This window comes from Gymnodraco acuticeps, unplaced genomic scaffold, assembly GCF_902827175.1.
Source record: "Gymnodraco acuticeps unplaced genomic scaffold, fGymAcu1.1, whole genome shotgun sequence".
Classification (NCBI taxonomy): Eukaryota; Metazoa; Chordata; class Actinopteri; order Perciformes; family Bathydraconidae; genus Gymnodraco; species Gymnodraco acuticeps.
The window spans coordinates 4,698,149-4,842,327 of record NW_022991216.1 but is presented as its reverse complement, the minus strand read 5'-3'; the positions used below and the strand labels follow the sequence as shown (position 1 = coordinate 4,842,327).

General features: G+C 41.3%; 6 protein-coding genes and 1 long non-coding RNA gene across 18 annotated transcripts; 3 read left to right on the top strand and 4 right to left on the bottom strand.

Moving 5' to 3' along the window:
- The first annotated feature begins 31,170 nt into the window (after nucleotides 1-31,170).
- lhx5 (LIM homeobox 5) lies at nucleotides 31,171-45,851 on the top strand. The gene is made up of 5 exons (XM_034238786.1): nucleotides 31,171-32,051; nucleotides 34,055-34,278; nucleotides 35,150-35,427; nucleotides 38,438-38,603; nucleotides 43,610-45,851. Exons 1-5 carry the CDS (start codon nucleotides 31,879-31,881, stop codon nucleotides 43,957-43,959), a joined length of 1,191 nt encoding a protein of 396 aa, XP_034094677.1. The 5' UTR covers nucleotides 31,171-31,878; the 3' UTR covers nucleotides 43,960-45,851.
- Nucleotides 45,852-73,940: 28,089 nt separating this feature from the next.
- LOC117561508 lies at nucleotides 73,941-80,257 on the top strand. Its single transcript, XM_034238986.1, has 7 exons — nucleotides 73,941-74,275; nucleotides 74,789-74,804; nucleotides 78,496-78,571; nucleotides 78,679-78,789; nucleotides 78,901-79,177; nucleotides 79,295-79,494; nucleotides 79,930-80,257. The coding sequence occupies exons 2-7, from the start codon at nucleotides 74,792-74,794 to the stop codon at nucleotides 79,961-79,963; spliced, it is 711 nt and encodes a 236-aa protein (XP_034094877.1). The 5' UTR covers nucleotides 73,941-74,275; nucleotides 74,789-74,791; the 3' UTR covers nucleotides 79,964-80,257.
- On the bottom strand, nucleotides 79,581-89,655 carry LOC117561507. 4 transcript variants are annotated; one of them, XM_034238984.1, is made up of 14 exons: nucleotides 89,604-89,655; nucleotides 85,365-85,587; nucleotides 85,086-85,161; nucleotides 84,713-85,002; nucleotides 84,546-84,629; nucleotides 84,353-84,426; nucleotides 83,910-83,972; nucleotides 83,192-83,394; nucleotides 82,944-83,040; nucleotides 82,181-82,343; nucleotides 81,877-81,980; nucleotides 81,300-81,444; nucleotides 80,204-80,327; nucleotides 79,581-80,024 (listed from the first exon to the last, which is right to left on the bottom strand). In XM_034238984.1, the coding sequence occupies exons 2-14, from the start codon at nucleotides 85,476-85,478 to the stop codon at nucleotides 79,720-79,722; spliced, it is 1,842 nt and encodes a 613-aa protein (XP_034094875.1). In that variant the 5' UTR covers nucleotides 85,479-85,587; nucleotides 89,604-89,655; the 3' UTR covers nucleotides 79,581-79,719. The 4 variants fall into 4 exon arrangements, with proteins under 4 accessions (XP_034094875.1, XP_034094874.1, XP_034094873.1 ...); XM_034238983.1 differs by lacking the exon at nucleotides 89,604-89,655 and adding an exon at nucleotides 86,589-86,832; XM_034238982.1 differs by lacking the exon at nucleotides 89,604-89,655 and adding an exon at nucleotides 85,705-85,834.
- Nucleotides 89,656-90,399: 744 nt separating this feature from the next.
- On the bottom strand, nucleotides 90,400-93,269 carry LOC117561415 (beta-1,3-galactosyl-O-glycosyl-glycoprotein beta-1,6-N-acetylglucosaminyltransferase 4-like). Of its 2 annotated transcripts, XM_034238815.1 has the most exons (3): nucleotides 93,064-93,269; nucleotides 92,900-92,947; nucleotides 90,400-92,781 (listed from the first exon to the last, which is right to left on the bottom strand). In XM_034238815.1, the coding sequence occupies exon 3, from the start codon at nucleotides 92,778-92,780 to the stop codon at nucleotides 91,485-91,487; it is 1,296 nt and encodes a 431-aa protein (XP_034094706.1). In that variant the 5' UTR covers nucleotide 92,781; nucleotides 92,900-92,947; nucleotides 93,064-93,269; the 3' UTR covers nucleotides 90,400-91,484. The 2 variants fall into 2 exon arrangements, with proteins under 2 accessions (XP_034094706.1, XP_034094707.1); XM_034238816.1 differs by lacking the exon at nucleotides 92,900-92,947 and having other exon boundaries at nucleotides 93,064-93,241.
- A 2,861-nt stretch (nucleotides 93,270-96,130) lies between these two features.
- LOC117561391 (3-hydroxy-3-methylglutaryl-coenzyme A reductase-like) lies at nucleotides 96,131-108,776 on the top strand. Its single transcript, XM_034238765.1, is given in 21 exon segments — nucleotides 96,131-96,267; nucleotides 96,804-96,989; nucleotides 97,100-97,211; nucleotides 97,324-97,411; nucleotides 97,584-97,668; nucleotides 97,787-97,892; nucleotides 97,993-98,099; nucleotides 98,207-98,326; nucleotides 100,091-100,224; nucleotides 100,339-100,607; nucleotides 100,715-100,842; nucleotides 100,926-101,120; nucleotides 102,918-103,005; nucleotides 103,008-103,075; nucleotides 103,819-103,976; nucleotides 104,086-104,191; nucleotides 104,311-104,481; nucleotides 104,666-104,806; nucleotides 105,159-105,317; nucleotides 105,866-106,020; nucleotides 107,789-108,776. Coding segments are annotated over 20 exon segments (2,643 nt in total). The 5' UTR covers nucleotides 96,131-96,267; nucleotides 96,804-96,827; the 3' UTR covers nucleotides 107,880-108,776.
- Nucleotides 108,777-108,886: 110 nt separating this feature from the next.
- Nucleotides 108,887-131,453, bottom strand: LOC117561392 (ceramide transfer protein-like). Of its 8 annotated transcripts, none has more exons than XM_034238766.1 (21): nucleotides 131,249-131,453; nucleotides 131,016-131,137; nucleotides 128,517-129,235; nucleotides 125,805-125,939; nucleotides 119,567-119,683; nucleotides 119,343-119,420; nucleotides 116,726-116,833; nucleotides 116,471-116,609; nucleotides 115,367-115,450; nucleotides 114,837-114,985; nucleotides 114,437-114,529; nucleotides 114,270-114,356; nucleotides 114,073-114,165; nucleotides 113,827-113,895; nucleotides 112,292-112,387; nucleotides 111,892-112,024; nucleotides 111,727-111,797; nucleotides 111,501-111,629; nucleotides 111,257-111,386; nucleotides 110,797-110,933; nucleotides 108,887-110,691 (listed from the first exon to the last, which is right to left on the bottom strand). In XM_034238766.1, the coding sequence occupies exons 3-20, from the start codon at nucleotides 128,625-128,627 to the stop codon at nucleotides 110,806-110,808; spliced, it is 1,950 nt and encodes a 649-aa protein (XP_034094657.1). In that variant the 5' UTR covers nucleotides 128,628-129,235; nucleotides 131,016-131,137; nucleotides 131,249-131,453; the 3' UTR covers nucleotides 108,887-110,691; nucleotides 110,797-110,805. The 8 variants fall into 8 exon arrangements, with proteins under 8 accessions (XP_034094657.1, XP_034094660.1, XP_034094659.1 ...); XM_034238769.1 differs by having other exon boundaries at nucleotides 119,355-119,420; XM_034238768.1 differs by having other exon boundaries at nucleotides 116,471-116,606; nucleotides 131,249-131,452.
- Nucleotides 131,454-138,768: 7,315 nt separating this feature from the next.
- On the bottom strand, nucleotides 138,769-139,664 carry LOC117561416. The gene is made up of 2 exons (XR_004571372.1): nucleotides 139,555-139,664; nucleotides 138,769-139,287 (listed from the first exon to the last, which is right to left on the bottom strand). It is a non-coding gene; the product is annotated as an uncharacterized LOC117561416 (long non-coding RNA).
- Between the last annotated feature and the right edge of the window lie 4,515 nt (nucleotides 139,665-144,179).

Here is a 144,179-nt window from a genome sequence, read left to right as displayed (position 1 = left end):
ATCAACCTGTAAATTGGTATAATGGGGCTCCTTTTTAAGCATATACTCAAATGAAACTACATCATTGATGAAAGGAGTGCTTAGATTCTTTACTTAAGTGAAGGTACTATACCACACTGTGGAAATACCAGACTTGTAGAACAACTCCAGCATTCAAGACCTTTCTTTAATAAACTATGGATCAGCAAAATGTTCTTACATTTGAATGGACAGGAAACGTATGAAACATTTTATTTTCTAAAGTATCTAAAGCCTTTAGGTAAACATTTGACACTGAGATGATGTGGAGTAGAGGTATAGTAGAACATGGAAATACTCATGAAGTACAATTCCCTTAAATCTGTATTTAAGTACAGTTCTCCTCATTGATCTATCACAGACCTGTGAACACTGACAGTCATCATCTGTTGAGGTTTATCATAGGGTGCTGCTTGGTTCAAAGACTAGGAAGGATGTAGGAAAAACTAAAGTCGTAAAATCCTCTGGAAAATCCTCATCGAAATTAAGTTTAGGAAGAGAGGCAGCAAAGGGACAGCAGGTGGGCTTGTTTAAAAGATGCAAATCAGTCTTTTTAGCATCATCAAATGTTTTGGCAATATTATTCGGATCCCTCTGATTGGTTCATCACCGGCGAGACATTTAAAGTAGAGTGACGAGGGAAATGCTATCTATGTACCAAAGCATCTGCGCCCTAGTTAGCACCTCTGCAAAGTCAAACTCATCAAGCAAAGCAAGGTTGTTGGGGGGACAATCAACACAGTCCAAACAGAAAGTAAACAAACTAACACTTGTATACCAGCAAGACACGTGGAAGACCACTCCTACACCACACACACACACACACACACACACACACACACACACACACACACACACACACACACACACACACACACACACACACACACACACACACACACACACACACACACACACACACACACACACACACACACACACACACACACACACATACACATACACATACACATACACACACACACACACATCCAGTCCTCCTTACATCATTATTTCTTTCTTCCTCTCCTTCTCCATCTCCAGCAGAGCGAGTCCCTGGTCTGTCTGGCACCTTTTGCCCAAATCTGGCTCCAAGTGTGGGGCTGAGCTGAGGGGGGACGCAGGAGAAATAAATGAAGGAAGGATGGAGCGAGGAGGCAGGAAGACAAGGTGTTAACACCCTTTTCAACACCAGAGCCCCCTCGCACAAACCTAGCAGAGGGAACCGTCTAATTGTAAGGTGTGTGTGTGTGTGTGTGTGTGTGTGTGTGTGCATAATAGTGTGTGTGTGTATGTGTTGAGGCTCTAGCTGTGATTCTTTCTTTCGCTGCAGGACAAAGCAGATTTAATGCAGTCGTTCCTTTATGGTGTTGGATATCTTTTATGTTGCAGCTCTTTGTTTAGACCCAAACACAACATTTTATTTTCTTCGCTGCACTTTACGGCAGTACGTTTTACAGTTTCTTTTTCCACCTCATGTTGCTAAAATAAGTTTCTGCTTCCATTTTCCTCTAATCTGCTTCTCCTTGTTTTTTCTTTGTCTTCATTTCCTTCTTTTGTGTCTGCTGGTATGCTGCTCTTTCACCTCCATCCAATATACGCAGACAATCTCTTTATTTCTCATTAGTGCGTTTTGACAGTTAATGAGTGGGCCTAGTGTGTGTGTGTGTGTTTTCGTGTGAGACTACAGAGCGAGAGAGAAAGTGAAGGAGGGAGGCGGAGAGAAAGAGATAGCGGATGGGGGTGAAATTCATGTTGATAAATCATGTGGTCAGTAGCGCAGGCCTATGTTTATCTCCTGCTGTCAGTGGAGTATGGGGCCTGAGATACCGCTCACACATTCAAACACGCGTTCAAACACACACACACATCAACAAGGACGACAGAGGACCGCTGTTACCTGAGATTTCTTGCTTTTCCTCTTCCCTCCGTACCCCTCCTCCTCCATCAGTGTGGATGTGGAGGTCAGAGATAGAGCCAGCCTCCCCTTCCCTCTTTTTGCTTTGTCCGACCCCCCCGAATCCCATCAGTCAGCTGTTTGTGCTGATTACTGGTTGACTAATAGACTTTAAACCAACCTCTCCCCCTTTTTCCCTCTCACTTTCATCCCCTTTCTCTTGTTTCTAATCAAATTGAATTCCTTTTTACACACTAACAAGCACAATTATCATTTCTCTGTACTGGCTTTGGTTTGCCCTATGCATTTTTTGTGTGCATGGCAAGTCCTGTTATAAAATGTATTATTTACCTCAATGAGAAAACAATACAGCCTTGCATTTATAAAAAAACGTAAAAGCTTTAACTGAAATTGGATAAAAACATGATAATAGCTGCTGGCTATTGCAAGATTACATTTCTATGGTTCTGTTATGTAAAACAGAGGTTAATACAAAATAATATATTTAATGATGGAGATAACATGTATGTATACTATTTTACACTGTTTAATAGTCATTAGACAGACATTTTACCATAATGTGTTGCAGAAAATGTTACGAAATTAAGTGTCACCACACATATTTTTTGTAGTTTAATAAAGTTTGACAGAAAATGCTTTGAATTATAGTGTAATGTAGATTTACTGACCATCTTATGTGAATTAAGCACTCAAATATCAATACTGAAGGCTATTGATCTTAATAATTAAATCAGATTCGGCTCTAAATTCTGAATTTATTTGTATTTGTTCAATACTATGGTTCAATACCACAAGATTTCCACAGAGATTTCCTTAAGTACAAGTATGCAAAAGATGCCTGCTACATTATGTCTCAATTCATCCGATGGTTACAAACCCAACTCCAAATGTTGCTTCCCTGTGTATGGCGTCGGCCAAAGTGATCAATGAATGAGCACCAAATAACCAATTAGAGCAGGGGTGTCAAACTCAAGGACCGGGGGGCAAATCCGGCCCGCCACTTCATTTTTTGTGGCCCACAAGCGCTTGCATAGAATATAATACGTTTATGATAAGGTTACGTGCCGCTTTACAGGAGCATGTTGCCCATAAACTACATGTCCCACAATGCATCTCATTTTGTGAGATGCACTGAAGAGACTTGTAATAACTTGCAATGATTTGCCCTAGACTTCTGCTTTCAGACATAGTTAATTATGAAGTTATTACCCTATCTGATAATAATCCAATGCAGAGGAAATATTGTAAAATAATACATTATTATATATATATATATATATATTATATATATTTATCTATGTATATGTATATAGTCTTAAAGTTACCACTGGCCCTTTGAGTGTAACCATAATTCTAATGTGGCCCGCGATGAAATTGAGTTTGCCACCCCTGAATTAGAGGTTGCAAACATCTAACCAACAATGTGTAAAATAATACAAATTGTCTCAACCTTGACCACATGCAACAGTAAATGCTTCTTTTGTATTACATTATATACAAGTATTATAAAGCTACCTTTTTTGCATTATGGCTGATTTTGTCCCTTAACATTTTCAGGAGTTACTCCTCAGGGTGTTTCTTCCACCACCGCTGAATGTAATGCAAAACATGGACGTCTATCTGTACTCATATGACATGTTACTCCATCGTTATACTTATTCTATACACAGTGTCACATGTAGATGTGTCTCCTCGTAGTTCATGTACCCTCAGTGCATTATGCAGAGACTGAGCATTTCCATATGTGTGTGTGTGATGACACATGCCCGTAAGTGTGTGCTCTCGCACTTGTGTTTGACAGTTGGGAGTGTCGCCGTGACATTGTGGCCTCTGCAAAGGCGTGAGCGGCAATGTATGCGTACATGCGTGTGTGTGATTGTGGGTGTGTGTGTGTGTTCTGCAACAGGCCGGTGGGAAGAGAGACAGATTGCGTTTTAACAGCCATCGCTGTCATCTCCAACAGCTGTCCTCTTCCCATTCTCTATTCAGAGGGCCTGTGTTTGCATTGTCTCCCTCATGACCTCCCTTCAAAGACCTTCCGCAGAGAGGGAGGGAGAGGGAGGGAGAGGGAGGGAGAGAATACAAAAAAAGGAAAAAGTGCGACAGACTATTGGAAAAAAAATAACGAATAATGCAAATAGAGGCAAAAAATGTAAGTGAATGGAGAGGCTGATGCCATGACAGAGGGAACATTAGATGCCCCAGAACTGTCTCCCATCTCTTCTGCCATCCCTCTCAATTTCTCCCTCCCCTCCCCTCTGCTCTAAATGTACTGTATGCTGCCTCTCCTCTCCCTTCTTAATACAACTCCACCTCTCCCACCCCTTCCTCCCGTCTTGTATCTCTCCTCCCGCTCTGCCTCTGCCTCTACCTCTCCATCACCCCCCCCCCCCCCCCCCCCCCCTCCACCGCTGCCCTGTCTCTCTCCCATGTTGTCTCTTATCAGGTAGAGGGGAGATAAGGCTGCTATCTCGCTGTGCCAGGGCTTTGACATGACGCTTTAATGCATAATAAGTTCACTCATCTTTTAATCAATGCGGCCAAATGATGAATTTCTGAAGGGGTTAACAGCCAGTCATTGGCAGGTTTTGAGCTAAAAAACACAGAGATAAGGTCTGCCTCCGAATCAGACATGTTGGATTTTGCAGACAAATATGCAAATCAGATGTACGTACAGTGGCTGTCAAATTCTTAGCCGAGCATTGTCTCTGTCTCAGCATTTTCTGAACATATCCACGGACATTTTTCTATTAGCTTCTTTGCCTTTATATCTCGCGTGAAGTAGCTGTTGCGATATTGTTGACAGATCTGAATGTGTTCTCAGTTTAATCTCCATTTGAAACAACATATTCATTCCCCGGCCCAAGATTAGAATCCTAGATCTCTGACACACATGCTCAGCTACAGCTTTATTTTTTGTTCTTTCAAGTTAATCTTTCAGACTGGAAAATATTTCTTGCATTATTTAAAAAAAAAACATTTAAGATTTGATAAAAATCGGGCAAATTTGGCAGTTCCAGCGCCAAAATCTCTGTTTGATGGATCATTAATGGCTAGAGAGCTGCCTTAACAAATATCAAATACAGACATAATCTCAAAATCATAAAGATATTATCGTGAAGACACATTTAATGTCAAATTTAAATTAATGTTATTTTTCCATTTTCTACGACAGATGGCATGCAATTGTTAACAGAAAGGGACATTTTCTGATTTCAATTTTATTTTTGTACTGTTTAAAAATCCTCTGCTCTTATCTGTAGCTACAAGTGACGATGGGACAAGGTTTTCCTACTTGTGGATCAAAACCCAGCATTTTAGTATCCCTTTGGCTTTGAGAGGGTGCACGAAAATAGATTGTAATACTTTAGTTCAAACCATGGCTGTTTTTTAAATTATTATTAAGAGAGGTGGACAAGGCTGCCAGTTAGCCTTGCCTCAAACAAATCCTTGTCGTCATTTGTGGTATTGTAAGGAAATCCTCTGCTGCCTAAAAGCATTTTCCCCATAGACCACTATTAGAAAAGAGACGCCTGTAAAAGCTGTTGATGTGAGTCCCTCCAATGCAAACAATTTCTCTTGGATTACACATTTTTACTCCATAGCTCTACCCCCTTTTTAGTTAAAAATGGTTTTAACCTCTATTTAAAAATATAGAAATATAGACCATAAGTGAAGAGAATACAACACATTAACTATTTCTTAGACAGCCAGGTGGATTTAAACTGATCCCAGACCAGACAGCTTACCAGAGTCGACCCCCACCCTCCAAACCACCCACTCTGCCTTTCACTCCTCCAACCCTTATCCTCCTCTACTTTTTTAGCCTCCCCTGCTTCCTCCCTCGTCCTCGCTGCAGTCCCCCATTGAGCCACCCGGTACCCCTCCTCCTCTTCCTCCTCCTCCCCTCTTGATGGTTAGTTCATGGGTCAGCCGGGTGACAGGGCCTGAGTTGCGAGATAAGGACAGGCCAGAAAGGCATTACTACACCCCGACACTCTGAGGGGAGACGCTGGGGCGGCAGCTGGATGGAGAGATGGGATGAAACGAGGAGGGGGATTGAACGGGGAGTTTGGGGGCTAATCTGCCATCGTTTGAAGTAATAATACATTACTGATAGGCATCTCTACATGCAGAGAGAGAAGAAGGACACACACATACACATATGGTGGCTGCACACAAAGAGGGAGACAAACAGACGGGACAACAAACAGGAATACAGAAAGACCCTGATTCTTCCTCTCTGACTGTAAATCTCAGCTCTCTGTACTTCCACCCAGCCGCTGCCCCTCCCTCCAATCCAGTGTAGATATCAGGCTGGTGCAGAAGGGCTCAGCCCAGCTGATAGCAGGTCCTCTGGGGGTTGGGGGTGGAGTGCTGAGGGGTGAGACATGGGTGGGTGGGTGTGTGTGTTTGGGAGCTCAGGGACTAGGAGGCTTACTGCTCCCTCAGATATGGGGGTCAGGGGTGAGGCGGGGCAGGACGGCCACTGTGCTGCAGTGTGTGTTTGTGTGTTTCTTTCTGTCGGACTCTTTGTTTAAAATGTGTCCTGGACACTAAGATAATCATAACTTCTGATCATCTCACTGGTAAAAATGCTGCTCCAAAAACAAGTAAATAAAATATGAAATCAAGGTTATTTAGCTTGTAATAAGTAACATAAATCTGCCTATAGAACAAGGGAGGATTTGCTTAGTAAGATTTCTTGAAATAAGATGGGATATTTAGATAAATGACATTTTAGCTGGGAAAACTTATTTTGAACTATATTTGAACAGTCAGGAAATGTTTGGTTACAAAATAAGCAGAAATTGCTCCAAAGTTTTCCGTTTTCTGATACGAGTTGGGGATTTTTAAATACCAATGTAAATAAAAAACGTTTCATCTGAGATGCAACTTTAAATACCCTTTTTTTCAAGTCTTTGAGTTAACATTGCAGTGTCTAAAAACAAGACCCTATATCTCACTGTACTGTTACTTATTCAGTTATTAGGTCTTATATCAAGTGTAAAGACATATTCTGACTAGATATTAGACAAATATACTTGGCAAGATTCCAAGTTGTAGTAGTGCTGTGTGTCTGCTGATTGACGCTCTGTGGGTTGTACGTGGTTGCAGCCTTAGCTCAGCAGATGAGTGTGCTAGCAGGTGTAACAACTCATAAAGAGAAATTGTCCTCTTTTCTTCTTTTTCCTGAGTAATTGTGGAAATATAATCAATTCAAAGGACACTTCATCTTGTAGCAAAATTGCAATTTGACCCCTGCAGAGAGCAGGTCTGATGTGACGGTGAGTGGTGTATTGTCACAGGTGCAGTTATGCTACTGAACCACAAGCAAGCATTAAAAATGAAGAAAGCAATTTCCTTTGTGTGCTGTCCATCAGCTGTTTCCCCGATGACACTGAGCTGAAGTTTGGCAAAAATTAATGAAAATGTTGTCTTGTGATTCTTCTTCTTCTGTGTGTAAGAGGCTCTTAGAAGATGACTTCCTAATGCTTGATTTGTTATGATTTCTGCTGTTTCACTTTTAAACGGCACACTCTCCAAATTAAACAACAAAACACATTTTGTACCAACACAACATAATCATCAGGAGAACACGTCATTTGTCGGCGGCTTCCAGAGCCATTACAAATCTCAGTGGCAGAAATATAACTGCTGTGGTTTAGGTTTGGTTAGTTTAGTTAGGCTCCACTTGGGAACAGTTTGCAACTGATCGTAGTTTTTCTTGGGAGGATGGTGTCCTTTTTTAAGATAATGCTGGCTATACCATATAGCCTGAGAAATCTTCTTCCTCAGCTAATTGTTGTTCAAAAGCGATTTAAAACACATGAATGAGCCACACTGTTGCACTGGGTGACATGTTACTTAATTACCATGAAAACACACCGTAGTTTATTTATACTTGATTCCACATGCACAGTCCCCATTGGCAGTATTCTTCAAAAACCTGGATTACGATCTTTTAAATATCCAATGCCAACCTTTTCTTTTTTGAATGATTGCCTTCTGTGCAACTCCATGATTGTTAACATTAGGGATGATTGTGAAAGATGAAGGTATGGTTAACATTAGGCCACAGTAAAACCTTTTGGGTTAATAAAACAGTTGAATGCATGTCAGTGATAGGAGGTGAACTCAGTCTTCTGCGGAAAAGGAGGACTGGCCTATCCTCCACCCTCATGAAATATATTCATAAATCATGGATTGCAGAATCTATACAATATAAATGTAAAGCGATAATGGACAAGTACACAATAAGTTGGGCATCCAATGCTTATTAATCCTGCTGCTGACAGTATTTACCAAGCACTATTTTCTTCACTTTGACAGACAATTTCTTCACAGTAATCCGCTGATTTAAGAAATGACCTAAATGACTTTAAATTGTTGATTTAAAATGTAAGTCTTTACTAGGAAGACATGTGTTTGGGGTACCCTAGAGAATTTGGAAATTATTAAGAGACATGAACAATTTGGAAATGGAAACAATAGGGAACATATATAGAGAGTAACACCAGCCATATCCTTTTCTTAATTTCCACTTTATTCACTTCTCTTTCCTCCTTTCCTCCTTTTCTCCTTCGCTTTCTACATTACACCATTCTCCGCTCCTACCTATTCTCTCCTGCCTCACAGTTTCTCTCTAATATACAGTACCTTTACTACGCTCTTTCTTGCTTCTATAGTTGTTCTAACCTGTCCCCCTTCTCCCTCTCTCTCCCTCTCCCTCTCTCTCGCCATTTCAGCTCCTGCATTCTTATCTCTATGTTGCCGTCCTCAGTAATTATTATTATGTGCTGCAGAGATAATTCGAAAGCTGTGAGGAGAGAGAGGAGAAAAAAGGGATGAAAGAAACAGTGGCTGTGGCTTCCTGGGCTGTGCTTCTCTTATCTGACCTTGGGCAGAGCCACTTATTGTTAGGCAAATCTCATGTGCAGAAAAATGGAGTGAACGGCTGTGAGAGCGAGTGAGGAGGTGGTGGTGGTGGTTATGGGGGTAGGGGGGACTTTTCGGGAGGGGATTGAGAGGGAAAAGGGAGGGAGAGAGTGAGGAGGAGGAGGAGGAGGAGGAGATGGATGGAGGTGGAAGGAGAGACGTCAGAAAGCAGCGGGTAGAAGGAGTGTTTTATGGAGCGATTGAGAGAGAACCGAAAGGCAAAAAGAGAAGGATAGAGGTGTAAAAATGCACAGAAGTAAAAACAGGCAGACGTATACACAGGCCCTGAATTATGGGAGGAAAAGAGAGGAGGGGAAGCAAAAGAGAGGATGTATATTTGAGACAGAATGACGAAGAACATGAAAGAAAAGTGAACAAATATGGATACAGAGTGAGAGGGAAAAAAGAGAGAAGGGGAGTTTAATATGGGGAGTGGGGTATCCAATTTTCATTGCCTATTGAAGTAGACACTTTTGGCTTGTTCAAATAAATCCCCTTTGCTGAAGAGGAGTCATACAAATCAATTCTCTTTTTGTTTGGGAAGAGAGCATGCTCAATTTTGTCAATGCTAAATTGTACTTCTTGTTTTGTGTGTGAGCTTTGATTTGTGCCTTTCTATTCTCTGCATCCCATTGACTTTATCTCTCTGTAACCCCTCTACAGTGAATAAACATCACATTATCAGGTTTAGACGACATTTTCTACGTAAGCATTTGAAATAGTTCATAATTATTTCTTGAATGTATTTGCCTGCACAGTTAACGGCTGACTTCATGAAGGAACTTGCTGTGGGTGGTGTTCAAGTTAACATGTCTGGCCTCGAAGCTGCACACCGAGCACGTACGCTTGCGAGGGGGGAACCATAAATTCCCATCAGTGGCGTCCAGGCCCAGGCGGGGCTGATGTGTGGCCTTTTCCATCTCTGCAGCTCAGCTTCCTTTAATTACAACCCATTCTGCAGGAACAACAGGCTGTCCTTCCACCAGATTTAAACCGCCATGCTCCTGGTAATTAATCGGCCTGCGTGTCCTTCACAAGGTGCAAAGTGTGTGTTTGTGTGTGTGAATGTGTCAGTTGTTATTCAGCATCACAAGAATATGAATAAATATGCCCCAAAAATATACAAGTCAGGGAGTTTTTAAGCATTTCACAATGTTAAATTAACATTATTTTCTCAAGAGGTGGAGGAAGACTGCACATCCTTTACAAAATTAAAAGTAGCAATGCAACATAGTAAGAATAACACAAATATATCCTAAATTCTAAATTGTTGTTGAGTAGATGTACATAAATATAAAGAAAAATGTGGAACGGGAATCTTAATATCAATACTGCATGATTGGCTGACATCATTTAGGTTAGTTTTTCCGGTATATCTGCTATTTTATTCATTTATCTGAGAGGGTCAACACTTAACAATGATAAAGAAAAAAGAACAGTAAATGAGCTATAGCTGCAATGATTAGTGCATTACTTAATCATAAGAAAATTAATCCGCCTATAGTTTGATAATTGATTAATCGTTTGAGTCAAAATGCCAGCTATCATGGATGCAAATTAACTGCTTGCATTCTTCATGTATGATGGTTTAAAAATAACATGTTTCAGAAAACCATTTCTGCATCAGAGCCAGAGATTTCAAACTCATCATGTGGAAGCCATTGCCCCTGGCAGGTGAGAAACCTGCAGTAGAAAATGAGCTGTTGAAGCCTCACACACTCTCCATGATGTAGCCGGGCAGGTGTTAGCTGCAGCCCTCATTGTGCACTGTGCATGGAGGGAGGTGAAGGAACTGGTTCCCCTGCACACTCTCATTAGCATATGTGGCTCTATTTAGGATTGCATATGGATAAGATGATGACCATGATTATTCATCTGTTTTAAAGGTCCCATGTCATGGCCATTTCTACTGATCATAATTCCATTGTTGAGGTCTACTAGAATATATTTAAATTGTGCAATTTTCCAAAATCACATTGGTTTCTAATACAGCATCTCTGTAAACGACGTGTATTCACCAGGTATTCACTCTCTGTCCTAAACGGCTTGTTGGAGCTCCTGCCCCCCCCCTCCCTGTGAGCCCAGTGTGCTCTGATTGGTCGGGCCGTTGCGAGGCTCGTTGCGAGGCTCGTTGCTGCGAGGAGCGGACAGGTTTCCGTGTCGGCGACACAGCGAGAACAAGCTCAACTCATCCTGAACACACACAAACACTCACAGCCGAAGTAAAAACAATAAGTGTGGCTTGATATTGAGTAAGAAAAAGGTTTACAACGCTGTGAGAATGGGTCTGCAGAGAGCATTTCTCCGCCATCCCAACTCGTCTATTACCAGCGTTCAGGGAGCTCTATGCAAGTCAATGGGACTGCCTGTTAGTTAGCCAAGGGATCCTGGTGTGTGAGGTGCTCCGCAGATTGGTCCATTTGGGCCAATCCGGTCATTTGTTCTTGATTTGAGTATTCACAGGTCAGAGAACCCAGGAAGAAAAAAATGGAAAAATTAAAATCTCCAACGAGGCGTTCTGGGGCAGCAGGTCTTTTCTGTGTTAGAGTTTTACTCGCTACAGGGTGTACTTTGAGGGTTTGTGACTCTGCAGACCGTTTACATGCAGAAAAACCTTCATAACACACAAGGGGACGGGTAATAACTGGAAAAGCATGACATGGGACCTTTAAGGAACAAGGAGGTTTATCGCACATGGATCTTTCTAAATTAAGAGAAAACTACTTTCACTTTGCACAATGGCAATTAAACCTAAAAAATAAAGCTTGTCTGAAATATCTAAATCAGACTAAATTCAAAATAGGTTTTTCTTCATGTTTGTAAAATGCACGCATTGACCTTCTTGACAATACATATGAGATGGAAAGTAGTCTAACATTTTCACATGTGTTTGTGAGCTTAGTTTCTGAGGTGCTAGTTAATTTCATTTCAAACCTTACTGCAAGTACGCAGGTAATGTTATCTTTTAGACAGCGCTAGGCTAACTGTTCCCTTCTTTATGCTAAGCTAACAGTCTCATGACATATACTTGATTTGTATTTAACAAACGGACACGAGTGATAACCATCTTCCCGTTTCTCTGCACGAAAACAAATGTGCGTATTCCCCATAATGTTGAAACTGATTATATAATAATTATAGTAATATCATCACAGCATGCAAACCAAACAGAAATTATTCATATTTCTACGTACAACATGCAGTTACATTATATTTGCAGGCTGCCTGTGGAGAGAAAATGTCCTCTCATGCAGAGAGGAGTAATCACGGCATGATTGAAGCAAACACCTGTGTGGGCCGACAGTTTACCTGCAGAAATGGAGCGCTTGATTTGAAGCACAAATAAACCCCCTCAGCCGAGTGCCAAAATGGGGATTGTTAATGAATATCTCTGCTGCCATAACACGTCGTATCACAGCATATATCACCATCACCATCATCATCATCATCGCCACGTCCTTTAAATCATTTACGTTATCATCATCGCTGAGTCGTCAACACCGACCTCCCACCCTGTGATGGAGGACCTGTCTCCCTTCAGAGCCACAGGGACCCCCTGTGTCCTCTGCTCCCAGTCCCCCTCTAAAATCTCTCCCTGCAGCCCACCCCTCCCGGCTGCTCAATTCAGCTTCTTTAACCAAGGAACAAACAAACAAAACACTGCAGGGTAATGAGGCCACCTCCAGGAATAGACACGCTGAAAGGAGCCATGCGTATTGATGTGGGATTGACCTTTATTGAGAGAACGGCAAAAGAAAAGGGGAGATGTGGACAGAAGAGCTCTGATCTGATGGAGTGGATTGAGTTGTCTGCTGCTGTTGGGGTGAAAGAAGGTGACAAGACAAAACCCTGATCAGTGACTCAGGCAATGAGATAACCACCTTTGGGGGCATTGTGCTCCGAGTGGTGGTCTGGATTTAACATGGGCTTTCCCACACTATGAACAGGACCGGACAGTGTGTGTGTGTGAGGGCCGGGTGATGAGACCACTTTGACCCGTGGGTGCAGTGGTGCACTTCATCAGCTCACATGATCACAGCAGGCTGAGGGTTCATTCAGTCACACACAGCAGGTTAAATAAGGCCACTACAGCTGACATATCGCTTTAGTGTTCATTTAAATGTTAGAATGCATGGTGATTTAAACCAGCAATAAGCACTGATGCACACAATACCTAACAAATATCAGAAAATAACTTATTTTGAAACTTTGAAAAGTTACTGGTTTAACTTGAAGTACTTTCCTTTCAGTGCAAGTATTTCTTAACGCTATGTTATTCTGATTCTTTCCGTTTAAATGAAAAACAACTGTCCATCATAAAGAGGTCGAATACTGAGCCACCTACAGCTACACCAACTCTGTTTTGAAGATGAGCTACAACCTTTCTTAATATAATCCACAGTAGTAATGAGCTGCTGTGTACTTAGAACCATGAACATCATGTTCCTTCAATCAAACAGAATGGATAAAGTACATTTGGAAGATGGTAGCTTTAAGTATTGGTATTCTTTTTTGCAAAGCTAATCAACCAATCTGCTGACTGCTGTTTATTTTTTAAATACAATTCCTCATAAGTACTTTAGATTCTACCCTCTTGTATTAGAAGAATCGTGGAGTTATTTTTTAGTGTGGAACTTCTTTACATCAAGTACTTTTTTCTTACAAATGTTAACACTAGAAAGATGCAGACCTGCACAACATGTCAGTATATGCTAAAACTAAGGTTACACTCCTCAAATTGTTGGACTTCTACGAAAGTCCAACACTTTGTTTCTTTACTGTGACATGTTTCCAAAAAGCTCTTTTCACCCTCTGTCTGAAACCATGCTGGCCGGCTCTGTTGTGATTGGTCAACTGCTTAAAGATCTACCACCCCTTAGCCTATCACGTACAATGAGATGGAGCGATAGCCAATAGAAGCGTGAGTGTTACATATTCGTGTCACTATGTTACGGAAGTAAACAAAGCAGTCCAATGGAGGCGTTTCAGGCAGGGGAGGGGGTGTGTGGGAGAGAAACTCCCTCTGGAGGGAACACAGGGATTTTAGCGTCTAGAATTGTTAAATCTTTCCAAGCTATGTGATTAAACTGGATAAAAGTTTTAGTATCAGCTTTTATTTTGAAATTTCCCGATCAGATATTATCAGCACGTCGAAGTAATTATTTCTTTGTATTCCATTTTCAAATCAGGCAATCCACATGAGGTTCCCGCCACTAGTATGCTATGATATCAAATGTACCTACAACAAGATTTAAAAGGCTTTTATTAACTCTGAAGCCAATGATGCCAATAATTACCACAGCCATCGTTTGTAGGAGGAAATGTCATTATGCCTCTCTTGTGTTTTTGCTCATTATCTTTGCTCATCACTAATCTTAAACGTCTTGGTGTGTGCACACACAGTGCGTTCCCCTGTTATCTGCAGTGAAAATGAACAATTGTCAATTTATTAAACTACAAAATAAGTTCAAAGAAACAGCATCATTTATCACAGCCTGTTTTAATACAGATATCACGTCCGCTAAAGACAGCATGAACTGGACTCTGGCTTATTGTAAATCTTCTTCTCTCATATTTTCTGTCTAGTCTTTAGCCACTATATCACATCCTGTCCAATTCATTCATTTCATTTATTTAAGCACATTTAACTCCCTTTATATTCCTTAAACTCTGTTACAATTTCCCCACGAGGGATTAATAAAAGTTCATCTTAAAGGTTCATAGAGACCCCAAACAAACAAGAGTGTTACATAGCGCATAATGTCAAGTTTTCATATTTGGCCTCGTGATGATTTTGTTGTCTTACTGCATTACAGGAAATGATGAAAATGTATAAGCTTACTGCCGCAGTGTTGCTCCTAAGTGTCAGGTTTAGTACTGTGCAGGAGTTGCATTGATATTTGATGGTTGTGATGACAGCAGCTATTTAGATGAAATGCAAGTTTGTGCAAATGTAGGAATCGTAATTTAATGCATCATTTTAACTTGATAATGACACAGTTAGCTCAAAGTTAAAGGGACAACACTCAAGATACTGTGCAATAAGCAGCTCCAACAGAAGTAAGGACTGATGAGGAACCCTCAGCTGTCTTGACCTTGCTACCTGAAAGGCGTGAGTAGTTTTGCACGGCAGGTTTACAGCTTTAGAAGCTGTTAGAGCTCACACATGTTTCATTTTCCTGGAAAAGATTGACCTTCTTCTGTTGGCTAAAGAAAAGAGCAAAAGCGATGCCATTATTTACAAAAGCTGTTGGATGTTCTAAGATGATGTTCAGACGGGGCTAAACGATTATTTCTTAAATCAGATCTTGAAGACACACGGTCCACACTGTTTTTTACAAAGGATCAGATCTTCATAAAATATTAATAAATTGCATATTTGGATAGATTAAAGGTCGGGGTAGGTAATTTTGGAGAAACCGGCTCGAGTGCGCTAGAATTTGAAAATACACAGCTGGAGAAAATCTGCCACTTCCTTCCAGAGCCCCTCCTCCAACACACACGAACGCGCACATGACCAATGAGGGCACGAGATAAGTTTGTGCACAGATGGAAGGCTGAATGATTGGTCGTGCTTTTTACAGCGCCACGGCTTCCACAGATGACATTTATGTATTTATTGTCAAAGCATTTCATATATTTATTGCTATCGGGATGTTAAGAGCATTCAATGGAATATAACAAAAAGTGTTTCTGAAATAAATGACATACCCCACCTTTAACCATAGTTAAAAATATGTTCCAAAAAGGTAACAATATAAGTTAAAGATCTATGGTATAAAGAACATATTTCTAATTCACCCATGCATTTATGAGTACAACATATGCTCTCTAATGTAAGAGAGCATCACTGTTATAATAAGAGGTTGGCATGGTTTTATCCACATCCAGTGATCAAACAATAGAATAAGCTTTATTTTCTCTTCTCAGATGTGCAAACCTCAAAGTTGTTAAAGGTGTAGAGTATTAGAGTATTTGTGACGATGAGGCTGTGGACAGTGAGGGGCAGCTGCCAATGCTGGAACCTGTGACAGTGGTAAATGACTGGCCCGATCGGCTCCTTGTAGTAATTATCTAAATGGGCTCATTCAAAACCTCTTCATTGTGGAATCAGTTAATTAATTAGCTGTTTCACTGACAGGATAATGGTGAGAGCATGCTAAATAGATTAGTCTGGATCTTGATTTATCGTAGCAAGGCACCCCCCCACCCAACTCTGTTTATCACCACCTCTCACCCCCCTTCCTCTGCCTCTGTGTTTTTCTCTTGTCTTTGTAGCATCTATAACAGCCACCCACCTACTCACTGAAACCCCCCACCACCAGATACAAAGCTGCTGAGCTGATAAGGAAAATAAATTTGGATGTTGAGTCAAGAAGAAAGTGATATCTAGCAGAACAGGTGTTCAGGGTATACACCATGAGGAGCCAAGGTAAGATGGAGAAACTGTTGTCAGTGTTGACAAAGCAGCTGAATTACTTTGTTAAGGGTTGGTTACATTTGGTTAGATCTGTGGAACACCAAGTAGGCAGAGGTGGAATCTTGTACCTAAGTGAAAGAAGAACTACAAGAGTGTAGGAATACACTGTTACAAGCAAAGTCCTGGAATCTAAATGTTACTGAATTAAAAATACTAAAGTATTGGCATAAAAAAAGTACCACATACTCATAGTGGAGGCGTGTGGCGTAGTGGGTTGTCCGTAGGTGTTTGGATCAGGGGGTCACAGGTTCAAACCCCACTGCAATCAGCATGTCGTTGTGTCCCTGGGCAAGACACTTCACCCCAAATTGCTCCTGTGGGGATTGCCCACAGTATTGAGTATCGCTTTGGATAAAAGCGTCATGTAACATGTAATGTAATAATGCAGATTGGCCCATTTCAGAATAAAATATATCATGTTTTGATAATTTTGTATGCATTTTAATGGTATCAAAGTTGGTAAAGGTGCATCAATTTGACTCCAGGTGTAAATAAAGTCTTAAGTGTCGCATATATTTCACATCATTAATCGGAATCTGCAAATTAACTAAAGGTAAAAGTACACAATTTTACCTATGAATTGGGGTAGAAGTGCAAATAATTAAATACTCAAGTAAAGTACAAGTCCCCTTTCTTGTTACCTATTTTTTATACATGTATTCAACCCAATGTACACCTAAACGTCAGCTCCTTGTAGTGAGCAGACCTCAGGTCAGATGTTTATGTCAGTGTCCCAGTGCTGTGACACCAGTATTTATGAGCACAATTCCATCAGCTAAAAATAGTTAGAAGTTGGTTGAATAAACCCTTTAAAACTAATTTATTTCCCTCCAGCAAGGCACTCAACCTCCAGCAGCTTGAGTGTGTCATTGAAATGTTGTTGCTCGGAAACAGCTTGGGTCCAAGTTTATTTTCTTTATTTTTTTACATTAGCAAATACTGCAACAGGAAATCAATTTCAAATGTTTCGAAAAAACTGAAACCTGAATACCAGTTGATCCTCTTGTAAATGCAGACTATATACAGTACATTTAATATATTTGTAATATACATTCATTTATATTATCTGCCAGTGCTGTCACTCATGTGGATCAAGCACAACGACCACTCACCCAATTAAAAGTGATACAAATATCATTTTCAACTTCAAGTGCTCAGCCTTGCCTGTTTTATTCTTTACATTATTAAAACCAGCGGATGATAGCTGCCGGTGCATGTTAGTTTTCTAATTGGATTGAACTGAACTTAAAATGAATTTAATTTAATTGAACTCGATGAGCTCGATAGTCTGATGCAGCATCAGAAATAATAAAAGAATAGTCGTTGGATTGTGACTACATTTCAACGCGAATAAATAATATACAAGAGCAGAATAATGCATGAGCTGAAGAGATTTGTATTTGAAACACTCCAATGACAATCTCATAATCTGGATCTCTGTTTACAGAAAAGGAAAAAACAATCTAAAATCAGGCAGTTGAAGGCACTTGTGTTTTGAATGACACATTGGGTCAACTCTTGGTCAACTCTTGTAAAAATCATCTAAATGAATCCTGCTAATGTTTTTTCTGTGTCAGCGGTGATAAGCACAGAGAAATCAAACCACCCACACATCAGATAAGCACAAAGTCACATGAAGCACACGGAATAAATCTGATGAAAAAGTGTTCTTCCATTGGGGGAGAAGGCCAGACGTGGGTTGGGGTGTTTCGGGGTGGAGAGGATAGGATTATTGAGACACAGAAAGAGTGTGTAAGAAAAAAGGTGTTATTGAGAGCACTGGAATCACTTGATTAATCAAGAAAGGGAGGCAGAGCTCTCTCCTGCCGATGTCCAATCAAAGCTGGAGCAGCTCTGGCGCTGCATGGCGGGCCAAATCCTCTTGTTGCTCCAGCAGGAGCATGAAAGCCAGGAGGGGAGTCTCCTTTTGTCCGCACAAAGGATACCCTAACGTGCTTTCACTGCGACAAGGAATGGGAGGGCTGTTTTGGGGGGGGGGTGAAAAACAGCCAACAAGAGGTGCGAATAAGATGCCCATTCATCTCCCGAGCTTTACACTAATTCCCCCGACCGTCTCCTTTTCTTTCCTTCGTCTGCTCCGCCACAAAACAACAAACAGCGAGAGGGAGTGAAAACACTAGGATCTAGGGGGCTTAGAGCAGACGTGTAATCCCTGCCACTTCTGACCCTCCATCGGTGTGTAAGTCCCTGACCTCCTCATTGAGGGGCTGGGATGTGTGACTAAAGGACGAGTGACCCTGCCGCACACACATTTGCACTCAAACACACACCCTATTGCCCCCGAACGCAGCCCCTCACTCACCCACCCCACACTCCAAGCCTTTTAAAGAGCTGAGCTGTGGAATTCCGGCTTTGGTACACCTCTGCGGCGCTGAAAAGAGTGAGTCTGTGAGGAGTCTATAAGTAGGGCCAGGCCTGATCGTGTTTCTTTTCTCCCACCATTTAATTCGTCTTTAGAGGCCATCTCGTTAACACGATCTTCCCTCCTGCTTTTTTCTTACGTCCGTCCCCTCACAGAAAGACCCCCTCCCCTCTCCATCTTGCCCAACTTCAAAGGTCCCCGCCAGCCGAGGAAAGAAAGTCACCTCTTTCTTCCATTCAGCCTCTCTCGTCTCTTCTCGCTCCTCTTTTCTTGCCTCGGCTTTCTTTCTCTCCCCTCTCCTCGCTTCTTCCCTAAAGCGGCCGGCGAGAAATCATCTCACTTTCTGCCGCTGCTTTGCATTTGAAAAAAGGAGTAATTAGCCAGAGGCTGCGAGGAGGGGGAGAGGGGGGCTGACGAAGGAGGCGTTGAAGGGAAAAGAGAAGAAGAAGAAGAAGAAGACGGCCCCTCCTTGCGTTCTGTGTTCCCCCTCTTGTCCACCATCAAGCCCAGAGGCCAGTCTGTTCTACCTACACCCTGCACCTCCACAGCCTCTGCACGTGGCGCTGGGTGGAGAGTTTGTAATGGATGAAAGACTCTGTTGCACCTTGTGAGCTCCATGCAGGAGTCTGTGTCTGAGGGGGCCTGGAAAATGAAGAGATGTTTGTTTGCCGCTGCTGCTCTAACTGCAGCACAGCTTAATGTTCCCATCACGTTTTTTTTACAGTAGTTTATTTTTCCTTTTCATAAATAAAGAAAAGCAGCGCAGACACATTTTGTGGCTACATGCCGGGATTATAAGAAACTATTCTGTCCGAACAATGTCAGAAACTAAAATCCTATCACGGTTATCTCACTTCGGCGTATTTCATTTCAGGAGCCTGTGCAGTCCCTGTGGTGTTGCTTCAATTCATTCGCTGTGTGACAGTCTATTTCAATAATCTACATGCGTATAGCCAAAAGGCAGAGATAGGCTCAGCCCAAGCATATCTAAAGGTGCAGTGTAATCCTGTAATATGCAGAGTAGTGAGGAAAATTCATTCTCCCCTCACGCCCATTGGGGTCTTAAGCCCCCTGATGCAGCTGATAGGGATCCAGTGTTATCTTCACAACACAGAACAATTTAACAGTCACCCTGCCGCTCCCACACACACTCACGAACACACACACACACACACACACATATGCACACATGTAAAACCGGAAATCAACCTCATGATCACCTTCTGCATGTGCGCACACACATTTGCACACAGCTGCTTCATGTGAAAGGAACATTCAAATGCGCATTGACTTAGTCATGTTTCCTTCTCCACACACACACACACACACACACACACACACACACACACACACACACACACACACACACACACACACACACACACACACACACACACACACACACACACACACACACAAATTGGTTGCTTCCTCTGCCCTCCTCCTCATGTACTATCCTACATCAGATTCACTTGTACGTAAAGTACCACGAATGACAAACAATAAGAATCACGGTAGATGCATTTCTAAATGTGAAATGTCAACGTTCTTAAGGCATTATGATCAATATAAAAAAGTGGAAAATGCATTAAATAATCAATTGTCAAAAAACAGGAGAGGGAATTAGGAATAGTGACATATACAGAGAAGAAAGGAGAAATGAGAAAAGCCAGGGGAAATGAGGAGAGGAGATAAGACAAGATATAGAGGAAAGGAAAGGAAGAGGAGATTAAAATGATAGGTGAAGAGACACTGAGAGAAGAGTGGATGAAATAGTAGAAAGAGACAAGAGTAGAGGAATCAGGAATATGAGCCAAGATGAGAGACAAGGAAACAAAAGAAGGGATTCCCCAGGTTTCAAGGCCTGAGTCTTTATGCACGGGGCGTCCCTCCTTACTGCAGGGGCCCAGGCTGGAGTCTGACCTGAGGCCTTAAGTTTAAAGGCTACAACACCAAAGAATATTAGAGTAAATGAGAAGTGAGGAAAGGAAACAAGAGAAGTGTAGACGGGCAGAGGAGTTGAGAGAGCATGAGGGCTTATCCAGAGGAGAAGAACCAGGGTGTTGGTTTAGTCTGGCCCTCACTATTTGTATTGTCTGGTTTGGTTGCTGTTGTTTACTCAAGCTTAATATCACTGTTTTATCTTCTGGAAAGTTGTCTGCTGCTCTGAATTGGTCTGAATCATTTCGCTTCGCCTGTCTCAAACATCTCCACACTGCAGATATCCAGCTTACCATCACGATAAAAGCTTTATGTTTATTCCAGCCGCATTACATTTCAGTTATAATTCTCCCTGCTCGTGCTTAAATCAATATTCCTTCTGTGGTTTGTTTTCTGGGAGCAACTTGGCACTGGGCTGAGGATGAGTGTTGATCCTTGGTATGGCATATGGGCCGTGGTGTTAATTCTTAGCAGTGTATATCCCTGTCCAGTGTTGACTCTGGAGGAGCGCTGCTTGTTGATTCGGTTGTGTACATCTGCTGTCAGGGCCCCCAGTGGTGGCTTGCTAAACGGGAAGAGCCTGCCCGGCAGAGCAGGGTTGTTTGTCTGCTTCCAAACATATTGATCTCCTGCAGAAGGGAAAACATTAGCGATAGCGTCTGCACAGGCTGGGTTGGAGGTGGGTAAATAGCTTTGTCAGGTCTGGATAGCCTTCTCTGCCTTGTAGGAAATGAATAGCAGGTGTATTTGCTCAGCGTTAGCAGGAGGGAATCTCCTGCCAGGCTGACAAGGCAGGCAGAACGATGGGATGTCACAGCAGACCTCCCCACCACTCCCTTTCTGGTCATTAATGTGTGTTTGTAAGAGGTAAGGAAATGGTCTATATATCCCAGCAACACAATCCATAACCCTATATCCTTCTTCTGTTGGTCAAAAATTTACAATTATTGGTTTAAAGGGGTCATATTTAAATGTTCAGGTTCATTTGTGTCTCTACTGGGACATGTCTCCATGCTTTAATGTTCAAAAAGCTCTTTATTTTTCTCATACTGCCTGTGCTGCAGCACCTCTGTTCACCCTCTGTCTGAAACCACAGCCCAGTCTGCTCTGATTGGTTAGCTGGCCAGCTCTGTTGTGATTGGTCATCATTTTGGTGATGCCCCCACCTTGCAACACTCAGACTTCACGTACAAAGTGTTCGAGCACTAGCCAATAGAAGTGCGAGTGTAACATAGTGATGTCATTGTGTTCCAGAAGTAAACAAAGGAGTCCAATGGAGGCGTTTCAGGCAGGGGGGGAAGAGTGTGGGAGAGAAACTCCCTCTGGAGGGAACTTTGTGATTTTAGCCTTTGCAGAACATTTACATGCACACAAACCTATATAACACACTACAGGGAAGGGAAAACCCCAAAAGCATAACAAGGCCTCTTTAAATAACGCTTAGCTTCCTATGATGATTCAAAAGATTTTGTCTTGTGTGCTTATTTTTTGCCAATTTGCATTTTAAGAATGTTCAGTTTGTCGGCGTGATTGCTCATACTGATTGACCAAAATCTAAAAAAACGTACTTATTGTCTTGCAATTGCACATTACTTATATTCAACACACACACACTCAGACACACACGAGGCAGACAGAGGAAGAGAAGGAGTCCAGGATATGAATATTTAACAGTAGCCTCTTGCAGCGCAGAGCCTGCCAGTCATTGTCAAATAGGACTTAATCTTTTCAATTTCTGGGTGCAAATATTCACACTGGCCACTGTTTGTTGCCCAGATTAATGAGGCTCTCTGCCCATAATCCTCTGCTCCTAATTCAAGTGGCCGCCGGTGCGGTTAGCCAGGGGAGGACGGGATGCTGAGAGCACATACATAGCCGAGATTACCCCCCCTCCTTCCCTTCTCCCCCTCCATTCCTTTTTTTTCAGGCCAGCCTTCCCATTTTGTCGTGCTGCTGAGTCCAGTTCAATTCTCCCTCTGCATCTGCACACAGCTGACCAATGCAGGAGGGGATACACACTGGGACAAAATGGCTAGGACAATTCAACTGCTTCTGATTAGGATCATAAAAATCATTTATATCATATTTGTTTACATTTTAGGAGTTATGTAATCACCATTTTGTCGGTGTAACCAACATTAATCCATCTGGCTTTTAGCCCAGTGAGACTTAAAGCAGTGCAAAGCAAACACATTTTGAACATATAAATCTGCAGTAGAAGAAAAGTAATGGAATTTGTTCTCAATTATATTTTCTTTGAAAAGCAACAGAATTGAAAATGTGACCTTCGTTTGAAGTGACCAACCTCTGAATAGCTGATTTAATGTGTTTTTTGTCAGGGATTGGTTATTGTTGAGTTTTTGTTGATAGATTTCAAAAGGTGTTTTCCATTTGAAAAAAACTTTTGCTTTGAGAACATGTTATATAAAACTTGATAATTTATAACTATTAGGTAAGGGGATAGATCTAGTTCTTGAAACACTTTCATAGTTTGTAAAGACTAATTACATTGATGTTTTTTTGTTTACTTAAGAAGATTTTGATAAACATTCGTACAGTAAAATTATAATGTAGAACGTATTCAAAAACAAGTTATATTCCATTATGTTTGAAACCCCCCTCTGCTGTGGTTTGTTGGTGCACTGCTAAAGCTAAACACACCGCGCACATGGAAACAAATGCTAAAATATTTCTGTTTGATTTGAATTTTGACTACACTGCCACTTAAACTATGAATCAGCTGTCAAACATGGCAGAGCCTGATACATAGTGACACAAATGATAAGATTTGAAAGCTGAGATATAGTTTTCATGAAAACAAAAGGTCATAATTAACTTCAAATGATGATTTTAGGTAATATTCTAGCTTTGATCAAATATCTTTGGATAAGTGACCCTTTCTCTGTTTGCTCTTGTTAGTTGTATAGCTTCTGTTGTGCTCTTTAAGTCATAAAAAAACACATTTTTACATATATTCTCTCGTTGAGGCTACATCTCTTATTTCTCGTTTAAGTAATGTTTGAATGTTAGCATGCTAACAAGATAAATGAGATCGCAAAAATCATAAACATTACACCTGCAAAACATTCTAGCATTGTCCCTATGAGCATAAGAGCCTCCTGACTCTAGCATTGAGCTAAAAGGCAGTTCTATGCATGGAATAATCCTCACAGAGCAGCTAGCATTAATCCAGATGTGACACAGAATATTTATTCTGTGATTATTTCTTGACAAATGCATCCAATGCAGCAACACAGGCAATTTCTCACTTTAAGATGTAACACAGGGATGCTGTCACTCACAGTTTGCTACATGTCTGTCAGTGGCTGATCCTGCCATGGGCAGTCCAGATTGCCAGCTGACCCTTCTGATCCTTCCTCAAGGTGGCTGAGATGAGGTCAGAGGTCGAGGCCGCACACACTTCTCACTCCTACTACCTCGGAGGTGTAGAACCTTCTCCCAGTCAGCTGCCTCCTCCTCCTCTGTGTTTCCTCTGGTTTCTCTTCCTGGGAAAGGATGCCATCCCTCTCTTTTCTCTCCTCTCTCCTGGTTACTAACCAGAGCTCTTTAACTAAAAGCACCTTCAATCCATCGCTTGGTCCATTAGTGCTGCCAGATGGGGGAGGTTGGGTCCTGGCGGCTGTGTGTGACCCTACTCTGATTAATAGAGTAGGTGAGGGCAAAGGTGCAATGCACACCCCCATTCATTACCTCATTAGGATGGCCCACAGTGAAAGGTGATCTCCCTCATTATATCTCAATGACAGGGGCTGAACTCAACACAGTGTGAGCCATGCAGTCATGCTTTCACTCTCCACAACTACCCAGATCCCATCACCTGTCTTTTTACTCTGCCACACATAAAGTCGCAGCACCTTACCCCGCGGATAACTGCAGGTAGGAAATCCAGCCTGATGAATAGTCATGCACAGCGACTTGTGACTCCTGCCCACCTGGAACAATGCTCCAATTATGTGTTCACACCGATACAGTGTGTACTTTTCTGCAGGTGTTTGTTTGTGCGAAGAATAATGTGGGATTTAGTGTTCGTAGGGTGAGAGGTGACTCTGGTTGTTTGAATTTGTACTTTATTCTGGGTTATTTGAGAGGCTCGTGTTTGTGAGTTGAGTCTCCTTTCATGTTTGTTTTCCTTGATGGTGGCTTTCCATTCTGCCCGTCCTGCTACTCACACATGTATTATTACAGTGCAGATTCATGTTGAGCAAGAGCGCTTCACATAAAGGTAATTTCAAAAGCGTTCTTAAGAAGACGTTTTTTTAATTCAAGACCAATTCAATAGAGAAATTCTAACAGTGTTTCGTTCTACTAAAAACAAAAGCGAGTACTGAGGTACTCGCTACTGAGGTACTCGCGAGTACTCTTAAAATGCCCTTTACACATACAGAGGAAATGCTTCTGTACACATAGTTGTATAGTTTCTAAACAACATACTATTTCTTCAGATATGCTTTATGTACAGAACAAATACCTCAGCATAAATGTTTACAATGAATTAAGAATTGTGTGTCCATCAAACCCTGACATCTTTTTGTTCTATGCCATATATCTCCATTGTTGATGAGCCTCCATTAGTTTTCAAAAGGGAAAGTCTGATTTTATCTTCTGATCATTCGCACAACTACCTCAAGTCCACTACCAACTGCTACACATCCAGAAAAGTCCCAAACTATTTGCAATCATCCCAATGTATATGATTCATTGACGACAAAGACCCTTAGAGGCACAGAGACCTTTCTCTACAGAGTCATAGTGAAGGAGGTTATGACGGCAGGACTTTCGCCCAACCTTCAAGTGCGGCCAATCGGATGAAATGTAAACACTTTAACATACTTGGACAACAGGTTGTATGAACTAATTATTTCAAGCATACTCAACCTCAAACACATTGTTGGTTTTGGTCTTTCCGTGGTTAACAATGATGTATGAATACGGCCACTGTTATCCTTTTAAAGCTGGACTATTGCTGAACAGCGGCCACTGTGGCAACAATTCATGTTAGAGCGCAGTTGTAACATTAGGGCACAGCAATAATAGATATATAGCAATACCTCAAGTTTGCTAACATTAGCAACTGGTCATACAAAGTAAGGCTGTTGCAGAAGGTCCTCTGAGTGTATTGAATCATTTAAAATTATGTTTCATTGCTTATGAGTTAAAGTTTTCCATTTCCAAGAGTAAGCACGTGTTATTTCGTCTTTGAAAATCTCTGTTGTCTTGCTTTACCTTTTTATATTATTAGATGTGATAATTTATTCAAGCACCAACACAGAGAGAACGTTTCAAAATCAAAAATGACATGTGTGATAAGCGTGCAGGCAGGGAACGTTTATTTATATACAGCAGCACAGTTGGCAACGAGTTAACTGAAATAACATCAAAAGCATAGACACAAAGTGCAAAATAAACACATTATAAGCAGTGGTGTAAAGTTACTAAGTACATTTACTCAGGTATTGTATTAAGTACAATTTTGAGGGACTTGTACTTTACTTTACTGAGTGTTTCAATTTTTCTACTACTCCACTACAATTCAGAGGTAAATAGTGTTCTACTCCACTACATTTATATAATACCTGCTGATTTAAATTAATGGTGTGAAATATAATCAACACTTAAAAAATACTTAACCTGACACCTGGAGTAATATTTACGATCTACCCTGCACCTTTACCAGCTTTGATAATGGTCATCTAAACTTATAATATATACTATTCCAAAACGGGCCTTGCGCATATAGAGTACTTTTGCTTTTGGTAGTATATTTGGTTTCTAATACATACATACTTTTACTTGGGTAACATTTTGAATGCAGGACTTGTAACGGAGCATTCCTACACCCTGGTACTTTTACTTAAGTACAAGATCTGAGTACTTCTCCCACCTCCGATTATAATAGGACATTTAAATACAACTAATACAAAGTTAGTTAAGAGCAAAGAGGATAGACGTTACAAAAAGCTAAAATAGAACAAGACGGGTATAAAATAAAATGAATAATTCTTTGATTTGTGTGCACATAGGAGTATGCATGCTCGAATGTAACAGAGGCCTTGCATATTTCTATGTTTGTGAGTGCAGGGTTGGCTGCCTGCAGTGGGACAGAGGTGTTGGTGGGTGAGCAGAAGGAGACGGCAGCAGAGAAAGATGGAGGGGAAAGAGAGAGTCCCTCAGGCGTGTCCGGGCTCTGATGGCTCCCCTGACAACCTCCTCTGTAATGGTCTCCCTCTCTCTCTGAGTGCTGTGAAATTGCAGGCCGGCGCTCTACAGCTGAGGACTCGGAGGAGACAAACGGCCTTTTAATTCAGAGCGCAGAGAGGTGACGGAGAGGGAGGCCCGAAGGGAGGGCTACCAGTCAGACATCCATCATACTAACCTCTCCCTTGGGACTGGCCCTGCCAAAGAGGGGGCCCTGGAGGTGGTCTTGAGCGTACATGTGTGGGAGCGTGCACGTCTTTGGGGTTGGGGTGACACCGCATGCATTGAATGGCTTCTGCAGGAATAGAGGAGGAGGGGGAGGAGGCGGGGGCGGCGCTGGTCTGCTCAGGTGTCCAGGCTGTCAAGGTGCACAGTGGAGGGGAGGTGGAGGTAGATTTCTTTTCTCCATGTCTCACATTTAACTATATGCACCTTTTTTTTTTTCGATATATATTTCTATCTTCTCATTTTCCCTTTATGGCTTCATTTCAACTCCCAGTGCACAGCAGCTACTACAAATAACAAGCTACTTCTCTAAAAAGAAGGTTGTTTCTTTCTGTGTTTTAAAATATTTCCTCAAATCCAATTACTACAAACATTAACCTTTATTTCTATCATCCTTCGTGTGCAGATTCTGTCGGAGCACATACTGAAGGGACACCGAGGGTTCAGGGTTTGTGTGTATCACGGTATTTGTACTCGCTTTGCATTACTAAATAAAAAATCATTGAGGAATGATGCAGTGCAGTGCAGCTGCAGAGGTATTTCATGAAGGCCTCTTAGCAAAGAAAAGGCAGAGATGCTCAGATGTTGTACCTTGAAAAATACGTGTTGTGATGCTCTGCATGCTCTTAGTAAACCGTTGCAGGGGTAAACTAACAAAGCCTCTTTCCCCTCGAATAGATCAATACATATGAAGAGTTTTCTGCAATTTATAAAATAGTCATCAAAAATATTATTGTATATTTTCATTCCTTAATGAATCCTATCATTTCGGCTAGAAGGCTTTCGCATGAATGTGTTGAATCCTAAAATGTTATTCAGGGTATTGATGTTTAAGCTTTATTTTCAATTGTAATAACAATTTTTATTTGGAAAATGTCTGTTATTTAAATGAAATTACTCATAGATTGCTTACAAAAAATGTGAGTCATAGGCCTGTTTCTATTAGTTATGTGACCTGCGGGGAATATATCCTATGTAAGCAAAACACCGTTTTTATCAGGTTTCTTTAATGCTATGGAATTGTCTAATCAGTGTGCTCATATATTATGATAATGCAATGCATAAACCATGATGTGGTATGTTTTACTCCACCAAAATAACTATTTTTGAAGGGATAGGGTGGTTTACAAACTTCTGCAGGTGCCTTTAAGTCAACATAACTCTATAGCAGGGGTCTCCAACACGTCGATCGCGAGCTACCGGTAGCTCGCAAGCCCTCAATAGGTAGCTCGCCAAGCAAATCCAAAATGTAAAAAATACACCAAAAATAAAGGAAATGTAATTAAAAGAATCTACCCTATGCATAAATGAAACCTCAATCATAGCGAACTCTATCTACTTACTACAACTCTATATCTATCTAACACCCCTCCTCCCCCCACCCCCCACAATGAATATCGACCAATCACGTTCTTGCTTGATTTGCGGGACCAGCGTTGCAGTCGGGAAGAAAAGCAATGTGGAGCGGCACCTCACCGCTTCACCTTTCCTTCTGGCAGAATCTACACATCAGCCCCATTGAACACAGCATGCCAGCCTATACCGTAAAACACATGAGGGGCAGAGTTTTACTGTGTGTGTGTTGTTGCAACTTGCATATGTATTGCACTTGACGCACACACACGCATGGTGTAATTTCCACTGGGGACAGTCCCCCCAACTTTTCGAAATCCTGTTTGTGTCCCCCCACTTTACAAATATGTTTATTATTATTTGTTAACGCAAGCCGTCATCGCCACGGAGGAGCACACAGCCTCTGTGAGCGAGCGAGACAGAGAGAGAGAGAGAGCACACATTTATCTATTTAATATAGTTGTAACAAATAAAGTAAGAAATAATTCCAATGTGTACTATATTGTATTTAAAAGGGGAGTGATTAGTAAAAGATGCATAAATAGAAAGAAAAAATGCTAACTAGGTAACATAAGATAAGAATACACAAGTTTAAATGATTTGTTATTGGTTGTGATCATATTCTAAAGATGTTTGCATTATTGAAAAGTATACAGCTCCCTTTCATATGAGTGTTGAGAGCTGTATCCATAAATTCACTTTGTGCTTAAAGTGCACCAGATTGATGGATTTAACTTCAACATTTAAAAAAAAAAATCTTCCCGGGGCTGCATGCCCCTGGACCCCCCTAGAGGATGTGAGGTCCACCCCAAATAAAGCAGGTTAAAATAATTAAATTGAATACATTTTCTTTTAGTAAACACGAAACGGGTCCCACAGACCCAAACAGCACACAAAGGTTAAAGGTAAGCATATAATAACGTTAAAATTTGCTAAATATATACACTGCAAAAAAAGAAAAGAAAAGAGGAGTAAAAGTAGCTCACGACTTGTTTTATTTTTTTAAAGTAGCCCTCATCCTAAAAAAGGTTGGAGACCCCTGCTCTATAGGAATAAGTATCAAAGGGAAATAAAGGACAGTCCTTGAAGGAAAAGGCTCTAGAATTGTTTTCCAACATTGATGTTGTCCCTATAGCAGGATGAAATGCCATGCCAGGGTCAAGATAAGAGTTTGCATTCAACATGTCAGAATGCATTGAACATACAGTAAACAGGGTGTAAATAGAAGAAAGTATAAGCTATGTGTGATCACATAGGCCATAATGTATGATGTCCCCATTGAAAAGAGAAAAGCCTGTTGCTGTCCTTGGTGCTTCGTGCTTTTGGTACCAGGGACAGCTCCTTTTTTTCACAGGTGAGGGTCTCTCCGTTAGGGTCGTGTACACAGCAGAGCAAAGCAAAAGCAAACAGGGTTTTTTTCTTCTTCTATGCACAATGCAAAAGGGCTACATTCATTCAAACAAGAGATGATTGGACACATTTGCCTCACATGCTCGTTTTCCCACCGTTTTCTCCTGAATACCACCCCCCTCCTTTTTTTTGTCTCACCCGTGTTGTAGGCTATAGGCTAAAGGGCGCTGTGTTAGGAGCTCTGATAATTGAGGAAACTCATTCAGGCTTGTCTCTACAAAGGCCTGGAATACACAGGTTAAATCACTGCTACCTGCAGCATACATCCACACTTGGTGTCCTGGGTGTAATTTTGATATAGAAAAACAGTAATTATGTACCACAGCTGAGAAATTGAGACTTCTTTGAATGGGTCTGCAACCGAAACAATTTTGGGATGCACAAAAAGGGGCAAAAACAGCCAATTAATTTGGAAAATTATGAATAAAAAGAAAAGATGGTATAGAACAGTTGATAGCCATTACCTGACTTCTCCTTTCAGATGTCAATGTGCCCTTCGGCAACACAAGGACACGTAGACTTAGGTGCTTTGAGTATGTATGGCCAAAAAAGTCAGAAAAAAAAAGTTTTGCCAAATAATATAATGGATTTATAATGCATTTATAAGTCCTTTTATCTGGCATAACTGTAATTAATAATAAATTAAAGAGGTATAAAGGACTTAATATATATAATATTGACTCATTACAATTTGTCTATTTACCCTTTTTATTGCATTTCCTTCATCTCTTATGACTACCAGCTGTTGTTTATCTGTTCCTCTCTAAATGTTGTCTTGGATGACCTATAATCGTTTAAAATGAGTCAAAATTCACACCTAATGTTATTGAAATGAATCATCATTACCATGGAAAGAAAAAAATGCTTCTCGGCCGCATCGCTAACATGAATTAGCGTATTGCATGTTTGCTTAACTGCGAACTAACAAAACGAGCCTGTTGGTAAATATTGAAATTCCCTTCGATTGGTGGCCACTCTGTTAAAGCACCGGGTGACCAGGCTCTCCCTATTGATGAGCTCCAGCTAATCCATCGCATTTCCCTGTAAATAGCTTTCTGCATGAGAAAAGGCCCGCGGCCCCTCCTCTGCAGCCTGCACAGCCTCAATGTGATGCAGGAGCGTTTTGTCACAAGGCCATTATGAGGTTGTGTAGCATTAGCCCTTGTTCGGCTACTCCCATTCCCATTGCATCTATTCACATTCATCTCTGTGGCAGCAACGTGCCATTTAAACGCCTATCGTACAGGTATTTCCTAACCTTCCTCGTGTTTTGTGGACTTTGGAGGTGAAAGTCCGATCAAAGATGTTACAGGGGGGATCTCGGGTGGCACTAACTGATGCGTTTTTCCTTATAAAGTCAGTCTCTGTGCCCCACCATGGAACCTTCCACATGCATGCCTGGCCCTGTGTTCCTGTGTGTGATGCAGGTTCGCTCCGAGGCTTCAGCTATGAACGTGTAACCATAACAACTGTGTTCTGATTGGCTCTCCTGCCACGGGAATTAACGAGGGCGTTATCCAATGTGAGCGCTGGCAAAACCTCGTGATAACCACAGCCACAGTGATGAGAAAGTGGCGGCGTGAGGTGAGCCCGTAAGGAAATGACTGGACCCAAAACAAAGCATGAGCGAAGGGATACATTATTAGAAATAAACGCGTTTGAATAATGATGTTTTAACTGAGTTGGCGTGTGAAAACATGTCCGGTTTGTCCATTACGCAGTCCATCAGCTGGCGCGGCTGAAGCCTCTCGTCCTCTCTTTTGGATTGTGGATTGTGACAAGTGCCAGGACAGCAGCAGAACAGGACCAGGACTAATACTACCCTTCTCGGGGATTGTCCCTCTGCTGCCTTTCAACGGGAGGTTCCTCCACTTTTCGCCTGACAGCCCACCACCCGGAGCCAAGACGTTGTTCCCCGTAGACCCGGGTTGCCCCAGTCCGAGCAGCGCAGTCCGTGTGGGCAGGTCGGCACTCGGCGTCCTGCAGGCCGGAGACATGATGGCACACTGTGCCGGCTGTGAACGGCCCATCCTGGACCGGTTCCTCCTCAACGTGCTGGACCGAGCCTGGCACTCCAAGTGCGTCCAGTGCTGCGAGTGCAGCTGCGCCCTCTCCGAGAAGTGCTTCTCCAGGGACGGGAAGCTCTATTGCAAAACTGACTTTTTCAGGTACCGAGTCTGGATTCAAAGTTATTTAATATGGGCTCTGACTCCCGTCTTTCCAAAAAAAAATACGCACAATACTTTGATTTAGGATCAATGTTTCCAGGGGTACAAACAATTAAAAGATAAGAGGAATACAAAAACATACCAGCAATAGTAATGTGGCCCACAAAATCAAGCCTGAAAATAATTTCTATGTGAAGGCAGGCCAAAATATCAAGTCAAGGCAAGTGTAATTATATTACCAGCAGAAGAGAGCTGCCCAAAAACCAATGTAGAAGTGTACATTATTTATTTAAATAGCAGGCTTTTAAAATAAATGATCAGTCGTGTATTTTTGGCCTTTTAAAATGGGGCCTCTACAACAAAACAACTAACATTTAATTTCATTGTGCATCCACGTATTCTGCGTTTTTATCTATTTTCCAGATCCAGACAACACTTTTTCCCAAACACCCATTAGGCTATTAACCGGTTCACAATTCCTAAAAAGTGTCTCAGGTAATTGAGTGATAAGTGAAGCCCTTGATTGTCCGGTCGCACTCTCTTAGCATCATTTTCATTTGTATGTGTCAGTTATTTTCGCCCAAATTGTCTAATGACATGTAAGACATTAGCTTTTGTCCGGACGGGCTGTTATTGGCCTCGCACGGCCTTGGCCATCATATTAGTGCAGGTCCCATCAAGCGGTGGATTTAAATGGCCAGCCATTAGCCAGGCGAAACAGTAATCACCCTAATATGTCCATTTGTTGTGTAAGTAGAGTTGTGCCCTTTCGCTGGGGGAGGCTTGGCCATGCATGTGAAAGAGGGGACAGTGGAGCGATACCATTGTAAATGGAGAGACAAGCCTACATTAGTGTTAAAACAATGCTCCACAAAAGGAGTGCTTGCTTTCACCCTGAGGCTTAAGCACCCCCCGACAGGCCGGCTGAAAATCCAGGTATAACAGGCCCAAAGAGAGCCAACATCTGCCTTTAAACTCTTCATATAGTAAAAGCATTAATGCAGGTGATAAACACTCACTGAATAACTCTTAATAATACTCAGGTGTGATTTATTTCACCCCTTTCCTCCATTATGCAAATACAAAAGCAGTCCTTCCAAATCAGGGGGGGTATTCTGCAGAATTTATTTTTGGGTTATTTGTGTATCAAATTGATGAGTCTTCCCACTCGGTATTTAAGCGGGTGAATATGGATTAAGAGAAGATTTTCACGCTAAAATGATCCTACTATGCTTAATCCTATAATATATCCGTGGCTACAATGTGTTGATTGTCACTAATACGTTTTGCGTGGGGTTATTGTCAGAGCACCTCCATCAAAAATAATGAGCATGCGTTTTCTCTCGATCCTCAATATAAAAAAGGCAAAGACTGATTTTTTTCCTATTTTATTTCTTTCGTTTGACGCGTCTCCGTCGCTACTATAATTGTTCCCAGAAGATAGAGACAGGTGACATGCGTTTGCTTTTTTGTTTATTGTGAATGGTTGTTTACTTATTACTAAATACATAGGATACTTTACAAAAATATTGAATAGTAGCCTACTGCTAATGTATTATTATACGGACTTTTACTGGAATCATGAGAAGCATTGTCTCAGCATAGTTTTAGTGTTAAAATATATATTATTACTATTATTGCAATTATTATCATGCTGTTATTATTACTCTGTGCTGGTATGTGCTAGTATAATATTTGGCTGGAAATAAAAACAGTTTTAGCATTATTATATTTTGGATTGTGTTAATAATGGCCTAAGTGTTAGTGCTGGAACTATATATTCCTACCAAACTATTATGATATAATTATCACATCTTATTATTACTGATATGGTTATTTGGAGAAAATCAAGGCTGATTTTTAAAATCATGTCTTGTCCCCAACAAGGGCTTTTTGTGCTTCTTCTGTCATCATTTTGTGTGGGCCTTAACTCGATGCAATCTCGCTTTTGTATTTAATAACAACAAAAAAACATATTTGACATTATTTTTCGTTTTTTGCAGGCGGTTTGGCACTAAATGCGCGGGCTGTCTGCAGGGCATCTCTCCAAACGACCTGGTCCGCAAAGCACGTAACAAAGTGTTCCACCTGAACTGCTTCACCTGCATGGTGTGTAACAAGCAGCTGTCCACGGGAGAGGAGCTTTACGTGATAGACGAAAACAAGTTTGTGTGCAAAGAAGATTACGCCAACTCCGGGGCCATTAAGGAAGTCAACTTGAACTCAGGTAATCAACGCGATAATAAGTGTGTGTTCGTCTCTTTTTCCATCTCAAATCGCCCTGTTCTGGACAAATAAATAAATCCACATCTGATAAATAGAATTGGCTTTTGAATAGAGGAAAATATGATGGAGCCTATAATGTCCCGTCATATTCAGTTTTTTGTTGAACCTTTGCTTTGTCCGTGGAGAGCATTTCACAACAACCTTGTCAGATGATTGGTTTCAATATTTGCCTTCCGCAGGACAATGGCTTTCTATTATTGTACACCATGATCCGCTGGGGATGACGTTAGTGTGTCCAGCTCCTCTTCCCGCAGTCTATTCATCCCCATCCCGCCTGTGCATTCAGACTGACGCTCCCTTATCCTGAACGGCCCAAATGTGTACATAGACGTATTTGTGTGTGATATTCAATCATGTGCAATGTAGCCTTCTGTATGTATTTAATCAGAAATAGTCTTCAGTGATATATTTAACAAGCTATTTTATGAAATCTGCAAATACCTTCAATAAGTAATAATAATAATAATATATTAAGCAGAAATGCAGTCCAACGCTCATCTCAGCCACAGAAAATGTATAATACCAAGAGACGTTGAATAGCCTATAACATAGACCAAAACAAAGTAATATAGGTAATGTAACTAAAAGGTGCATTAAAAAGAGGATAGTGCACATTCACAATCAAGTAGGGGACATCTCACCCATGTGCCTTTTTTCTGACAGTTTTCAATGAAATATGACACATATTTTGAATGCATTTTCTAGTGTTGCCGCTGTGCATCTCCAAGCCTAATTAAAAAAACACCCCCCCCCCTCCCCCTCCTGCGTGACATTTCGGATCGTGACCTTCCTCTTGTTTGTTTGCCCCTCAGTGTCGTCGTGTACAGATAGGAGTTTATCGCCGGATCTGCAGGACCCAATACAGGACGACATAAAAGAGACGGACAATTCCACGTCCTCTGATAAGGAAACGAACAATATTGAGAATGAGGAGCAGAACTCGGGGACCAAAAGGCGGGGGCCCCGGACCACCATCAAGGCCAAGCAGCTGGAAACGTTAAAGGCCGCGTTTGTCGCCACGCCGAAACCCACCCGGCACATCCGGGAACAACTGGCCCAGGAAACAGGACTAAACATGCGCGTCATCCAGGTAGGATCAGCTGTGAGCGTGTGCAGAAAAGTGAATGAAATAGGGGAGGGTCAGCAGAGACAAAGACAAATTAGAGACAAATTACGGATTATAAATTGCTTTTTGATTTAGCTGGAATTAACTGAGTTTTTAATTGAAGGCCTCATCATGTGTTAGAGAAATGTCAAACATAATGTGCTCTATTAGCTGCATATAGATTAAATCTGACATTATCCCCCACGAATTCCATACAAGTGCACGTTTTATATTGCTAAAGCCATTTTGATGGAATTGTAATCTGAAATAATAATGATACAAATATTTCTAAAATGGGGATAATTGCCTAAACACGTGACAAAGACAATCTTTGTCATCTTGCATTATAATTTGTATTTTAACAACAGTCTTATAGTAAAACTCAATCATGTGGAAGCAGTGTGTGGTCTAAAATGAGTTTTATTTCCCCACATAACAATGTAATCTCCCCTGTCTTTTATCATTTAAAGTAGCCCCAAAATATTCTACATTTCACATTTTTTATTTGTTTTTCTACTTTTAGAATAATTCCACTGATGATTTTATTTAAAGCACTACTTTAAAAAATATGGTCTGTTCATTCCACTTTTTTTTCTTCCTATAAATTCCACTTCACTATTTGCGTTTAATTTCCACGTCGCTGTACACCTGCAGGCGTTCATTTATGCCCTGAAATTAAGTTCTACTAATCCAATTTACTGATACATGGATATAATAAATACCTTTTTTTAAAGAATGTAATTTATTTTGTGCAGACAGCGGTTCTTTTAGTAATCAAACATGTTGCACAGCCATGAAATTAGTAAAAGGTTAGTTTGGTGTTTTGCCAGAGGCAGGAGAACCTCCAAACATGATTTGCAGTTAAACACAAACACACACTGTTTTGGACCCTGTCTGCCTTTTTCACCCTCAAACACAAACACACACAAACACACACACACACACACACACACACACACACACACACACACACACACACACACACACACACACACACACACACACACACACACACACACACACACACACAGTGTCTGAGTTGCAGACTGTGTCAGGATGATTAGCACCATCTCTGCCAACTGTGATGTGGCTTTTTGTGCACTCACTGTAATTATCGCTGATTTCACAGATTTACATACCACCCTCCCCTTTCCCACCTCTCTGCTCTTACTCACTTGCAGCCTGTTCCCACTGCATATCAGAGCAGACCAGGACCTCTCCAGAGCCCCTTCTATATCATATACTGCAGGCTGCTGTGTGTGTGCGTGTGTGGTGTGTGAGTGTGAGAGCTGCATCAACAGAGCTCAATCAAGCAGTCAATCAATCAATCAATCAATCAATCAATCAATCAATCAATCAATCAGGCAGTCGTCCCTCCGCTGTGATCCCCACCCCTGTGTGTTGCTTGGAGCCAAAATGGAGGCTGTGTTTCGTCATCTTCCTCCTCCTCGCTCACTGTGTGTTAAATACCATTGCTCTCAACACGGGGAGCCCTGTGAGCCACGCTGCTTTCTCCAGCATGTGTATGTAATCCCTAAGCAACGCTCTCTCGAGGGGAGCGGGAGCATTTCCATAAAAATGTACCCTACAGTTAGACGATTGTTCTCAATAAGCAGGTGTCGCCTCTGCCGCCGGAGCACATAGAACAGCGTCTAAGTGGTTTTAGGTGTTTTTGTGTGTGTGTTGTTGCTAATCTCTAGCACAGTGGGATTTTGCCTCTGGTGTAGCCTGGCTGGGGTGAGCATACATCATTATACAGCAGTGATGCAAAGGCGAAACAAGATATGTTATGTGCTTATAATGCAGACACTCTTCCATATGGTGTGTAGTCAAATCCTCCTTTGTTCCTCTTCAAAGACAGTTTATCTAACGTTGGTGAAAAGGCTCTGATTTGAAGCTTTAACAGTTTATTTGAATGTTACTAAGTTGCATTAGGTTGTGTGTTGGGGCCATAGAGTTGGGGCACAATTGCTAATCCTCTGTATTGTGTCTTTGTATACAATCATAGATAACACGTTTCATTTTAAACAGAACATCTTTATGAGACTTTACTCCTCTGTTTCTTTGATACTTTGTGCTTTCTGGAGAAATATTGTCACACTTCTATTATGTATATAAAAGGGTGAAATACAGGTACCAAACAATTCTGGTATAAAACGATATGCAAATCTGTTATTTTGGTTGGTTTTGACATTTTCCGTGAGCTGGAACTGCATTTGAATGGTTTACGCGTTTAGTTGAACTTTAACAGCATTAGAGGAGTTTGTTTGTGCCATTTGAATAATAATAATAATAATAATTCATTTATTTTATATAGGCGCCTTTCAAGGCTCTCAAGGTCGCCGTACAAACACATAAAAAACAAGATACACAATACCTAACACCAGCATAAGAAACATAAACAAGACAATGCAACAAATCAAATAAATAAAACAGAGGATGTGTGATGGATAATGATCAGGGTGGATATGCGAGTGTGAAGAGATATGTTTTGAGGCGTGATTTGAAAATGGGGAGACAAGATCCCAGAATCTAAACCTAAAATAATGCGAAACAATACTGTAAATACATTTCAAAATGTTTACAGAGCTGTCAGAGAAGTGGGAGGATGATGAAACAGATGCACATTTATTTTTTCATAAAGAATGACTATTTTGCTTTTAAATACCAGCCCTTTCAAAGGCTTGAATCTATTCAAATCTGCATTTGAATGATGCTTCATACAAACTCTGTAACAGTGAGCATGAAGTTGAACAGATCTGTGAAATGAACCAAAGTGATCAGGATTTAAATGAAGCTGATAATATACATTTGTTTTCAATTCTGTCAGTATTTTGTGTTTGTGCATGATGCAACAGACTGAATCTTGTAGTTATCAGGATCAGATTTTAAATCTTACAATGGTTTGCACTCTTCGCATGAGACAGTAGAAGCTAACAGTGATAAAGCAGTGTCATGGTGATAATCTTTTTCTTGCCTTCCTGGTTTGATGCAGGTCTGGTTTCAGAACAGAAGATCCAAAGAGCGACGAATGAAGCAGCTGAGTGCTCTGGGGGCCCGGCGGCACGCCTTCTTCAGGGGCCCGAGGAGGATGAGGCCCCTGGGAGGAAGGCTGGAGGATCCCGACATCTTAGGACCCGGGGCCTACGGTTATTACGGAGGTAAGAATGAAAGTGTTCACAAACCACGCAGGGCCACTTTACTTAACTTTACATTTACAGGTGTATGCACAGTCCTATATGTCTTAAATATACTGGGTCATTGTTGCATGATTATTGCAAACATTTTGGGGTTCTACTTTGTTCAGCAAATGTGATCACCTCAATGCTGAGTTCATCCTCACTTTTATACTTGAATTGTATTTTACAAACACTGCCAATAGTTACCGTGTGAGGCTGCAGGAAGATTACATAAAGCGTATTTTTCATCCACTCAACACTGCAGATGGTATAGGCCAGGGGATTTGATTTGGAAAACAAGATGCACGTGATTCTTTCTTTTAAATCCATTAATCTTCTGTACAAAAATAGATAATATGATCAGTCTTTCATTTGTGGGAATGCTCTGTGAAAGTTCAAGAGTTGTTTTTCTAATTTAAGTTTTTATATAAAGATTCTGAAGGCTCGAAATAATGATTAAACCTGTTAAATTCTCTCAAACTGACTCTCAGTCCTACAGTGCTCATGCTGGAGAAATGTATTCCAATCAGTCCACAGGAGGGGTGGCACATTTTACTCATTCATTTGAACTCAAAAGATCATGTGTTTTTGTTTATAAAAAAAAATACAAAACTAGTTTTTGTGGGATTTAATCCTGCACTGGAAATGTCACCCTTACATTTTGATAAATACTAAAGCGTGCTTCAGAGCCCTTTACAGATTACAACATTTGAAAAAAAAAGTCACTTCTTGAACGTCATCCCTTTTCTGCAAAGTTCTTAATTACCATGTTGAATATACATTTGCTGTGTCTTTAACAAATGATTAGGATCAATGTTTAGACTCTTTTTAAGAAAACTGAGACGTTATAGCAGGTTTATTATAAGTTTTAAAGAAAAAAAAAGCATTGCAATAATTAATAGCGAATATTTCGAGCATTAAAAGATAAATATTCGGAAGAAGAACTCCAACCAACAAAACACTGACATGCGATTTTATATTAAAATGTAATTTGCATATTACATTATAACCTTTCAGGTCAACTATAAACATCTCTCTAGCAATAACATTAGTAATGACTTTCTTTTGGCCGGCTTAGATGAAAACATGTAGAGCTTCATGTGGTGACCAGGACACTGCAAATTCAAATAACTATGTGTCTGACTGACCTGCAGCATAACAAGCCTTTTGAATATTTGTAGCTATTACAATTGTGAAATCATCTTTTCATTGAATTCTGGAGATAGGCTCCACCTAGTTTTCCACATATTCAAATGAATTTCTGATGAAATTATAAGCATTTATTTATTTACACTGTATTTTCTATTCTTACTCAGTTGTGCTAAAAAAGCTATGCAATCTCCAGTTGGTGTAAGGACTCCTTCAAATCAATATCCCTCTAAAGAATCTCGATTGTATGCTATTAAAGCCTCAGTTGGTCAAGAAAAAAAAAGACATTTGATGACAATAGCAGATGGCCGGCATGCTATAACAGCTCCACACTGAACTGCAGGAATAAATCAGATGCACCTGTCATGTATATCAGCAGTTTGTTTTTCAAGGACAGTCTGAGAGAAATGGTTTCTATACAGCTCCTGCACATCTACCTGAAAGGCCGGGGCATTGAAGATACAATGAGCTGAAGCTGTCAAGGCTGCGAGGCAGGGAGTGGGAGGGGGAAACGTAGGACAAAACCTTCATCCCTCACTCTCCTGCTTTCTTCGCACGCTGCTTTTCACACCCTATTGTGCCGCAGCAGCAACAAGCCAGTCTGTTGGCCTCTATCCGAGCTCGCTGCCTCCTTATGTTCCTCCGCTGCTGCTTAGCGAGGCAAGAATACCTGTGTGTCTGCATGCGCGAGGGTAATTATAGTTTACAGAGCCAACACCCCCTTTCCTCAATCCCCACCCCCATCACACACACACACGCCACGCAGGCCACAAAACACACGCTTGTTGTTTACTCTCAAGGTCGGCCAAACTATCAGGGTCCTGTTTGTGAGATCAAATAATTAGCGTGTTTGTAAAGTCATGTCAGCTCCTATTGTTCCTGTTGATACTTTCCAAAAGCCACGGGCAACAGCAAATAAATGCACTTGTTATAATTAGGCACCGTATTTCTTGATATGTAACCTGTTAGCTGCCTGTTTAGACTGAAATAAGAGGGACAAGAGCATATGGTGGGAGTGCAGAAATGCTAGTGCAACATCTGGGGCAGCGGGAAGAAGTCTGCCATCGATCTCAGTTCAAGGTGGTGTAGAAACAGAATGGATTTAATGTATCTGAGGTAATTTGGAGCAGAGGGTGGATGTACATTTGGATGGAGAATATGGAAGCGGGGAGAAGCAGAAGGCAGGCGGGGGCTTGTAATTGTTAATGGGTGCAAACGGTGTGTGGAGTAATTGGCTACATGTGGAGTGGGGGAATCCTTTATAAACTGTTCTGACGGTATAAACAACTCAATAAATGTTTTAGGGAATAGTAAGTCAAATTGAATATGCAAAAGTATGGCCTCCAGTACTTTTGCCATATCAACTCTTTACATATTGCAAGCCGGTTTCTTGTCCAGGTCTGCTTCCTTTTGAGACTGTGGCCGTGTTGAAAGGATTGTAAAGCGGTGACTTCTAAAGTCTCTGCTTTATTAATAAAATAATATTTGTAAATGTTGGTAAATATTCTCATTAGTCTAGCTATCAGCTTTTATACCACTATCAGCCAGTTAGCTTTGTTTATAGAGTGGAAATGGGGAGCAAAACCTTGCCTAGCTTAGCAATATCCAATGGTAACAAACTCAGCTAATATCAAGGATATATCCCTTACTGCTTGGTTCTCTATGTACACATGTATATAGGGAAGGCACGTTTATTTGAATAGCACATTTCAACACAAGACCATTTTAAAGTGCTTCACAAGAATGAAAAAAAAACATTAAAAGCATAGATATAGTGCAACAGAAACACATTATAAAATTACATTGGAATACAGCTTAAGTGAGTGTTAATCAAATATCTCTGGTTTATAGCAAATATCTAAAAGTGATGCTCAGTGCTTGGAATCAAATAAGGGTTGGTTCATCCTAATTTAAAACCTTTTGCATCATCTACTGTTAGTTCTGGTTTATTCAAGCTTTGAGATATTCAGAATTATTGTAGTTAAATACTCACAGCAATGGACAGTGTTTTGTCCTGATTCCCTGTTGACTAACAAATACATAGTCACAGATAAAGGAACAAGGACATTGTTGTGAAAATGCTTGTACCTGTTAATAATTTTAAGCACAAGGTTGTATTTTTGGGTGGGGGCAAATATCATAGACATATATACAAAGGTTTCTGCACGGCTAGACATTACTCGAGAAGTTGCACACAAAAAAATGTAAAACCCTTAGTTTTGAATCCTGGACAGAATTCAAGATACATTCAAAGTAAACTCAGTAAACTTATAAATAATGAATGAAAACGACTTCACGTTGGAGACATGAATATGAAAATACCTACAGATATCAAACATTAGTCTTGTGCCAAAACTGCGCTGAAACCTCTCAGAGGCGTAAACATGTCAGTCAGTGTTAGAGGTTATGAAGGGAAGATTTGTAAATCCGTGTGTGTGCTGGAGATTTGTGTGAAAGCAAGGAATTTGGGCTGTATTGTGTCATTAATATGCCAGTTTCTGCTGCAGCGCTTTGAAGTGAAAGCCATGAGAAAGTTGAATTACTTTATACAATAAAAACATCAGTCATCACCACGCTTTGGTTAATATCGGAGAGAGGGGGGTTTTAAACCTCAAGTTAGTTGTTTTATTTGATGGAAAATATATATTATTGGGTTTTGGTTGGTCAGACTGTTTTGGTAAGGACATTCATTTTCCCCAGTGGATGAATCCCTGACATTGGTGATCCACTGACTTTTCCTGTGGGGCCACCATGAATGATGTACTAGATTAATTTACAGACTAAAGAAGCCATTGCTTCTGATTGATGCATATGTTGTTAAACATATGAAACCATTGAATGTAGGCCCCATCATAGAACCTCTTGATGATTGGCTGAAATATTAAAGGGTTAATGCGGTTTGCATAGAGAACAATTTTTTCTTATGATGATTGTGATGCTGCACAAATGACTGGACTTGTATGGAAAGCTATTGATGATCCAAAGCTGTTATTGTGGATACTAACACAACAGCTAGGTGTGGTTTGATGGAATAATGCAGTAATACAAATGGATTAAGAGCGGTTACTAAATTGTTTGATTAGTCGATTGTCCAACATTCAATTGGAACATTTAAATAATCAATTCATCTTTTTATTAATTTACCAAGCTTCTTAGAATATCTACAAATAATTGTAAATTGTGTTTTTGGACTGTGGGTTGGACAGATCTAGTAATGTAAGGATACCACTCTGTGCTCTAGGAAATTGATATGGATATCTTGCACTGTTTTCTGACTTTAGAGACCAAACATTTTATAAAAAAAACATTTGGCAGTATAATTGATGATGAAAATCATTGATAGTTGCACTTCTAGATGGATTGCATGCTGGGAATAATTGAGCGTGATCTGTGTAGCTCAGGAAGTAGCCACAGCCCAGTGAGGTAGAGGAGAGGGGATGGATGATGCTGGAAGCTGCACCAGCCGTGATGGAGAGGAGATGCAGTCGACAGGACCTGGCAGGAATCTCATTCTGGAGTTCCTCATCCAAATCCCGAAGTTTCAGCAGGGGAATCCATCGAGAGGCACGCATGGCTGCGAGCTGAATGAGTGAGGGAGATGAATGCAGTGTGTAAAAGGCGAGAGAACTGAGGTGGAGAGGTGTGGAGTTGTTTATACACTCAAATGAGGCTGTTGGAGACCGGTTGGTTTGAAATTGGACATGATCAATTTCACCACTTAGGTAAGGGTGGAGGTGTGAAGCTGCACACCGCTGTGGGGGACTGTGGATATTTTGATGTATATTTAAATACTTTAATAGAAAGTCTAACCCCTGGTGTTTTCTCCTGTCCCTCCGCAGAATACCAAGGTGAATATTATGGACCAGGAACTAACTACGACTTCTTCCCTCACGGCCCTCCATCCTCGCAGGCTCAGTCTCCGGCCGAGTCGCCCTACATCCTGAGCTCTGGACCCGGACCCATGGAGGGCTCAGGCCACCACCCCTCAGACGACCAAAGGTTCACGGACATGATCTCCCACGCTGAAACCCCCAGTCCAGAGCCAGGCTTACCAAACTCCCTGCAGCCTATCCCGGGGGAGGCCTACGGGGGCGGGCCCAGCCCCCCTTTCTCATTGGCCAGTAACTCCAGCTACAGCGCTCCCATGTCCCACCAAGGCCCGGAGATGGGAGAGAGCACAGCCTGGTAAAGGACAAACAACAGGGACCTTTCCTGGGCTGAATGTCAGCCTGGTTAATTCAGGAGATGAAAAAGAAAAACACACACATTGGGAAGTGAACAATACAGCTGAAATTTTTATGGAGGACTTTTTGAATCACGGACTGATTTTGACAATTGGAAACGGAATCAAGAATGGGACAGCCTGCTGGAAAAATGAATATTTGCTGCCCGGTAGACTCTCCAAAGCATTTCCCCTCCTGGATTACTGGACTTGAAATTATTTAATAATAATAATTTGTGATTCCACCCAGCAAAAAATGCTAATCGCCTTCCCCTTGATGTTAACGAAGGCATCTTGTCATGCTCTAGGGACACATTAGAGATTAATGCCAAAGGGGACATCTTAAGTTCTCTTAATTTCTGTCCACACTTTCTTTTTGCTTAAAAGCAATATGTGTTTTTATTATTATGTTCATTGACACACTACACTCAATATTTAAAGATAAAGGACCAGGTTTAAAAACATGCTTTAATTTTCATATACAAAATCGTATGTGGCAAACTAGACCTGATACGTTTAGTCAAAAACGTTGCTTTAAGCGTTCTTCTCTGTTAGACAATATGTCAAATCAAAGGCTGCTTCTTCATAGAAACCACACACACACACACACACACACACACACACACACACACACACACACACACACACACACACACACACACACACACACACACACACACACACACACACACACATCTCTGGCATTGACTTTCTCCAGCACACATCTCAGCTTTAAGTCCCTTAATGCACAAAAAGCGTTTTTTGATCATAGCCCAAAAAGAAGGGTGTCTGTACCATTATTAAAAACACGGACACAATTATACCGACACTTGTACTCACTCAAGCACACACACATCGGCTAGTATGCTTACGCATGCACACACACACACACACACACACACACACACACACACACACACACACACACACACACACACACACACACACACACACACACACACACACACACACACACACACACACACACACACACACACACACAGCCCTGATAGTTCTGCTTCTCCTGACCTTCCTTTTGTTACTGTCCCTTTTTAAAAAAAACATGTTTTAATGGAAATGATTTTCAAAAGAACATTGAACCCATAATGGAGAATCTACTTCAACAGCTGAGGTCTCCTTCCTCTAAAGAGAGAAAACAAAAGAGGGGGCAGACAACATCTGTGACATTACCACTGTGTGCTCTGAAGCACTCATTGCCATCTAGTGGCCTTAAGACACCCTGAATTAAAAATCAGTTCAAAGCAGCAGCGTCCAGCATCTTTACACACACACACACACACACACACACACACACACACACACACACACACACACACACACACACACACACACACACACACACACACACACACACACACCAAGTGTCATCAGGGCTCCAATTTGAAAAGGTGGTACTACATTAAAAGAAACAATATTTGACATCTCTTTATAATACATCTCCTGAAAGAAGACACACAAACCAAGTTATATTATTCAACACAAAACCTCTCGTTATTTCAAACCTATCATTTATTTGTGCTTTGTTTCTTAACACATCTTGAACAAAAACACATCCAACACTTTCTGTCCACACTGATTTATTTCTACTCCAAATATTGTTTTGAGATCATTTGCGTTCTCTTTGAACATTGTATAAGATCAAGCTAGAGAGTGTGTCTTATTTCTGATGTATGTCTGCTTGTGTGAGTGTGTGTGTGTGTGTGTGTCTGAGTGCTTGAGGGTGTGCGTATGCGTGCTCATGTGCGTGAGTGTGTGTGCATTTAAGGAGGGGAAAGGGGCAAGGCTGTATTATTTCTATGTAAATAGCACTGGTAATAAAACCATCTCTTACACTGGAACTCTATTTCTTCTTAAGCATCATCACACGGCTTATCTTCTTCAAAAACGGCACTAAGGTACAACTTTTACTTTAATTTCTATTCTATGCTGCTTTATACTTTCCATCCACTTTATTTTACAGCAACATAATGGCAATACTTTCTACACCTCCACAATTATTTGACAACTAGTTACTTCATTATTTTTCAGATTTAAAAAAACTAGACATAACAATCTCACAAAATGCATTGATATAAAATAAACCACCAAAACATTTTTATTAGATCATGTCAAAATGTAAAAATGAAATGCTGATACCGTTCTCTTGTCAATTATATTTTATATTTTTTCACTTAACAGACTTATTCCTTTATATTTTAAGGGCTAGTTTTTCTGTTGTCAGAATGTTTGGTTAGCAAATCCTCCTTTAGAATAATCTTTTGCACTGTAAATAAGCATTGTATTTTATTTATTTTACAGATAGATAACACTTTGAATCTGGATGTATTTATACGTTTGATCCACTTGGAGGCAGCAAAAAACCGTTTTTAATACATTAACATATCATTGACTTTTTAAAGTTGATATGGGGAAATATGAACAAAAAGCTGCTTATTTACAACAACAGACACATAGCAATATAAGCATTTGAGACGTGTTGGAGAATGCATGTCCAATATTCACTCAGATGTTGTTCTTGTTTGCTTCTCACCAAGCCTATGTTAAAATGCTGCCCCATTATCTGCTAAATACTCCTCTTTATATATTAGCCAGTTAGCTTCTAACTTTGTCTGGATGCCTTACAGATACCATACAGAGGTTTTAAAAGAGCTTTCACATGTTGTTTCAAATAGATGATGAAAGCCAATCAAAACAGTTAAACCCAGAAACCAAAAAAAATAAGCTAATAGAGACACAGATGAGTATGTGTCTGTTCGTCACCAGGAGTCACCACTTTCACATCACACTCATTTATTTGATACATTGTTAGTATAACACATTGATTAGAGCAGCTTTAAGTTGCTCTTAGTTACCGCTAAAGTGTAGCATCAGCATAAACCAAAGTGGAAGTGGAATTTTGGAATGTCTTCTTGTGTGAAGCTGACACCAGATCAGAGCCCCTCACCAGGTCCCTCTGACCCCCTCCCCCCAAACACCTCTTCATCCCCTTATCCTCCTCTTTATCCCCTCCTCTGGCTCCACATCCCCTCCTCTCGCTGAGGGGCCAGGTGGGCAGACGCTGGCCCAGGTCTGTAGTAATTTTCCCCCTGACTGGTTTTAATGTAAAGGGTAATCTGAGAGGAGACAGGCAAACACTGTGTGTATTATATATATATATATATATATATATATATATATATATATATATTCACACACACACACAGGCGGGTGTGGTCCCCAGCATCTACCATTCCATTACCAAACCGCTTCCTCTGTATTTATTTCTTCTCTGCTCCCTCTGTTTACCCTCTAGAGAATTTTCCTCAATTTCGCTTTTCCCCCTTCATTTTCTTAGCTGTGTTTCTCCATCACACACACACACACACACACACACACACACACACACACACACACAGACACACACACGTATGGAAACCTGTGCTGGGAGTTGAACACTATAACCTCTACCAAACACCCTCAGTAACCTTCACCTTCTTTTCACCCAGTAGCATCTGGTTATCACTCTGAACACACACATAGGTGCACGCTCACACTCACACTTGCGCGGCCTGTGTATCATACACACACACACACACACACACACAATCCCATTAACATCAGTACTTTTGTAATGGATGTGTTTGCGGTGCTGCTGTGGGAGAGAGGAGAGACCTGGAGTAGCTGTTATAAATCACTCGCTTGTTCCCCCTCCCCCTAACACACACACACACACACACACACACACACACACACACACACACACACACACACACACACACACACACACACACAGGCCCTCTATCGGCATCACTACATGGGGCTCCCATTCACTAACTCCGCAATCACACACTCTCTCACACACACATACATACACACAGAGACACTTTCTCCCCCTCCTACTCTCTTTACCGCCTGGGGTGGGGAAATCCTATTACCCTATGAAGAGGAGGAACACATCATTAATTACACTCACATACTCCTTTACACACACAAACATATCTGTATGCCAGACTCAATTGCAACACACAAACACCCACACATACACACACTTACAGATCTCAGCTACTCATTCTCACACAAAACTATTTTTTTTAGCTGCAATTGTGTGTATTTCTCTGTCAGCTGCACCATGACAGGTGACATCAGAGCTGGGCTGGTTTATCTGATAACACACACACACACACACACGTCAGAATGTGTGAGAGAGCAAAGTTACGATCGCCAAGAGAGATTTCAGGCAACATGGACAGGCAGATCAGGGACTGTCAGAGTGTCATCCTCAGATTTATCCAGAGCCTCAATAGCCTTTTCAAGGTTTACTAGATAGATGGATGCCATAAAGTGATACATGCACACTATAAAATGAACAGAGGAGGGGTAAGCCATGCATAGCCAGGCTGTCAGGGCGAGTGTTTATGCACCCAGGTGGGCACCTTTAGGACACATAAGTCAAGGCTGTCCCAGCAAGAATAGAAGAGGCGGTTTCACTTCAGTGAGGGGACACGCATGTCCTGCAAAACAGGTTTTAATGGCCCTGTACAGTGAGTTGCATCATTTATGCATACAGACATTTTAATTGGTCTTTAGTTTCTGTCTTTAAACTGTAAAATAAATAAAAAGCCCAAACAACAACAACATACACCGATTTGAGCAAATTGTGCAAGCTACACATGCCAGTAATTTAAAAAAGGTTGCACACACAGACATATACACACATATACAGACAGGTATGATTCACATACTGGTACATCACATCATAACGCAATGACAAATATAAGTGAAGTGTGATGGTATCAAATGATCATCTTATATTTGTCATTATTGTTGTTCTTTGTCTTCGCTTCTTTGATATATACTTGTACTTCTAATTTAAGTGCATCCACAGGATAGACAATAGATAAAATAAAAGATAGAAAATAGATAATATGCAACATGTGTGCAATCTTTCAGGATACACAATGAAACAAAAATGATAGTTAGATTAAAGTATGTGTCTGGTCAAATTACTCTAGTAACATACTAAATAAATCTGGTTAGTATACCAAAGAGATCACATTGGCATTTTAAACATGCAAACAAGTATCCCAGTTTGTGAAAAACTAATAGATTTAAATTAGTTTTTGGCTGAAATAACACAAGAGAAAGCAGAGTGGCTCTGACACAGCCACAGCGCCACCAAGTGGATTCAGGCCGTACCAACACAGCAACCATTGTACAGAATGTCAACAAGAAGCATCTTCAGATTTGAACAAACAATAGTGAGAGCCGAGACCTTTATTTAGCAGGAATGAAGAAATTCAAACAGAATTTCAAGTATGTTTTAAGTACCTTTTAAAAAAACAAAACAGCATAGTCAAATTATTTGTAAGGAACACAAACATTTTTCTATCAAGGCCAGGGTACGACAAAATAAATAATATAAAAACAATCTTTTTGTACTCCATCACAAGAGCCATGACATCCAAACACTTTAGTTTACGGCAGATGCACAGTTGATCCAGGATAAAGTGCTTACATTGTGTAAGTACTCTCTAAAATGGGCAATAAACATAGTCCATACTTTGGACAAATATATTGTTACAATGATAGAAATGTGAAGAAACAAAACACTAGACACTGTTCAGATTAAGAGTAATCTTAAATAAGGGGAAAGGATGAGGTAAGGCATGGGGTGTCCAAACTACGGCCCGGGGGCCAAATGCGGCCCACGGACCATTTTGAATCGTCCCTCAGCTAATTCAAAAAGTATAATGGAATATGGCCCACAAATGAAACTTGTGCTTGTCTTATATTGTACTTCTTATATATACATGTAAACATATATTACACAGTAGTATTCATGTATTAATAAGACCACTTTTCAAATAAATTCAGTCACTTAAAGTTCTCTAACATATCTTAGTTGATAAGAAAAAAGCCCAATGACTTATTTACATAACAAGCTTGAAATACATCCTTCCTATTTCTCCTTATTATAAGCAAACTGAGGCTTCTGTTTTAAGGGATGAGCTGCCAACACTCACAAGCATACTTGACCTACATTTGATTGATTTTGATAACTTATAACTGAACTTGAGGCAATATACCTCCAGTGAGTGGCCTAGCCCTTCGTATATTTTTCTGTATGTGTCCCTCGGTGTAAAAGGTTTGGACAGCCCTGCTTTAATGTGTTTGTCCACTGTTCCTGCACACAATGCTAGAATAAGTCATGCAACCAATACGACCAGACTTATGTTAGGCCCTGTGCATCTGTGTACATTTAATACCAGAGTGAACAAACTCAATTTCCTGGAGATAAATAATGGGTCTTCTTCTTGTCATTTGTCACAGTGAACCTCTTTATAGATCTCTTTAAGTCAAATCTGGCACACATTGTCACAGTCTTCTCACTTTCCCCCTGTGGCGCCATCCATCCACCAAAGGCCCTCAGTACTCTCTCACCTGTTTCCTCTTTCCCTCATTAGCCCTGTAGTAAAACCTGGCCCATTTCCACTCATTCAAAGCCAGAGTGCTACCAACGCTATAAACGCCTGTATTTCCAAACGGGGATACATCAAGTTCCCTCTTATCTTATGTTTATGCCTTTGCTTTGCAGACAGCTGAGCCTGTTCCTGTTTTTTTTCCTGATCTGCTCACCTGTCATCCTCTTTGGATTTGTATTCCTGTTCCCCACCGACAGTATAAGCCTGTTCCTGACCACCAACACAAGTACATTTCCCATCATTCTACTTGCTTGCATTGGGTTTCAGTCCTCCTCCTGTCATTGTCAGATGTTACCGTTTTTTCCCTCGTTGTTAAACTAATATGAACAGTAAAAATGGTACATGCACACTATAAAACACAGTATGCACACATGACACACTATATATAATGTTGAAGTCTTTCTCTGCAAGACATAGGGACACTTTTATATCACCCTCGTTGTCATAAATCTGTGAAATTGTGCTCCTATGTTGAAGCACTGTTGTTCTCTGATGCAAAATCTCACATTAGGTGACACTGATATTGCGAATTTCACTGTGCAAATGCAGCTGTAGATTGAACGACTACTTCTCACCTTATTTTAAACTAACTTCATTCATTTTCTAAACAAGATGTACAATATTTCTATGGTGGTGTTTCTTTTAGCATAGTTAAGACAAACAGTTCTGCACATTTTTTGACAAAGGATACACTTGTATTTTGAAGCAAAGAGATCCCCCCCAGAAGAATATATGAAGCAACTTCTTACATGGAGTCCTAAATGACCACAATACTTCCTGCCAAGAACAAATTGAGTTTGTTCACATGAGATTTTTCATTTGGTTTTCTCACGTGTTCAAAGTTAATGGGGTCAGTTAGAAACATGTGTCATGTACATCCCAGCACCATCAGTATTTATTACTAAGGAAAAACAGCTGTTGGACTGTCAATCAGCTGTGTTAGAATAACTACCTTTCACTTCCTGAACTATGTAGCTTTTTACTGATGGATTGCAAATACTACTCTCACATAGACACTGGTTTCAAACCAAGATTAGGGGCTTTTGAAGGTCAAGACTGAAGATAAAATCAAGCTGTTAAGTGCATGAGGAAATGTTTTGCATGGGCCTAAAAGCTCCCTTTCATGCAGGGACTTCATCCTGGTCAGGGAACAGCTTTTACAGTCAATGGGGACATTTTCTTTCTTTGGCTGCACCTAATGGTCCAAAAACCAAAACCATGCACATGAAAATGTCAACCATTTGCATGTTAACGTCGAAAACAAAACCTGTCTGAGATAATTCTGCAAAGACAATCAGAGAACAGCATGAGTTTTGCAGATGCTATACACAACAGATCTGATGAGTCAAAAAACAACACACAGACAAACCACATACTGAGGTATGTGGTTTGTCTGTGTGTTCTTCACAATGATCACTAGAAAATGCATTTCCTGCAGAAAATGCGTGTGAATGCTGTAAACTGTGAACATTTGTGGCTGAATTTAGCAGAAAAAGCTGAATATGTTACTAGCTCAATGGTAGCTGCTTTTAGCTACAGAAACCAAGTAAGTGTGTTGCTGAACTTAGAGGAGAAATGCAGAAAAGTGAAATGATTTGAATCAAATTGTTACAGCTCAAATGCATTGCAAAGACTTTGTTGAAAACTTGAAAGTGAAATGTTAAACTGGAAGAGTAGGAAAAATAGTGAGGAAGCTTAATATTTAAAAGAAAAGAACTAAATGTATATCCTCAATGTCCTGAAATAGCTGAATTAGTTAATAGTTGAATGGTTTATGTAGCTGAAAGTAGGCTGAAGGAGTTAGATATGAAATGTAAGTAGTAGTGTGTGTAAGCCCAGAGATCAAAGGTTTCCTTTGAGATGTGCTGTGAAAGGTGAGCCTTTCCATTTGATCTGAATGAGAGTTTTTGTCTCTTCATGCCCTCAAGAGACATTTTGTTTAATATTTTGTCTTTAATTTTTTTGAATTTTCCAACCTAGGAGAGGTTTTCCTAAAATGATGTCTGAGGAGTGTAGGGTTTGGGAATTATGGCAAGTTTAAAACATTTTTTGGGGAGAATTTCAAGCTCTCCTCCACTCTGTTTTGAGATCAAAGCACTCTAGACTTAACGATCTGCTCCAGCCTCCATCCACACTGATGTTGAGATCTGAAGAAAGCCTCTTTACCAAGCTCCAAACTAAGTTAAATATCTCAAGAAGTGTAAAATATATCAAAAATTCTGAATAACAAGTTATATAGCTGAAGGTCTCGTGATCATTTCAAAGTTGGAATGAAGTCTCTAGCTAAAAGTATGTGGAAAGAGAAGCATTTGGCGTAATGTCTAGTTAAAAGAGGATTTGAAGGCTCTTCCCATTGACTTCCATGTTAAAAAAAGAGTTTAAAAAGCTGAATATTTCAAAAAGTATAAAGTATTTTTAAAAAGTTGAAGGTTTCCCATCGATTCCTGAAAAGGCTGAATAGTTTAATATTTGAATGGTTTCTGTAGCTGAAAGTAAGCTGAAGTTATGTAAACAGCATTCCACTAATTAGTGTGACACATGGTCAGCGATTGACCGCACAGATAACTATTTTAAGCTTTTGCCATGACTCAGCTTTTCCTCTTGACACAAATTGTATTTGCAAAACCCTCATTAGCTTGATGTAGCTTGATTACCAGATATAGGCTTCTTTCTAATAGACGTGTAGACAAAGTTAAAATGACTTTATTGCAACTTACGACAGGATAGAACTTAGGCTGCTTTATAAAAACTGTTGGAATAAAGAGCAAGACAGAGTACAGAGCAAGTGTCGCATTAAACACTGAAGACCTAAAATGCGTACATCCTAACATGACACAAACAGGATGATGAGAAACAAAGCTTAATTGAGCAATGTGCAGGATGCATGACTCTGTCTAACCAGCAACAGTATTGCATAGATATTTGAAATTTTTCTAAGAAAAGAGTAAGAAGTTTCTTTGTTCGAGGCTTCAGTTTGCCAGCAGTCTGCTCTTGTAGTTAAGAGCAACGTCGACATAAGTGGTTATTTAAAAGATGTCAAGCTAAATGTCAGCGCAGCAACAAGTCCTGCCTTTGCTGCATGGACTGTATATAGATTTACAGCAGTCACAGTCTTTAAATAATTCCTGTATCAATATTTAATAAAACTCACACATTTTCACTATGAAGGCTCATGCACAGCTTCAAATACTTAGACAGGTGCGTAGGAGGAAACGTCCATAGGTGAGAGAAGAGAAAACTCTTGCATACTGTCCTTTTTCTTGCAATGAACTTGATTTAAAAGTCTCCATGCATTACTATAAATTAGACAGTATATATAGCATTAAATGACCCTTTTAATATGGATCTGCATCTATCTGTCAGTACATGAACTATGCACATATTGGCTTTCTTTAAGACATGATGGTTTGGTTTTGAAATAAGAATCTGAGATCAAGGTCATTCTTCACATTTATGTTTTTATATTTTTTTTTTGTAACTTCAAGCTTACAAGGCTGGTTGGTAACTTGCGAATGAGATACACCTTTATTAGAAACATAGATTTTCATATTGTTTCACAACTGTCAATCAGTAGAACAGTTTATACTTTTTTGACTCAATCATGTTTAATTTAAAAACAGTGTAGCCATTATGATGAGTCTTTACAAATATGAGGAGGAGCTCAGAGATTTGCTAAAACATAGCCTGTTGTAAGAGACAAAATGATAATTAACAGAGATACAGAGCATGGGAAGCATTTTTAATTTCAAGGTGACTACAGCCCCTGTGTGTAGGATGTTTATGTGGTTATACCATTTAATTCTGAAAACAGTTTGTAGACAAATGAAGCAATCCTGGTGCACATTGCTGCAGTACGCTGTCGTCAGTACCCCCGATCCATTTATATTACCATTTGGTGGCGCCAAAGTCTGTTTTAAGTATTTAAGTGTTGGATTTACAGAAGTATGAGGAGTTGCCAAATTATGCCAATTCCCAGACCGTCATCTGCTGATCCTGCTCTCCAGCTAGAATAAAAACAGCAGCAGAAAGACTAAATCCAAACAAACACCGGACACTCTAAGACAGACGTGTTAACGATAAGCAATAAGTCCAGGTTGAACAGGTTTTCTCCTTGTTTATCAGGGAACATAAACAGTCAACCTCCTGCAGAGAACATAATGCATTCAACAGTGAAACCAACTTTTAATAGTTTTATTTTACACCAATCCACATTTGTAATGCTTTGGGGAAGTTCGATTAGCTTCTAGTTTGTCAACCTATTACAGATGTTCATCTTTTGCAGCTTATCTGAATGTCTAACCCTTTTTTTGGTCCCACTTACTTTGCATGTTAACCACAGCATTAAACAATTATTTTAGATAAGCTTTTTAGTAGTGTCCTTCTATAATTGGTCTTTTAGTTTTAATTATTCTTATCATTTTGTTATATACTTTATTTTTTACATTTAGTGTTTAATATTTTGGATTATTTATGTATATATATTATATATAAAGCACTTTTTGAACATTAAAGCATGTGAAGATGTCACAGTTGAGGCACACAATATAAACCTGAAAATGAGCATAATAATCCTCTTTATTTCTCCTTCTGTGGTTAACTGTTAAAAAAGCAATTATTGTAAGAAGAAAAACATCAATGTCCAAACTGTAAGGGAAACTTCTGTGTAGCAATGCAGTGGGAGTCACCGACTCAGGAAAGAGACACGGGAAGAGCAGGAGCTTTGATGTCAAACACTGATGGTTTATTTGGAGTTTCGGCCGGAGAATTCACATCACAAGTCACAGCAGCCACGATCTGACTTCACGGTAGAGTTGCCACGTCAATTCTGAAGAACTCTACCCCAGACCCATGTATTTAGCTAGTTCCGAGAGCATCATCAACATGCTGCATAACAAGATAAAATGATAACACCTCTATCAGCTGACGCCAACAGGCAGGAACAGGGAGACAGAACACTGAGAGCACAGCAGCCAAGGTTACGAGGTGCATGTGCTCAGTCAGGACAGTTTGAACTGATAAACTGGGTCAAAGTTATGGACCTGGGAAAATATTCCCCAACAGTTCTTATCTTTTTATCAATTTTGATAATCTAAAAACCTTAGTCTAATAATATTTTGTTCAATACTTAAATCAATGAGAATCTTCAGATTTGAGTGTGGACTTACACAACATCAATTACATCAATGACAATCACATTAAGAACAACATAATAAGATTGAAACATTCAATCACAATGATTGATACAGCCAATAATAATAGAAAAATCATCTCATCAGTGTTTGGATCATCTTTTGTCAAAAGCATAATAATGAACACACATAAAACACAGGTGCACAATAGCAAAAATATTAGTTTTGAACTAATATCTTTTATCATTTAACCATTAGTTAATCTCATTTATCAAACTATAAAATCAAAACCAGCTTGCAGCTTAAAGATTTACTTCAAGGCAATCACTAGTCAAAAGCATTTAAAACTTAGGATCCTAAGAGATCCAGCTAAGGTATACAATTCACAGTTGTGATTTTATCAATCTGTAATCTGCAAAAGTGCAGTGTCCTCAATTTTAGGATTACTTTTACGTTTACTTAAATACGCTTTAGTCAAGAGTAAGGCACTTAGTCAAATCAATACATTCATTTTAGTCAAGTACATTGTTCAAAATCTGAAAAGGAAAAGTTAGGCAAATATTCAAAGACTTTTGTAAAAACCTGGAAAGGAAGGATTAAACATTCTTAAAACTTGAATTATTACATTTGTAAATGCTACAACTGATCTGTACCAAATTAAGTCTATCAATTATTCCTATTAGCCATACTTACCTGAGCTACTTATGGTACTTGGAAAGGATTCTTCTGTGTTTATCTAATGTTGAATGTAGAATATCAATTTCTTTAAATTATACTTCTCTAATTTGAGGATCAAATATGCTACATAATTGTTATATGAAATATATTATAAATATTTGTTTTGGGCCAAAACTGAAATTAATTCAGTACTTGAAACATCATTGTAGGTATTTCTGTGCATGGATAATACATTAAAGAGTAGTGTTGTTAAGCCTGATTGCTGGACGATTAAGGATATTAACATTATCTGTGATAATAGTAGAAAGATCTTATTATTCAATACTTTATAATCTGAAAATATTAATTAATTAATTTAGTTTAGTGCGAAAGTGTAATCTGATCCGGCAAAAATATATTAATCACCACTATTCAACACATGTCTGGTCATTGGAAATATAAAAACAGTCATTAATTGTACATCTGTAAACATCCAAGGTATAAAATCAATTCAAAGTTTATCTTTGTACGAGAGCTGGAAGAACATGTCCTTCAGTCTTTCTGACTCGTTCTCCTCCTCTCTTTATGACGAGTGTCTGGTGTGTAAAGGCATCCTGATACTGTAGATTAGCACTGAGGTGCTGATTGGCTCAAACTCTTGTTCATCAGAGTGCCATATTTCAACCCCCCAATTGCTCTGCTTTTGTGTGGCTCATTCAGTGAGCACTGTAGTTGATCCCCCAGTGAAACGGAGGCTCATCTGCCTGCATTCCTTCTGCTATCTGCTTGAGAGCAGTGCAACTGCGTATTCCATGTGGCGCATCCAGGTCTCCCCCCCGTGATGGGAGAGGTTAGGAAGACATCAAACTCCTCCAAGAAACAAGGAACCTTGTAGCCTCTGAAGCCCTCGTTCGTCCTGCAGGGTTGTCTGCTTGAGCCCACCGAGCAGAAAGGTGAAGAAGCATCCCATCTCCTCAGAAAGTTGAAGATTAGAATCCTCTCATCTCGAACGACCTCATGCCTCCTTGCCCTCTGCAGCCGGAGAGTGTGACCCTCTCTCTCTGACCCTTGGCCTTCAGAGCTGTCCAGTTATTGGGTTAACACCTGATAGGGTTGTTTTCCTGAGTGCAGACAACTCAAAGTAATGGATTAGCACATTATCATTTAATTACAAAAATAGGCTAAGCCCCTCAGAATTATTTGGGAGCCTTCCTGACACATGCATAAATGTAAGGTTTGTGTTAGTCATTTAACATGCAAGAATCATATACTCATCATTCCAAAGCAGAGAAATGTTATTGTAATTTAAAGGTGAGCTAGTCCCTGTGGATATAACCCCTTCTCAATTATTCTAAATGTTATATTAATTCACCATTTGATAAAATATTAGTTTATCAGAAATATTTTTTTTTCTCTTCCATAAAACAGGTTTGAGAAATAAATTACCCAATATAAAATAAATTACTCAATATAATTGACTCTTCCCTCCCTTTTCTTACATATGTCACATATGAAATAATAACTTAGGAGTCTATTTAAGCATGTTACGTTCCCTATTGGGCTAGGGCAGGGGTCGGCAACCCGCGGCCCACGGGCCGCATGCGGCCCTTTAAGCCCTCTGCTCTGACTCCCTTGAGTTTAGACAAAAATAAGAAGAAAATAAAATAAAAGTATTTGTAGGACTATTTATATTTTGTTGCATGGTTGAAAATGTTTCGTATCTTGTATTTTGAGGTGATACTGTGACACATAAATAAAAAACAAAACGGTTTTAATTAGGTCAACTAAAATATGCGTCACATCGTGCTACGGTCCCGCGCGAGCGCCTTTTCTTGGAGGCGAATAACTCGATGAGCGAACTCAAAAAATCAAAGAAAAGTACCGGAGGAACACAGGATTTAATTCTGTGTGGACAGAGTTATATGCTTTCACAGCAAACGATGCTGGTTTACCGGTATGTTTGATATGTAGAGAGAAGTTGTCAACGGTGGTGCAGCCTTTACGTATCGAGGAACAACAAGGGAGAGGAAGACAGCTGACGATCTTCAGTCATAATTCAATGGGGTATGTAATTTATTTCAGAAAACACTTTCTGTTATATTCCATGGAATGCTCTTAACGTCCCGATAGCAATGAATATATTAAATGCTTTGACAATAAATACATACAAAAATTAATCTCTGGAAGCCGTAGTACTGTAAAAAGCACGACCAATCATCTGAGCCGGCCCGGCTAAAATAACTGGATGGCCTACCTGCCTGTCAGCCTTCCATCTGTGCACAAACTTATCTCGTGCCCTCATTGGTCATGTGCGCGTTTGTGTGTGTTGGAGGAGGGACTCTGTAGAAAGTCTGAAGGAAGAGGCAGATTTTTTCCGGTTGTGTACTTTCAAATTCTAGCGCACTCGAGCTGGTTTCTCCATTCTTACCTACCCTACCTTTAACTCTTTTTAGGGTGCAGCTATATGTTTTATTTATTTAAAAGTGGGCCCATTTTAATAATGGATAATGCACATTTTCCTTCAAATGTGCAGAGGACTCCCCAAGTGCTGTGTTTAATTTATTTTAAAGTAGGCCTGTGTATTATTTTTAATTCTCCTTATAAGATGATGATGATGCTGATGCATTTTATTTATATAGCGCTTTTCACAACTCAAAGACGCTTTACAGTATGAGGGAGGGTAGACAAACAAGGACAGGCAAACAAGTATGTAAAAAATAAAAAGGCAGTCAAGAGGAAGTTGATTGAGAGGGGGGGGGCTTATGGGTAGACAGAGTTGAAAAGATGTGTTTTGAGGCGGGACTGAAAGACTGTGAGGGACTCAGAGTCACGGAGATCTTGGGGTAGGGAATTCCAGAGCCTAGGAGCTGCCACTGAGAAGGCTCTGTCCCCAAAGCTGCAGAGTGTGGATGTGGGAATGGATAGGAGTCCGGCGGCGGTGGATCTGAGGGACCGTGGGGGTTGATAAGGAGTGAGAAGGTTTGTGAGATAAGGGGGGGCCAGATGGTGGAGTGCTTTGTAGGTGAGGACCAGAATTTTGTAGTTGATGCGATGGGAGACAGGAAGCCAGTGGAGGTCTTTGAGGACTGGGGTGATGTGATGCCATGATTTGGTATGCGTGAGGAGACGTGCAGCTGCATTTTGAACCCGTTGGAGTCTGTTGAGGGATGTAGTGCTGATCCCGTAAAGAAGTGAGTTGCAGTAGTCAAGGCGGGAGGAAATGAAGGCATGGATTAGTCGTTCGGCTGCGGGGTGGGTGAGAGAGGGTAGGATTTTTGCCATATTGCGGAGGTGGAAAAATGAGGTTTTGACAGTTTGGCGGATGTGAGGTTCGAGGGAGAGGGTGGGGTCAAAGATTACGCCAAGGTTGCGTGCCTGATTGGAGGGGGAAACAATGGTGCCATCGATGGTGAGAGTTATGTTAGTGACCTTGCTGAGGGTGGATTTGGAGCCGATTAGGAGGAGTTCTGTTTTGTTGCTGTTCAGTTTGAGGAGGTTATGTTGCATCCAAGTTTTAATAGCTGTCAGACAGGAATCGATGTGGGTAAGAGGTGGGTTATGGAGGGATTTGGTGCTGAGGTAGATCTGAGTGTCATCAGCATAGCAGTGGAAGTCGAGGTTGAAGTGGCGGAGTATCTGACCGAGGGGGAGGATGTAAATGATGAAGAGGAGGGGGCCAAGTACTGATCCTTGAGGAACGCCTTGGGTGACTGAAGCTGTGGCAGAGGAGTGGTTTGGGAGGGAGATGAAGTGGGATCGTTCAGTGAGGTAGGACTGGAGCCATCTGAGTGCAATACCTTCAATACCAATGTCCCTGAGTCGGGTGAGCAGGATGTCGTGGCTCACGGTATCGAAGGCTGCACTCAGGTCGAGGAGGATGAGAATATTGAGGGAACCAGTGTCAGCAGAGGTGAGGAGGTCATTGAGGACTTTGACGAGTGCAGTTTCTGTACTGTGGTGAGGACGAAATCCAGACTGAAGGGGTTCATAAAGCTGGTTGGTTTGGAGATGGCAGTGAATTTGTTTGGCTACAATGTGTTGAAGAGTTTTTGAGAGGAATGGTAGGTTGGAGATGGGGCGGTAATTAGTGAGGGAGGAGGGATCAAGACCAGGTTTTTTGAGGATTGGAGTAACGGCAGCAGTTTTGAAAGCAGAGGGGACGGTTCCATGGGACAGCGAGGAGTTGAAAAGGTTAGCAAGATAGGGGCAGAGGACGGGGAGGTAGGACTTCAGGAGAGGAGTGGGTAGAGGGTCAAGGGAGCAGGTTGTGGGATTTGAGGAACCGATCAGATGGAGTATTTCAAGTGGGGTAACCAGGTTGAACTGGGGGAGGCGGCGCTGGGGAGGAGGAGTCAGGAGGTCAAGGGAGATGGGGGGAGAAATGGTAGCGGTGGAGGTTGGGGGAGATGCTTGTATATCAGATGGAGCTGAGAAGGAGTGGTTAATGGCGTTCATTTTGTCTGCGAAAAACTGGAGGAATGAGTTGCAAGTAGCGGAAGTAGAAGTAGGGAGGTTATCAGCACAGGCTTTGAAGAGCTTGTTAACTGTGGAGAAGAGGGTCCTGGGGTTACGGGAGGGGTCAGTGAAGATGTTGGAGAGGTAGGCAGATTTAGCGGCAATAAGAGCATCTTTGTATGCATTGAGATGGAGTTTGTAGCTTATGTAATGGACTGTGAGGGATGATTTCTTTGAAAGACGTTCAAGTTGGCGGCCTCGCTGCTTCATTTTACGCAGTGCGGGTGTGAACCAGGGTGAGGAGGTCTTGAAAGTAACAGTTTTATTTTTGAGGGGGGCTAAAGTGTTGAGGGAGGTGAGTAGGGTGGAGTTGAGGTGGTTGAGCAGATCATCAGGTGAGCTGAGGGTTGCGTCCAGGGGGAGATTAGACGATAGCAGTTCGGAGAGATGGTTATGGTCAATGGAGTATAGATTACGGAAGGTGATGTTTCTGGGTGGGCAGGGGTTTCGGGAGGGGGGGGCAATGGTGAATTGTATGAGTTTGTGGTCGGAGAGGGGAAATGGGCAAGGGTGGAGGTCAATCACTGGGAGGTTGGTAGAGCAGACGAGATCAAGAATGTGTCCTTTGTCATGGGTGGGGAAGGTGACATGTTGGGTGATAGAGAAATTGTCCAGTAGGGTTGTGAATTCGGATGCCGGCTTGCAGGTGGGTGAGTCAATGTGAATGTTGAGGTCACCAAGTAGTAACAGACGTTGAGAGAGGGATGAGGCAAGTGTGAGGAATTCAGTGAAATCGGAGAGGAAGGAGGGATGAGGTTTAGGAGGCCGGTAGATGAGGATGACTGTCAGTGAGGGAGGGGCTTTGAAGGCAATGAATTCAAAGGATGATACTGAGGGGAGGGTTAGTTCTGTGATCTGGATGTTCTGATTTTGGATTACAGCAAGGCCGTCACCACTGCGGGAGGGGCGGGGTTTAGTGATGTATTTAAAGCCAGGGGGGGATGTTTGGTTGAGGGAGAAGAAGTCATCGGGCTGTTGCCAGGTTTCGGTAAGCAGAAGGAAATCAAGGGATTTTTCCAAGATTAGTTCATGGAGGATGAGGGCTTTCTTGTTGAGTGATCGGATGTTAAGGAGGGCAATGTTGCCCATACCCCAATAATATTTTTATTGCAGATCTACATGAATCATAAAAACGACCTATTTTGGATTCAAAACGGCGAATTTCACCGCCAGGTGACAAGTTTGCATCCCTGCTTGTTCTCCTTTTCATCACAGAGCTTGGAATATGGTGTATTGATTACTGATCCGTGCATGTCCAATTTTAACTGACTTTAGTTCTAATGTTAATGTTAATTTGATTTCAACCCATAAGTAATTATATAAATTAACTCTACATTTCACATGATGGATTAGTGTTCAACATTTTTCCCACTAATTTGTTTTATGATTAGGCCAATGGTAAAGAGAGACATTGATGACCCTGTGTCCTTTTTGTTGGTACGTGGTTCCATTTTGCCTATGGCCTTGGACAGCTTCACTAAGAGTCACCCAGTTCTGCTCTGCTGCAGTCCGTCTGAGTGCAGTCACAGAGATGCTATGGCTGCTCTACATGACATTAATGGTTTGGTCCGAGAATGGGCAACATTTCCTGCTCCCAGAGAGAATGACGAGCCTCAAACTGGACTTTACAGCCGTGGATACTGTCTCACGTGGGCCTGCTCCCCCCCACTGAGCCATGAACTGAAAGCTTGACATCTGCTTTGTACACCTGGAAGCCTCCCCGCCACACCAGCACCAACCCTTGGGTCAGTTAGATGATTACTCCTGTCATTCAAACAGAACGTGCTGGAGAGGGGGCGGGGCTTATCTTCTCCATGTAAATACTGTGGTGGAAACGACTATGTCAAAATTAACCTATTTGACCGTGATTAATAGTAATACACGTTTTCAAAATAATAATAATAATAATGCCGAAGTAACAACATACTGAAAACTGTTAGTAAAACCATGTTTTAATGCTTTACAATTTACATACCTAGATGCACGTGTGTTGTGTTTATGCAGTGCAACTCCCACCCAGTGGGTGGCTATGTAGAGTGATAGAACAGAGCAGGCACGCCCCCGAGAGAAGGAAAGCAAGTCACGTCACAAATTAGCATTTCTAAATGTTAGCATGGATTAATAAAAGTGCAAAAAGACAGCGGTTGTCGCCGGAAGAAACTTCAAATACAGAGAATGCTGTGCCTGTGTTGGAAATTGTGTCTGATGGGGAGCTTTCTCCTGATTGATCCTCCTGCTCCAAGTTCTAGTGCATTAGCATTAGCACTAGCTCCGCCGCCTCCTCCAGAGCCTCTAAAGTTAGCTGCTGCTGGCGCAACTGCCACCACCAACACCGGGCAAGCGATGCACCTGACTGCTGGACAACGGACCAGGTGCAATATTTTTGCAAGACCAATGCATGGCTCCTTCTTAAAGATAAGAAGCTAGGATGTCGGATATGCAGAGATGTCAAATCTTTGGAATACACACTGGACAAGGACTGAAACTGTCAATGGGGTGAGTGTGCAGTGTCTCATTTCGGTGTGGACAAGGGCAAACAACAAGCTAGCCTGAGAAAAAAAAATCAAAGAACATAAAGAATCACAAGCCCATGTAAAAGCTGCTTGACATCCTTACATCTGCTTCACGTGAAACTATTCAACATCAAGTGCAGTCTATGCATAAATCTGAATTAGACACCACTATCAGAGTTTTTCAAACGGCATATAAAATTGGCAAAACATAGCCGGCCATTCACAGACATGCCAATTGATTTGATGATGAGACTAACGGCTTCACTTAGGGCATATGGGTCAGAAATATGACTCTCGTTACCACGGAGTGGGTTGTTTGTTTTTTTAAGGCTGTTCATACTGCTATGCAGAGTGAAAAGCCCCTACTATTTTTAAAAATAGGCCTAATGTCAGGGGCCTCTTACTGTCTACTTCTGCATGTATTCACATTATATGGACCATGTTTCCACCTGGTGAAACTAGAGGCTGCACGGAACTCAGGCTACAGTACAACCATTCTGTTCTGCTCTAACGATTCAATTTATAGATTCTACATCAAAATAGTTCGTTTTTATTGTTTCCAATGATAACGTCACCTTAAGTGGAGGAATGCAAACCTGTTTTCAAATGTAAGGTTTTGAATTTCTTTGACATTCCTCAGTAATGACACCCTCAGACGCCCACTATCATTCATGCTATGCCTTCAGTGGTAACTCAGATGTTAAGGGGGTTGAAGCTTTTCCTCCCAAATCAGCTATGCTTTGTGTTTTCAACAACGGTGTGCATTTCCTGCATGATATATGTTTCTCACAATTTTGTTAGCTGCGCACAGGTGATACTGAGTCTTCTCGAATGGATTTTGACCTATACCGTGCTTACATGGACTCGTATGTTTTATTTCATATCTAACAGAGAAAGAGAAAATAGAAAGAGATGGGGAAGTGAGGAAAGAGGGAGATGTGGAAGAGAGGGATAGGAAGGAGAGAAGAGATATTTGCGAGTTGCATACTGATTCTGAGTCTACTCGATTAATAGCTTATATAGACAATACCATGCTTAAATAGACTCCTAAATTATTATTCATATGTGACATATGTAAGAAAAGGGAGGGAAGAGTCAATTATATTGAGTAATTGATTTCATATTGGAACATTCATTTCTCAAACCTATGTTTTATGGAAGAGGAAATGTACTTCCGATAAACTAATCTTTTATCAAACGGTAGATGGTGAATTAATATAACATTTATAATCATTGAGAAAGGGTTATATCCAGGCACTAGCTCACCTTTAAATTACAATAACATTTATCTGCTTTGGACTGATGAGTATATGATTCTTGTATGTTAAATGACTAACACAAACCTTACATGTATGCATGTTGAAATAGTTGAAAGCTATTTGCGTCCCTTTATGACGCTGAAGGAGCCTAGGAGCGTCACAACTGGACGCCACGGACACTGACCAAACGTCGCTCCTGGACGCTTAGGGAGTGAGAGTGTGTTGCCATATAGATGCGTAAAGCACGAACTGGACACAGCAAATTCGGCCGCTGTTCCTCAGAGGAACACAGCGGCGGAGGAAATGCCACAATGTCAATGGGGGTACATGAGCCAACCACCTTAGGTATAAAGGCAGGGTTGGGCTTCAGCAACACTCTCGTTTGGCAAACTGAGAAGTGGCGTTTTCTCCCGGAGGCCAAGGGAAGCCAGGCTTCCCCTGTTTTTTCGGATTGTAGTTATAATTTAAATAAATAAATAAAAACACTGTTTTGTTTCGATAATTCTCCTTTGCTGTGTGTTGCTGCCGGCCCGTCTCTCCCCCATTCTCATTGAGTATTTTACAAAGAGTGAAACAAACAGCGCCCCTCTAGATGTTATGGTGAAACCTACTGTTTCACCATAACATCTAGAGGGGCGCTGTTTGTTTCACTCTTGCACTCACTGTTGCGAGAGGAGGCCAGCCGAATCTGGCTTCCCTTGGTGAAAAAAAATGGAGGGATTGACCAATCAGATGAGGCTCACGTGATGCCCCTGCCAACCTGTGATTGGTCAGGGCCATGCCAAGGGAAGCCAGAGGCGGCTGGCTTCCCTTGCCTCACAATCCAATCAAATCGCATCAATTTAGTGTTGCAGTGACGCATCCTAAAATCCGGAAGTAAGCTGCTCTCGGTTTCCCTCGACAAAAAAGCAATGGGAGTTCTCCAAAGGATTTTGGAAAATAGCTCGAAATAAGGTCAGTGGATAACGAACCTGTTAGATAAATGCAAGTTTTGTTCAGTCGGATAATATCCACATGTCTACCCTACTTTTATAATTTTCGAATCATAAATCTAATCGATAGAAGATAGATAGCGTCACTGCATCACTCTCACCGCCGTTAGAAAGTAGCAAGCAACTGAAGCAAGTGCAATTATGGAGGGTGGAGATTTGGAGTATTTCATCAAAAGTAATTGTACTAAACTTCCGCTACAGCAGCAACAACAAATACAATCTGATGACAGGCCAATGCCCAAACTGGAGCTGTGTACAGAGAGGAAAAAAGGAACGAATCGGACGTAACACGTTAAAGGTCTCCTGATTTAGTTTGTGAATGAATTAGAGTTTGGGCTGGAGAGTGCGTGCGGACCTGTCGGTTAGATAACAGGCGTGTGTAAGTCCTGCATCTGATAAAAATGTGTGTAAAATGATACCGGGTGCTGTAATCACTCATCTGGTTACGTTATTACATTGACCACCACACCCCCGACCCAAAAGAAAGGACGTATTATTGGCTTCCCCTAATTTTTTTCCCACGCCACGCTACTGAAACTGAGTGCATGAAGGATGTACAGAGAGTGCATGAATGTCACTGACTCGCTTGGCAGATGCCAGAGCCAGCAACAACACTGTCTTTAGTGACAGGTGTTTCATGTCAGCTTCTTCCAGGGGTTCAAATGGAGGTCGAGTGAGCCCATCTAAAACCACTGCCAAGTCCCATAAGGGCACCAGTGACCTGGAAACAGGGAGGAGCCTGCGAGCCCCTTTCATAAAACGGAAGACCAAAGGATGTTGGCTAGCCGTCTTTCCCTCAAAGCCCACATGGCATGCAGCAATAGCAACCAGGTACACTTTGATCGTAGAGAAAACTCTGTGTTTATCAATTAAGTCCTGTAGAAATGATAAAATCACCCCGACAGGACATTGAAAAGAGATGTGTCCTTTTTGAAGGCACCACTCCTCAAACACCCTCCACTTACAGTCATAGAGAGACCTGGTGGAGGAAGCTCTTGCACTCTGAATAGTGTTTATCACCTTCTGAGGGAGCCCCACTGTATTCAGATTGTACCACTCACGGGCCAGGCCCATAGTGCCAAGCGCTCTGGGTGTGGGTGAAAGATCGTCCCCCCCGCCTGAGACAGTATGTCCCTGCATAGTGGGAGCTGCCACGGCTGCCCGCACAGCAGCTGATATATCTCCGCCAGCCAGTACATTGCAGGCCAGTGCGGAGCTATCAGGATAAGTGTGTGGCGTTGTTCTCTCACTCTGGCCAGAGTTGGGGGTATCAGAGCCAGGGGTGGGAACGCGTACAGAAGGACCGGAGGCCAAACGTGTGTGAGCGCGTCCACGCCTAACGGTGCGTTTAAATCGCGCATTGAAAAGAACAGCTGACATTGAGCATTTTCTTTTGATGCGAACAGATCTACCGCGGCTCGGCCGTAACGCACCGACAGCTGACTCACAATTATTGGATGTAGAGTCCAGTCTGCATATAGTGGTGCACCTCTGGAGTCTGGACAGCAGATCTGCCCCGAGGTTCATCACTCCTGGTACGTGCGTCGCTCTCAGAGAGAGGAGACGTCCGCAGCTCCATAAGATCAGTTTGCGTGCCAGCATGTGTAACTGGAGAGAACGCAAACCCCCTTGGCGGTTTATATACGATATTGTGGTCGTGTTGTCTGTCCTCACGAGGACATGATGTCCTCTGAGAAAAGGCAGAAAGCGTTTCAGGGTGAGGAACACCGCTAAAAGCTCCAGATAATTTATGTGTGACCGTTGGAGGTCTCTGCTCCAGAGACCCCTCACAGGTCGACCTTCGTATATACCCCCCAGCCCGTCAGACATGCGTCTGTGGTGACCACCTTCCGCGATAGGACAGCACCCATAGGCACGCCCCGTACTAGAAAAGTCGGGTGTAGCCAGTGGCGCAGTGCCATTACGCATTTCATAGTGACTATCACTCTCTGGGCGCCATGACGCGCGGGGTCCAATCTGAGGGCAGCTACCCAGCGCTGAAACTCCCTCATGTGTAAGCGTCCCAGTCGTACCACCAGAATGGCTGACGCCATGAGCCCCGGCAACCGCAGACATGATCTGAAGAGAACATATTTGCGTGGCTGGAAATGAGCGAGGCAAGCCCTGAAGGCTTTCACTCTCTCTGCTGACAGGCGGGCTGTAAAGGGCACCGAATTCAGGCGTAGGCCCAGGAAGAGTACAGTCTGGGCTGGAGACAACATGCTCTTTTCTGTGTTTATTACGAAACCCAGGTCGAGCAGGTGTTTTACGAGGACATTCGTCTGCGTAATAGCCTCTTGCTCCGACTGTGCGAGAAGGAGCCAATCGTCCAGATAAGTTGTCTTAACGGGGCTATCGCGGCTTCCGTACACCGTACAAACACTCTGCTTCTCAGGTCGATTAAATGAAATCCTTGCTTCCCTCACTTGCGTCGTTTCCCTGCGTTTAGTCCCTCCCACCAGGGAAGCATGGAGGGACGCAAGGAAACCACGAGAAGCAGGGAAATGAGTTTTAAGAGTAATGGGACGTCCTTTCCTCCGGAGCGTCACGTGAAGCGACGTCCGTTTGTGATGACGCTGCACAGCTGTTCGTCTGGCAGCAGCCAGCTCTGTACCCGTTATTTCCACAAACACCCCCGCCTCTGTTAGTGCACATTTACTGACATAAACATTAGTATCATCTGTTGTAGATCCAAATACATGAAATAAAATAAGAAGTCATTCTCAAAAAAGATAAACGCCATTCTTAAAATGTATAAACGAAAAAAGCGATCATGAAAATGTTTCCAATAAATGAATAAAAAAATGTTTGACCACTTTGTTGTTTAGATATATCACATATTTGTAACTAAATGATACATGAATTGAAACAAAATACAGTATAAACTGAGGAGTGAGTCCCGTGAGGTTCATGTATTTTCTTCACTCCGCTGGGGTATTGCTCTCATGTCAAGAAGCATCAGATCAGTGCATGCACTGCCTCGTCCAATCAGTGAGCGATACACAGTAAGGGGGCGGGGTGAGTATCTGAGGATTTCATCGGAGGATGATCTGGTGGTTCCTCGGTTATCGCTCCTCCATGATCGCTCCTCGCTCCTCGATCCTCGGTCCTCCGGCCGAAATAAGAGCCATGGGACGGTACTCAAGATGGCGCAGGCAAATCAACTTCCGGTGAGACCGAGGACCGAGGAGCGAGGAAATGAAAATAGTCGACCTGAGAAGCAGCCCCGGGCTGAGAGACAGACCGAAGGGAAGTACTCTCTACTCGTAACAGACACCCTGAAAGGCGAACCTCATATATTTCCTGTGTGGGTAATATACTGGGATGTGGAAATACACATCTTTCAGGTCGACTGATGTGAACCAGTCGTTTTGGCGCACGAGACGCAATAGAGATGTGTGAGTGAGCATTCTGAATTTGTATCTTTTGAGATATTTGTTCAGAGCTCTCAAATCTAGTATAGGCCGAATTCCGTTCCCTCCCCGTTTGGGAACGAGGACATACTTGGAATAAAAGCCGCTCTGACTCTGTTCGGCGGGTATTATCGATAGCCTTCTTTCTAGTAGCGAGAAAATCTCTTGCCCTAGAATATGGGCCGACTCTCCCCGGGCCTGTGAATACAGAATGCCCGAGAAGTGAGGGGGGGGGGGGGTGACAGCGAATTGGAGCCTGTAGCCCCGTGTTACTGTCTTGAAAACCCAAGCAGAATCTGTGAGCATCCTCCACTTTTCGCTTCTCAAAGCGAGCGGAGATGTCACAGCTCTGTCGTCTGCCCTCAGTACCTCTATTTGTTGTGTTATGGGGCCCTCTAGTGTCTGAACACGGTGGTACCACTACCCCAGGTTGACAACTCCGGTGGTGCCTTCACAATCCCGTCTATTGTCCGCCTTTGAGGCCGTAGCCGCTCTCAAAAGAGGGGCAGACGACAGATTGTTTATTGTTTTTATTTTCATTTTTATTGACTGCGCCCTTGGCTTCAAGCCTGGAAACGACAGTGGAAAATTATTTATTCTGAAACAACAATGATGACATGTGTTTGTGTGACTTAAACAGGCAGCGGAACTTGCTGTCTTCGATGTTAAATCCATTTCCCTGATGGCGCGAACTTGAGGATGACGTTCTGGCATCACTCGAGGCGGCGGTAAGATGGGGGCATGGTGGCACCCCGAAAACACATGAGCATCTAACACTGGAACGTGCTCTGGAGCTGGGGAACAGGGAACTTCCAGCTCCTTCATCGAGGAGAGGAGAGGAGGCTGTCAGGCCGCCCGCTTCTTCTTCCTCGCCTGGTGGCTGAAAACCTGGGTCGGCTGCGTCTGAGCGGCAGCTGCCGGAACCGGAGATTTTCTTGGCCAGCTCCCCCTTGCCTCGTGCCTGGGCTGGGCCCCGGGACGGGCTGCGGTCTCTGCTGCTTCGGTATCTTGAACCGGGCAGGACGTGAGACAGCTTGAGTGAAGGCCTGCTGCGGGACCATTAAAGGTGGCGGCTGGACCCTTCGGGGGAGACAGAGCTGGAGAGCCTCTTCTCCCTTCCTTTTTGACTCGCATCTCAGCTGCATTGAAGCTAGAGCGGAGCCAAATATGCCCTCGGGAACAATAGGCATGTCCAGAACATCCTCTTTTTCCCGGTCTGGAAGGTTCGTCAGGTTGAGCCACCTGGCTCTCTCCTGTACCACCATCATTCCCAGTGCTTTGCCCGTGGCTTGGACTGCACAGCGCTGCACACGGAGGCAAATGTCCGTGATCGCTGCGACCTCGTCCCACACGGCAGGCTCAGGTTTGCTCGACATGTCTTCGCAGAGCTCCGCCTGGTAGGCGGTCAGCAGCGAGGAGACGTTGAGTGCCCTGGCGGACAAAGCTGCGGCTTTATAGGCCCGTTCGGTCATCGCTGACTGGAACCGGTCTGCCTTTGCCAGTAGCGTGGGGTTCCTGCTCGGTGTCGAAGCCAGCCTCGGTTGGAGGTGGGCTGCCACCAGCGGTTCCATGGGCGGCGTGCGGAGCAGGCCGAGCCTCTCCATACCGTCACAGTCCAGGGAGGAGGCACCCTGGATTGGGGCCTTGTTGCTAAAGGGGCGGTCTCTCCACGAGACCGACACCTCGTCCAGCATCTCCGGAAAGACTGGAAGGAGCTGCCTCTTCGTCCTCGCTGCTTGGGGCAAGTTCTTCCCCTCGTAGCGAGATCTGGAGGTCTCCTTGGCCACTTCAGGCCATGGGATGCCCAGCCTGGACGCAGCGCGTTGACACACGGCCTGCAAGTCCATACTTAGGACGGGCGAAGCTGGTGTGCTCTCGCCCGGGGGAGCGGACATCGCTCCCGGCTTTGCAGCCTGAGCCAATGAAACGAAGATGTCATCCTCATCCGAGTCAGACAGGAGGAACTCAGAGGTATCCTCTTCGTCCTCCATATAGTCCAACTCCAGGACATCCTCCGCGGGTGGAACCATGGTGAGGTCCAGTTGGGAGCCCCAGCTTGACACAGCGCGGGGCTCCGCTCTCGCGGCTCCTGCCACCACCGGGTCCCAGTCTGACACAGCGCGGGGCTCAATCTCTGCGGCGGACGCCACCATGTCTTGATTGCCGGCCGGCGAATCAGCGGACATGAGGGGGTCCAGTCTCGACAAGCTAGCTTGGCGTGCTAACCGTCGGCGGAGGCTCTTAATGGTGAAGCGGGTACAATGCCCGCACGAGCCGGGGTTATCGATAGCCTCCCGGGTATGGGGGTTATTCCATCCATCCATCTTCTCCCGCTTATCCGTGGTCGGGTCGCGGGGGTAGCAGTTCCAGCAGAGAGCCCCAAACTTTATTTTCCCTGGCGACATCAACCAGCTCTGACTGGGGGATCCCAAGGCGCTCCCAGGCCAGCGAAGAGATATAATCCCTCCACCTGGTCCTAGGTCTACCCCTTGGTCTCTTCCCAGCTGGACGTGCCTGGAACACCTCCCTAGGGTGCCCGAACCACCTCAACTGGCTCCTTTCGACGCGAAGGAGGAGCGGCTCAACTCTGAGTCCCTCCCTGATGACCGAACTTCTCACCTTATCCCTAAGGGAGACACCAGCCACCCTGCGGAGAAAACCCCTCTCGGCCGCTTGTATCCGCGATCTCGTTCTTTCGGTCATGACCCATCCTTCATGACCATAGGTGAGGGTAGGAACGAAAATGGCCCGGTAGACAGAGAGCTTTGCCTTCTGGCTCAGCTCCCTTTTCGTCACAACGGTGCGGTAAAGCGACTGCAGTACCGCTCCCGCTGCTCCGATTCTCCGGCCCATCTCACGCTCCATTGTTCCCTCACTCGAGAACAAGACCCCGAGATACTTGAACTCCTTCACTTGGGGTAAGGACTCATTCCCTACTTGAAGTGGACAGTCCATCGGTTTCCTGCTGAGAACCATGGCCTCAGATTTGGAGGTGCTGATCCTCATCCCAGCCGCTTCACACTCGGTTGCGAACCGATCCAGTGAGTGCTGAAGGTCGCAGACCGATGAAGCCATTAGAACCACATCATCTGCAAAAAGCAGTGGTGCAATCCTTAGTCCACCGAACTGCAGACCCCCTCCCCCATGACTACGCCTCGAAATCCGATCCATGTATATTACAAACAGGATTGGTGACAAAGCGCAGCCCTGGCGGAGGCCAACCCTCACCGGAAATGGGTCCGACTTACTGCCGAGGACCCGGACACAGCTCTCGCTTTGGGAGTACAGAGATTGGATGGCCCTGAGTAGAGACCCCCTCACCCCATACTCCCGCAGCACCTCCCACAGTAACTCCCTGGGAACTCGGTCATACGCCTTCTCCAAGTCTACAAAACACATGTAGACCGGATAAGCGTACTCCCAGGCCCCCTCCAGGATCCTTGCGAGAGTAAAAAGCTGATCCGTCGTTCCACGACCAGGACGGAATCCGCATTGTTCCTCCTCAATCTGAGGTTCGACAATCGGCCTGACCCTCCTTTCGAGTACCTTAGAGTAAACTTTCCCGGGGAGGCTGAGTAGTGTGATGCCTCTGTAATTGGCACACACCCTCTGATCCCCCTTTTTAAAAAGGGGAACCACCACCCCGGTCTGCCACTCCTTCGGTACTGTTTCCGACTTCCACGCAACGTTGATGAGACGTGTCAACCATGACAGTCCCTCAACACCCAGAGCCTTCAGCATTTCCGGGCGAATCTCATCCACCCCCGGGGCTTTGCCACTATGGAGTTGTTTGACGACCTCAGTGACCTCCCCCCGGGAGATTGGTGTTGATCCCCCGTCATACTCCAGCTCCATACCCCAAGTACGTTTTTTATTTTAATGGTACTATTAATGTGGTAGTCATATTTGCGGCACATCTATGATAATAATTGGCTTTCAAGTGTTGTACGTTACGTGAATATTGTTGCTAGGCAACTGACAACAAAATGGGTTTCTTTTTTTCTTATTTCATTGTTTAGGAATAGGGAAATATACAGTTTTCTTCATGTCATTTTTAATGTAAGATCATATGTTGCCCTCACTACATTTGCTTCAGAGAAATGCACAATAAATTGTGTAACATGAACTGTAGCCTACCTATATTTATTGCCTACTTTTTCTACAGAACCTGCTTAGGCGTCATATCTTGGAGAGATTGCAAAGCAAGATGCAATACGTGGTCAGCCGTACTGACGTCGACCTCGACTATCTGGATTTCATGTGTACCCATGAATTAATACTCATTGACACATTGGCAGAGCAGATAGAATTGCCAGTGAATATAGTAAATGCCCTTAGAGAACTGTGTAACCTGGTTAGACGTCAGGTGGGAAATGAGCAACATATTCCATCTGTTGAGATACAGGCAGTGCAAGGGGGCGACCCAAATTCCTCATTCAACAGGACAAGTTACAGGCCTTGATAGACACCCAGTTGCCCATACCTTGCGTAGCCAAACTGCTGGGAGTCAGTGAAGTTACAGTATTCCGTCGAATGGCGGAATTTCTGTGTCAGGGTACAATGTCAGACCAGGAGCTTGACATGTTAGTTTCTGAAATCAAAGCTGAGATGCCCCAGATTGGCTACAGGTTAGTCATGGGAAGACTAAGGTCCTTAGGCCACAGGGTACAGTGGAGCAGAATGAAGGCAGCTACGCACAGAGTAGATGCAGCTGGGATTCTTGCTCGTTTGACACAGTTAGGCTGTGTTGTGAGGAGAACCTACTCTGTAAGGGCACCCCTTTCTCTTGTGCATGTGGATACTAACCACAAACTCATAAGGTACATTTTTTTTTTTTTAAGTTGTAAAATAAATGCAGAGCAAACATACATAGCCTACACTAAAAAAAAAATCCTCCTAAACAGGTATAACATAGTCATTTTTGGGGGCATTGATGGCTTCTCCAGAAAGGTACCGTAATTTTCGGACTATAAGCCGCGCCTTTTTTCCCATTTTTCGACCCTGCGGTTTATATAACGGTGCGGCTAATCTATGGATTTTTACAGCTAACGGCCACTAGGGAACCTCCTAAATCTATGGATTTTACAGGTTACAGTCCACCACCTTTAACACTATGGGCTCTATGACCGGTCCGCGCCCGCCACCTTTAAGCGGCGGGCTCCAGCAGGAAAAGCTGGAGGCCGGAAAAGAGTGAGACAGGTAGCGCGCCAAAGTAAAAGTGGAACCGAGAGTGGTACGAGAGACAGAACGAGAGCAAGACAGACAGACATTACGAGAGCGAGACAGTTTGTGCAAAGGAAGTTTTCATGCACAAACCCTGCCGGTACGTGCGCTGGGAGCGCACCGTTTAAGTTTGAAAGTTGAAAAGTTTGTGTGTCTGAAACGCTATGTGATACAGTACAGTTTACACAGCACAGTACATGTTCTGTAGCTACTATTGCACTAAATGGTAACACTTGAATACGTTATGCAAATATGCAACTTGTTTGTTGAAATGTTAATAAATGGGAGCTTCCTCAAACAGCCATCTCTTTCCCGACAATCCCCTCTGTGCACGAACCCTTACATATGGTAATTAAACATTAAAACACCTGCGGCTTATCGTCCAGTGCGGCTTATATATGTACACATCATTCAATTTAGCTGCTGCGGCTTATATGCAGGTGCGCTTTATAGTCCGAAAATTACGGTACTTAGGATAAAATAATATATGTGTGACAGTTATCACAATGATTTTTTCATATAACACTATCAAATGCAGCAGTTTCAATGACTTACACTCAGGGTTAAAACAAGGCTGATATTTCCTATATTTAATTATTATATTTTTGTCCAGATCATGTACCTGGAACCTGCCAACCAGTGCTTGAATTGGAATGAAAAAGGTGCCAGTACTCTAAAATCAGCAACTTTTTCAAGTCAATTTTATATATACAGCCCACAAACAAGAATTTGGCTACTATAATGCTGGTGGGTTTGTCTCTTTACTACTGTATATTTTAGAAAGGTTCACTGTACTTAACATTTTTTATGATAGGCAGCGGATATGGCTAAAGCTCAGTAAGGTCAATATTAACTGAAAATATAGCAATCAAAGTCTAGATCTTCTGCTGAAGACACATGAAGCAGAGACCTTTCAGGTGAGAGCCCCTCTGGTGGTGTTCAACATTAATGACAAGGAAACAAAGCTCTGGTCAGAAGCATTTTTTATAAAAAGCTTTAACAAAATTAAGTATTTCTGTACATTTTGAATGCAATCTAACTTTCCAACTCAGAAAACGAAAAACGAAAAAGTGCCAAAAGTCTTCTCACATGGCTGAGCTGCTTTGCAATATACTTCACCACTGAAGAATACAAATATGTATAAAGTAAACTATGATGCAATCTAACTTTCCAACTCAGAAAAATGATAAAGAGCATGAACAAAGAACATGTAAAAACAAATGCAAAATTTGCACAATCTAAAATGAGAAACTGTAACTGCAAGTAACAAAGTCTGAGCCATGGTAAAGAGTTACATTGAACACCAAGCTGATCAGATAACTCCCTGGTTGGTCTGAAGTCCTTCTATCTCCAGGATCTGTACAAATCGGCACATTATGCCAAAAGTCTTCTCACTGGGTGAGCTGCTTTGCAATATACTTCACATTGTTAGAAAAGGCTCCAGAAGGCCTTGGGGACATCAGTATCAGGGGCTGGAGCTGGACAGGCTCTTTCATCAGCACTTCTCCTTCCCTTTGCCAGCCAGGACCTCACATACTGTTCCGGATTGAACTGTCCTAGTGATAGTCCATTACATTTAATGAAAACCAGGCTGGACAGTCGGCTGACAGAGAGAGCATTCCTTTTTGCAGTAAGGATATCGTTCATGCAGCTGAATGCCCGCTCACACTCACTAGTGGAGACAGCGATGGTTCGGACTGCTTTCAGTAGAGGCTCCATGGCAGCAGGTGTACGGGATGCCCTGGTTTCCTTGTATTCGCGAAAGCCCTGAACAGTCTCTCTTCTGTCCACTTTCAGCACTTCGCACAAACGTAGCACCTCTACGTCCCCATACTGTACGTCTAACTCCTCTTCAGGCCAACTTCCAGGATGGATAACTTTCATGTCCTGGATTAGCTGATTGTCCCGGGCCTCCCGGCCATGTAATGGGATTTCTCTTGTGCTGACATGAGAGGAGGTTGTGGAAGTCATTCTGTGTCTCAGATTCTCTACCATACTGCGGAAAAACTGACCTGCATGAATCTGTACAAGCCTGCCATTCTCACGCAGGGCAACACCCTTGAAGGACTTCTCAGCTAGAGCTGTATGAACTGTAGTCATGTGTGGGCCAGGCATGGTGACCATGGATTCAAAAACTCGTATTTCTCGAGTTAAGAGCCTATCTGCTGTAGGCAGTGTCATCTCTCTTTTTTGGAGTTGCCGAGAGAGGTCGCTGAGCTCTGTGAGCGCATCGTACATCAGTCCCACATTGCTGACAAACGTTGCAGATGTGAGCACATCATCCAGGCCCTTGTACTTTGCTCTGTCTCTGGAATCCCTGCTCGTGTCGTTTGCAGCATTTGTGAAGTGATCATGAAGCACTCGGTAGTTTTCCCAGACTGCTCTGACGCTCCTTTCACTTGAAGCCACCCAGCGGATGGACAAAACACGCCCTATCACCAGGAGACGCTGTCCGACTGCTTGCGCACACTGTGCTAACTGCCTCTGATTTTTGGGGGAGGCATGGAACAAGGAATAGAGTTTGTCAAAAAAGATCTGGAAATGATTGAGCCCTGAGACCTCCTTGACCACATCCCCAACTGCCAGCTCTAGACGATGATTGGAGCAGTGCCACACAAACAGGCTTGGGAATTTACTACACAACTGGGTAGCAACGCCTGTTCTCTTCCCTAGCATGACTGAAGCCCCATCACATGCAAAAGAAACGAAACACTGACCTAAAAAGTCCTCGTTAAAATCTCTTCCAAGACACTCCATTAACGCCTTTGTGATGTCATCAGCCGTTGTTCCATCCAACTCGATCAGCTCCCAAAAAAACGTTTCGGGCTCAGCATCAGCTAATGCTGAGCGTAGACACACAACAAGCACCGTTTTACCACTAATAGTGGTAGATTCATCGACCAAAACACAGAGTTTTCTTTGGTTTTCTGTAATGTCTTTTGCCATTTTTTTCTTCAGCTCATGAGCTATGTGGTCGATGATTTCGCCACAGGTTTTATTGGAGTGCAAAACCCTGCCCACGTTCAGCCCATTCAGTTTCTGTACATTCAAATCAATTGGCATGTCTGTGAATGGCCGGCTATGTTTGCCAATTTTATATGCCGTTTGAAAAACTCTGATAGTGGTGTCTAATTCAGATTTATGCATAGACTGCACTTGATGTTGAATAGTTTCACGTGAAGCAGATGTAAGGATGTCAGCAGCTTTTACATGGGCTTGTGATTCTTTATGTTCTTTGATTTTTTTTTCTCAGGCTAGCTTGTTGTTTGCCCTTGTCAACACCGAAATGAGACACTGCACACTCACCCCATTGACAGTTTCAGTCCTTGTCCAGTGTGTATTCCCAAAGATTTGACATCTCTGCATATCCGACATCCTAGCTTCTTATCTTTAAGAAGGAGCCATGCATTGGTCTTGCAAAAATATTGCACCTGGTCCGTTGTCCAGCAGTCAGGTGCATCGCTTTGCCCGGTGTTGGTGGTGGCAGTTGCGCCAGCAGCAGCTAACTTTAGAGGCTCTGGAGGAGGCGGCGGAGCTAGTGCTAATGCTAATGCACTAGAACTTGGAGCAGGAGGATCAATCAGGAGAAAGCTCCCCATCAGACACAATTTCCAACACAGGCACAGCATTCTCTGTATTTGAAGTTTCTTCCGGCGACAACCGCTGTCTTTTTGCACTTTTATTAATCCATGCTAACATTTTAGAAATGCTAATTTGTGACGTGACTTGCTTTCCTTCTCTCGGGGGCGTGCCTGCTCTGTTCTATCACTCTACATAGCCACCCACTGGGTGGGAGTTGCACTGCATAAACACAACACACGTGCATCTAGGTATGTAAATTGTAAAGCATTAAAACATGGTTTTACTAACAGTTTTCAGTATGTTGTTACTTCGGCATTATTATTATTATTATTTTGAAACGTGTATTACTATTAAATCACGGTCAAATAGGTTAATTTTGACATAGTCGTTTCCACCACAGTATTTACATGGAGAAGATAAGCCCCGCCCCCTCTCCAGCACGTTCTGTTTGAATGACAGGAGTAAACAGCTGACAGCCGCTGTGAAACTCCAGCGGTTAGAGCGATGAGAATGTCCGTTCGGCACCTCATGACGCATCTACTGAGTACCGGGCGGCTGTATATATATATATGGATGTATAATAAGAACGGCGGGAGAGTGTTGAGTACTGGCACGGTGCATGAGTACCGGAGTACCGCCAGCATGCCGGTACTGAGCAAGAAGTGCCGGTACTCCATGGGTCAGAACCAGAAGTGCCGGTACTGCGTACCGGTGAGTACCGGCCCAATTCCAGCACTGCTGCCAACAATAATAAGGCCTCTACTGGCTTCACCTTTTTCCTGACCTCTTGTGAGAGGAATGGTTTGCCCTCAAGGTATGTACAAGAGGCCGTGCAGTCTGATATGCATCACATGCACATTATCAGAACTATCATTATATACCTGTATAACTTTTTCACATATAGGCTACTCTGTATCGCAGGGTCAGATGTGATCAAGGTGTGGAGAATGTCGACATTGCTCGTTTCATGTTCACTGTGCGAGGAACTGACCGGGCAAGTTTTATTTCTGGAAAAAGTGTCCACAACCAGAGGTAAAAATAATCAAATATTTAGCAAGGTCACATTAACCTTGAGTCAGCATTGACAGTCATTCATTTTTCTGTGTATGTATGCAGTTGTTTTTGACAATTTTTCCACGACAGAATCGAACGGCTTTGGCGTGATGTGTGGACTGCAGTAACTTCCACATATTATGATGTCCTGCACACTCTTGAAGAAGAGGGACTACTGGACATCTCAAACACGTTGCACATCTTCCTGGTGCACTTTGTGTTCCTACCCCGTCTCCGCAGCGACCTTCACACCTTCACTGAGGGCTGGAACCATCACCCACTCCGCACCGAGGGAAACATGACCCCTCAGCAGTTGTGGCAGTTGGGCCTGCTGCAAAACAGCACGGATGAGGCTGAGAATGTTGAGGTGCACACTTACTTTTGTACAATTATCTCTGTTGAACATACATTGATTCAAGCTGTACATTCTTGAATATTGCACTGTAAAATGTATGCTTTATTTAAACTGCTATTTGAATCCTAGGATCTGCAAGAACTTGACATAAATTGGGAGAGTGCCCTTTACTGTGCTGAGTCCCTACAAGAGTCTGGGCTTGTTGTTCCAGAATTTCCCACGCCCATAAATGAGCAAGATATGGCAGACCTTCAAGCTGCTGTGGACCCTACCGACCCATCCGACTCCCATGGTCGAGACATTTACTGTCGTTGTCTTCAAATCTTCCAGTGAGCAACTGTCATGTTGATAAGTCTGAGCACCACCTGCTGTGCCATATACATGTAGACATATGAAAAAGACCAAGTCAAAGTTTCAAAAAAACTTTTATTTAGAACAAATGTTTTCTTCCTGTTTTAAATGTTTTTCATCTGTGGCAGTCTTAAAAACTAAAAGTTAAAACTTTTAAAGTGAACTAAACCAGCCACAACAGTTGCATGAATAACTTATTCATTCTACACCAGTGAGAATTCTTGTCCCAGATGGAACGCCTCCACCAGGACTACTTTGAAATCGGCATATGATCTCATGTGTTGGACAGGGAAGGTGATGGTTCTACTGCAAGCTGCAACAGATGGATAACATATGCTGTGTTCCCCAAAATGTGACTGGCAGTGATGATTGAACTTAACATTCACTTTGAAACGTCTCTTCTCTTCCTGCAGGACAGGAACATGGCCTTGCCCGGTTATCCACTGAAGAAATGCTCTTGGAGACAATGAGGGAAGTGCAGCATTCTCCATCCCTGAATCAGTTTTGTCTGAAATTAGAGGCAATAAAGATAACTAACATTTTAAGATGACATTTTCAGGCACAACTTTTGTACTACAGATGATATATATTTTAAGAGGAAGAGATATTGTAAATGTGTTATTTATTTGATTTTATGAACCAATAAAGATGGTTACATTTCAGTCACAGAACAGCAAATTATTTTACCTTGCTCCATTTCCTGGAGGAAATCCTGCAGATGATTCATTAAAGTCACCTCCACCTGTTCCTTGTTTGAGCCTCTCTCACTGAATTCTGCTTGGCACACAGATATGATGAAGTCTGCATCAGCCTGTCAAATGAAAGCAGAGCAACCATTAGCACAATCCAGTTTTCAGTGTATATATAAAAACAATCTCATCGCCATACCAGAACCTCTTGAGAAAGGCTAAATGTCTATAGTACCATTGGACAGATTCATGGTTTTGATATTGTTTTATATGGTGTAATCCATTTGGACCTTATAATAGTTGTTAAACGCTGTGATATACTGTACATTGTTACTGAGATCCCTTGGCCTTTACTTTTTCCATCAATCATGGGCACCTAAGATGTGTAAGAATGTAGACTACATGGGAGCAGTAACCAGTCATTTATGTTGTACCTTTGTATCTTTTAGAGACTGAGGGTTCATTGCCTTTTTTGTATAATAGTTTTAGCGTGAAGCAGATCTATTGAAATCCAGCTAGTATCAGGTGAGTGTGCTATTAGCACGTATGTCAACAACAAACAGGTGTATATTGTTCAGTTTAATAAGGATTTAAGATAGATTTAAATTGTATTCTTACTATATTTTAGCATATAAACACCTAGATGATGCACTGAACATTTTTAACAATTCCCAGGGTTCAGATTATGTAGCAATGCATACAAACTGAGTTATGCAATGACACATCTCATCTACAATATTTCAGATCTAATCAATTGATTGCTAATCATTTATCAATCATCTTATTAAAATAAAATGTGACCCTTGCAATCATACTTATTTCTAACACTGATCCTGCCACATCCCCAAGTAATGCAAATGTTTGTCTGGTTTGCGATCCCATTGAAGTGATTCTCGGTCTGGAGATAAGTTCTCCTACCTCTCCTATCTTTTGGCATTTAATTACGTTGAAGTTTCCTGTGTAAGAAGTCTGATCTACACAAAACAAGTGAGTTGAGCACTTGTCACTCTTGCATTTAAGACTAACTGACGCACACAGAGCACACCATTTCAACTCAATCTACAATCTTAAAATTGTATCTATGGTGCACTTACTGTCATTTCTACCCCTGGTACAAACAAAGACTGACAGATATCAGGGTATTTGGCCATGATATTGCACAAGCCATACAGGTTCAAGCCATCCTTAATCTGCAGCAGCATCGGGAACAGCCTCAGGTTTGCATGGAGGACAATAGCACTGTTTTTGTAATAAATGACATGCACACGCACATGCACAAATACAAACAACATAACATGTAAAACAAAAATAAACATGATTAATCACAAAATACGTAAACTTTATGAATTTATGGGTAATGTAATGTGTAATGTTTTATTAGGGAATATAATTAATTTAACCAAGGTTGGGGTATTTCCTTAAAAAAGGCCATTTTATCCCCAAAACATGGGAACCCAATTATGGCACAATGGCAAGTCTGGTCGGGCAATAATGACCAGAGCATCTACATAATACAGTGACATAATGACTTTTCTCAGTGGGAGTATGGTTAAATGATAGACCACAATGAAAAGGGATTGTTATATATACACATCATACACGTGTCATACACATTACACACACATTTTGTATTCTGAAACAATACATTAAGCACCAACATCTCTAACATACCGGATTATTTCGCCCTTTTTCTCCAAGCTGATTAATCCTGTGTAACCACAGTTCAAGATCTCCTCTGTGAGAACTTGAATTGTTGTGTCAGTGGCTGCCTCCACCTGAAATTAGAATTTTCTTCTGGTGATCAAGAAAGTGTGATCATATCATGGTTGTCTCCGTGCTTTGTCAGATCTAGACTGATGATTAGTCTTTGCTTTTTTATGTCAAGAAAGGCTCATGTTACAAAGACTGCAACTGTCAGGTCAGTAATGTTGCTGTAATTAAGGTTAGGCTGCCAACTAAGTGTTTATGTTCTTACTTTTGATAAGAGATCAGTATATTGATCATCTCCCACATCGCTTTTGTCCAAGTGTCCCAAGTCCAGGGACCCAGTGCACAGGAACTTGTAGCACCAAGGCATCAGGACATTCGGAGCTGGTCCTCCTTGGGCCAAGCTGGCAGCCATTATTTCTCCCACAGTCCTGAAAAAACAACAAAGGCACAAGTGCTTTTTTTAAATGTATGTACCTGGCTAATAACAATGAATTGTTAAGAAAACTGTGATGCTTTAATATAATTTGTTGTTGTTGCCCGCAGTGATGAACGCAGAGATAAAACTATCACCAACTCCTAAATTCCCCAAAGCTCTACGGAACTTTCCTCTTGTAGCTCAGTGTTTGGGTTCACCCTCAGCATAGTCATAGCGTTGTTTTTGGCTGCAGCTGTTTTCACAGAAAAAGCACTCAAAACCCAATGTACACTACCTGCTCAGCACCAAATGGCAAACACACACAGTTAGCTGCAGAAAAGCTGGTGAGCTAGTAGAGCATTTAGCAGCTTAAGAGCCAGATATTTCCCTCAGGATTTGGTAAAGAGAGCAGAAACAGCGCTAAAAAGAGAGTAGGACTTACATTCACCAGGTGGACAGAAAAATGATCAACTTAAAAAGGTGACATGCCGGTTATTTTCTGCTGCCCCCAAGTTGGCGAATTGCAGGTTTAAGTATATTATTAGTAGTCAATGGTTGCCCAGATTAACCCAATTCAGATACCAGACACTGAAATGGATCATAAAGCACATACCTGAAATGGCCTTTGTCTAAATCAGACAGTGAATAGTTGGGTCTTCTGCCATGGGTGCCCTTCTCAAAGAACCGCTCTTCAATGCCCGCCACCATTCCTTAGACATTAGAATTATGCATTACATTAACGTTCCTGATGAAATGCAATCAGACATCTTGCATAACTACAATATTTAAAGTACAACTTTTATGTGACTATAGAACCATCAAATTATTCTAATGGCATAACTTTTTATCCTACACACATACCTGTTAGAAATTCTTTACGGAGAGCCCCTGTATCTATACCAGCATCGCCTAAAAAGATGACTTTCAGTTGGTTAGTTGGGGATGCTTTCTTTTGGCGCTGCCATTGCACGAGGCCCAACATGTTCTGGCGGGACACTGTGATGTCAAAGGTTTTGCCATCTGTTGTTACTGCATCAGCAATTGCCTGGATAACATCATCAAGACTAAAGAGCGGGAAAAGGAAAGGAAAATACTTTTTAAGTGTTACTCAAATCTCTCATTCAATACTCAAGTTAATGACGAGTTAAAGATGCTATGACCCACACTTGGGTACAAACAGTAGGGCTGGGTACGGTGCAGGATATCACTTTTAGCGCCAACATTAATTCATTTTTGATTGAATGTGATATGAATGATTGAGGTGGCTAGTGATATAACCACATCTAGATGCATTGGTAACTATATACAGTACATTATAGAAATAGTTAAAAACTGTTCAGTGCATCTTATTTTTCCAAAAATACTGCATGAATTTCTAAAATATTTCAGTCCAATTAATAAATGACATCAATATTTTACATGTATCCTTAACAGTAAAAGTGTAATAACAACTTAAAATACATGAATATAGGTAGATACAAGCTATGTATTTGTTTTTGATGATGCCCGGAGTAGCACTGATTTTTTTTCATTGAATCAGAAAATGTTAAGTTATTCAAAATGTAATGTAAAAACATACTTTTCAATTTCATCTTCAGTGGATTTAGAGGCATCTTGCATCCTGGAGGGTGTTTCCTCCACACTGTCAAGTAAAACATGATTACACAAGGATTACAAATGACCATTATGTACATTCAAAATTGCAAAGAGTTTCCATTAAAGTCTTTATGTTGCTGTAGAAGTATACAGTAGGAGGGAACAGATGAACATTGCCGGGGAGCCTCTGTATTGTTGAATTACTAAATGCATCCCAGAATTTGTACTTTTTATTCAGATTCTAATGAGATCAAAATAACTAGTCAGAACAGTGCTTAAATTATGTTGTATAACTAATTGCACACAATTTTCTCTTTGAGTACTTTCACTTGTAATGATCCTGTCCTTTATTTCAAATGTTACACATTCCAAATACACATTTTCTGTTTATCTCTTACAGAGAAAAAATTATGTATTCATTTTCACCTGTCTCCACATGAGCTGGCATGGACTTGTAAATAATCCAGTGGGTATTCAATCAGACATACTGGACAGGCAGCCTAAATGCAAACGCAGTAACGTGGAAAGACAAGAAAACCACTTACATTAATTCAATAATTGCTATTGGTTGCATGACAATTTTATCTTTATAGGCTGGTATTAAATGTTTTTGTATTACCAAATTTGGTCTCATGGTATTACTAGTCCCTGGTGTAGATTCTGGTGGAATGGACTCAGCAACAATTGTCACTTCAGGGGAAGACTAAACAAAGGTATTAGGTTTTACACTTATATATTATATATAAATGATGAGAACAATCAAAAGCTGTTCAAATTTTGAATTACCCCTCCATGAAGATCAAAGTCATCTCCTGATGATGGATGTTCCACACAGGACTTCACATGCGCAGCCAATACTTGTAATGGCATGCAAGATCCACAGACTCTACAAGACGCCTTAGGCATCTTTTGAAACTCATTTGCATCTGGAGGAAGAGGGGATGTATCCAATTCATCCTGGAGTGGAACAATGTAGATTGTGTTCTTTACTCCTCCGGTCACAGTTTTGAGAAAGTGGCCATTATAACCTTCAGTTTCTGGGGGGATAACTGAGAGTTTACGTTGTCCCGATCCACCTGAAACGAGCAATAACTGAATAAATGAAGACTAAAAACATAAATAAATGATTCAGTACACAGCTTTTGTAGATCTACAATACCGAGGGCTTTATACAGCAGCCAGCCTCCTGATGAAGTCGCAAGTTTCGGGTGCTGACTGGTCAGGAGTCTTGAAATCTGTACAAAACACAATACACCCATCATATGAAAGAAGTACACCTTTCATCCATATTCTATGTTTGAAAGCTTTGCATGAGGGTATACACCACATTTTAGGTAGACGTGTTCAAATATTACGGATACATTGTACATTTTCGATTCTTAAAGTTTATTTTGTACAAAAACACACTAGTTAATGAATCCAGGTTGGCTTACTTTACCTCAAAGTGGTCAGCAGATTGGGGTAGTGTGATGGTGCGACTCCCCATCCCAGCAAGGAGGAGTGCTAATTCGCTGCTTGCTGTTGGTGTCCTGTCTGTATTTCCTTTCAACATATAGAACTGCAGCGTTACAGTCTTCCCACTGCTAGTGATCACCCTGCAGGGAGACCGGAATCTTTTTCTTCCCCTTGCAGGCGCTTTTGAGAAGTAGCCTGGAAATGACCTGTGGATTTACATAAAGTTATATTCATCAGGCCCAATCTTAATTTTATTCAATGATACATATTGGTTGTCTTAACCATATAATGCACTGAGTAGGTGCATGCTACATGTACAGAACCTGGCCATTTCATGTTGAATACTAGACTGTGGCGGTGCTGACTGCTGTTGTTGTGCTGACTGCTGTTGCTGTGCTGACTGCAGTTGTTGTGCTGACTGCTGTTGTTGTGCTGACTGCTGTTGCTGTGCTGACTGCTATTGCGGTGCTGACTGCTGTTGTTGTGCTGACTGCTGTTGCTGTGCTGACTGCTGTTGCGGTGCTGACTGCTGTTGACTGCCAGCTTGAGCAGAGAAACCAGGCTTCTTGCCACCTCTTCGATGGTGCTTCTCTGTAGGTGTAGGATTGTGCATTATTAATAGGGATGCTCCGATCAGGGTTTTTGGGGCCGATCACCGGAATCAGTATCGGCCATGCCGATCGCCAATCCGATCATAGGGTGGGTGGGGGCTATGGGGATCTTCCATTTAAAGTGATGTTTAAAACTCAGTTAATGGGGCTAATTTTTTATAATGCTTCAGTTTTTAGTTCAGATTCATTTTTCCATACATGATCACTTCCACAAACAACAACCAACATAATTATTACATTCAAATGAAGTACATTATTCAAGTTTACATTAACTTTGGATAAGAGCACGGGAGAAATACACGGAAGCGCTCTCTCTCCCTCTCCTGACACTGACAGCCCGTCAGTATCTCATGCAGCAACATGATGGATGAAGGGAAAATGCAACTCACAGAAGCCTACATTACGATTACTAGGCTATATTGCGTGTATTTAAGAGCCATTTAAAATATTACCACCTTGGTTAACATGACTATTAAGCTAACGTTAATAGCCATGTTAGTAAATGTCAATGAGCAAGACCTGACTTGGTTGATTCACGACACCCTTGCCAGCGTAAAAAGCATGGCAAATAAAACGATATCACAAAAAAAACGTACTTGGGATCCTTCACTTTGCTCCATGTTGGACAGCGATCCTCCAGACTGTTGTTCTGCTCCAGCACTGTTGTGCTACGTCTTGGTTCGGCCCGACGAGAAGCGGAGTGTCGACAACCCCATATTGTATAGATATTCGTATATCACGGCCTGAAGTGAGCTATTGCATTTATAAAACGGTTACCACGTGTGGCTGGCAATGTGAAAGAAAAATACACACTCCAATTTAAATAGTTTTTATTATTAAATAATGATGTTCAAAATAAAATAGTCCCTCCGTTGCCTTCTGCACAAAACATAGTGCTATGCAACAACAATAACAGCTAGAGAACATAATTAGACAAACAGCATTGTCGTCGTTTAGGTGCTTTTTTTTTCTTCTCGAGATAGGCACTTCTCAATCCACTCCTCCATAGTAAGGCCACCCCGGAGGTCGAAGTTAACCTTAAATGTTTCCATCTTAAAGGTGGGGTAGGTAAGTTTGAGAAACCGGCTCCAGATACACTTTTTGTTATATTCCATGGAATGCTCTTAACATCCCGATAGCAATGAATATCTGAAGTGCTTTGACAAAAAATCCATAAAAAAATGTCATCTGTGGAAGCCGTGGTACTGTAAAAAGTACAACCAATCCGTTTAGCCGGCGGATTGGATTGCCGCCTTGTCTGTCAGCCTTCCATCTCGTGCGCGCACAAATGTATCTCGTGCCGTCATTGGGCGTGCATTGCAGCAGTACTTCAATAGAGGCTTCTCAATACTCAAATTTCCCCTCCTCGACTGCTCGGTCCTCCGGTAGTGACCCGGAAATGAATTTCAGCGCGCCATTTTGAAGGACGTCTCATTTCTCTAAATGCACACCGAGGACCGAGCATCGAGCGTCGAGGAGGCTCTCTGGAGGAGCTATAACCGAGGATACACTGATGGTTCCTCCACGGCTCCTCCACGGATGCATTTCCGGGAACGGTGGAGGCGTGACGCACGGCCGGACTTATCTCAGCCAATGACAGCTATGCATGCATCCCCTGGATATTATTTTAGTAACTGCTTTCATCGCATTGCGATGTTTCCAGAGAGAACAGCTGTAAGGTCCGTGCAGAAACAGAGCAGTGTGTATAATATATATCACTCAGTATAACAGGCCTACTCTCTTTATTTGCTTTAGTTTAGTAGATATCTACAAACAAAGAGTCGATATTTTTCTAAGACCATTGCTTCACATAATAAAATACACAACGGCTTATGCTTTAGGAGCTGTAGGTGTGTGTGGTACAGTGTGTAAGTGTGTGTGTGGTACAGTGTGTAGGTGTGTGTGTGGTACAGTGTGTAGGTGTGTGTGTGGTACAGTGTGTAGGTGTGTGTGTGGTACAGTGTGTAGGTGTGTGTGTGGTACAGTGTGTAGGTGTGTGTGTGGTACAGTGTGTAGGTATGTGTGGTACAGTGTGTAGGTGTGTGTGTGGTACAGTGTGTAGGTGTGTGTGTGGTACAGTGTGTAGGTGTGTGTGTGGTACAGTGTGTAGGTGTGTGTGTGGTACAGTGTGTAGGTATGTGTGGTACAGTGCGTAAATGCGGCGGACAGATGGGTCTCAGTTGGTTTGGTGTCCTCTGCTTTCTTTTAATACTTGTAAATACAACTTTTGGCCCGTAATTTAAATTCCCCATTTCAGCGACCAGAGAGAGGGGGGGATATATCCAGTCTCTGATTGTGTTACGTTATTATGAGAGTGCTCTCATACTTTAAATTGTATATATTTATATAAATATATTTGTGTGTGTGTGTCCGCATCTCTAGCCTGTTATTGTCTCATTATACCGCACTCTCAATGAATTCAAAGTAAATATGTGGGGGAACAATGTTCAGCTGATCTAACAGAGATACAGCTCTATGACAAAACACTCAACAGCTGATGCAGCTGTTGCCATGTAATAATGAACGGATGTCTCTTTAAAATTACCACTCAGAGGAGAGGAGTTCTCATTTCTTTAAACGTCTGCTGCTTCCCCTCCTCTCTCCTTGGTTCCCCTCCTCGGTCCTCCGCTCGCATCTCCTGTGGGCGGGTCTAAGTCTCGAGGAGGGGAACCGAGGAGGGGAAATTTGAGTATTGAGAAGCCTCTAATGACTCGCCAGCAACAGGCGGCCACTTTCACCAGTCTGCTGACGTCATGTGCGCGTTCATGTGTGTTGGAGGAGGTGCTCTGTAAGGAAGTCTGAAGGAAGGGGCGGATTCTTTTCGGCCGTGTACTTTCGGTTTCTGAAACTTACCTACCCCACCTTTAAGCTTTGTTAGTTAGCCTAGTTAGTTAGTTTCGTAACGGACGTAATGTAACAGTTGTAACGGTTCTCAGACGCGGAGGGATACTGATTTGTGAAAAGTAACTACAATTATACCCGGGATATACGCTCATTATATCACGGCTAAGAAACATCAGATTGCTTGATTTGACTTGTCCGTTTTATAAACATATACTAACTATATATGTTTATTAAAAAAAAGTTGTACAGCGAAGTGAAGTACATGTTATGTTATAAAGCCGTGGAGGGCGGGAGTTTATAAACCAGAGTAACCGCCCTTACGGGACGCTGTAATAAGTAAAGCGAACGCACCCGCAAGGACACCTGGCCTCCTATTGGTTGAGGGATTTTGACAGGATTGTTGCACAAAAGTTTCGAGCGCGCACAGAATAAATCTGAGAGCAGAACAAATCTGTAAACAGCAATATATCTGAGTGCAAGCGTACAGTTTGAGCACAAGCAGAGCAAATCTAAGTGCAAGCAGGCACTATTTGAGTGCGAGGACAGAGTTTGAGGGAAATAAATACATAAAGTATGCTCTCAAATTTAAATACCACGCTCTTGAATAAAGATAGTAATTAACTAGTAACCAGTAACCTTTTTTGTATCTGTCTCCTCTGGTGAGAGAGAGAAAATATAACGTCCTCTTTACCGTGGTGTCGGTGTGGAGGGAAGAAAAAACTAGCAACAGGTATGTTACTAGCTTGAAGAAAAAAATCAAACCTTACCGTTATTTCGACAGAAAGAAACGGCGAGGCAGATTACAATATTAACTGGTGTGTTCATATTGTTCAGTCTTCTTGCAAAGCAAAAAAGTAACCGGCAAGCGCCCGTCGAACGAATATTAGCTTTGGGTTCAGTCTGTGGACCGTTAAGCTAGCCCGGTTACTGATAATTCGAGATGTGCTCTGAAGCGAGAAGAGGTGTTTGAATGACGCTGCGTCGTAGCGCAGGCGCAAACTACTTAAAGGGTGGGTGGATTCTCTGACGTTGACGTCAAGATCACCAGCCAATCAGGATTGGCGTAATGAGATTGATGCTTATGTTTGCATACGCGTTGAGGCGCATCCCATAGTGAGACATCGAATGGAGTGTTATGAATGAGAACTTCTGTGTAGCTATGCAGTGGGAGTCACCGACTCAGGAAAGAGACACGGGAAGAGCAGGAGCTTTGATGTCAAACACTGATGGTTTATTTGGAGTTTCGGCCGGAGAATTCACATCACAAGTCACAGCAGCCACGATCTGACTGCACGGTAGAGTTGCCACGTAAATTCTGAAGAACTCTACCCCAGACCCATGTATTTAGCTAGTTCCGAGAGCATCATCAACATGCTGCATAACAAGATAGAATCATAACACCTCTATCAGCTGACGCCAACAGGCAGGAACAGGGAGACAGAACACTGAGAGCACAGCAGCCAAGGTTACGAGGTGCATGTGCTCAGTCAGGACAGTTTGAACTGATAAACTGGGTCAAAGTTATGGGCCTTGAAAAATATTCCCCAACACAAACCATATTCAAACTTTTGATCAGCAGTCTTTATTAAAAGTGAACCTTAACAAAAACAGTGCAAACGTATTGCTCATGAAATAAAAATGACACCCTGCGACCAAAGTTAAAAGAGGAAAGAAAGTAACAGTGAAGTGAAACACAGATGACTCGTGCAAAACGTGAGTCTATTTTTCCTTCCCTGTGCATCTTTCAAATGTTCTCGCTCATTTGAAGACTTTCAGATAACCTTTAGTCAGTGCTCTGAGTAGAAATACCTCAGTCATGAAAAACCATGAATGAAAAAGGTTAAATGAGAGGCTTTTTCAGTGTTCACTATACATTTATTGAATTCACAGAAGTAAAGCACAAGTTCTTAATCAAAACAGAGCATATGTACATGTCTCAAAATAAGTGTGAATTTTAATCTCTAATGTAAAATATGTTTGAAAACTTGTATTTATCTTTTTATTATTTGCATTTTCAGAAATTATTTAATGACATAACAAAATAGACAGATAAATACATAGATTAACTACATATCAAACGACAAAGAGACTGCAAACTTTTTTATAGGCAAATACACCCTGTACACCACACTATTATATGAATATGTAAAGCATCACTTTCATACTTGTTTGTCTGCAATATGTTGAAACGACTGAGGATTTGTTAGCACTCCCATTTCCTTAACCAAGTTATTCAACCTTATGCTCTTTTTGTTCTTCTTACTGTACCTCACCCCCAGAATGGCACATATACAGTAGTACATACTCAACATGACAATCTGTTCTATAGAGAGTACTAGAAAAATAAATGTGAACTCTCTGGGTTTTCCTGAGTAACAGGAACATGTGAAAGGTTCCTTCTCATTTTCTCACACTGGGCACATGAGGAAAAAAGTGTTGGGACTGAAGTAAAGATGTATTCTTGTTTAGGAGACATGTTGGCTTTTAAAGATGCACTTTGAAAATGCGGAGCTGCCCGTTTCTGATGTCAGAACAATTTCAAATCTGTATCAGTCTGTATCAGATCCGTTGCAGCCCATGTATAAAAGATGTACAAAAGTGCATTTTGCATGATAGGTCCTCTTTAAAGCATCTGTTTTTTCATATACTTAGCTTTGGTTAACCCTTATGTTGGGAAGGAGATGTTGCTGATTTAAATAACTGTTTTCCTCCAGCATCTCCTCAAGGCACTGAATAACAATTGGGTCCACCTTTGGGTCAAACTTATTGGCGAACCAGTGACCATAGTTGAGTAACCAACGCAACTCGCCTGCACCAAAAATGCAAACGCTGCGGACGTGTTTCCCCGAGCATTGTGGGTACAGTTCTTCCTCCAGGTACTGCCACTTCACCAGCCTGGCCTTACTCATGAGGTCAGTGATGTCGGGCTGGTATCTGGGCACCTCTCCAGGAACACCTGGCAGGCGCACAAGGGTTGCCCAGAAGTGTTCGTCTGGAGAGTAGGTGTCCTCTGACCAGGCCAGGAAATCCTTCACCACAGCTGAGGAGTCTATGTGCACAATAAACTCCCGTGACAAGACAAAGTAAGCACTTCCGATGAACATCTCGATGCCGTGTGGAGGTGGCGTCTTCTTCTGCTCTGTTTTCATTGGAAGTTTTTTTAACTCATTTTTGAAATCCATCAGTTTGTAGCTTAAGGTGAACCTTTGCTTCTTGCTCTCACTGGGCCGGCTTGTCTCTAGCATATTGGCCCCATTTAACCTCTTCAGTTCTGACACTATCTCAAAGTTGGACCTGAGGGGGAAATCTTGGCCACAGAGGTTGATGACATACTTCCACTGGACTTCCGACTTCAAAAGGTCAGAGAGACAGTTGAGATCTGCTTTCAATCGACTGATGCCGGCGTAAAAGACGGTTTCTCGCTTGGAGGCTATGAAGACATTAGGCAGACAGCGGGCTAAACCTTCCACGGCTGAGATGAACTGTTCTAAGGACTTCTGATCATAGTGGATACAGTAGATGTTACTGGGTGAGTACACCACTTTGATGAGTCTCTCTATCATCAATGCAGATGTATGCACCACAATTGAGTAAGCAAGAGGAAAGTCTCTCTCCTGCTGTGAGACTTGAACAACATCATAACCTCTGGCTTTGATGAATGATAGGCAGTTTGAGGTGAGGTTAATCAGACTTTCATCATTGTCCTCCACAACTTCCCGTCTGATGACAAGTGATTTACCCACCTCCACTGGGTCCATGTCATAAATAGCCGGACAGCTAATATTGTACTTTTGATATGCCTGGATGCCATGTAAAGCTGCTTGGGGGGGTAGAGGCTCAGTGATGTTGCTGTACTCCACACTGACCAGCAGCAGTAGACATAGTGCCAGCAGTGAACAATAGAATGACTTCCTTAGTCTCGGTAGTGAACATCTTCCATTCATTCTGGAAACAGAAACCAAAACCACATTTTTTTAATTCCCCCTTGCACTGGAATAGAAACTGAAAAGCTATACATTTAGTTTCGACAAAAGAACATTTTAATGATTGGATACACACTCACCTTGCTTCAAACGCATGTGCCGATTTGCAAACTGTCTCAAATCACATCCTAAAAGTTTTAAACAAGGATAAATCCAGATGTATGGGTTGTGTGTATTGAATGCAGCAAATATATATTTATAATTAATAGTTACAAATAAATCATAACGTTCAGGAGCAACTTACCGATGTCAGGAGGAAGGATTTCAATCCCGTGCCATTTTCGCTTTTTACGCACAACTGGTTCAACATCTATTGACGACATCCACTTGAATCCTCTCGTCATTCATCGCATTCCGAGATTTATTTTGTAACATGATCTATATAAAGCATAAAGAGCCTCAACACGCTGTCTGTCTGCCTTTAGTCGTTGTGTCGGTGCGCTCTCACAAATAAGCCGAAAAGAAAGAGGGAGGGGCTCAAAGAAGCGGATAACTGCACTAATTGCATAACAGATGCACAAATGTTATCTGGCGTTTCATATGTCACCACAGATGTAAGGCAAATACTATTATTATGTGCATAATATTGTAAAAGTGAATGGAGCTGTGCGCACATTACAAGCTATTCCTAAACGGACATCCATGCAGCTGATTAGAGAGGGTGAATAAAAACCCCGTGGTTTCTGTCATCTGAAATCACTTAGAAATCAATCAAAAAGAATCAGTTTATTTGTATTCTTCCAGGAGTGACAACCTGTCATTACATTGTCAACCAGATCGCGCTATATAATTAGAAAGACTGTACAACAAGTTAACCGTTCAACGGTTGCTTAAAACCAACACGTCTCTAATGTGTCAAATTAGCAGTTATTTGTGAGAAGGGATAGAAAATGCATTATCTAACTTTATTTACATCATGTTATTGGCAGCAGATTAAAAAAAAACATGGATCAGATTTTTCCTCAGGTTGTTACAGAAACATAGATTTAAGTGTGAATGCATTTTTCATTGTCATCTTTTTAGCCATTTCCAAATATTTCACACTATATATTGACTTTTAAGTTTACGCAATAGGCCTACATATCATGTGGCAATATTTTTTTGGGACCAACTTTTTTCAGTTTTATATAACGGAAATGACAGTTCAAATATATAACAAGAGTTCACACATTTTTTGACATGTAATGTGTTTGATGAAGTAAAACGTGTTACTCAGAGACTGACTGAACTGTCAAACGTATAGGGTAGACAAGAAAAGAAGCGGCTGTGGTTTGCATACAGGATATGAAATATGAAAATGGACTCTGCAGATAGGGTAGCTATGATGTTCAATAAGATGGATAGATAAACTTTTGAAAAGTGCTGAAATGATCCTCCAGTAAAGAGAAACTGATGTGATGCACCTCATGTAATTGCACAATGACAGAATCAATATAAATGTTCAGTAATAAAGTTCTTGCTCTTTTATTTTTATTAGATCTCTGGATAGTGAATCTACTGAGATACCGCAGGTAGTTCCTTCCTGCAGTAGTCAGACTATACAACCAGCACAGCCCCTAGTAGAACCCTCTAACCCTAACACACCACAACACAGACTATAACACCCCTTGCTGTTAAATACCAACCAACTATATGTGCAATATATATATATATATGCCGTTAAAACTGTGCTATATATACCTGGCTGCTAAATCCTAAAACTGTTACAGGATGTGTATTGTATGTACAATACATACAGGCCGGATGTATATTTTTTATTATATTTGTTATTATATCATAACTTAGTACTTTTTAATGCATGTAAAATATAACATATAACGCTGTCTGTGGCTCTTTTTTCTGCTGTAAATATGTACATTTCCCCTCTGTGGGACTAATAAAGGTATTCTGATTCTGATTGGTGGAAAGTAAGTACATTTACTCAAGTATTGTATCTAAGTACTGTTTTGATATATTTGTACTTACATTGAGTATTTACATTTATTGCTACTATATACTTCTACTCCATTACATTTCAGCGGCACATTTTCCGCATATTTTTTTATTTTGTCTTTTTATTTTAACACTCACAGTTACTAGTTTCCTACATATAAAAATAAGCTGACATGATATATTGAAGTGCTGTACATCACAGTGTTTCACATATCTACATTTGGTCCACATTGACAAACTTAAATACTCTTACATGGGTAAAAACAGGATCAAATAATGATAATAATAATAATAATACTAATATAATACTGTGAAAAGATCCATTCTGCATAACGCATAGTTTAACTTTTGATACTTGGAGCACATAGTTCTGAAATGGGCCATTGCCAACTGCAACACCCTACCATGTGGGCCTTACTGATAGGACGTGTAATAGTCAGCCTATAATCAAAGGTATTTCTCTTCAAACCACCATCTCAAACATGCACCAAAGCCCAACTATATGATCCACACAAAACAAGGCAAGGAGTTTTACAGCATGCTCCTTTTGCTCTTTGTTGTAGGCACATTTGCATGATAAGCATCCAAACAAGTGTAAGATTGATAATTTCTCCTCCAGACAGACTAACCACTGCGTGCTTCACTTGCCTTCTTGAAGCACTGCAATCTTCAAAATACCGCTCGTGCTGACCATTTTAGTTTTCATTCATGTTTTACACATCTAACAACCTCTGTAGCGCTAACTACAGTCTGCAGTGGTGTAAAGTAACTAAGTACATTTACTCAAGTATACGTATTTAAGTACAATTTATAGAAAATTGTACTTCACTTGAGTATTTCAAATGTTTGCTACTTTGTACTTCTACCCCACTCAAATTCAGAGGTAAATAATATACTTTTACTCCACTACATTTATTTAATATCTTTAGTTACTGTGGATTACTGATGTGAAATAGCCTATTATCAACTCTTAAATAAGACTTTAGTTACGCCTGGAGTAAATTAACAGGCTACCCTGCAGTATACAAAGTCATTAAAACTAGCTGCACCTTTACCAGCTTTGACAACACTTAATGCATCAATAATTATAATCAAAGCATATAGGCCTACAGTAATAGCCTATATTATTCTGAAATGGGCATCATGAGTATTTTTGCTTTTGGTACTTCAAGTATATTTGATGCTAATACTTTCGCAATTTACTTGACTAATATTTTTATTTCACTTTTACTTGTAACAGAGTATTCCTACACTCTGGTGGTTCTACTTTTAATAAGTACAAAATCGGAGTAGGCTACTTTTCCCACCTCTGACAGTCTGTCATCACGCCGTGTGACGTAGGTGACGTAAGTGACGTGAGTGACGTTGACGACGTCAGGATTTCCGCATCGCCATGTTGACGTCGTTGTTACCCATGGATGTATAATAAGAACGTTGTTTCTCCGAAGCGATTTGTGGAGGGGGCATTATCATCATGGAAAGGACTCGCTGACTCGGGTGAAGCTTACATTTTAAAGTACGATAATTCAACATGTTTTATAGGGCTCCAACTTTAAAAGAGCCAATAACGTACAGAGTGACAATGTCACCTTGGTGGTATAATGTGTATGTTGTTAGACCGGGTGTGACAGCTAATGCTAACGCTACTGTCTGAGAGCTAACTGCTAAAGCTAATGCTAACCATGAAAAACCTTAAACTGACACCTTAAACACAGATATGTTTACTAGTTTGACCTCTCTCGATCATTTCTGTCTTTATAAACTGTAAAACAGTACGCTTAAGTTAGTCTGCATAGTTTGAACTAAACGCTCTTTCACTTGAGATAGCTAGCCAAGGGGAAGCTACATTTTGGTCTCACAGCTAAACAAATGTAGCTAAAATTACATTACTTCCCTTTATAAATGTAGTGAAATAGAAGTATAAAGCAGCATAACATGGAAATACTCAATTAAAGTACAAGTACCTAACATAAATTCTACTTGAGTACAGTACTTGAGTAATTGTACTTCCCACCTCTATATGCTTTTTAATACATGTGACTGTGATCTTAGGCAGCAGAAAGGCATCCTGAGACCATGTTGGCCCGGCTGTTCAGGCTCCACGGCCTACTGGTGGCCTCCCATCCATGGGAGGTTATAGTGGGCACCATCGCTCTAACCGTCTGCCTCGTGTCTATGAACAACTTGTCATCCAGCAGCCAGATATGCAGATGGAATGACTGCCCGAAAGTGGAAGAGGTGAGTCTGCTTGACAGGAGGCTGGAGTGGGTTTGGCAGCTTATTTTTAAATTAAAACAGGTAGAAGGATATGCTAACAAGAAGTTACGTCTGTGCTTGTTTTCTTACAGGAAATCCACAGCAGTGACATAATCATCCTAACTATCACACGCTGCATGGCCATCGTTTATATCTATTTCCAGTTGAAGAATCTGCGACAACTAGGCTCCAAATATATACTGGGTCAGTATGATAGGATGCTGTAGCTTGTTCAGCATTACACTTTATGCTTCATAGCATTTCCATATTTACAATGACAGTATATCTTTTTAACTGTTCATATTTCTTCCTACAGGCATTGCAGGGTTGTTCACAGTGTTCTCCAGCTTTATTTTCAGTACGGTGGTCATCCACTTCTTTGGGAAAGAGCTGACAGGTCTTAAGTAAGTTTGAAATAGGCCAACATACTTATTGCACAGCACACAGAATTAACTTAAGTTTGCTAGTCATTTCAATTTACGGCAGTGTCCAACAGAACTTGTTTTTTAACAATGAAGACGTGCTGCCGTGAAACAATGTAATTCCCTGATTGACATGAATCCCTTTCCCCTGCAGTGAAGCCTTGCCGTTCTTCCTCCTGCTCATTGACCTGTCCAAAGCCTGCACATTGGCCAAATTTGCCCTCAGCTCAAACTCTCAGGTATTGTCACGCACCTTGTTTCTGTGAATGTGTGAACTGTAACTGAAATCTGTTGATTCATAGCCAGAATATAGATGAGGTATCTGACAGGTGCTATGGCCCTGTGTCTTGTGTATAGGAGGAGGTTAGGGAGAACATCTCTCAGGGCATGGCCATCCTGGGCCCCACCTTCACCCTGGATGCTCTGGTAGAGTGTCTGGTCATTGGGATTGGCACCATGTCAGGTAAGGACAAATATTTTTGTTCCTCCAAAACAGCACCAGCTATGTTTCATTTTGATACTCTGTGATGATGGTGTATTAACTATTTTCTATTGTTTTCCAGGTGTGCCTCAATTAGAGACAATGTGTTGTTTTGGCTGTATGTCTGTCCTGGCCAATTACTTTGTCTTCATGACCTTCTTCCCTGCGTGTGTCTCCCTGGTCTTGGAGGTAAGGATTATTTGTCAAATGTGGGCGAAATCTTTGTCTGAAATCAGTTGCAAATGCATGTCACAGTAGATTTCGATCGAGCTCATGCTGTATGTTTGTCTGTGTAGCTGTCCAGGGAAAGTCGTGAGGGACGTCCGATCTGGCAACTGAGCCACTTTGCTTCTGTGCTGGCTGAAGAAGAGGACAACAAGCCCAATCCTGTGACACAAAGGGTCAAAATCATCATGGTGAGACTCTGTAGTTTAAAAGCAGGGTTTGTACGGTCATTGAAAACCTGGAAAAGTCATGGAAATTCAAAATGCAAATTCCAGGCCCTGGAAAAGTTATGGAAAACAATATTTTACCCAAAGTTTTGGAAAAGTCATGGAAATTTAACTAAAGTTGCGTCAAATATAATTTACTTTTTATCTAATCACCGAAATAATCTGCGGTCTCGAGCTGTTATGTGCCATCATGACGCGCATGGTGTTATTTTTTTAATATATGAAGCGCAAGCTGTGTGCTCGAGTCTTCCTGCCTGTCGGCTGAACTCTGCTGCTCCGGGATGAGGGTCAGCTACATTATCTACGGTGCGTTCGTTAACTGTGCGGAGTGACTGTGGCACAGACTGAGCCGCTGGTGAACAGCTGTTAGAACAGGCCGTTCAGAGCAGAGCGGCAGAGCGTGATGTGAACTGGAACGTTTTTCTGTCGCAATATCATTTAAGGAATCGTTGAGCGAGCTAGCTAGCATACATTGTCACTATCTGCTAACGTTAGCTTTAGCCTTCGTTTTCTAATAGTTGTTTTCATAGGCTATAAACAGAGGTGGTATAAGTATGGATCTTGTGCTAGAGTAAAAGTAGAAGTACTCAGATCTTGTACTTAATAAAAGTAGAAGTACTCAGATCTTGTATTTGAGTAAAAGTAAAAGTACCAGAGTGTAGGAATACTCCGTTACAGTAAAAGTCCTGCATTCAAAATGTTCCTCAAGTAAAAGTAGAAAAGTATTCTCATCAAAATATAGTTAAAGTAACGACAGTAAAAGTAGTCGTTGTGCAGATTGGTCCATTTCAGAATAATATATATGATATGTTTTATAATGATTGATCATGAAAGTGTTCTCAAAGCTGGTAAAGGTGCAGCTAGTTTGAATGACTTTGTATACTGCAGGGTAGCTGGTGGATTTACTCCAGGTGGAACTAAAGTCTGATTTAACACTTGATTATATTTCACATCATTCATCCAGATCTGAAAAGTAACTAAAAGGTATTAAATACATGTAGTGGAGTAGAAGTACACCATGTACCTCTGAACTGTAGTGGAGTAGAAGTAGGCTACACCTTTTACTTCTGAATTGTAGAAGTACAAAGTAGCAAAACGTTTAAATACTCAAATAAAGTACAAGTATCTCAAAATTGTACCCCCGTATAGTACTTTTACATTACATTACATTGCATTTAGCTGACGCTTTTATCCAAAGCGACTTACAATAAGTGCGTTCGACCAACAAAATTTACTTGTTGAGTTTATGAACTTAGTTACTTTACACCAGTGGCTATACAGATAGAAAGACTAAGCCTTGCAGAGGCATGAAAATACATTTTCAAAATGCTCAACAGTGCTGCCAAAATTATAAACTGACTGCTACACAATTAAAATAAATGCTTTTATATATTTCTATATTTTGTATATCGGATCCTTGTCACCTTTTTCATAGCTGATGACTTTGCCTCCCTGACTGCAGTTGCTTTAGCGTGTAGAAGCTAGTCAGCCTACTATTTGATTTGTTTTAGATAGGCACTACATGTTTCATATGCAGACCTTATTTTCCTGTTCCATGTTAAAATAAACCATTTTCAGTGGTAATTTTTTTTTGTTCATGGAAAATTAGGTAAAGGTCATTGAGAAGTCATTGAAAATCATTGGTGTATGAACCCTGTAAAAGTAAACTCTGGACAGTTGTTTACAAATCAATTTCAATCATCACGTTTTTTACAATATCCTTCCCAGTCTCTGAGCCTGGCTTTGGTTCATGCTCATACTCGGCTAGCAGCTGAGCATCCAGGTCAAAACAGCTCTCTGGAGGGACCCATAGCAACCAGACTGGACTCTGGTGACACATTATGGCCTCCTAAGCTCAACAGGTAAGAGCACTCATAAAAAACAAATGACCCTTTCCATGAACACATTTGCCTGGTATTTACTGCCGTCCTCTGACCTACTGATGCATGACTTTGTCTCTGTTCCCCTCCGACCAGTATGGACCTGGAGCAGGTGATAACTCTCGGCCTCGCCCTGCTCCTGGCTGTGAAGTATGTTTTCTTTGAGCAAGCAGAGACAGAGTGTTCCCTGTCCCTCATGAGTCCAAGTATCAGCTGTCCTCCGACCCAAAAACCCAGGGTGACGGAGGACTGCTGCAGGAGGGACTACCCAAGCACAAAACCTCAGACGACCATGAACGGTACCTTAGCAACCAACCCTGCCTTGCCAGCCGTGTCAGACGCTAACACAGCGTTCAGGGAGAAAGGTGAGACTTTAATGAGCCCTCATAGCGCTATCCTGTCTTACCCTGCAGATGAAAAACAAAATCTCTGATGTAACTGCATTGTTGCTTAACATTGCTTTTTCTCTCAGTGGAGAACGTCCCCTGCGTTTCATGCTTTGGGGAGTCTCCTGCTCCGACACCTTGTGTTCCTCAAAGCAGCTGTAATTCAGAGGCCCGGACGCTGGACGAATGTATGAGTATCCTCTCAGATCCACAGGTAAGCTGATGGAAATCCTATCTTCAGTTCTGTGTTTGTCTGAAGGTTTAACAAGTCACTACATTGCCCATGTTGCTTTCCAGAAGGGTGCCCGTTTTCTGAGCGATGAAGAGGTGATGAACCTGGTGACCTCTCGAAACATCCTGAACTATAAACTGGAATCTGTTCTGGAGACTCCAGAGAGGGGCGTGGCCATCAGGAGGGAAATGCTTTCATCCAAACTGCCTGTTCTCTCTGCTTTGACTTCTCTGCCTTATAAGGACTACGACTATTCTAAGGTATTGGCCACATGCAAATCTTTCACTTTTTATGGGACCTATTTGGTATTAACTACAAGCACATTCATTTTGATCCATTTTAAATTATGATATATACATATTTCATTTTACAAAATTACAAATATTCTAATTGTTTTATATACTTTATATATTTATATAAAGTTATATATTTATATTTCATGTAGATCTTCACCTATTTATTTGCTCCTTTTTCTTTACAATTGAATACCTCCGGTGTTTATGTATGCTCCATTATACACCAGAGCAATGTATGTATAAACAGGGCTGCACATAACTGGTGCGCATGCGCACCTTCGCCAAAAAAAGAGCACCGGGTCATTTGAAACAAGCGCATTTGCGTATCAACATTGAGAGAGGGAGAGAGAAAATAGAGGAGAGAGAAGAGATGAGAGAGAGAGGAGAGAGAGAAAGATATTTGCGAGTTGCATATGAACCATGATATGAACTCAGGGCCGGCCCGTAGCGCTGGCTAGATGTTCGCCTAGGGCGCCAGATCTGTGGAGGTGCTGCGCTGGCAGTTCTGGGAGGGAAAAAAAACATTTTGACCGTTGGGGCTCATCCTAATTTTCGGCCTTGATGTAACAATATTCACGATTAAGTAAATGTACACCCTTTTCACCCCGGTTACACGTTTCATTTGCCCTGTACGATGGGCGCTGTAAGTGATGAAAATGGGGGATGTTGGCTTATCTGGCGCCCGCAGCTCACAGACAAAATGCGAGTGAGCGAGGGAGAGAGGGAGGGTGGTACCAGCGCTGTTGTTATTAGAATCTGGTGCTAGCTGCTCTAACGGAGATAAGAAGAAGATGTTTCTACAATAATGTGGAGGGAGAGTCCTCTCCAGTCAGACTGAGAGGCTGATAACTACAGCTCAGTGAGGTAAAGGACTCTTAGTCTAAGTTCAAACGGTTTGGTCACAATTTATGTAAACACATATTTCCAAGGCACTCCTTTGTAATTATTGGGATAAACAGGTTTTAAATCATTCCAATGTATACTATAGGAAGTAACCAAAAATATCCTTTAAAACTGGAGATAAAAAAAAAATGCATAAATAAATGTTAAGGTAAAATAAGATATGAATGAACAACACAAATAAAATAAGTTACATTCATTTGTTATTGGCTATGGTAGGTTATTGGTTATGTTCACATACTTATTTGATTACATCCACTTGTCTAAGATGACAACAGAGACTTTCGACCCAAAACCAGCTTGAATAAGATGGAATGTAATTTCCAAACCCAGCTGTTGACTTGTGGATGCAAGCAGCTAATCGCAGACTCAACCAGAGAGGAAGAAGTAGGCCTACATCATCAGCTACCATGTCTGACAGAGAGGAAGACAGTGAGGAGAACAGTCAGGAGGGTAGTGATGACAGCTTGTAGGATTACTGGTCGTGCTAATGTTGTCTTGTGTTCACCTCTGCATGTGTGTTCTGTGTTCACCTCTGCATGTGTGTTCTGTGTTCACCTCTGCATGTGTGTTCTGTGTTCACCTCTGCATGTGTGTTCTGTGTTCACCTCTGCATGTTCAGTGCAGTGTGTCTGTCAAATAAAGTCAAGACCCCCTCAAAAGTTACGGTTTATTTAATTTTAAGGATGAGCACCAAGCAACATCTCCAGGTGCTCCTTTGAGAACCAGGGCAAAAAAGTTATGTGCACCCCTGTGTATAAACCTACTTGGCAGTAAACCTAGTTATTTTTCTGATGGTTTTCATTAACGATATGTTTCTGTAAATATTGCAGCTTCTATAAAGTCCTTGTTGCCCTGTAGGTGATGGGCACCTGCTGTGAGAACGTCATTGGCTACATGCCGGTGCCAGTGGGAGTGGCTGGTCCTCTTCTTTTGGACGAGAAGCAGTTTACATTCCCATGGCGACCACAGAGGGCTGTCTGGTGGCCAGCACTAACAGAGGATGCAGGGCGCTTTCTGTAAGTTGTGTGTGTGTGTGTGTGTGTGTGTGTGTGTGTGTGTGTGTGTGTGTGTGTGTGTGTGTGTGTGTGTGTGTGTGTGTGTGTGTGTGTGTGTGTGTGTGTGTGTGTGTGTGTGTGTGTGTGTGTGTGTGTGTGTGTGTGTGTGTGTGTGTGTGTGTGTGGTGTGTGTGTGTGTGTGTGTGTGTGTGTGTGTGTGTGTGTGTGTGTGTGTGTGTGTGTGTGTGTGTGTGTGTGTGTGTGTGTGTGTAGTGTGTGTGGTGTGTGTGTGTGTGTGTGTCAAAACACTGATGATTTATTAGAGTTTCGGCCGGAACATTCAAGTCACGGTGAGACTGCACGGGAGAGTTGCCACATCAATTCTGGAGCGCCTCTCTCTCGTTAGCCCATTTAACTGGTTTCACAGAGAGTAATCAACATATTTTGATAAGATAGCTTTAGACAGTTGGGCACACTGAGTTACCTGCTTCCGCCACTTATGGCCTCGAATATGTCATACCCTGGAGTCCACAAACAACATAGAAGGAAGTGTCCCAGTGCACCCACAACAACAGACCATCTGTGACCTAGTGTTGACCGGTCACAGAATGGGAACAATAACGTTATGGCTGAAGCAGCCTATGTCCTTAAAGGAGATAAACAGACGTCAGGGTTGGTCCTGTACGTCATATCTAGGAGTCTAGGTCAATTATTTCCACAACGTGTGTGTGTGTGCTCTGACTCTATGGTATGTTCCTGTCCAGCTGAGCGGGGGTTGCCGCAGCAGCATCCTGGCTGACAGTATGACCCGGGCTCCTGTGGTGAGGCTGCCCTCAGCATGCCGCGCCGCAGAGGTCAAAGTGTGGCTGGAGACCCCGGATGGGTTCGCCCTGATCAAAGAGGCGTTCGACCAGACCAGCAGGTCAGTGCAAACACAGACAGAAAAGTTTTCCACTTCATTAAGTCACACCCATGAAATGTTGTTGTATTTGAGGACATACAGATCATATGTTAACATTTGCTCTTGATAGGTTTGCTCGTCTGGAGAAGCTTCTGGTGAGCTTAGCAGGGAGAAACTTATACATTCGCTTCCAGTCTCAGACCGGAGACGCCATGGGCATGAACATGCTCTCAAAGGTACCATCCACACTTGTATAGCAGTCAATGCAAATGAGAAGCAGCACTACAGAGCACTGGCTTTGTTTTGTATCTCCAGGGATGTAAATACAAATAAAAGTGTGTGTGTATTTTCCCAGGGGACGGAGCAGGCTCTGCAAATACTCCGGCAGCAGTATCCAGATGTGGATGTGCTGTCGATCAGTGGCAACTATTGCACTGACAAGAAGTCTGCTGCCATTAACTGGATCCTGGGTCGGGGAAAGTCTGCTGTGTGTGACGCCACCATACCAGCCAAGGTGGTCAGGGAGGTAAAGAACACTAAAACCAAACTCTTCTGTTTGTATTTTGATGTGTAACAGTGGGATTTCCACTATAAACTCAAATCACAGTTTATGTATTCATTCATTATTAACATGTTCTTATTGGTGCTGCTTTTTTCTGTTAGACAGATCATACATTTGGCACTAAAACCGCCCATTCATGTGTCTGCAGGTGTTGAAGACCAGCACAGCCTCTCTGGTGGAGCTGAACATCAACAAGAACTTGGTGGGCTCGGCCATGGCGGGCAGCATCGGGGGCTTCAATGCTCATGCTGCCAACATCGTAGCTGCCATCTACATCGCCTGTGGACAGGTAATGGACCCCCCAACATGTTTTAATTACTTAGATTCATCTCACAAAATGTGGTAAAACAGTATTGATGGTTCAGAATAAAGATTACATTTTTTTTAGTATATTAGAATGGTTAAATTACACATAACATTATAATTGGACACTAGTCATCTGATCTAAACATCCCTATTAAGAGATAAATAAATACATTATATGAGGAATTAGGAGTGCTGATCATTCAAATGAACCCAAAAATGATTACATTACAATATATTTGGCTGCAAAAAAAGAATAAATAATAAGTGTTGGGCATCAGCGTAGCCCAAGACATGAATCTGTGCGTCGAGTGAAATGTTTGCGTTGCCGGTTCCAGGACCCGGCTCAGACCGTGGGGAGCTCCAACTGCATCACCCAGATGGAGGGGGCCGGCCCGGAGAGGGAGGACCTGTACATCAGCTGCACCATGCCTTCCATAGAGCTGGGCACTGTAGGGGGGGGCACCAACCTGGCCCCCCAGCAGGCCTGCCTCCAGGTAATGTTCCCTTTAACAGGAAATATAATATACATTTTCTCCAAGAAAAAGTATAGTATGTTCAACATATCTGAATAAAAGACATACGAAAATGTTTTACGTCGGAAAATCTAAATTATAGTGTTGAAAGAAAACGAAATGGCATGACGGAAAATTTGAAAAAAACAAGTGTCAAAAAAATCCCCGAAAATAACATTTTAACATGTGTATCGTATAGAAGTCATCGTATAGAAGTAATCGTATAGAAGTCATCGTATAGAAGTCATCGTATAGAAGTCATCGTATAGAAGTCATCGTATAGAAGTCATCGTATAGAAGTCATCGTATAGAAGTCATCGTATAGAATGCCGGAAACTACATAGTCGTATGATTGTGGATATTAGGGTTGTAATTACAGAGAGAGGGTGGTTATACAGTGTAGTAATCATTAGAGCTTTATTAAATGTGACATAGACCTGCTATACTTGCATAGATTCTAATGACCATGGTAAACAGTTCTCTGATATTTGTCTGATCTTCCCTGAATATCTGTGTCCGTCTCTCTGTAGATGCTCGGTGTCCAGGGGACCAGCCCCAGCCGGCCCGGGGATAACGCCCGTCAGCTGGCCCGCGTGGTCTGTGCCACGGTCCTGGCCGGGGAGCTGTCTCTGATGGCCGCTCTCGCTGCTGGACACCTCGTCAAGAGCCACATGGCCCACAACAGGTCAGATACTTCATTAGTCTTCTTTAAAGGGATAGTGGAAATCCGCGAATTTTGGGTTTAACTTATGTATTTTTATTAAAAATAAGCATAATAAACAATTTGTTTTAATTTCATGCGCCTAGTTTCATTTTATTTTCAATTTTACTGCGCCCTCTCAATGAAACGAAATACGTCGGGAATCTTCGGGTGATGACGAGAGCAAAGGAAGACGGGTACAAACAATGGCGGACATTCAATAGCATTTGCATGTGAATAGCCGACCTTTATTATGGTGAATAGATGTGTTTTGTATGGCTGTAGTGCGACAGCAAATGCAGAGAATGGTGTATCGACGCATGCGTTTCCAAGAAACCCAGCCATTCGTCGTCAGTGGGTGAAATTTGTTCAGATAACACGGGCAAACTTCACGGAGCCGAAGCTGACGAGTAATTCGGCAGTCGTGTGCTCCCGTCATTTTACTGACGATTGTTTCGAGATTCCTCGGTCTCTAGCTCAAATTGAAAGTGGAATACATAAGAAGTGAGTATTTTATTATGTTTTCTTGTTGATTTAATGCATCATTAGCCTGTACCATTTTGTACAACGCCATTTATCCGGTACACAGTGTTGAATGTGTACACTACAGTCATCATATAGACATGATAGACTAACAGTACTGTGAGTACAGCCTACACTTGACAGGCAGCCTGGCTATCCTAGGATGTTGTTTACTTTCTCTTTTCTGGCTGATAGCTCCAGGAATTCGAGGTCGGACAGTGATGACATTACATCTGTGGAGTCTGTGGAGTCTCAGCTTTAAATCGTATATCTTGTCTGTGCAGTTAAGATATTAATAAGGGCATTTCTACCGTGTGTTGTGTGTAAAAAAGCGTTAGCATTAGTTAGCATTGTTTCGCTCAATGCTAATTCAAAGGCTTGGTATTACTCTTGTGTTTTTTGTAGCTAACAATTGTTCTTATTGTCAGTTAGCGGAGTTTCTTACCTTTAAAAGGGTATGAAACATTAATAGTTTCATAAATGTTAAGAAGCCCTGAGACATGTGAGAGAGAAAAAACTGTGGGAGGGGTCCACTGGGGGGACCTTCGGCCTTAACTGGTTAACAATGATTCATATTTGTAAAGGCTACAGGTGATCTTAAGATGCGTGAGCTATGCTTAGGGACCTACCAGTCAAGATTATTTGTGCGTAGGGGTGCATCATCTGGCGCCTGGTCCTGGTCATCCTCGCCATTGCCCATGCCGTGAAACCATCACCTCGGGCTCGGGCTCGAACAAATAAGGACGTAATGGTCCATCGTCTGGCTCAATATTGTCACCATCGTCGCTTACTGAACCGGATTCAGATTCAGTTCCTAAAACGACATTTTCGTAGGAAAGCCGAGAGGATGTTTCTGACTCGCTATCATCACTGGATACCTCGTACAATCCTTCTTCTTTGTCTGGTATATTTGCCCTTCCACGTTCATTCTGCATAGACGCCATGGTTTGTTATCGTATCGTCTTCCTAAGTTTTCGTCACTTCCGGTTTGGCTGAGTCGAACATTTCGTTTCTAAAAAACTTCAGGGAAGCTGCAATAAAGTGCTTCTAACATGCGTAAGGCAATTATTATATTTTTTTAATCAGATGTGATTGTTTTGGTACGTAATTATGCTTGTATATAAGTTAAAGCGAAACTATTTGAGGTTCCATTTCCACTATCCCTTTAAAGTTTGTAACCATCTTCATTTTCTTCATGATTTCTGAAGCCTTCCTATTTTTCTGCTCCCAGATCTAAAACAAACCAGTCAGAAATGCCTTCATCAGAATCAGAAAGCTGCGTGACAAAGAATTCAGAGGGTCCCTCTTCAGAGTCATATTGAAGGAGCGCTCCAGCCAACAGAGGGAAGCTTCACGGTGAAAAGAGAGGATAGAATTGTCTCCTAATGACGTGACTCTGAAAGGAGTGGACATAAAGACTGATACAGGAAACATGCTAACCCCACAGCCAACGTGTGCTTGCTTTGCGTGTCGCACCACTGTGTGCATAAAGACTTTTTCAGGTATTATGTTGAGGTTATTTATTTGTGCCATGTGTCTGCAACTGAGCATTGCAGTGTGTGTGAGTGTGTTGTTACTGATCTTTAAGAAAATTGTGAATTATTGAATGGCTTTGAATTGCTGCCCAATTTATTGAACGCTTTCTGTGCCTCTTTAGAGTCTTAAGGCCAAATTCATTCATACGACGACAAAACTTGCACCTTGATTATTTTATTTATTTGAAATGCAGAATGTGAGATCTTCAAACTGCTATACCATATTTTGGTCTTTGCGTGAGATGATGCCATCACCGCTTTAGGTGACATCTGTTAAATGCCAACTTTCCCCCTGAATGTATGTGTTACTAAAGCAGTGTTCTCTTGCACAACCCTTACGGATTCAGGGTGCTGCTGTGTATTCTGTGGAACGGAAATGGCTGCTAGTTCCGGAGAGGAAAGAGATCACATGGTTTTTCGTCTGTGGGAAAATGATACAGGCATTGTTTCTTTGTGTTAAGACGAAAAGGATGACTGGAAAGATTAAAGCCATATTAACTAATTGAATGGTACACTATTACGTACAGAAGGTGATACTGACAGTGACTGCAGCTCCTGGTTTTGTCCCGTTTGGAAAGCAAGTGCAAACGTGGCCTTACAGTTTGTCTCGGAGAAGCCATAGCATGTTCTAGATAGAATATTCTAAGCTATTTTTTTTTTATTTAATAAATGATTTATATCAAGTTTCCTCTTAATGTCTCTGCTAAAACGGTATAGGTACTTTATACCAACAACAAAAGACTACACACGTATGTTGAAAAAAAATGCATGAACAAATGACTCCAAAAATAAGAAATGGAGGATAAACTTATTTATTTCAGTTTTTCAACAGGGCGGAACGCAACGCTGTCACAGTACATTTGTAAGTTGATCCCACAGCATTAGTATGAACAAATTATTTACAAAAACATATTCCTAATAACATTCATTTTTGATTTAGAAATGTTAAGGTGAAAGCACTTTAGCCTTTCTTCAGCCCAGAGGCTGAGTATCATACGGCTCACTCTCACCCACATCACTGCTAGAAGCTCCAATCAAACGCTCAAAAAGAGACAGAAAAAATAGCAACAAATGTCGAATGAACCCAAAAACAAACATTTTGTGCTGTCCACTGGTGGAAAATAGTACTAAAATATATTCAGGTAGAGCTACCGATGCTTTACTTTGAAATGTTTTACATGGCAAATAACTAAGGAAGTGAAAACCAACTTCCTCTTAAAAGTGTGATGATATTTCCATATCAGTGTCAGTCAAATAAGGAATGATAAGTACACCATTCCAATATTTTTTTTTTATTTAACCAGGAAGGTCTCACAAGCGTAGATCTTTACTGAACTCTGCACCTCCACCTTTGTCTACATTTTTACACATTATACCAAAACCTAACTTGATGATTTCAGTATTTTCTTCAGTAGCAAATGTTGTGACACACCCGAAATGTGGAGGAGACGACGCTGATACGGAACTTACATTTGAAATGTATCTCAAGTAATACTACAACTTGTACAAATATCCTGCAAGCCCTCGGTGGGAAACCCAAATTAAGTGTGCTCTCTTTCATTCAGTACATTTAAATGGACTCCTTGAGGAGATGACTATCAGGGGAACTCGGCCACGAGGCACTTCACTACCGAGTCTCCTTTATCCCGTCTGAAGCTAGATTCTCCTTTTACACCAAGGCATCTGGGCTCAACAACGATGTGACCTTCAGAGAAATGTTGTCTATTTACAATAAACATTCAAAATAGGTGCTATATAACACTACATCATTGTACAATAACACAAATATAAAGCCGAGCAAACAATGTACATTAACTGTTTTTTTTACATTAAATAAATGACAAACTCCTGACGCCTCGTCCCTCCGTCAGCACCACGAGGGGGTGTTTTCATGAGAGGGCCGGGGTCGAAGAGGTCAAGTCTTATATCATAGGGCTCATGGGAAGATGACAGCCCTCTGGACTTAATCAATCAGTGAAGTTTTACTAGCAAAAGTTAGCAGCTCAAAAAGAAAGCTGGGGAATGACTTATGAAATAAATCAACAAAAAATAGGAGCTATAAATTGCAATAAAATATTTCCTTCTATTAGCAAAGATCTGTCCGTTTCTTTTTATAAACTTCTTATAGAACATACATACATTTATATATTAATATATCTGTAAGAAACACGACAAATCCTTTTTCTACAGGAGCATGAACGATGGCATCAGCCGCTGCATAAAAAACTTGAATGGGGAGGCGGGGCCCCCTGCTGGGTGCATTCATCACAGGAGACTACTCTTCAATGAAACTTGAAATGATCTATTCTGAATAACAGCCATTAAGTGATTTGAAGGGGAGACACAAGTAGTAATGTCTCTTGAAATTACAACTTATGATATCACAGCGAGGATTCAGTTGCCTCACGAATATTGTGTTATATGAATGCAGCCACCAGAGGGCAGCATTTTGACCCTTCCTCCCCCTATAGGAACTAACTTGTAGCTTAAAAACTGAGAGGGAGAAAACCACTTTACAAAACGTGTTGGGTAGCAGCAGTCAGTCTGAAGAACCTGGATCCTCAAAGCCTCATACGCGTTTCTGTCCTTTGTCTCAACACTGGAAAGATAAAGAAGTGTCTTGTCATTTTGCAAGCTATGCATAAACGGAGATTGAGATGTGACAGGTGAGTAAATAAAGTGGATGAGTACGCTGCGGTGTTACCTGTGCGCCTCAGAATAAGATGGGTTTGCCAGCAGTCTTCTCCTGGACGTAGGAGGTGAAGCGCTTGAGGAATTTGGGGTACTCCCTCTTAGCCACGGCCCGGAGCACAGAGGCAGGGGCCCAGCCTCCGGGGTTCACTGCACACACACACACACACAGGAGAGAGGTTTAACAGTGGAGCAAGGTTTATCATCATAATATCATGATAAGTCAAAATGGCTTCTTAGAGTTTTCCTTACAAAGTCAACATCGCATATAAAATGTTTTATCAAAATACAGTCACTCGGGTGGATGGTTACAAAATAAAAACAGAACTAGGAGAAGATATTTAAGACTGGTACATTCCAGACTTTAAAATGCCTTTTTGGAAGACACTTTAAAGAGGTTTTCAAGAGCTAAAATCAGATGATCATTAACCTCAACTGAAGCCAAAATACTTGCTAGACAATAGAAAACACACCATTGGCAACGTAAGTGATTTTGCACATGATGTTGTCTCTGCTGATCTCTTTATCTCCCTCTGGTGGGCTGACCAGGGTCTGACAGATCATGCCGATGTTGATTTTGGCACGGACACATTTGTTGGAGGGCTGTAGGACAACAAGGTAGAGAATTAAAACAACATGATTGTCATTTATAATTTCAATAAATATCCTTGCATGGTGTCAGGATCCTAAACTGTATCTGATTGGTTTATGGCTCACCTGAGCATCGTCGTGATCCACAGAGAAGTTGCAGACCAGCCAGGTGTCGGGGTCGTTCTCGTTGTTGGCCATGATCTTCCTCATGGCGGACAGGTACAGCACGTCCCTCTGAGAGGCCGGCCACACACGCTGCAACACACATTTTTATTATTCAGATGCAAGAGATCATATAAAACAATCTTCCTTTCCACTGTTGAGATTTGGTTTGAGATATCGTAGCCCTTACCTTGTGCGTTTGATAAACAATTGCTGCGTTTTCTGACAGATTCTCCACAACATTGAAGTTTTCAATGGTGGCTGCAGAGGGAGAGAAAGTAGGGATGTTTCAGTTTTGTAAAGAATGGTAAGAAAACGTTTGAAAGCAGTTCAGATTGTTAGTGAGAGGACTTACTCTCCCAGTCGTTGCGGTAGGCCGTGTCCCAGAAGTAGTGGCAGACCTCGTGTCCAGTCACCCCCTTCACTGAGTGTGTGGCCTTCAGCGGGTCCAGCACTATCCCGTTCTCTTCCACCTCTCTCCTGTACACCTGAACACACATGACAACATCTAATTAAAGACACATTTCAACATGCGTATACATGTTATATGCTTTGATTAGTGTGCGGCCTAATAATCATTAAACTTACTTGAAACAATATTGTATTAATTTAGCAAAATAATGGATTAATATGATCTACTATGGGATCTAAATTACATTTCCTTCAACTTTATTGTCATTGCACAGATTACAACTAAATGCAGTCTTCATCCAATGAGTAGGATAAGTGCATGAGGTTACAGTCATGCATCATACCTTCATTTCTCCCTCTTCTACAACCAGCTGCCAGTTGGCGTCTCCACCAACATCCTGCAGGGAGTAGGTCATGTGATTCTGCACCATCTCCTCCACCTATAACACAGGGACAGGGGCAGAAGGAGGATGTGAGTGAAAACTTGAACCATGGGAATTGGCATAAACACTGCTAGACAACGTAAAGCAGTAATGAAATACGTCCTCGTTTTTGTAGACGGACCAACATGCCAGAGCTAACACTGGGGGACACAAAGCTTCAATGTACCAGGCAGGACTTTATTTCACTTCGCTGTCACACATCAGACCTGGTGGCACATTGTTTTTAACATTCAAAGTTATTATTTAGGACATATATATATATATATATATATAAAAAATGGGAATTCATATTTCATGCTGGTGTGTTACTGGGGTTTAAGCAGTCATGCAAACATGATGTTTAGTCTAGACAGGTGAAACGGCCTGGACTACGAAGCCGGATTTTCGCTTAGCAGGGAAAACTCGGGGTTTCCGGTCCTACGAAGCTGGTTCTCTTTTTAGCGGGCTAGATCTCCATGGTAACTTATGCTGTGCGGCTAACCTGCTCCGGACCAGGTTAGGTTGCAGGCTAAGAGCTCAACTCAGTGAAAGCACTGCCTGCTGACCAATCAGAGCTCAGTGTGCGGAGTTTAAAGTGATCAAGTCATATTACAGGAGAAAGGAAATACAGAAAAGCTGCAGTCGCAGGAAAGACGGCCGGCAAAAATCACAGACTGTGTGAACGTGAACATTAATAGAATATCACCTCCATCTTCAGAGCAATCTGACTATTATAACATTAGCGTTAAGAAAGCTTACTTAAATATCTGCCACAACATAAGTAACCGGATCAGAGTAACATTAAGTACAGTCCGCGGCACTGAGCGCAGACGTCGATGTGTCCCATTATCATTCATATCACATCATAATGTATCATATGTCTCCTTATCTGAGTCAGCTGAGCCGTATCTGGCCGTGCAACGCTCAGTGTCACATACTGTATGCAGAAGTATTATTTTAAGCAACACATTAAGTTGACGAAACACTCGAGACAAATGTAATTAAAGTCAGATCGTGTTTTAGACGGGGCAGTGATATCATAAACCTGTTAATGTACGCATTCAAACACTTGTTCTGTTACCAGCTGTATTCACCTTGCAGGTGCAGCTCTGTGGCTTTGATCCTGGATAAAGTGTTTAAGTCATGGATGTTTAAAGTTTAACTTCTTCATATTTGTCTAATATTAAAGTTCACTTTTCATTCAGGAAGTATGACGCTGCGCTGTCAGTACGCTTCTCCATGTTTGTGATTGGTCGAATGCTCCAGATACCACCCCTTTCATGTGAACGCGCACCTAACTAGATAGGACACGGCTGGCTTGAGCGATCCACTTGATAACCCGCGTCGTAGGACCGTTTAGCGAGAGCGCGTATGTTTTGGATTAGGCCAACCGGCTAACTCAAACATATCCAGGTTAGGTTGAACCAGCTTCGTAGTACCGGCCTCTGGACAGTTACCTCTGCGCTGAATCTGTGGACCTCGTGAGGGACGCTGACTATGAGAGCGGGGGTGGACTGACTATGAGTCTACAGGGAGGATAAGAGGATGGGGGAGGAGGATAGATCAAATAGATGAGGAAGTGGAAGAGAGAAAAAAAGGATGTGATTTAAAAATGAAAGTGGTGTGTGATGACAAAAAATGGAAATGGCAGAAATGGAAGTGAAGCGATGTGTACAGTTTTAGCTGGTGAAGTATCGGATTACCTTGTTAGCGAATCTGTGTGTGCCGATGGTGGAGTAGACGTCTCCGGGGGGGACGGGGCTGGATCTCTGCATCCTCGTCTTCTCAGTGTGAGACTGGACACAAACAAGCATATTTTAAATCAACAATTTAAGCAAGAAAAGCAAACCGTAGCAGTGATCATTCTTTTATTATATACTGCATCTGGTCCTTAGCGTACCTGTTCCTCTATTTTGTCCTGTCTGTCGAGAGCAGCTTCCACTGCATCGAAGAACTCATCCTCATTGATGAGGCTGTTCGGACCCTCCTGACAAATCAAATGAGAAAATGTTACTTACAAAGTTCTCACTCTTGCCACTGCATGATAAAAGAAAATGTAAACTCTACCTCATAATCTGGACCTCCAAAGTGAGACTTTATCTTCAACTCGTTCAGAGCTGATTTGTAGCCCTCCTCTATTCTTCTGCGCTTCTCCATCTCCTACACACACACACACACACACACAGAGTCATTAATGGAACACAGTATGAAATCATAAAATGACCAGTCAACAGAAGTTAAGAAACATGATACATTTAAATACTGCCAGTTTTCTCTTCTTCAAAAATATTCATCTTGATGCTTAATGTTTATGTTTTGGCCAATGTGACAACCCATGATGCCAGATACAAAGTAAACACATTCAAACACACAAAAAGATGATTATAGGCTGACAAATATATATGTAGGAAATACAGGCTTTAAAAGAAAAAGACAAATAGACGATACAAGGCCAATTGCTACACACCTTATCCAGTCTCTTCTGCCAGCTGTCCTCTCTCTTCACCATGAGGTCGATGCAGTGGGACAGAGTGGCCAGGATCCCAGCTGTGGTGGCTTTGAATGTGATGGCCTCACCCTTAAAGTCTATGCCCTTAGGACTCAAGGCCTGGAACACTGCACAAAGGAGGATCATGGGAATAAAACAAATGCTACTTCAGACAAACACCACATCTGTACAGTGCAGGGTCACATCCCAACATCATATTTTACATTCATTGGCATCACATTTAAAAAAGAAAAATTCTTGCAAACATTGGAATATATTATAACTTGCAGGAACACAACAGTTTTAAAAGGTGCTACTACATATTTTGTCAACTTCTTCTTACGAGAACATATATTTCAAAGCAGTTGTGGTTAGTTTCATCGAACATTTTTTGTATTGTTTTTTTGTCTCAATAAATAATAGATAATGCTCTTTTCCAAACGCCAAGCCTGAGAGTCATGAATATTTAACGTTATAGAATATAACTTGTAGAATTCTGCATTACTCACGCTTTTCTTTGCTGCCGTTGTTATTGTGCAGAAACTCTCCATCTGTCCTGGTGTTGGGGAAGTCATCTTCATCATCCTCCACGACTGGAAAACAGACAAAGATTCAGATAGGGAAGGCAAACGAAAAAACACCAAATAGGTAGCGATACCCAAGCAAGCCTATTCTGGTAGGAGGCTAATGAAAGTAAACCAGCATTACAGCGCATGGGAGCGCCTTGACGCTCATTCACAACTTCAGCTGCAGCACAGAGCTCCGTCAGACTGGCCGAGCTCTGCCTCACCGGACAACATGACAATGGTCTGTTTTCATCTTCAGAATGGAGAGAGGGAGGTGAGGGGAACAAAAGCAGGGCTTCATTCTCTGTGCTCATCCACAGGCGCCCAGTGCAGGCTGCCGTGAGCAAATGTTCAGCCTGCCAACCCGGGGTGAGGGGGTTTGGAGAATAACTGCTGACTGAGTCACAAAACTCAGACACACTCCAAACAAGTCAGTCCAAGTTTCCTCTAATCTTCATATATTTCCATAATATATACATGGAATATTTAAGGCAGAGAGTCACTTAAAAAACACCATTGTCTTGTTAGAACCACGTTTTGTGATCAGTTACCCGGGTACCCTGAATTTGTAAATACTCTTATTTCCACACATAGCTGATTAACCAATGCAAAATCTCTGTGAGGAAATAAACAACGCTTTAACTTACAATCATTTTGATTATATAATATCTATTGATTACTTTCTCGATGTCAATTTATTGTTATGTCTATAACATGCCTGTAACAAAGATGACAATATATTTTGTGTAGTCTTCAAATCGCTTTAACAAAAGAAACACATTAAAAAAAATATATATATATTTATATATATAAGACAAAGAAAAAGCATCAAATCCTCACGTTTGAAAAACTATAATAATAAATACATATTTACCATATTTGCTTGAAATGTCCAAAATAGAGAATTATTTTTCTAATGTTCAACTAATTAATTTATAATTACTACTCCTAAAGACAAACAATAGCATAATCTTCTCTTCTTATATCAAATCACAACATTTGAATATATATATTAATATGAATAATCTGTAAAAGTAGTGGTCTTACTTCTATCCCTCTGCAGCTCGTCCTTGGACACTGCGTCTGAACAGCCATCAAAGTATTTCTGAAGCGTGTCCACCTGTCTGCACAAGATGTCTCTGAATGTCTCCATCTCCGCCAGCTTCTCCTTCAGGCTGTGACCCTTCTTGAGGCAAATAAAGAAACAGCGGTTAGGTATTTGGTTTATATTTCCATGGACCACAATTAAACCATTCCATGCCAAAGACCTCAGCCAGAGTAAACATGGAGCAGTAATCTCACCTTGAAGGAGGATGTGGAGGTGGCGGAGAAGCCGCTGGTGGCCGATGTGAGCGACAGCATGGAGCCATGTCTCCGCAGACTGGACTCAGAGCCATACCCAGAATCAGCCTGTGAAGAAAGCAGAAACAGACATGGGGACACGTTAGCAATGTTGTCACAAAGTAGCCTTATTTTATCAAATTCCTTATAATGATTTATTTAACTGCTGCAACTCAGCTGTGACTTATTAAGCAAACCATGTGACACAAAACAAAAGGTCAACTACAACTAATCCTTCCCTAATCTCTGCTCTAGCTGGTGCTCTGATAATTGTCATCTAGTTACATCTAGTATAGTCATTTAAACATATCAAGGATTAACCTAAACTTTATAAAGTATCTTCTCCTCCTTTGAGGTACAACCTACACTAGTAGTTTCAAATCATGATTATTTTTTAATTGACAGGCATTTCATCCTAATATGAACACAAGTTTGAAAATCCTATTAGAAACTGCAAACAGCTTGGCAGAAATCCCTAAATGTTGTAAGCAAACATTTTGACAGTATTCATTGAGCTCAGCAGCAGCGCAACATGACACGGATTCAGTGACCATGGCAACGCAACTGAAATATCCAACAGGCTTCCTGTAAACCTGCCCGCTTCCCCTCCCTTATATAACAGCCCGGCCTCAAAATAGATGGCTGGTGACAGCAGCACAGAGAGGGAGCGGAGGAGAGGAGGAGCAGAGATGCCTTTCCCTTTAAGACATCATTTCAATTTCTACCACCAGGGGGCAGGACATGTCAATGCACGTGACTATCATTTGAGAGAGCCTGGGGTTACTGTCGGTCAACGGCAGGAATTAACTCAGCCTGTGTTCACAGATTTCAGACAGCACTGCTTGCCCTTTAACCACATTCTGCTGCCCCACTGACTTCATGAGCACAGACTGCACTATCTAACTGTTTGCATGAGGGCTGCGTAATCTGGTTGAGAAAAAGAAAAAAAAGAAGACTGAGGTTTTGTTACAGCTATACTATTAGATTTTTTTTTAAATAAAACTGGATTTAAGTAAACATTCATCCACTGCTCCCGTCAGCATTTTCAACAGTATGTAGGCAACAAAATAACCAACATTTTACCAGTCAAATGCTGTTAAAATATGCATGGGCTAGTGGATTTGCATTACTCACCAGACAGTAAAACAAGGGGAATCTATTGAGTAGCTGGGAACATTTAAAAATACAAGCCATTTGGCCGGTGGAAATAATAAATTGTTATATGACTGAGTAGAAATATTCACACACATGCCTTAACGATGCATGCAATGAGGCAAACGGAGTATCTGAGTGAGTGTTAGTGTGTGTTGAGGTGTCAGGTGATTAAATCCCAAGTGCACTCACCCTACTGACTTTGGATAAAACAAGATATAAAGCCTGGAGCTGATAAAAGAGCTGCCCTGAGTAGAAACACACTTATCTAAGACACAAAGCTCATTTTAAGTGATAAAAAGCCCACATAATAACCATAAAATATGGCCTTACATTTCTGTCGCATTGCACAGTTAAAATACAACAAACATTGTTTTCTTTACTAGAGATAGTATCCTAGAGACAAGTGTTGTTGTAAGACCGTCTCCAACTGTGAGAGTAGTAACTGTGGTGTGTTGTGTCTCCTTGGAGACGCTGGAGTAGTGTTGGTTTCGAAAGAAGAAGCAGGTTTTGGTGGTGACTCATTGTGGGTGGGATGGTGCGAGTGCCTATATGAGTCACAGCGGCTCCCCTGTGCTGGGATGAGTGAGGGGGGGGGGAGAGGGGGATTTCCCAAACTGAGACCAGGAATGAGCACGCGTGTGTTTTGGCAGGCTGAAGGTGTGGTCACTGCCCACTCCTCTTCCCAGTCAGACAGACTCACAGCTCTTTTCAGTTTAAAATAAGTGTTGTTAATGTTGTGAAACCATTTCCCTCTCAGCCTAGGATGAATCCTAACATAAACAATCAACTACCAGATGACACATGGGGTTGTTTTCAACATCAACGCAAGACAGATTTACATATTTGATGGTTGGTTGCCGTTTGTATATAAACATTTTGTAGGCCTTTTTTGTTGTTGCATCTATTGTTTTTCACTCAGCAGTCAACAGTAGGGGTTGCAACCCGCTTCCTTTGTCCTTCACACTTAACTGAATACAATCGGTGCTACACCCTGCACTTCAAGGTTTTTCACAGCTCTGAAAGGTTGTGATTCAGCCCTGGGTAAATTCACATTGTACTGATATTTACCGATACAAACATCAGAGTTAGAAAAGCATTACTGTTTTCACAACTTCCACAGGAATGTCCCCAGAAAATCATTAAAACAGGGCTATCTGTTGACAGCATTCAAACAGGTCTGTTTGAAAAGGGATGATCTAAACCCTGAGTTTATTGTTAGTCCAGGGTTAGGATACATTTCAGCCAAGGGTGCCCTCTGTTAAAAGCCTTAACAAGAGTCATGCACTAATAGAGAACCATCCACCATATAACAGTTCACACAGCATTTATGCTTTTGCAAAAATCTTAGATGGAAGAGAAAGGAGAAACACAGTTGTAACTAAACTGTGATGAGTGGAGCACTCAGTAAGTCCTGCAGACTTGCCAACAAACGCACCAGCGGTGGAGAGATGAATATTGTTCCCTGGATTCCTCCCTTCTCTCTCCTCCCTTCTTTGATACTCTAATAGAAATACACACACACGCATACAATGAACACTCGCATCCACAAACCTTGTATTTTGATACTTTGTGACAAAACGTGACAAAGATTTGGATTATTTTGAACCCAGCAGTTTGTTTTCTGCTGTGTTAATGGGCATGACTTACCCTGTGCAGCTCAACGGAGTCGATCCACTGGTGTCTGTGCTCCGGGTCTGCTGCTCTGAGGTACCAAACACTGTCGTTCACAGTGATGTCCAGCCGGCACTCGTCAAACTCATGAGGCTAAAACAGAAGAAGGACAGAGGACAAAAAGATGAGTCAGTTTACATTGAAAATATGCCGCTGTAAATCCTTTTACTATCAGTATTCTCGACATCTGAAAGTTTGAAGATACTGGAGAATTCTAAGAAATAGGGCCTGCAAACTAGATTTTTGCTTTAGTTCATGTTCTTTCAGCAAGGGGAAACGCACATCTCTTTCCTGCTCAGGAAGAGCAGAGGGAGGCACTCGTGAGAGGTGGCCATCCGTGTAAAGTGTTATTTAAAATGACACTGAAATAGCAAACTGCTGATCTCTCTCCTGTTCGGCAAAAAACAGGAAACATGGCAATCCATTGTCACAGTGATGGGAGTCAAATGTAGTCAATGTAGGCTGATCTATACATCTCAGAGATAAAGGACCGAATAGAGCGTACTATAAGAGTGCAGCAGAGGCACAACAGCCTTTACTTCCAGACACTGTCCCATAGGAGGAGAAGTGGCAGATAACTGGCCTTTTAAGGCAACAAGCAAGATGGAGCATACTCCTAATATCCCTCCGGTGTACCGTCAGCGCTGTGAAACTGCAGCGCTGGCATGGCCATTAACCAAGGACTTTGTGTGTGTGTTTGAGAGTGCAGGGATGGAGGGAGCGGTGGGGACAGCAATGGTGTTTACCTAATGCATTAAGGACAACAGTGAGTCCCAATGCTAAATCCCTCTGAAGGTCTAAGCACAGCTCGCTGATATATGACTGAGAGTCTGGCTCAGAGTAGCTGAGGACACAGCTCGAGAAGCACAAAGACATGGAAAAGACTGAATGAGCAGGAATGCCAGATACTGCGGCTGAACTGTAAGCAAAAAGAGAAATCACTTCAGAGAAGAGACCTCTACATTCCTACGGTGGCCACAATGCAGTAAACACATCTGGGATTCCTTTCATAGTGTATCTGTACCGCACCATAAGTCAAATAATTGCCTCTGCAGGGCCAAGAGTCTGCAATGTTGCAAGAAGCACTCATTTCACCAAAGGGCACTTTAAGTGAAACATAATTAGTGATTGAAATTGACTGGTTTGTTTAATTGATGCATTCATAGATTTTTTTGGGATCAATATTGAAAAATAATATTCTAATAATACTGCATTGATTAATCCTGTCTACCAGCCCTTTTTAGGATCTACAAGATAAAAACGACCTACATGTTATTTTCCCTGATAAAAACAACACAGGCACATTTGATCATTAACCAAAAGCAAGCTTGCAACCTAATATTACCCAGAGACACCCGAGCCCATAACATCACGGAGGATAGTATTACTCCTGGCAGAGTAATAAATGTCCCACTATGGTGTCTTTAAAAAGAGGTTTCAGTGGAGGAGCGGGACTTGGCTCTGTTGCACGACACCTGGACGGCACTGAGGACAAGACCAGATGCTCTGTGTCAATAATGCACGATATGAGGCCGAATGCTGAAACCTTGCCAAACCAGATGCTCATTTGAAAGTAACCAGCGGTATTTGCATACAGTAGCAGAGACAGAGAAGAAGCACAAGCAAGGAAGGAAACAATGTGATGCATCATATACCCTGCATTTGTATGAGGAAGACCAAAGGGCTTTTGGCTGATTGTACAATTGTATTAAAATAAAGTTTGAATACAATATTCTAAAAAAAGAATATAATAAAGTGTCCCTTGCTGCACTACACTAATATCATGCGAGATGAAAGAGTGCTGGAGTGTTACTGCACACAATTTGCAAATGTTGAGTTGGTCAATGGGCTTGTTGTGTCATTTGGTTGCTAGGGAAGTGGGAAAATGTGTTCCTCATGATCACCTCCGGACGGCAGGGTCATGGGTATACTGACTGGAAGGCCTGTTTGAGAAATGAAAGCCTGCACTGGGTCGAAGAAGGTTACTGGGATCCAAGGCTACGGTCAACAATACTCCATCATAGTAATGACATTTTCGCAGCCTTGCACATCACAAGATGACATGCTGATATCAACCCGGGCCCGGTGTGAAAGAGCAAAAGAGAATAAATGAACTGTATGGAGTGTCTTGTGAATCCTTGTGTTGAACCAGATAATCAAATTGTGATGTAAATCTAGGTCAATAAGAATGATGGACCGTTTCTGCTGAATTTCTTTCCAACAGGCCTGACAGGCAGGTATAAAGAAACAGATGGAAGGATGTTTTAGATGTGCTTGCAGCAAATCAATATCTTGATTATTTTGAATGGGAAAGGGGAAAAGCGAATACCGATGCAGTAATTATTTATTGTTCCATGAAGGCTTTGTGCCACAATGTTACTGACAATGATTTGTTTTAAACTATTTGGTACAAAAAGTAGACTATGGACAAAAATACATTTATTTTTTCAGCAACACTGTTTAGGCGCAGCATCCATGTGATGCTTAGGAGACAATATGTTGATCACACAAAGGTCTTGCCCACAAGCCTTTTATTATACAAGCCAGGAACATCTTTATGTTCACGCCGGACATTAAAACGAGATCCCATTGGCCTAGTGCAGGAAACACTGACTCACCAAGAGCTCAGAGTGCAAGAGGAAAGGAAAGGCTAAATAAACAAGGTCTGTCGTGCCCAAGTCTGTGTGTGCATATGTGTATTAGGTTTTTACCCTAGACATGACCCCCGATGAAGAGGAAGTCACATGCTATGAGGAAATCGTATTTCCTGGCCAAAGACAGCACAAGCCTGACGTCAGTCCCAACGCTCAATTCAACCAACTTGACCGTAGGTCTATTTTCCCATCTCTTTGTGACAGATACGGAGAGGAAAACGACAAATCATTGCATCCAGTGACACGGCCTTGAAGAACTCCAAACAATCCTGCACCAAATTAAAGCTAAATGTGGAATTACAACTTGGATAGTGCGTTCTTTTTAACCATAGATCTACAAATGCCAATGGTGGTAAGCAGCCTTCGATAAGAACAGTCTTGTGGAGGCCCATTTGATCCAATAGACAACCCATACGCACCAACCTGGAATAGCATGACTAGATAGTACATGTTGAAGTCAACTGTCAACACAGAGTTTGATGGTTTTACTTGTTTGCTAATGAATGTAGAGAACGGTTCACATTAGACAATGCGTCAACTGTTTTTAAAGTGAGTAAGCGTACGTTTCGATTGAGGATATTGTTGATATGCTGGTTACACACCAGATATGATCGTTGCAACACAAAATGGCATTCAATTAAATGTTATCAAGTTCCCTAGTCGTGGAGGTGGTTCAACAGACAAAGAGGATGCATATGACCTACCTACTATGTCGTGTACGAACAGGTGATGACACAATGCAACCCAACCTAGCAGCTCTGCAAGTCATCTTTCCTCATAGTTGATAATGTGTCAAACAGATATTTCCAGTTTGTTGAAATTTGAGGCCAAAGTTTAAAGTATGGGACGATTACATTGATGTTATTATAAGCTGTGCTGTAGCTTAGCTATTGTGTTTCCAGCCTACTAACAAGCTGGGTTAAGCTGGGAATGATGGAAACCTGACATTACATTTCCGGCACTAGATCAGTCAAAGACAACATAAAGGATCTTGTCAATTTGCTCTTTTGAGAAATGCTTCCGAGCACTTGCTCTGATTGTTTTGCAATGAAGATGTCCCAACTTCTATTACAGGTCTACCTGGGTTTCTTAACGTTAGTGTCCTGACTGGAATGAGTAAATGACTCATAGTGCAACTTAAACCACAGACTTGCCTCTGAACTTAATACTGATGCGCACCACATGCACAGTGATGATGATCAACCCACAATATATTAGTCGATTGACAAAAAAAATGTATCCGCAAATATTTGGATCATCTTTGACTGGTTACAGCTTCCCAAACTTGAGAATTTCTTCATTTTTTGTAATAAATACATCATAATAAAGTGCATTAGTATGGACAGTTCAGATCCGAAGATGTGAACCGCCCCAAATATCGACAGGCATTTAACCATTTCCCCTATTGTTTTATGCAAAGTGATTTATTGATGAAAATGGAATTAAGTTGCAGCTCTAAAGCACACAGTATAATCAGAAGTGAATCTTCTTTGGGAGCTTTTGTGGAACATATTGTACCCCTGCGTTATTGTGAGTGCCATGAGGGGAGATTACAGGAAAGAACAGTCAAAGAGAGTAATAGACTTTCTGTTCTGTGCATGGCCACCACCAGCTATAGCTTTTTCATATTTACTCCCCAGAGTTTTGAGGCATATTTCCATCGGAATGAGAAATTACAACAGTAGCGTCACATGGAGGTTAATATTTACACAGGCTGGGAATGGATGAAGCTGAACAAATACAGTTCATAGCAAAGCCTGCTTTCTGCTGCCTGGGAACAGTAACTTATTCATTTCCCTTGTTACTGTTATAGAGACACAGACGGGGTTACGTCAATGACTGACCTGGGTTCCCACTGAAACATGATGGAGACAATGTGAACATCCAGCGTTATAAACTGTTGACACATTTAGATGTATTTTCCCTATGAGCATAGATAGTGTGGCAGCCTCTTTCCTAATCTCTTAGGCAGGATAATATTACATGTCTGACAGAAATGGGAGTCTCTGCTTCAACATATTGGAAGCTAAATCTATCACAGCTCCACTTTCTTGGTCTATCCTATGCAGTGACACAGCAATACTCAGTCTCATGATGAAGTTCTCAATAAAGCGTTACCGCACACTGTAGCATGTTTTTTCAAAACTACAACAGTCACCTGATAGGCAGAGCAGAACTTGGGACCTATTCAGGAGTTCAATGCGAAAATACGTTGTCACCTGCAGTTGAAGAAGACGTTTGAGAAACTCAAGTGTAAAGGTCCTCATCTGATTAGAATCGTCTACAGCGAGTCAAGCCTTAGGCCTGCACATTGATCCAGGAAAGAGCCAGAGTCCTTCCCTCATGAATTTAATAGAAACATCTGTATCACATCTAATGCATCATATATCAAACTTCCCAAAAACCCTGTAGAGGATCAGAAAGAAAAGATGGAGGCGGGTAATACACCCATGGAAGGAGAAACAGAAAGGTGTTTGATCTTTAGATTGGAGACATTTCCATAAAGAAGTATTGAAACGGTTTTTGTTCCTGCTTCTTCTTAGTTGCTTCAACAAGCAAGTCTTACAAAATGTATTGTGCAACACCCAACTAAAACGTTTATGAGAAGAAAAACATGTTTTTCTTATGAGTTGGAACAAAGCATGTAATGTGTGAAAAAGGTGAAACTCTGTGAATTGTATACAGCGGGTTAGTTGCCGAGCAGACAAACAGACAAAGGTGATGCCTCTGCCAACTTTCATGCAGATAAAAAAGCTTGTGTAAGCACAGACAGTCAAGATAGAGTGAGCTAATGGCACAGCACACTATTCTTGAGCTGATTTTTAATAATTAAATCCTATTTCCTCAACTTGCTGACCTGATTGTTAAAAGCTTTACAAAGCATCGTCAACCTGAATACAAAATAATTGAGCCAATGACAACGATAAGCTGTATAGTAGTTGTCTCGCTGTAATATGGAGGATATTATAGACAACTACTATAAGGATAAGGTCAAGTGACTCCAGAGAAAGCTGTCCTTTTTAGTGTCAGCTGTCAGTTACTACTATCCAATCAAAAGCAACAATGCAGACCATTTGTTGTGGTGGAAATATTTCCACTGTGGTTATCACAACAACACTACTGATTGCCTTAACACCACACCGCCTGGCTGTAAGGCTTTTTTTTTTCATGGGAGCTAAAACTAGAGCAACACAGTACACAGAAAATCAGCAGAGGCTGTAGGTGAAGTGACACAAAGGGTAGTTTGTCACCAAATTTGCAATTTAAATAAACATCCACAGAGCATCCTCTCAGGTCTTGAATAGCAGAGGATGCTTGCCTCAGTAGGATGCGTGCCACAGACGATTTGACTGTTTGGCGGCTTAATAGCGAGAGTGATGGTTCCTCTCTCTATTACCAAATGTAACTCTTGAAAATGAAAGCGTAAATTCGTGTATGACATATTGAAAGGGCCAGTATTGCACAAACGAAAGGCTGCTTTGAGGAACACAGAACTTATGTCAAATTCATTTTAATAAGAAGTGTGCTGTTTGGTGAAAAAGAAACTCAAGGGTACTTACAGTAATCACAGCTTTGCTAAGGCAGAGGGAACCCCGACAGCCATACTCAGTCTCATCCTGGGACTTGTAGTAGCTCAGTGTGTTGTTTTTCAGGACCACCCAACGGTCCTGCCAACCATGGATGTAATTTGTCCACTGGAAAAGAAAGCCCTTTAATCAATGTCTTAAAAAATATATACAAACATTAGCTGAAATATACATACATTAGCTCATAGATATACATACGATATATATATATATATATATATATATATATATATTAGGGCCGTCAGTCGATTAAAATATTTAATCGCATGATTGTCCATAGTTAGTCGCGATTAATCGCACATTTTTTATCTGTTCCTAAATGTACCTTAGAGGAATATTTTGTAATACTCTTATCAACATATGAGTGGACAAATATGCTTTATGCTAATGTTTATTATCATTTGAACAATGACAAATATTCTCATGAATATTAAACACAACAACCTCTGAACATTACAAATATTCGCCTCAATTCAACCTGGAACCTCTCTCAATACAATACAATACAAATGGTGTGTGTGTGTGTGTGTGTGTGTGTGTGTGTGTGTGTGTGTGTGTGTGTTGGAGCTATGTGCAACTCAAGGCATATGCTCGAACGGGAGCTGCCTGGACGCTGCAATCATGTTGCGCACTATCCGTGCTGAGTGTGCTGACTTTTCGTACAATGTCCCACTGTCTGGCTTCCTGCATAAAGTCAAGTGCTCGGCGCAGTTGTGGCGAAATGTCGCTCCTCTGTTTTCATTTCAACAGCTCCATATCCGTTAGCGCAGCTAGCTAGCACCAGATGCTAACAACAACAATGCACGTAAGGTCTCTCTCTCGCTCGCTCGGGTCACACATACACACACCCTCCCGGTCCTCCCAACAGCCAGTCGGTGCCTGCCGGTGAGCGTGGAAGTGTGGTCTGCCAGAAGTGGGCGGCAGGAGCGGGGCTGTCAGCATCAGCTTGTAGATGGTATTTTAAACTCGATGCGCTCTGAAACTACGGGGCGGCCGAGGACAAAAAATACACATGCGTTAATCGCGTTAAAATAATTAGTGGCGTTAACTTTTTTTTTTGCGTTAACGCATTATTAACGCGTTAACTTGACAGCCCATATATATATATATATATATATATATATTACATTACAAATATCAGTTAAAAATCTAAAAAATAACTTTGTGTTATTGCACTTCTCAGAAGACCTATTTATGAGATATGACACGTAGGATTTGAGGATGTATGATGTGTGCAGGGCTTGGTATAATTAAAAAGGTGAGCTTTACTGGATGCAGATCTGCTTAATCTCCCAATATGCTTGGTTAGCGGGTCAGCATGCAATCTGTTTAGAGCCAACCAGTGTACAGTGACATTAATACCACATTAGCTTGCGAGCAGCTTAACTCATTAAGACTGTGTTCATTTTGGCCAAAACAAGGTCTTGCACAAGTGAGAAGAAACATATGGCCAAATAGGTTAACAAGATTTGTCTAGCAGGAGACTTAACTGTCTGTTTACCCAAGAAAAACAGGATTGATGAACAAGAGCTGGTAGTGTTTGTGTTTTTACAGACGAGTGCCAGAAACCCAGCAAAAGTTTTCCTGTACCTTGCATATAGCTGTCAAAGCAATATTTACACTGAACATGTGCACATAACACGTACACATGTTGATAGTAGTAGAAAAAGCATTGAAATATTCAGCAGGCTTTATGCTGTCAAAGTACATTAGGGGAAAATACAAGCTGTCCTAATTATCTATAGTGGTGACATCATTGTGCAAACATGGCTACAGCTTACCGTGATCACCATTCACTTGAATATAACTGGTGCACAGCAGCTGTCAAATTAATATAACAGGTATACAATGTTACATGTACAAAACTGGAATAATCTATCAACTTTTACCTACACTCATTACAACAGTAAGTGAGTCTATCTTAGAGGCATCTATGAGCTAATGTAGCTAGCTGCTGCATTAAAAACCCTGCTGTTCAATTACAAAAGGCGGCTTTCCTTTTGCCTCAGTTGGGATTACCGGTGTAATATTGCTGAGCAGCAATGTGGAAATGTTGACAGGGAGAAAATGATTCTGGGTAACCCCAACAACACTCAAAATAGACATTCTGTGATTTGTCGTAAAGCATTCCCATTATCACTTCATTTAACCCTGACATTCAGACACCTCCCTGACAGTTAAACCCTCAGGACTTGGCAGTGACACTGATCAAGCTAACAACATTCAGGTTAGCCCAAAAACAATTACTTACCTTTAGTTGTGTAAAGTAACTAAGTAAATGTACTCAAGTACTGTACTTAAGTACAATTTTGAGGTACAGTTACTTAACTTGAGAAGGTAAATGTTTTTGCTACCGTGTACTTTTACCCCACTACTACATTCATTTAGTACCTTTAGTTACTTTGAAGATTTTGATAAATTATTTGAAATATTATAAATCAACATTTACAAATTAGACTTAAGTTACACCTGGAGTAACATTCACAATATACCTTGCAGTATACAAAGTAAAATTAGGTGCACCTTTTACTTGAGTAACATATGGATTGCATGACTTTTACTTTCCTACACTGTGGTACTTCTACTTTTACTTAAGTACAAGATCTGTGTACTTCTCCCACCTCTGCCCTCAGGACTTGGCAGTGACACTGATGAAGCTTACTAAACCAAAAAAGCATGACCCACCTTACTGAGGACTCCGCTTAAATCGACAATCCCAATCAGATGTCCAGACTCATCTCTGGGCTCCACGTCTTCCTCGGAACCGGAGGAGTTCCAGCTCTGGTTGTCTGACATGTTCTCGATGCTATTCAGCTAGTATAAACCGATACTAACTTGGCATATATGATGCTCAGGTGAGTTTAAGCTGACAGGACCTGAGTGAATAAGCGGCAACAGTTCAACAAATCATGTTTTGGTATTATACACCGACTAGTAGCTCTGAGGTTAGCCCAAATATAAGAAGCTAGGTAGCAGCCACTGAGTAGATAAACGACGGTAAGGTAAGCTACACAGATCGACTCATGTTGTGGTTAAACAGGTAGCTAAGCAGTGTCTGTAACGGTAGCTTAACGTCGAGTTAAGTGTCAGAAAAGGATAAATGTGCTCTGGCTAGCTTCAGCAGTCAAGCAGGTAATCCGTATCTGACTTTCAGAGAGACGGTGCGGCAGTAGCAGCGGTTGTTGTTGTTGGTGCTTCTTCCCTCTGTTGACTGTTGACAGCTCTCCCGTTCAGCGCCATGTTTCAACTGACGTCTCGAGCTTCTTCTCGGTGGTTTAGCCCCTAGCGCGTGTTCCAACTTGTGTGGTGCGCAGGGGCGCTTGCCTCGGTGACGTCACCAAACACCCCTCCTTAACTGGACGCAGGCCCCGCCCCCTCCTCCAGTTTACATGACTGAAAATAGACTGAGGAGCACAGGAAAATAGACCAGAGTGAATTATGCTCCAGATTCATGTTGGTGTTCAACTATTTTTGCACTTTTCAATAATATATATCTCTATCTCTCTATATAAATGCACAGCACTCCACAATAAAATAGTATAATTGCAGTTTGTCATATTTCAATGTACTTAGTTCTTTATATATTTATATTTGGTGTAAATATTTGTTTAATTATCAACAAGGCCTGGGACCCACACTGACTTTTACCCCTTCCATAGACATTATGTAGACATCTCCGCTGAACACTAACATATTATTAACATTTTAAACTGTATACCCCGGTTATCTAGGCCCTTTTTGTTTTTTTGTTGTTGTTTGATGTATATATGTCACACTGTAGGACCTCGAGAAACGATATTTCGATATTTCTGGATGTACATGTAGAATTCTTGACAATAAAGCTGACTTTGACTTTGGACTTATAATACAGATGCAGTACAATTACTCGATTAAGTATAATTTTGAGGTACTTGGACTTTACACAAGTATTATTATTATATTTGTATGCTGTTTTATACTTCTACTAACTACACTACAGAGGCAAACATTGCATTTTTTTAATCAAATACATCATTGTCACTGGTTACTTTTTACATGTAAAAACAAATGATGCAGTACCATGGCCTGCCCTACTGCCTATCTTCACAATAGTATTCGAAAGTACCATAACTCCAGATTGATTGAGTGTGTATCCAAAAAAATAAGCAATACTCAAATTAATAAAAAAACCTCAACACATTTTCTCCTTTCAAAAATAATGTTCTTAGCCTTAAACCCTTTCACCCTCTTCAGTGTTATCAAGTGTTCAACGCTCAAAAGGTCAGCTAATCTGCTTCACCAAGATAGTGTCAGTGAGGTGTGATTACGTTTTACTGACACTGTTCATTTGGCAACACATATTGATTATACTGTAGGTGCTGAACTAAACATAGGGAAGGACAGTTCGGTCCTGCAAGTGACTTCAAATCAGTGAAGAAAGCAAAGACAATAAACCTAAATACGAAAAAACGCTTATGTGAAGTAACTGAATAAACTGTCCGAAAGTGTTGTCTTCAGATATGGCTATATTTAGAATCAGCTGATTGAGAAAATGTTTTTTCAGCACCTTTAAAAGCTGTATATTCTGGGAAGAAACAGTTTATGCACCTTTGCACTAAAGAAAATGTAACTGTACTGCAGTCGTTAACAAATCATACCTTTTTCCTACACTGGGGGGAATAATTTCTGTCAATTAAATCATGATGAAATTAAGCACCTCCTTTTCATAATAAGGGCCACCTGAGCCCAAGAAGAACCCCTGAGAGTTTCAGATTCACTTTACCAACCAGCGAGGACCGTAGTCAGGATCAGCACTTAGTGTAGAAATCTATGAGGTCTGTCCACAGGAACATTAGCAAATGAATGTGAGGTCAAACATATTATCCACTGAATAATGTATATATGTATCCATGTTTTCATGGGTTTGTTGATCGTTGCTAATATCATGGGCTTTTAACCAGCCTGCACTCATAAATCAGAACATGTTGCTTGATTGCTTGCAAACAGTACAAACGTGTGCTGGTTTTCTTCAACAATTGTCTTCTCTGTTTGTTATGAGTGAAATTCATTCATAACGTTTTTCCCTCTCTCAACCTTCTTTCCATCCTTGACATAAGCCTGTAGGCCTATACTTATCTGAGAGTCATGTGATAATCCTTGTACGATTTAGCACATACACCCTTCTCATAACACAATCACACTCACCCTGTCTCCTGATATTCAAACACCCGTGTTTCAGTCAGTAACCGGCCAGGAGAGGAGAGCTTTTAGACATGTCATGGGTTTTGTGAGTGTGATGCACTTCCATGAAATCATGAGACCTGCAACTGAAGAAACCACAAGACTTCCATTAGCTCCACAGTCCAACTCTTCTCTTCCAAGGAAAAGTGAGAGGTTTCAGTAAAAGTAACATGTTTTTGAATGCTGAACTCACTTACCATAACTTTACTTGATAGAAAATGAACACAAGAAATGTGTTAGTGGTCTCTGTAAATCGGACATGAGAGAACACTAAAAGTGGTTAAGAAAACAAGACTAGGCCTTAATCCTTCATACTAAAATCACCCACAGCCTCCCCTTTACTGCACATTTAATCTAAAAACAACCTGACAACATGGTGGTACACCCTGGGGAAGGCTGTGGAAATAACTGGTTGTTTGACTAGATCAGATTTAAACAGGTGATTCAATCATGGTGTCATAGAAACAGTCCGTTACCTAGTGAACTCTGATTCATTTAGAAGCCAGGAACCAAGGATCATGACTCAGGCAGGGCTGATCAAGCAGTAATGTGATTAAATCACATCCTCTTTCCAGCTGCATTATTCCATAAGGGTCAGAAGCTCCAAGAAGGCAGAGTGGAAAGAAGCAGCTTGATTAATTATTTTACTCAACATTAATGTCAAACACTTCCTCATGGACATGAGTATTACAACAGAGTAAACTTAGATAAAGTTGTTGCTATGTTAATAACCTGACAACCACTGATTTAGAGGCTTGGTTGCACTTACAGTTTATATAAGTCTCAGAGTGGTGAGTATTTCAAAAGATATGTATGAGTAACAGGCTATTTTACACCAGCTGCATGTGGACGTGACTGCTGAGCAGGAGGACCGTCTCAGGAAAAATCTTGTGTAAGAAACCCTCAGGAAATGTTGGACCAGCCTTCTTAACTTGCTGAGCCCTCTGCTGGTGGCCCCTGCTGTTAAATGCATGCTGTAGACAATAATAAAGTTGTGTGTTAGTGTGTGTGTGTGTGATAGAGTGGCTTTATCTCATCAAGCTGCGGCAGCTGTGACACTAATCCTGAAACCACAACATCCTTTACTAGACAACTTGGAAACAGTTGCCAGGAAACCAGGAGGAAGTGCTAAAGTTGTTTGCAGGCAGCATGTGCACGAGTGTGGCTTAATTAAACGGCAGAAAATGCCACCCAGTTAATTAGAAAAATGTATGCATTTGATATATGTTCACTGAAAGTCAATATACTTATTAAAATCGTTAATAATAATAATAGTTATTAAAGTATTAAAGTAAGTATATATAATAATGTCCATACAAATAATATTAGCGACAATAGCAAAAATACATGTATTCATATCGTACTGAAAATGTTTTGCAATAAAAATAAATAAAAAACATAACAATCATAAGATAGAGGAGCAGCGCCCTCTGCTGGCTGATGCTAGTACATACAGCATCATCATTAAGCTGCTGCAATAAAAAAGTCTTAAGAATACTTTCAGCCACTTTATACAAAAAGCATAAGCCCCAAAGGTATTTATGAAGTATATCTTTGAGCGCTTAAAGGTGAGAATGGAGAGACAACGTGTTTAAAGTTTCAGCCACATGGACTGGTGTGGACTCATGCCTTACTATATACTCTATTTTCTCTGCTTTCGTCTCAGAACAGATGGGAAATGTCTGCCTTAAGCTGCTCCACTTCAGCAACAAAATAAGAGACCTAATGAATTTATTTTAAAAAGTCATGGTACATCTTCTCATTAACTCAGATTAGCAGTAAATTAATCAGTGTTGCTATAGTTTCTTCTTTTAAATAACCTTGTATATTCACTTGTGCTAGACTCCAATTATATGAACCCTTACCTCCAGTAATCCTTGATAAGAAAATGTGTATGAACCAGCAACCTCGGTGTATTGGTTTTGTGTAAAAAATACTTGCTTATAGGTTTATAGACAGTTTGAAAGAGTTGTCTAATGAATTAGAAGGACATGATACACTGCCTGCTATTGCTACTTCAAATAGGAAATGGGAGTAACTACATGAGAAACGTCATACTCTACTAGAATCAGCTCAAGTTACAGGTGTATACTAACTACAAAACCCCTCTGTTTCCAGTGTGACCAACAGGAGGCAGTGTTGTGTTGAGGTTCAGTAGAATTTATTTCCTTTCCCTCTCGTTTTTACATTTGTTTAACTTGTTGACACTTTGAAGAAGAAATGCAAAAACACAAAACTGTATTTTGCTATAACAAATGCATGTTTACACAGCAGGTCATATTTATATTTTTCATACTTGCAGTAATATGCTTGTTGCGTTCAATTGAAAGGTCCTGGAAGGCTATAGAATCACACCCAGCCAATGTTTTGTTATCGCATAAAGAAAAACAGCCAGCACAATATGAATCATGCAGTTCGTACAGTATATCTTAATGATCTTTGAGATGCTAATTTGGTGTTTCTACATATTTAATGTGTAAATGTGTTAAAGGAGTTGTGTAGAATAGTCTTAATATTGTGTCTTAATATAAATATAGTAAATGACTGCATACCATAGTAATTATAATCAATACAATACATTTATTATTATTATCATTATTATTATTATTATTATTACAACACTCAAAATCTGAGATGGCAAAGTGCTGATGGTGTACGTTCTGAAATGGGTTTCTGACTGTAGTTCAGCATCAATGTATGGCAATCATTGTAATGCTGAAAACGATATTATATTTTGCAAATCTAGGCAACAAAAGTTCAATCTCTCCTTATGCAAACATAACACAGTAATAACTATCTCTGTTTATTAAAACCTTTCAAGAACATATTAAAGTCTCTGCATAGTGAGTATCCTGTCTGGGTGAAGCAGTAGGGAGTGGGAGGGAGGGAAATGTGTGTCAATGTGTGTGTGTCCATGTGGGTGTGTGTCCATGTGGGTCCTCTCCTCCCTCCATCCCTGCTTTAAACACAACAGAGCAGAACAGCAGCCTGAAATACAGCTCATTTGTCAGTGACACAGGAATGCTTTGACCTTCCCAAGACAAGCCGGCTTTGCCGACTCAGCGGTTTCTCTTTCTAGCCGAATTACAGTCGTCATCCGCATGAGTGAGAATGGCTCCCCTCATACACAACAAGTTGTATTACAATCACCACCTGAGGCAAAGTAGGAGGATAATAATACTTTCTAAAAATATAGGCGGTAGGTAAAGGTTCAGACTGTTCACTAACAACCACAAAACAGGACAAAGGTGAAAGTGATAACATCCACAGTTTAGAGTGTCCAGGGTGGCTTTAACAGAAGGGCCCAGTTTTTTTCAGAACAGTTAACCTGAACGGTTAGTAGTAAAGCCACTGGACCATTTTTTTATGATCAGAAAAGGCTTCAGTTATTCTTTAGATGAGAAGATAGTCTGTTTTTGCTACAAAGACTCCAGAACACACACATAATAGAGTAATGTTAAGTTAAATTAATGTTTATTGAGCGAATACAGGAAGAGCTTTCCTTAAGACAATGTGAATGGACACCTCGTTTTGAAATAATGGACCAATAATGGACCATGATGAAATGAAAATGAAGAAAAATGTTTCGTGATTTTCTTGATAAAGAAGTGTACTTGATTTCAAGCACTGTGACTTCTGGCAATTGTATTTGTACTTAGTTTTATACATTCCCATAGTACTGGCATGCTTGCTGGCAGCATGAGAGCCAGAATGATGGCTGTGTAATAAAAAATCACTTTCAACCTCTATTTAAAATACCTACGCTATTAAACAGAACTATGAATAAACAACCAGCAGGCTACACTGCTGCACTGTCCTCCGATATGATATTCCAACTTTTTCTGTGTTTTTCATGGTTTATTTAATTTGTATCCTTGAGTCACTGTGCTGCCATGTCCACTAGACCTTTTCTGACCCACAGCTACTTCACCCTACAACTGATATAATCATTGCTTATGGTATTACAATACTTTTTTTGTAACAATTGCTTGTTATCTGCTTTTGTACCTTTCTTCTAACTCTATATTTTCAAACACATTACTCAAAAATAGATGGCCAAATGCCCAAACTTAGTAATACATTAGAGTCCTAGATACACTAGAGATATTTTAAGAAAAAAATCCCCAGCATTTTCACGTTTCCTTTAAAACTTTTATTTAAAAATGTGGTTTGCTAATTGGTCGGATGAAAACCTTCTTAAGGTGTCATCATTTTAAATACATTTAACTTTTATAAAGTAATGTTGACAAAATCATCCCTTTCAACTAGTGGGAGGATATATCCCCAGCACATGATACCTATATCCATTACTCTAAATCTCTATTGGAATGAATGAGATGCTACTTTTGTCTTCTCTCCATGCTCTGCAGTAACTGGGGGTCTGGCTGATTGTGCTGGGCTGCAGTGCTCTGGAAGAACATTACCTGAACACTAACTGCAGCCAAAGGAGCGCTGATGGATACGACACACCAGTGTACAAACTAATATGGGAAAGAAGCGTCCCCTCCTGCTTGGAGGTAATTAAGAGAGGGATTCATTCAATAGCTTTAACCTGTCAGCTCAATCCAGACGAAAATGCTGAGCCATGGATATACTGCATCCTCCGGATTCACCAGCCGAGGGATTCCCAGCTGTGACTCATCCGATGGTTTATTGTTGTGTGAAACATGTGGGAGTGGGAGGAACATCTTTGATTCCCTTCACTGATCATCCGCCTTTGTGTAATGCAAATCAGTTCTGATCAATGTCAGGGAAAAGATGAAAGACATCTTACAATATTTCCACTTCATACATGTTTCTGCTATCTTCCACTTGTTTATCTGTGCAATTCATATCTTGCACAATATGTTCTTACCATATGCTCTGAATTGTATCTTCCTTGGCTTTGTTCTTGTCACTACAGTTTCTGCAGCACTTCAACTCTCAGTAGAACATTTTTCTTAAGGCATTTCATTTGTCAAACATCTTCAATAGCAGCAAGTAGTCCCTTCTTTCTAAAAAACTCTTTTCAAAGAGTTGATGGATCTGATAAGATATATGCCAGAATTTTGAAATCAAATGCATTTTAGAAAAAGAAGAAGACTTGGGATGATGTTGCGTTGGCTGTTGAAGGACATTTTAAATACAGCCTTTTTGGGGTAATGTGCATTGACTAGTGGACCATGTAGAAAAACACTCCTGGTCTGAACAGCCAGCTGCTACTTGTGCACATAGATCACGTATCTATTCCATTTCTTGCCAGAACACACTCTTCAGCATTTAAGGACACCTCCTGCTCGTTGCCTTTGGGGAACTTTCTAACTATCCCGGTGACCTCTGCCAGCTTTTCATTGGAGTAGAAATAATGTCTTTTTGAGAACAGGATGAAATAATAAAAAGGAGAAGAGAATGTGTCTATCAGTTAAGTTATTCATACCACAAAATCACTGCAGAGATTCAGCCAACTTCCTGTCTTCACTGCCAACATTAGTTCTGCCATATGGTCCTCTATAAATAAAAGGAGTGTACCTGATAGATCTGCAGTAATGTTAAAGAGATCATAAGTCTGCAGATATTAGGATTTTAAGCTATGAAGTAACAAATCTCTGTTAATGAATGAAAATAAAAGGCATACAAAACCCTTCAAAGGTCCTCAAATGCTAGATTTCAGGTTCATATTTGTATTTTGTGCTTTTACTGTGACATGTCTCCATGCTGTTATGTTCAAAACGGTCTTTATTTTTCTCATACTGCCTGTTTCTCTTTTCACCCTCCGTCTGAAACCAGAGCCCATGCTCTGATTGGTTAGCTTGCCGGCTCTGTTGTGATTGGTCGACAGCCTAGAGATGTCCCGCCCCTCTACCTATCACATACAATTTGTTGGAGTGCTAGCCAATAAAAGCAAGTTTTACATAGTGATGTCACTATGTTATAGAAGTAAACAAAGGAATCCAATGGGGGAGTGTGTGGGAGAGGAACTCCCTCTGTAGAGAACTTGGGATTTTATCCTTTGCAGACCATTTACATGTCACTAGGGTCCAACACATTATTGGCAGACACTCCTGATACCTGATGTCAACATGCAAGATTGCTTTATTTCAAGTTTGTCAATACTTTTACCATAGAGCGCAAAGACGAGAGAAATAAACGAAAGAAAACTAAATTCAGAATTTTCTACCAAACAAGTTAAGTGTGTTATACTCTCATCATCATTGTCTTAATTGTAAACTATATATATAAGCCATCACTGTAAAAAAAAAACTCGTAAAAAACAAACAAAAACCCTTAAATTAAAGTAAAATACTTTAACTGAAATAAAGTGAATAAGCCATTAATTTACGGGAATTGTCCTTAAAGATTTTACAGGAAAACATTGTAATTTTACAGATTTATCCTCTCTTTTTACAGTCAATAACATTTAATAAAAGTACAGCACTAAAACTTCTATGGGCAAAAAACCCGTAAAAAAACGGTCAAATGACTGGCAGCAGCGGCTGCCAAACAAAAACCATAAAATTCAAGTAAAAATACATTAACTGAAATAAAGTGCAAAAGCAATTAGTATACAGAAATTGTCCTTAAAGATTTTAGAGGAAACTTTCCTCTCTTTTTAAAATCCATTGTCTTAAAATGTTACATTAAAATACCTTTAAAAAAAATGCAAACTGTTTTTCTCATCAGAACTTTATTTATTAGATTTGTATGATCAATAGTGCTGTAGCGACGACTTCAAAATATCGTTGACGACATATTTCCGCGTTGACGCGTCGCCACCATAGACTGTATATATGGTCGCCACACACACGTGGGTCACCCAAAGCAACAAGCAGTTCGCAATCGCACTTCTAACACAATGGAGACTGAAACGGCTACCAACTCCTCCTCACAGGATTGCGCACGAAGCCCTCAAACGAAAACATCTCGCCCTAGGTCTTCAAAAGCATGGGAATATTTTAAAGTTAGTCCAAAACGCAAAGATATTTATATATTTATATCTCACTGAGACTGCTGCTTGACCGGAAGCAGCAGCTAGCTGTGGTGGCTACCATTAGCAGCTAGCATTTGCTCTCCGATTTTTACATAAAAATGGAATTATGGATTATAAATTCAATAATTTTTGTATACATAGACGTTAAAAACCTATGGATTAACCGATTCAGCCGCGATTTTTCTCATTTTAATGCCATTGAACACGTATTTTGATCAGATTGACAGCTACGGCGGTGAGACGATCTCCCTAGAAGCTCTGTGAAGGTACGTGTTGTGATGACTGTATTTGCTTCCCCTGTCGCGAGTCCGGATCACTCAGTGATGATACTATGTACCTACATAATCTGTGGAGTCTCAGCTTTAATCGGATATATTGTATGTGCAGCTATGATAAGTAATAAGGGTACTTTTATCTTGAGATCTGTGCCAATGTCCGTTAGCATTTTTCGCTCAGGGGTCATTTAGATGCTTCTTATGAGACTTGTGTTTTGTTTTGGTAAACATGGTTTGTATCGTCAGTTAGCTGAGATTATTTCCATTAATCTGGTATAACACATTAATAGGTTCTTAAATATTAAGATCCCCTGAGACAGTATCGTGAAAAAAAAATGTTTTACATTACGTTTTTTTTACATTACGTTTTTTATGAATTGAACAACAGAAAAATAATCGTTCGATTAGTCGACTAATCGATCAAATAATCACCCGATTAATCGTTTTCAAAATAATCGTTTCCCCCCCAGCACTAATGATCAAACACTAAAATATATACAGAACCTAATGTTCTACAGCTAGAATACTGTTATCTTACAGCTTTTTTCTAACATTTTCCAATCAAACAGGTTCAACAAAATGACATCACCAAATGTTCTGTAGGAAACAATTACTCTGAAAACTTAAAATATAAAAATATTTGTAGAATTATAGTACAACTAATGAATACAGCATTTAATATTTAAAGATCATACTTATAAACAGTAGAAACAAAAAGTAAGTTGAATTTTTTAAGATTACTTTGAAACATTCTCAACTGAAAATAACAGAAATTGCAAAATGGCGACATATGCTCACATTGTCAATTTGAAGGAGCAGTGTACAGGATTTAGTACGTCTAACAATGGGGATGTAGGTTCCAACCAATGGATAACTTATTCACTCACCCTCCTATCCCAAGTTTGTAGGATAATGAATATTGGCTGCAAAAAACTTGAGGCCCAATCATGTTTCCTCTGTCCATTCTGCGCTACTGTAGACGTGGCAGTGCAACCTAGAGGACAAACCGATCAGAATCAGAAATGGGTTTATTGCCAGGTAGGTTCACACGTACGAGGAATTTCACTAGGTGTCGTGGTGCATACAAATAATTTTTTTTTTTTAAAAGTACACAGATAGCGAACTATATTAAGAACACTGTAATAAAAATATAGTAAGATAGAAATAAAATAAAGAAGTAACTTACATCGAAATAGAATGCAATCAATTATAGAATATAAAATATGTGCAGTAAGCAATATTTAAACATTGCATTATTTACCATCCTGTGATCTCCATTATGTAATGCATAGAGTCTGCGTTGTGGCTGAGGTAAAGTGTCAGTGGGGGGGGGGGCGGGCCTTGTTGAGGTGGCGAGAGGTTTTGGTCCTGATGGAGAGAGGTTCTGGTACTGATGGAGAGAGGTTCTGGTACTGATGGAGAGAGGTTCTGGTCCTGATGGAGAGAGGTTCTGGTCCTGATGGAGAGAGGTGTTGGTCCTGATGGAGAGAGGTTCTGGTCCTGATGGAGAGAGGTTCTGGTCCTGATGGAGAGAGGTTCTGGTCCTGATGGAGAGAGGTGTTGGTCCTGATGGAGAGAGGTTCTGGTCCTGATGGAGAGAGGTTCTGGTACTGATGGAGAGAGGTTCTGGTCCTGATGGAGAGAGGTTCTGGTCCTGATGGAGAGAGGTGGCGATACACTAATCTCACGATACGATACACGATATTCAGCTCACAATACGATATATATCACGATATTCAGCCAGCGATACGATTTGATATAATTGGATACACTTATATCATTTTCTGAAAGATTTTAAAGGGACAGTGTGATTTTGGTGACATCTTGTGAGTGTTCCATTGACTTGGATTGAATTAATTCAACTGAAAACTGAAAGCATCAATTATACAATATATGGCTCTGACAGAGAGTCTACAGCTTGCAAATGCTGGACAAAATGAATCAAAAGATGTGGTGAGAAAATTTGTTTCATTTATTGAAACAGTGCAAACTGTAGCTTAAAAGCCTTTGAAACGTAAGTACATAAAGTGCAGTATCACAATGGACAATGGAGAATTAAAAGGTGCAGCAGGTGGCGGGAGATTTGAATGGGACTTGTTAGAAATTAAAATCAATGTTTTGATGGCATAAAGTACCTTAAACATACCGTCAGTTTAAATGCTGTTTTATACTGAAAAACCAGAAGTTCTTGTGCACAACCAGTTGTTAAGCTTTTATTCTGAAAATCCTTCATCTCCGGTTAGCATTTAGCATGTGGCTAATATGCCATTTACTATAGAGGTGAATTTAGTAGCGATATGACACGGAGTGTTGCACACCGAAACCTACTGATTTCAACACTACAACTATAGACATCGAAATATTATTATTGCTGAATATTAAATGAAGGTACAGTTTATTTGAATACATTTGTTTACAGACGTGGGTAGCATGAGACAACATCCGGAACTACCGGAAATGATACCAGCCGTGAGGTATTTTTGGAGTATTGATTACAGCGTTTAAAATGTATTAAATGAAAAGTCATGAAAGAGATAAGGAGGAGAAAAGGCGTGTTTAGTTATATATTTAATGTACAATGTCTGAATCCTCTGTAATGCGCAACAACGAACATTGGAGACGTGGAGGGCCAGCCCCCAGCAGCGCCAACCGGCCCACGGGGAGGAGCCAGCAGAGGATATTTAACAGCTGGAAAGGTGGAGCTCGCTCTCTTCCCTTCGCTCAAGAGAGCCAGAACACAGCTGTTTTTCTGACTGAACCATCTTCTGCTTGTAACATTACCGCGCTTTTTATTAATTAAAGTATACATTTGAACATTCTCAGAGACTCAATTAGTCTCCTTTTTAAAGCTTCTCTCCTGGACGCGAGAATAACAAACACAGTTATCAGACTTAATGTATCGATACCCGCGGCTGAAATATCGATACTTTCTCGGAAAACTAAATATCGATATATATATATCGCAGGATCGATTAAATTGTACAGACCTACTGATGGAGAGAGGTTCTGGTCCTGATGGAGAGAGGTGTTGGTCCTGATGGAGAGAGGTGTTGGTCCTGATGGAGCGCAGCCTCCAGCCAGAGGGTTGTGTTGAAGGCAGAGCTGAAGTCCACAAACAGGATCCTGGCGTAGGTTCCTGCTGTGTCCAGGTGCTGGAGGAGGAAGTGAAGTGATAACTATTAGTAAACCATAATGATGGATGTTATTATCAGCAGCTGCCAATAGATCCCCTACATCTTGTATGATGGACCTTTGAAGCACAAGCGCACGCACGCACTATTGTGGGAACAATCAAACGCACCCTCCCAGGCACTGCGTGTTAGCGAAGTACAACTGGGATTTCGAAGAGGAAGATATGTTTGGTCAATTCTTAATAAAAAAGAAAAACTAACAAGTTGAGCACTTGAGTTTTCATTAGCAGCGCCTAGCTACAGCTGCAGAGCTTTGGTAAATACCGCTAACAGCCTAAAATTAGAGATGTCCCGGGATCGGAGCCGATCACGTGATTTTTAAAAGATCAGAATCGGGAGAAAGAGATCGGGGATCGGGAATCCTTAAAACAATTATTTTATTTAATGTTACAAAACAAAAATGACCATGTTCACGTCTTAAAGTCATCCTGAGGCCTTATTTTTTGTTTAAAATGACACAACATCATGTATGTGTTGCTTCTTTTGGGCTTGTTTTCAGACCTGGTTGCTTATTTCTCTCAAATCTGGCAACAGAGTGGGCGCAGTGTCTAATAGTAGCAGTAAGCTAACGAGAGGCTACGTTCAGCTGGTGACTCGGGAGTCGGGACAGAGAAAATGTCAGGAGTTTGGAAGTATTATAAAATTGAAAGCGAAGGCAGTGTAACAGCCAGATGCAATGTTTGCAAGAAGGAGGTTCCGCGTGGTGGAAAGAACAGAGTTCGTTTTTTTTTCAAATTGAATTTATTGAAATCTCCAATATCAACGTAAGAGCTTGTGCCTCTTCGGGGGGTGCTAACACTTAACCATCAACTTTATCCTTTACTTTCTCCGTCTTTATATATAACGTCTTTTCTCCGTTAATCTCCGTCACGTTGTTTCCAAAGCAACAACAACTTCCTGTCAACAGCGCTACCTTTCCTTCAAAATAAAAGCATGTCCACAAATAGGAAGCCAAGACAAATTACACTTAAGACACATACAACTGCAACGACAAACACAATGCGATATCCTTTTCAATTTCAAAGAACACAAATTGGGTTACATTAACAAATAACTATAAAACAACAATACTGTAGAATAATAAAAAGAAGTGGTTTGCTGCTGATTACTATTGGATTGTGTTACTCCAGTAAGATGGAAATATAATACTTTGTTTATTCATGTTATGTTAAGCTGCTGTTGTTCATTGCATTATTACTAGACTAGTTAGTCTTAAGGCTAGAATTCTGCACTAAGCCACATTTTTATTTTATTTTATTATTTGTGACTGAATGTGAACTTGTGAAGCTAGTCAAGCTACCTCTTTCCAGTAGTTATTTTATTTGTGTTACTGCACTATCTGCACTCAATTTGTTTACATGGTTATTTTGTGGTGGACCACTGATAAGCTTTATTTTGTTTTGATCCAATGCTGAACTGAACTGATCCAATGCTGCTGTGAAAAAAAGAAGCTATATCCATGTTGGATAAAATGGATAGTTGGGTACTGTCATTTAAATTAAAAAAATAACCTTAAGGGACAACTTGAATGCATTTTTCCTTTTTTCTTTCTTAATGCATTGCATAAAGATCGGATCGGGAAAAATCGGTATCGGCAGATTGTCAACATCAAATGATCGGAATCGGATCGGGAGCAAAAAAAGGTGATCGGGACATCCCTACTTAAAATGGTACATATCGCTGAATCTATATTTTCATCTTCAGGTGATGACATCTGCATAATGTCCCTGTACAATAAGATTCGAGCATTTTGTAATCCAGTGAGGAAATTCAAGACCAGTAAATATCGATTGATTAAACAACACTAAATAAAATGTTAGTGTTTTCTTCAAACTCAGACTCTCTGCTGCGGCTGTACCTCAAAGACAAAACAATTGTCTGATGATCTTTGTTGAACAAGGTCTGATTGTCCTGTACATGTACAATGTGGGGTATTTTTAAATACTTTACTAAAACACATTCAATATTATGTTAGACACAAGTTAGTTATTACTCACATATCAAAGTATTTTCATCTGCAAGATGGAAGAATAGCTGGGTGCTGCCTGGAGAGACTGATGAGAGGGACACAAAGCCATCACATCTTCTCTTCCATAGTCCTCACTGTCCACTGGTGCTCTGTCAAAAGAGTGAACATCACAGCTGTCATGGTAACCCTTTGTTACACAACATACAACCAACATGTGTCAAAAGTGATCCGAATTAGTTTTAATTGTAAATATCTTTGCAATAAATTACTTGAACCATTCAAGATTCCAGGTATTCCTCAATTAACATGTTTTGGATGAACACCAATTCTAATTTTTATTTTTCCCTTTCTTACTTTTTGAATAAAAATTATGTTTGTATCACTACACTTCTAAGGCACAACATGGGTCAAACATTACCTGTATTATTTTTGCTATGTTATTTCATGCATGGCTGAGTGTTTCTTTACTATACATTTTCAAAAATAATTAATTTTAGCAGTGATTTGGACAAAGGATGTATGATGTAGTAATACAAAAAGTATTTTAGTTCACAGTGTGACATTAGCTAGTCATGTTAGCGTGTAATATATAGAGCAGAGCTAACTAGCAAGTTAGCCGAACGTTAGCGGTTAGCTGTTTATGAGCTGTTGGCTACTGAACATTAACAAACTAGATTCCGCTGTAAGAAAGCTGTGAAACTTTACATTAAACTTGGCGACAACACT

Coding starts and splice junctions, on each gene's coding strand:
- lhx5 (XM_034238786.1), top strand. CDS start 31,879: ATGATGGCACACTGTGCCGGCTGTGAACGGCCCATCCTGGACCGGTTC. Junction 32,052..34,054: donor TGCAAAACTGACTTTTTCAG/GTACCGAGTCTG, acceptor CGTTTTTTGCAG/GCGGTTTGGCACTAAATGCG. Junction 34,279..35,149: donor GGAAGTCAACTTGAACTCAG/GTAATCAACGCG, acceptor TTTGCCCCTCAG/TGTCGTCGTGTACAGATAGG.
- LOC117561507 (XM_034238982.1), bottom strand. Junction 83,041..83,191: donor CCGTAAAGAATTTCTAACAG/GTATGTGTGTAG, acceptor CTAATGTCTAAG/GAATGGTGGCGGGCATTGAA. Junction 81,981..82,180: donor ATACTGATCTCTTATCAAAA/GTAAGAACATAA, acceptor TTCTAATTTCAG/GTGGAGGCAGCCACTGACAC.
- LOC117561508 (XM_034238986.1), top strand. Junction 78,572..78,678: donor AGGAATGGTTTGCCCTCAAG/GTATGTACAAGA, acceptor TCTGTATCGCAG/GGTCAGATGTGATCAAGGTG. Junction 78,790..78,900: donor AAAAGTGTCCACAACCAGAG/GTAAAAATAATC, acceptor TTTCCACGACAG/AATCGAACGGCTTTGGCGTG.
- LOC117561392 (XM_034238766.1), bottom strand. CDS start 128,627: ATGTCAGACAACCAGAGCTGGAACTCCTCCGGTTCCGAGGAAGACGTG. Junction 115,451..116,470: donor CGAGCTGCAGAGGGATAGAA/GTAAGACCACTA, acceptor TCTGTTTTCCAG/TCGTGGAGGATGATGAAGAT. Junction 114,166..114,269: donor AGGACAAAATAGAGGAACAG/GTACGCTAAGGA, acceptor GTTTGTGTCCAG/TCTCACACTGAGAAGACGAG.
- LOC117561415 (XM_034238815.1), bottom strand. CDS start 92,780: ATGAATGGAAGATGTTCACTACCGAGACTAAGGAAGTCATTCTATTGT.